General features: G+C 42.8%; 1 protein-coding gene across 3 annotated transcripts; it reads right to left on the bottom strand.

The window, feature by feature from the left end:
* Positions 1-42,823: 42,823 nt before the first annotated feature.
* On the bottom strand, positions 42,824-100,666 carry LOC129811344 (brain-enriched guanylate kinase-associated protein-like). Of its 3 annotated transcripts, none has more exons than XM_055862568.1 (7): positions 100,414-100,666; positions 77,932-78,144; positions 74,517-74,678; positions 71,558-71,624; positions 50,314-50,421; positions 49,541-49,624; positions 42,824-46,164 (listed from the first exon to the last, which is right to left on the bottom strand). In XM_055862568.1, exons 2-7 carry the CDS (start codon positions 78,000-78,002, stop codon positions 44,584-44,586), a joined length of 2,073 nt encoding a protein of 690 aa, XP_055718543.1. In that variant the 5' UTR covers positions 78,003-78,144; positions 100,414-100,666; the 3' UTR covers positions 42,824-44,583. The 3 variants fall into 3 exon arrangements, with proteins under 3 accessions (XP_055718543.1, XP_055718542.1, XP_055718544.1); XM_055862567.1 differs by lacking the exon at positions 100,414-100,666 and adding an exon at positions 100,102-100,275; XM_055862569.1 differs by lacking the exons at positions 77,932-78,144; positions 100,414-100,666 and adding an exon at positions 100,102-100,275.
* Between the last annotated feature and the right edge of the window lie 43,513 nt (positions 100,667-144,179).

Genomic DNA, 144,179 nt, shown 5'->3' with positions numbered 1-144,179 from the left:
TACTGTAGATCTTCACAGCCCCTCTGTGGGTGTGGATATGCTAGGGCATAGAAACGTCTCATTTTTCCTTTCGGCCTTCACACACAGGAGACCAGCCACTCAACTTTAGAACGTTGCCCAGGGAGATTAGATCAAAGGAACTGGCAGATGCCACTGATACTTATACGGTGCATTCAGAAAGTATTCAGACCCATTCCCTTTTTCCACATTTTGTTACGTTACAACCTTATTCTAAAATTGATTAAATAAACACATTTCCTCATCAATCTACACACAATACCCCATAATGACGAAGCGAAAACAGTTTTTAGCAATTTTTGAAAATGTACACAAAGTTTAAAAAAACCAGATACCTTATTTACATAAGGATTCAGACCCTTGTATGCAGGACAAGTCTCTGAATATCCTTGAGTGGCCCAGCCAGAGCCCAGGCTTAAACCCGATCAAACATCTCTGGAGAGACCTGAAAATAGCTTTGCAGCGACAATCCCCATCCAACCTGACAGAGCTTGAGAGGATCTACAGAGAAGAATGGGAGAAACTCCACAAATACACGTGTGACAAGCTTTTAGCGTCACACCCAAGAAGACTCAAGGCTGTAATCGCTGCCAAAGGTGCTTCAGCAAAGTACTGAGTAAAGGATCTGAATACTTATTTAAATGTGGTTTTTCAGGAGTGGAACCCGATTGTGGTTGTCTGCTGCAATAGCCCATCCATGATGAGGACCAACGAGTTGTGCGTTCCGAGATGCCGCTCTACACACCGTACTGCGCCGTTAGTTGCCTGATTCTTGTCCTTCTCCTTCATCCTCTCTTCAACGAGCTGTTTTCACCCACAGGACTGCCGCTGACTGGATGTCTTTTGTTTGTCCAATCCCGGTAAATCCTAGACACTGTTGTGTGTGAAAAGCCCAGGAGGCCGTCCGTTTCTGAGATTCTGGAACCGGTGTGCCTGACAGCGACGATCATACCACACTCAATGTCGCTTAGGTCACTCGTTTTGCCCATTCTAACGTTCAATCGAACAGTAACTGAATGCCTCAATGCCTGTCTGCCTGCTTTCTATAGCAAGCCACGGCCACGTAACTCACTGTAAGTAGGAGTAAACAATTTTTGCAAACGTGGTGGTGTACCTAATAAACTGGCCTCTGAGTGTATATCAAGAGCAGTTTGATCCAGATGCAGAAAACATGAAAGGCTTTTACTAATATTATCAATTTTAGCAACAGAAAAAGTACATTGTAATAAAAAATGCAAATCCCAAAGAACATAAACTACTATAGAGATAAATATGTGGGCTACATAATCCAATATACTGTATTTCAAGAGACGATAATTAAAATTCAATAATCATGTTATACATGATATACCCAAACTGTCCCTTTTAATGCAGGCCTATCAGTTTGTGTTGCACATGCGTTTGTTTGTTTCCCAGCCGAAGTGAGAGGTGAACACAGAGGCTCAGATTGTCCTCTATCCACCTCTAAAGTAATTCACTGCCATCCTAAAGGACTGTGCGGCTCCCCGAGGCTCCCGATGTGGGAGGCAGTAAAGAGGATGTGAGATTGTCTGTGCGTACACCAGCCCATGGGTTGTACTCCGGTTTCTAGGTCGCTGCCAGCTAGCCAGATCATTATCTCAGCGTGATCCTACTAGGTGTGGATTTCCGCCATTACCTCGATTGCCTTCCTGTTGACATTCATTCACTCCATCTGAAAAGAGCATGTCATTTTTTGGATCTCTTGTGCAACTTGTAATAGATGTCACTCAACTGTGGATGTCAAACAAACACCTTGTTAGTAGATGTTACCTTTCAGATGCCTCAGGCTTAGTATCTTTGCTTTTCCTCTTGGTTAAAAAAAGAACTGGGTGGAAAGGCACTAAGGGCTGTGGCTAGCTTCAGTTCTCTGTAGCTATCGGCTCTTTGTGTGTTCTGACTCCTGATTGCACTAGATGAGACGGTAGAGCACCTCAAGATAAAAAGAGACTGACAGGACTTATTAAACTAGTGGTCCTGTCATATCATCACAGGCTCTGCCTCTGGCTCACCTGCTCATGACAGCGAAGATCCATCACAAATAGCTCTGGCTGTCCACCAAAGCCGTTGATCTAGGAGGCAGACATGTTTTGTAGCTAGCTGTCCACCAAACGCTAAAGCCGTTGATCGAGGCAGACATGTTTTGTAGTTAGTTTGAGGGTTTGCTTGTGGACTTAATTTAGCATAAAACCCTTGAGCCAATGTGCTCTTGGAGGCAAATGCCTTTTGAAGATGCTTGATCTACAGAGGAGAGTTATTTTAATATCCCTCCTGCATAAACATTATATGTAGACTTAGCAATTTGACAGTGGGGCAGGCAACTTCCTCTTTAAGAAATAAACAACAACAAAATTGATGCCTTCAGAAAGGGCACATGTTAGAATATGCCAGTAGTGTCCATCTTGGCATATTTGAATCCTGTTGTTATTATTTATGTTGATGATGATGTCTCTAAGCAGGAAGTTGCCCTGCTCTGTGTGATGTCATAGCCAAAAACGGGTGGTGCAGCTGTAAGGTGTTTACCCTCATCATTCGAACAACAGAGTTTGTTACCATTGTGAGTAGGCCTCTATGTGTTTCAGTGCTAAAATGGTTGTTACACCAGAGGTGGGAAAGAATATGTCCCAAGTTGTTGAATAAAAGAACCGAGGCGACCCTTTTTAATGTAGGCCGATTTGATTTGAAGTGAAGAACTGCAAAAGAAACTAATGAGTATCAATGTATTATATAGCATTTTTCTTTTCCCCATATCATATATCATTTATAGAGAAATTGTCCAGCCTCTGGTAACAAAGACTGAAAGCTCCCATATTGCTGATTATTTAGCCGTATGGTGAAAGTGTGAATGTAACACCTTCTTAAAGAACATAAATTTTCTGATACAGAATAATGTGATGAAAAGCCTCTTTGTGCTCTCTCTGTGCGGCGTATTCGAATTCCCATTACAACTGATAAAGTGCCTGACTAATGTCCAATTAACCACTGCACTGTGTTCAAGGGTGTATTCACTAGGAACCAAACAGAACCAAACACTAAGAACCAAACGATGAGAGCCCAACCTGAATTTGTCCAATAAGAAACTCTTGTTTTCATAGGAAAATATTTTGCTACGGTGTTCACTAATGAATACACCCCATGTGCTGCAGATTTGGGAATGTGCAGAGAGTGGGTGGTGCCTAATGGTATACTCCTCCCACTCACGGGCGGTGTGAGATGCCTGTTGGTTCCCCTGTGGGCGACGCCTCCTCACTGGCTTCTTTGACAACACAGCCATGGTAACTGCAGTGGAGACAGGTGAGCAACGCTTTCTATGGAACAATGGAAGTCACTGGTATTTTATATTAGTTGCAAAACATTCCTTATTCTAAAATTGATTTAGTCTTTTTTTTCTCATCAATCTACACATTATGCCCCATAATGAAAAAGTGAAAATAGGTTTTTAGAATTTTTTGCAAATGTATTAAAAAATAAACAACAGAAATATCTTATTTAAATAAGTATTCATAACCTTTGCTATGAGACTCAAAATTAAGCTCAGGTGCATCCTGTTTCCATTGATCGTCCTTGAGATGTTTCACCAACTTGATTGGAGTCCACCTGTGGTAAATTCATTTGGAAAGGCACACACCTGTCTAGATAAGGTCCCACAGTTGACAGTGCATGTAAGAGCAAAAACCAAGTCATGAGGTCAAAGAAATTGTCCGTAGAGCTCCGAGACAGGATTGTGTCGAGGCACAGATCTGGGGAAGGTTACCAAAACATTGAAGGTCCCCAAGAACACAGTGGCCTCCATCATTCTTAAATGGAAGAAGTTTGGAACCATCAAGACTCTTCCTTAGAGCTGGCCGCCTGGCCAAACTGAGCAATCGGGAAAGTAGGGCCTTGGTCAGGGAGGTGACCAAGAACCCAGTGGTCACTCTGACAGAGCTCCAGAGTCCCTCTGTGGAGATGGGAGAACCTTCCAGAAGGACAACCATCTCTGCAGCATTCCACCAATCAGGCCTTTATGGTAGATTGGCCGGACGGAAGCCACTCCTCATTAAAACACCCCACTTGGAGTTTGCCAAAAGGCACCTAAAGACTCTCAGACCATGAGAAACAAGATTCTCTGGTCTGATGAAACCAAGATTGAACTCTTTGGTCTGTATGCCAAGCGTCACGTCTGGAGGAAACCTGGCACCATCCCTACCGTGAAGCATGATGGTGGCAGCATCATGCTATCGGGATGCTTTTCAGCAGCAGGGACTGGGAGACTGGTAAGGATAGAGGAAACAATGAATGGAGACAAATGCAGCCAAATCCTTGATGAGAACCTGCTTCAGAGTGCAAAACGACCTTAGACTGAGGAAGATTTACGTTCCATCAGGACAATGACCCCAAGCATTAAGCAAAGCAACGGTGGAATGGCTTCAGAACAAGAATGTGAAAGTTCTTGAGTGACTCGAACGTCTTTGGAAAGACTTGAGGACTGCAGTTCAGCTCCACTCCCCATCTAACTTAACAGAGATGGAAGAAATTTGCAAGGAAAAATGGCTGAAAATCCCATAATAAAGATGTGCGAAGCTGATACAGACATACCCAAGGCTACTCAAAGCTGATACAGACATACCCAAGGCTACTCAAAGCTGACACAGACATACCCAAAGCTACTCAAAGCTTTAATCGCCACCAAAGGTGCTTCAACAAAGTAGTGACTCAGGGGTGTTAATACTTAGGTAAATTAGATATTTCTGTATTTCATTTGCAATACATTTTTGCAATACAATACAAAATGTCTAAAAACATGTTTTCACTTTGTCATTATAGGGGCATTGTGTGTAGATGGGTGAGGGGAAAAATTAATTTAATACATTTTTCATTCAGGCTGGAACAAGTCAAGGGGTATGCATACTTTCTGAAGGCACTGTACCACAGATTATCCAAGGTCCAACATCTGATTTTGTATATTAGACCATTGAAAATGCCATATGTGGGGGAAAAAGCTAACCCTAACCCAATTATGGAAAATCGTTAAGACAATTGGCATTTGATAAGTGTGTAGGTGATCAGATTGTGCACTTAAAAACTGTCTAATAGCCAAGGTTAATGGGAAATCTTGTCAAATCCTCTTTGTAGTGATCCATCCCCTTAATGCATGTTATCCTATTTTCTTAAAAGCTCAGTGCATTTGAAATTGTGATTTCTTCTGTTTTTATATATATCTTCACATTATGATGTTGGAATAGTACTGTAAAATTGTGAAAATTATGATAATGCCGTTTTAGTGTAAGAGCTGTTTGAAAAGACTGCCTGAAATTTCAGCCTGTTTTGGTGGGATGGAGTTTTGGCCTGGTGACATCGGCAGGAAGTAAATGAGTTAATATACCAATGAGAAAGAGTTCAACACCTCTGCCAATATCAGCTACTAGTCAGTTTTCACCTGCCCTCAGACCACTCCCCAGACAGTCCTAGCAAAATCCTTCCTTGAGAAATTGCTCTTTGCAAAGAAGTTGTTTCTTTTTGACCCTTTTAATTGAAGATAATCACATTTAATTGTTACCCAGAAATTATTTTATATTGATATATAAATGGCTGCGTTGGACCTTTTTAAGTGTGTTTTATCAACTGTAAACACACTTAATTGTTTTCTAAACAAACAAGACACCATTCAGTAGGACAATGGTTTAAAGCCCCCAATGGTGCTCCATCTCTTAGGTCACCACATTCATCCCCATGATGAGTCATCTCTTAGGTCACCACATTCATTCCCATGATGAGTCATCTCTTAGGTCACCACATTCATCCCCATGATGAGTCATCTCTTAGGTCACCACATTCATCCCCATGATGAGTCATCTCTTAGGTCACCACATTCATTCCCATGATGAGTCAACTCTTAGGTCACCACATTCATCCCCATGATGAGTCATTTCTTAGGTCACCACATTCATTCCCATGATGAGTCATCTCTTAGGTTACCACATCCCCATGATTAGTCATCTCTTAGGTCATAACATCCCCATGATGAGTCATCGCTGAGGTCACCACATCCCAATGATGAGTCATCTCTTAGGTCACCACATTCATCCCCATGATGAGTCATCTCTTAGGTCAACACATTCATCCCCATGTTGAGTCATCTCTTAGGTCACCACATCCCCATGCTGTGTCATCTCTTAGGTCACCACATTCATCCCCATGATGAGTCATCTCTTAGGTCACCACATTCATTCCCATGATGAGTCAACTCTTAGGTCACCACATTCATCCCCATGATGAGTCATCTCTTAGGTCACCACATTCATCCCCATGATGAGTCATCTCTTAGGTCACCACATTCATCCCCATGATGAGTCATCTCTTAGGTCACCACATTCATTCCCATGATGAGTCAACTCTTAGGTCACCACATTCATCCCCATGATGAGTCATTTCTTAGGTCACCACATTCATTCCCATGATGAGTCATCTCTTAGGTTACCACATCCCCATGATTAGTCATCTCTTAGGTCATAACATCCCCATGATGAGTCATCGCTGAGGTCACCACATCCCAATGATGAGTCATCTCTTAGGTCACCACATTCATCCCCATGATGAGTCATCTCTTAGGTCAACACATTCATCCCCATGTTGAGTCATCTCTTAGGTCACCACATCCCCATGCTGTGTCATCTCTTAGGTCACCACATTCATCCCCATGATGAGTCATCTCTTAGGTCACCACATTCATTCCCATGATGAGTCAACTCTTAGGTCACCACATTCATCCCCATGATGAGTCATCTCTTAGGTTACCACATCCCCATGATTAGTCATCTCTTAGGTCATAACATCCCCATGATGAGTCATCGCTGAGGTCACCACATCCCAATGATGAGTCATCTCTTAGGTCACCACATTCATCCCCATGATGAGTCATCTCTTAGGTCACCACATTCATCCCCATGACGAGTCATCTCTTAGGTCACCACATTCATCCCCATGATGAGTTATCTTAGGTCAACACATTCATCCCCATGTTGAGTCATCTCTTAGGTCACCACATCCCCATGCTGTGTCATCTCTTAGGTCACCACATCCCCATGTTGACTCATCTCTTAGGTCACCACATCCCCATGTTGAGTCATCTCTTAGGTCACCACATCCCCATTATGAGTAAACTCTTAGGTCACCACATTCATCCCCATAATGAGTCGCTGCAGTGTGCACCTCCTCTCCCCGTGCGGCTGTCCAATCTGCCAATAAAGCCCCTAGATAATTGCTTCGCCCTCCCATTAAATACCCTGGTAGCTCGGAGTGGTGATCGATAGCAGATCCACAGGCAGAAGCCAGCATGCCCACACACCCCAACCAACCACCAACCCACAAACACCAGCCTGCTGTGACATCATCTCCTGTTTACCCTTCCTTTTATTGGTAACAGAGTGTATTCATTCAATAAGGGACCAGTGACCCAATGACTGTCCCAGCAAACAGGGGATGTCCTAAGGACATAAGAGGACATTCTCGTTGGGCTTTTAGGGAACGGTATCCCACAGATACTCTGAGAACGTTCTTGAAAATAGTATGATGTTTACCTCAGTTTAGTTGTGACTTGCAACAGAAAATTACAATAAGGACTCTTGATGACCATTTGGCATGACCGTTGGGCACTGTCTGTCAACCTTTCGTTTGGCAGGCCAGCAGTCTTGAATACCGGTATGCTGTGCACCTTTAACTGGCAGGCAGGGAGACTAGGCTCTCTTGCAACGCCTGAGAATCCTCAGCCGCAATGACCCGTAGTACTAGATTTATGTTCGTCGTGATGACGCATTCTGGTGAATGGCCACACCCGAGGTATTGAGATAATTAGAATATCAATGCAGCGGTGTTTGTTATGTCTGTGCTGACAGTCACAAATTCATATATATGTTAATAGCAGAGCTGGGGCAGTGGAGTTGGAGTGGCGTGCTTGTGTTTGGAACATCAGCTCGTAATCAACAGATGTGATTCATAGGCTCTTGATGCTCTTCAATAATGTAGAGGCTCTCAACCGCAACGAGGAAGGCTGGGTTGTTTAGAGGATGGGCCCTCGATCAAAACAGCACAGCTCTTGGCTGTCTGACTGGCTGTTAGAGAACCTGCACTTACATTATCTGAACCCCTGATCTCAATGGTCTAGAGTGAGGTACCTCAACAAATGCTCTGCCATTTATATTCATGCAATGGTACCATGTTTCCACCTTTCAAAGAAATCTTAAGTGTTTCATCCATCTCAAGAAGCTCTGTCCCATTCATTCAATTTGTTGAGTCCTAAGGCAGTCGTATTTGGCCCACAGAGTGACTGTCACAGTTCAGTAGCGAGAGAGAGAGAGAGAGAGAGAGAGAGAGAGAGAGAGAGAGAGAGAGGGATGGATGGATGGATGGATGGATGGAGGGATGGATGGATGGATGGAGAGTTGAATAAATTAATTTCATTTGAAGGGCATCAGTGAGAAGTGGCAGCTGCTGCTTTGGCTTTTCCAAGCTGTTCTTGGGCTAGTGGGAATGAAAGCGACTGGCAGAAGACATGCCTGCAGGTAGAAGTTTACAACAGGAACTGTTTAGACTTTGCAGGGCACTTTTTGAGCCCTCCCCCCATCCAGACCTGGATCCCACTGCTGCCACCAAATGTAAGATAGCGGATCCCTACGTCGTAAGCATCCACTATCTTACGTTTATGCTTTTGTTTTTGGCTTCATTATGCTTTTGCCTTCAGCCAGCCATTGTGTTTTTGGAAGATTATGCCTTGTAGGAATGTATTTGATTGGGTCATAATACGGTATGTAGATCAACTACTAGTGCCCTGCTTTTTGTAAAGCTTGTTATGATGTTTGTTTTAACCCCCAACTATCTTCAATGTTCTCTCTCTCTTATCATGTAGGCAGTGGCGATGCATCATTCAGAGCCCCACCTGTTTTGAGCCTCATCTGTTTAGCCCCCCCCCCCCCCCCCCCCCCCCCAACATGAAATATATATATATATACAGTACCAGTCAAACGTTTGGACACCCCTACTCATTCAAGGGTTTTTCTTTATTTTTACTATTCAGGCCTCTTTCTATACCACACAAGAAGGACCACTGCGACACCTTCCTGTTTAAGTGAGCACAGCAAAAGGTGAGTCCAAAAATGTATTGTATCCTCGGCAATCTACACATAATACCCCATAATGACAAAGTGAAAACAGGTTTTTAGAAATTGTTGCAAATGTATTAAAAATTAAGAAGTATTCAGACCCTTTGCTATGAGACTCAAAATTGAGCTCAGGTGCATCCTGTTTCCATTGATAATCCTTGAGATGTTTCTACAACTTGATTGGAGTCCACCTGTGGTAAATTTAATTGATTGGACATGATTTGGAAAGGCACACACCTGTCTATGTAAGAGCAAAAACCAAGCCATGAGGTCGAAGTAATTGTCCGTAGAGCTCCGAGACAGAATTGTGTCGAGGTACAGATCTAAGGAAAGGTACCAAAACATTTCTGCAGCATTGAAGGTCCCTAAGAACACAGTGGCCTCCATAATTTTTTTTAATGGAAGAAGTTTGGAACCACCAAGACTCTTCCAAGAGCTAGCCTCCCAGCCAAACTGAGCAAACGGGGGAGAAGGGCCTTGGTTAGGGAGGTAATCAAGAACCCAATGGTCACTCTGACAGAGCTCTAGAGTTCCTCTGTGGAGATGTGAGAACCTTCTAGAAGGACAACCATCTCTGTAGCATTCTACCAATCAGGCCTTTATAGTAGAGTGGCCAGACAGAATCCACTCCTCAGTAAAAGGCACATGACAGCCCACTTGGAGTTTGCCAAAAAGTCACCAAAAGACTCTCATGAATTCCAAGCGTCACGTCTGGAGGAAACCTACCACTATCTCTACGGTGAAGCATGGTGGTGGCAGCATCATGCTGTGGGGATGTTTTTCAGCAGCAGGGACTGGGAAACTAGTCATAATCGAGGCAAAGATGAACGGAGCAAAGAACAGAGATCATTAATGAAAACCTGCTCCAGAGCGCTCAGGACCTCAGACAGGGGCGAAGGTTCACCTTCCAACAGGACAACGACTCCAAGCACACACCCAAGACAACGCAGGAGTGGCTTCAGGACAAGTCTCTGAATTTTCTTGAGTCACCCAGCCAGAGCCCGGACTTGAACCCAATCAAACATCTCTGGAGAGACCTGAAAAAAGCTGTGCAGCAACGCACCCCATCCAACCTGACAGAGCTTGAGAGGATATGCAGAGTAGAATGGGAAAATCTCCTCAGACAGGTGTGCCAAGCTTGTAGCGTCATACTCAGGAAGACACGGGTCTGTAATCTCTGTCAAAGATGCTTCAACAAAGTACTGACTAAAGGTTCTGATTACTTATGTAAATGTAATATTTCTGTTTTATTTTTAATAAATCTGCAAACATTTCTAAAAACCTGTTTTTGCTTCTTCATGATGTGGTATTGTGTGTAGATTGATGAGGGAAAAAAACTATTTACCAATTTTAGATGAAGGCAGTAACCTAACAAAATGTGGAAAAAGTCAAGGGGTCTGAATGCTTTCCGAAGGCACTTTATGTATACTGTTTCTAAGAAAGGAATGCTAAGTGTATGTTGTGTATTAAGCTGTTAATAGCCCATGTGCCTCACCCTAATAATTTGGTCCCTTTCCCCCTCATAATGTAGCCTACTGTTCTGAATTGGTGGTGCACATGTAGCCGATAGTCTGCTTGAGAGAAATTTCATCATCGAATATTGTAAGAGCTTTAATTGTCTGCTTATATGCCCCCTTTATTTATCCTATGGTTCTGACCTGGTGTACAGGGAGAATACTGAAGAACGGCCCATGTTCTGAATTCTGTCACTGTACATTTCAAAAGTGCTAAACAAATAGTTATATTGACTATGTCCCCCCTAGCTCACTCATTAATGTCTTAATCCAAATTACAGATTGCTCTTATCCGGTCGTCATCCCCTTATGTCATAGTTTGTACATCTCAATTGTCAGTAGAAACCACATTTGTTTAATCAAGTCAGCCATATCAGCTATGTTTTTTAAAAAGTCAGTAAATGAGGCTGAATGAACTGTTTTGCTGCCAGACAAGGCTCCGCTGATAACCAGGTGTAGCGGTGATAAGGATTAACAACATGGTGCTGAAAAGAAAGCTCTGCTGTTGGGACAGCTGTACGTAGGCCCTAACAGTTTGTGGGAACCATTTATCACCGTTATAGTGCAATTCATGTATTGTTTAGTGTTGTGTAGTGGCTTGGCTGGCATGCATCTAAAATATATATTTTAGTTTGCTCCACTAAGATTTACATGACAAAATCGACACTGCATGTAGGCCAGCGTTGAGGATCAGACAGCTTTTAATGTTCACTGGCTTTATTTTAGGAGTTCAGAGAACAGCTCTAGCACAGGAAACAGTCTCCTCCCCTTATCTTCCAACTTCGCTAAGCTAATTAACGTTTCTTAATTAAAACGTGAAAGGCCTTATTTATTATGCAAAGGGTTCTGACTTCTCATCATCGCCCCAAACATTAACTTTGAATCTCAATGACAGATCTAAGATCTCTCCTACATCACCATAGGGGGCCAGCCATTAAAGGCGAAGACGGGAAATGCACCCTTCCTGGCCACACGCCAGAAGAAATATTCCACAAACTTTGCTGATCGTTTCCTTACCGGTGAAACGTAATGTTAGAACAGAAGTGAACATTTTGCCTGTTCTGGGAACATTTATTTTTAGGTTGCAGGGAGGTTCTGACAACGTTTACTCTGGTTGCTTGAAAGTTTATTTCCTGGGAGGTTTTATTAAGGTTGTTGACAAATTTTCTTAAAACTTTCACTGAATGCTTCAATAAGACTTTTAGTAACACTCCAAGCACAGATAGGAATACATGGAAATTAATTTCCTTTGTCATTAATCATGCAAACACACGTGTTTTTATTGTGACACAGCATCAGTGAGATTCTGTTCTCTATCTATGGAATTAGTCCACTACGCCATTTTTTACGCATACAAAGCTGTCCTATTTAGTCTATTCAAATTGACCCCATTTCAAAGGTCAAGTGTGACCAATTAGTGGGCGCGGCCAACACACCTGAACACACTAACAAGATTAGAGGATAAAGAGAGTTTTGTTTCCATGAGGAACCCTGTAGGAAACGTTATGCTGAAATATTGACATTCCCATAGAAGAACGTTGTTTCTTAAAGTTCTCTGAACTATTTGAGAACTTTCCCAATGTCAAACCAGTTGGAGAACGTTCCTAGAACATGACCAAAATCTTAATGAAATGTAACCATGTTCAAACTTTTTGGAAATGTTCTATTAAAGTAATGAAATACCAAGACTATAATGTTTTTTTTTTTGTCAAGTTCTTTTAATTTGCTGTGAATGTTCCAAAGCCAAGAAACTATCCTGCACAGAAAGTTGTGGGAAGGTTGTATACAAAATAACCATAGGACAACCACACTCTCACCAAGCTCTAAGAAACATATGGTTCTCAGAACGTTATGTGCTAGCTGGGAAGAGAGTCCCTTGTCTCTAGTTATTTTTTATATTCATGAGCTCGCCTTGACTGACAGCTGTTTGAAGTGCCTATGTCAAGCAACTTTGATGCAGTGAGCAGTATTGCAGTAAAATCACCTCTTAAACTAATTTGTTGATACACAAAGCAACTCAAACAACATTGAATCAATGATTATCAATTATTTAAAAATTGTATACATCTCCCGTTTGGCATGTTTGAGGTGATGCAGTTCACAGCAGCACTGACGGATGTCTTGACTTGACAACTGAATCTGAGTTTTGAACGACCCTTCCCCCCTTTTGTTCCATGCCAGCTGAAGACCTAACTAGCCAGTAACTAGCTACCACCAGATATAGATGAAAGGGGAAACACTCAGTGCCTTCAGAAAGTATTCATACCCCTTGACTTATTCTACGTTTTGTTGTGTTACAGCCTGAATTCAAAATGGATTAAATATTTTTTTCGCCCATCTACACACATACCCCATAAAACAAAGTGAAAACATGTTTTTAGACATTTTTGCTAATTTTATTGAAAATTAAATATATAATTGTATCATTTACGTAATTATTCACACCCCTGAGTCAATACTTTGTAGAAGCACCTTTGGCATCAATAACTGTGAGTCTTTCTGGGTACAGTAAGTCTCTGAGAGCTTTCCACAACTGGATTGTGCAACATTTGCCCATTGTTCTTTTCAAAATTCTTCAAGCTCTGTCAAATTGGTTGTTGATCATTGCTAGACAACCATTTTCAGGTCTTGCCATAGATTCTCAAGTAGATTTAAGACAAAACTGTAACTTGGCCACTCATTCACTGTGTTCTTGGTAAGCAACTCCATTTGGCCTTGTGTTTTAGGTTATTGTCCTGCTGAAAGGTGAATTAATCTCCCAGTGTCTGGTGGAAAGCAGATTGAAGCAGGTTTTCCTTTAGGATTTTGCCTGTGCTTAGCTCCATTCTGTTTCTTTTTATTCTGATAAACTCCCTAGTTTGTAACGATTACAAGCATACCCATAACATGATGCAGCCACCACTATGCTTGAAAGTATGGAGAGTGGTACTCAGTAATGTGTTGTATTGGATTTGCCCCAAAGATTTGTATTCAGGACAAAATGTTAATTGCTTTGCCACATTCTTTGAATGTTTTTGAATATTTTTTGTTCCTTCTTTTCACTCTGGCAATTAGGTTAGTATTGTGAAGTAACTACAGTGTTGTTGATCCATCCTCAGTTTTCTCCTAACACAGCCATTAACCTCTGTAACTGTTTTAAAGTCACCATTGGCCTTATGGTGAAATCCCTGAGTGGTTTCCTTCCTCTCCGGCAACTGAGTTAGGAAGGACGCCTGTATCTTTGTAGTGACTGGGTGTATTGATACACAATCCAAAGTGTAATTAATAACTGCACCATCTTCAAAGTGATATTACATTTCTGCTTTCTTTTTAACCATCCACTAGTAGGTGCCCTTCTTTGCGAGGCATTGGAAAACCACCCTGGTTTTTTTGGATGAATCTGTGTTTGAAATTCACTGATCGACAGAAGGACCTTAAGGATGATTGTATGTATGGGGTACAGAGATGAGGTAGTCATTCAAAAATCATGTTAAAGACTATTATTGCACACAAAGGGATTCCATGGAACTTATTATGTGACTTGTTAAGCAAATGTTTACTCCTGAACTTATTTAGGCTTGCCATAACAAAGGGGTTGAATAGTTATTGATTCAAGGCATTTCAGCTTTTCATTTTTTAAATAATTTGTGAAAATTTCAAAAAACACAATTCCACTTTGACATTATGGGGTATTTTGCGTAGGCCAGTACCCCATAAGGGGTAGGCGAGTTATTAAAAACATCTCAATTTAATCAATTTTTTAGTTCAGGCTGTAACACAACAAAATGTGAATACTTTCTTAAGTAATTTAATAAGTATCTTTGCCATAGATGAATAGCGTAAACCTTTAATTATATTTGTTGACTACCTACAGTCAAAATCTGGTACCATCAGAGTAGCTACCTAGCTGCATAAACCACGCCCCTCTACAAACACACCTTCTCAAATGTTGGCTACAAGGCGGTATTAAATTAGGTAAGAGAATATCATGTTGCCATTGGTGTATTAAAAAGAGAGTTAAGGTGATGTCACCTTGTCCCCTTAATAATGAATCCTAGTGTTTGACACGGGGGAGGGGACCAGTACATTTATGATCAAACTTTATCAATGTAGAAGCAACAGAAAATGTTCATACTTTGGTCATCATACTTTGATCTGGTTTCATCCAAATATCATCCTATTTCATGAAAACATGATTTTGACTGTACATGAGTATATCATGTACAATTCTAATTATTATGCTTTGTTGAACTGATTGAACAAACTCATTTTTTTGAACTTATTTGTGGTTTTTACAAGTTTTTTATTTGTACTGTTTTGTATGTCACTTATTTTCTTTGGTTTGAAAAAATAAAATAAAAAATAAATAAAACTTACACTGGTGAGGGGAGGTTATTATAGTTTTGTGAATTCATATTTGTTTTGTTTTCTATTTTTATTTTAAATTCAGTTTAGTTTCAGTTCGTTTTCAGACTTGATTTTCTAGTTTTTATTTTGTTCGATAAAAACACCAATCCAAGCTGTTTTAACTTTAGTAGTAGGTGTGAGAAGAATCAAGTACCTTTCCCTTTATCTGACAGAAAGAGAGAGCAAAAATCAAAAAATGGAGTCATGGCACATTTCACATGTCATGCTTATGTAATATTGAACATGTATCACTGACTAACCCCCTCAAATAGGGTTCATGAAAACAGCTGCAACCGCAAAAACATACAGTGCCTTCGGAAAGTATTCAGACCCCCTTGACTTTTTCCACATTTTGTTAGGTTACAGCCTTATTCTAAAATGTATTAAATATTTTTTCCCCTCATCAATCTACACACAATACCCCATAATGACAAAGCAAAAACTGTTTTTTAGAAAGTTTTGCTAATTTACTAAATATAAAAAAGGGAATTTTCACATTTACACAAGTACTCAGACCCTTTACTCAGTACTTTGTTGAAGCACCTTTGGCAGCGATTACAGCCTCAAGTGTTCTTAGGTATGACACTACAAGCTTGGCACACCTGTATTTGGGGAGTTTCTCCCATTCTCTGCAGATCCTCTCAAGCTTTGTCAGGTTGGATGAGGAGTGTTGCTGCACAGCTATTTTCAGGTCTCTCCAGAGATAATCGATTGGGTTCTAGTCTGGGCTCTGGCTGGGCCACTCAAGGACATTCAGAGACTTGTCCCGAAGCCACTCCTGCGTTGTCTTGGCTGTGTGCTTGTTGGATGGTGAACCTTCACCCCTGTCTGAGGCCCTGAGCGCTCTGGAGCAGGTTTTCATCAAGGATCTCTCTGTACTTTGCTCCGTTCATTTCTGCCTCGATCCTGACTAGTCTCCCAGTCCCTGCCGTAGAAAAACATGATGCCGCTACCACCATGCTTCACCGTAGGGATGGTGCCAGGTTTCCTCCAGATGTGATGCTTGGCATTGAGGCCAAAGAGTTCAATCTTGGTTTATCAGACCAGAGAATCTTGTTACTCATGATAGAGTCTTTAGATGCCTTTTGGCAAACTCCAACCGGGTCATGTGTCATGTGCTTTTTTATTGAAGAGTGGCCAATCTACCATAAAGGCCTCATTGGTGGAGTGCTACAGAGATGGTTGTCCTTCTGGAAGGTTCTCCCATCTCCACAGAGGAACTCTAGAGCCCTGTCAGAGTGACCATCAGGTTCTTGGTCATCTCCCTGACAAAATATGGAAAAAGTCAAGTGGGCAGAATACTTTCCGAAGGCACTGTAAGCAATAAAACACTTCTTCGCAAATCTATCAGTTCACAGCCAGCTTTTTTTTTGTGTGTGTGTGTGTGTGTGTGTGTGTGTGTGTGTGTGTGTGTGTGTGTGTGTGTGTGTGTGTGTGTGTGTGTGTGTGTGTGTGTGTGTGTGTGTGTGTGTGTGTGTGTGTGTGTGTGTGTGTGTGTGTGTGTGTGTGTGTGTGTTTTTGTTCAACCAAACAAGATTTTCTGTTTTATCTTCAAGAAGATTCTGCGTTCCAGAGAGGTGCTCGTTCGGAATCTCAAGCCGGATGACAGTTGTTCACAGACAGAGAATATTCTCTCCATGAACGCTTGGGATGCATGGGCAGAAACCAGATTCAGTGCCACGGGCCACAGCTTTGGATACACAGCCATCCTTGGAACTGGAGAGGTGATTCTGTAAACATTTTTTTTTTATTTTTATTTTTTTATTTCACCTTTATTTAACCAGGTAGGCTAGTTGAGAACAAGTTCTCATTTACAACTGCGACCTGGCCAAGATAAAGCAAAGCAGTGCGACAAAAACAACAACACAGAGTTACACATAAACAAACGTACAGTCAATAACATAAAATAAAAAAAATCTATGTACAGTCTGTGCAAATGTAGAAGACTAGGGAGGTAAGGCAATAAATAGGCCCCAGAGGCGAAATAAATTACAACTTAGCATTAATAATGAAGTGATAGATGTGCAGATGATGATGTTCAAGTAGGGATACTGGGGTGCAAAAGAGCAAGAGGGTAAGTAATAATATGGGGATGAGGTAGTTGGGTGTGCTATTTACAGATTGGCTGTGTACAGGTACAGTGATCGGTAAGCTGCTCAGACAGCTGATGCTTAAAGTTAGAGATGGAGATATAAGACTCCAGCTTCAGAGATTTTTGCAATTCGTTCCAGTCATTGGCAGCAGAGAACTGGAAGGAAAGGCGGCCAAAAGAAGTGTTGGCTTTGGGGATGACCAGTGCAATATGCCTGCTCGAGCGCGTGCTACGGGTGGGTTTGCTATGGTGACCAGTGAGCTGAGATAAGGCGGAGCTTTACCTAGCAAAGACTTATAGATGACCTGGAGCCAGTGGGGTTTGGCGATGGATATGTAGTGAGGGCCAGCCAACGAGAGCATACAGGTCGCAGTGGTGGTTAGTATATGGGGCTTTGGTGTTATAACGGATGGCACTGTGATAGACTACATCCAGTTTGCTGAGTAGAGTGTTGGAGGCTATTTTGTAAATGACATCGCCAAAGTCAAGGATAGTCAGTTTTACGAGGGTATGTTTGGTGGCATGAGTGAAGGAGGCTTTATTGCGAAATAGGAAGCCGATTCTAGATTTAATTTTGGATTGGAGATGCTTAATGTGAGTCTGGAAGGAGAGTTTACAGTCTAACCAGACACCTAGGTATTTGTAGTTGTCCACATATTCTAGGTGAGAACCGTCCAGAGTAGTGATGCTAGTCGGGCGGGAGGGTGCAGGCATCAATCGGTTGAAGAGCATGCACTTAGTTTTACTAGCATTTAAAAGCAGTTGGAGGCCACGGAAGGAGTGTTGTATGGTGTTGAAGCTCGTTTGGAGGTTTGTTAGCACAGTGTCCAAAGAAGGGCCAGATGTATACAGAATGGTGTCGTCTGCGTAGAGATGGATCAGAGAATCACCAGCAGCAAGAGCGACATCATTGAAGTATACTGAGAAAAGAGTTGGCCTGAGAATTGAACCCTGTGGCACCCCCATAGAGACTGCCAGAAGTCCGGACAACAGGCCCCCCCGATTTGACACACTGAACTCTATCTGAGAAGTAGTTGGTGATCCAGGCGAGGCAGTCATTTGAGAAACCAAGGCTATTGAGTCTGCCGATAAGAATGCGGTGATTGTCGAAAGCCTTGGCCAGGTCGATGAAGACGGCTGCACAATACTGTCTTTTATCGATGGCGGTTATGATATCATTTAGGACCTTGAGCGTGGCTGAGGTGCACCCATGACTGCGGCAGCTTTCCAATCTTAGGGAATCTCAGACGATACGAAAGATGAAAGAGAGGTTGAAAAGGCTAGTAATAGGGGTTGCAACAATTTTGGCGGATAATTTTAGAAAGAGAGGGTCCAGATTGTCTAGCCCAGCTGATATGTAGGCATCCAGATTTTGCAATTTTTTCAGAACACCAGCTGGGGGGGGGGGGGGGGGGGGGGGTTGGGAAAGTTGCTGCAGGGGGTGCTGAGATGTTGGCCAGGGTAGGGGTAGCCAGGTGAAAAGCATGGCCAGCCGTGGAAAAATGCTTATTGAAATGATCGATTATCGTAGATTTTTCGGTGGTGACAGTGTTTTCTATCTTCAGTACAATGGCCAGCTGGGAGGAGGTGCTCTTATTCTCCATGGACTACACATTGTCCCAAACCTTTTTGGAATTAATGCTACAGGAAGCAAATTTCTGTTAGAAACATCTAGCCTTAGCTTTCCTAACTGACTGAGTATATTGGTTCCTGACTTCCCTGAAAAGTTTCATATCGCAGGGGCTAATGCAGAACGCCACAGGATGTTTTTGTGCTGGTCAAGGGCAGTCAAGTCTGGCGTGAACCAAGGGCTATATCTGTTCTTAGTTCCACATTTTTTGAAAGGGGCATGCTTATTTAAGATGGAGAGGAAAGCACTTTAGAAGAGCAACCAGGCATCCTCTACTGACGGGATGAGGTCAATATCTTTCTAGGATACCCGGGCCAGGTCGATTAGAAAGGCCTGCTCGCTGAAATGTTTTGGGGAGCGTTTGATAGTGATGAGGGGTGGTCGTTTGACCGCGGACCAAGTACGCACGCAGGCAATGAGGCAGTGATGACCCCCTTTACCTCTTCCAGGTATTTCCACAGCTCACACAGAGTACTTAATGCCCTGCCAGGTTGACCCTCCGGCTAGACGGTGACCTTAGACACAATCTTCGATGCGAGGAAGCTAAATTCCTAAAGCACTGTGGTCGAGAAGCTTGCTGGATTAATCGGGCTGGCATCTTCCTGGGGTCCTGCTGCTCCACAGCTGTACTGTCCAATTTGCTGAAGTGCAAAAGACTCTGCTTGCCTCATCAGTGTCTCCATCTTTGTTGACCGAAGTGGCAGAGACACACTTGGGTCCATCAGACAAGGTGCTGCAGGGTTTGGGTTGAAGTTGGCTGCCAGGGGAATCAGTATGCAACCGAAGCGCTCACACAGTGACTTTAGGACGACCTGTGCCAACTGTTTTGCAAAAGTAGTTGACTGCAAGTGTGTCTCAAGGTTGAGAAAGCACGGCTCCACATCAGACCGTGACTTGCTGTCAGTTTGAAGTTGGTCGGTGTGGATTGCAAACGGCTCCAACAACATCACATGCTGTTCTAGCTTGTCCCAGTCATGCTCCGTGCTCGCCCTCAGATTTATGCCCTGTTAGTTAGTGATAGTGATGCAAAAGCTAGGCCTATTTGAAACATCTGCATCTATTGGCAGCATTTACCCACCAGATTCAAAAGCTTGAAAACCCCATTAGCAAAAAAAGCTTGAAAAACCCCATTTGATTTTATTATTTAACACTGGGGAGGGGGTATTTAGCACTGGGGAGGGGGTATTTAACACTGGGGAGGGGGTATTTAACACTGGGGAGGGGGTATTTAACACCGGGGAGGGGGTATTTAACACCGGGGAGGGGGTATTGAACACTGGGGAGGGGGTATTTAACACTGGGGAGGGGGTATTTAACACTGGGGAGGGGGTATTTAACACCGGGGAGGGGGTATTGAACACTGGGGAGGGGGTATGGGGAGGGGGTATTTAACACCGGTGATGGAGTCTTTAACACTGGGGAGGGGGTATTTAACACCAGTGAGGGGGTATATTAACACAGGTGATGGGGTATTTAACACCGGGGAGGGGGTATTTAACACCAGTGATGGAGTCTAACACCGGTGATGGAGTCTTTAACACCGGTGATGGAGTCTTTAACACCGGGGATGGAGTCTTTAACACCGGTGATGGAGTCTTTAACACCGGGGAGGGGGTATTTAACACTGGGGAGGGGGTATTTAACGCCGGGGAGGGGCTATTTAACACCGGAGAGGGGGTATTTATCACCGGGGAGGGGGTATTTAACACTGGGGAGGGGTTCTTTAACACCGGTGATGGAGTCTTTAACGCCGGGGAGGGGGTATTTAACACTGGGGAGGGGGTATTTAACACTGGGGAGGGGGTATTTAACACCAGGGAGGGGGTATTTAACACCGGTGATGGAGTCTTTAACACTGGGGAGGGGGTATTTAACACTAGGGAGGGGGTATTTAACACCGTGATGGAGTCTTTAACACCGGGGAGGGGGTATTTAACACCGGGGTGGGGGTATTTAACACCGTGATGGAGTCTTTAACACAGGGGAGGGGGTATTTAACACCGGTGAGGGGGTATTTAACACCGGTGAGGGGGTTATTTAACACTGGGGAGGGGGTATTTAACACTGGGGAGGGGGTATTTAACACTGGGGAGGGGGTATTTAACACCGGTGATGGAGTCTTTAACACTGGGGAGGGGGTATTTAACACCGGTGAGGGGGTATTTATCACCGGGGAGGGGGTATTTATCACCGGGGAGGGGGTATTTATCACCGGGGAGGGGGTATTTAACACCGGTGATGGAGTCTTTAACACCGGGGAGGGGGTATTAAACACCGGTGATGGAGTCTTTAACATTGGGGAGGGGGTCTTTAACACCGGGGAGGGGGTATTTAACACCGGTGATGGAGTCTTTAACACTGGGGAGGGGGTATTTAACACTAGGGAGGGGGTATTTAACACCGTGATGGAGTCTTTAACACCGGGGAGGGGGTATTAAACACCGGTGATGGAGTCTTTAACACTGGGGAGGGGGTATTTAACACCGGTGAGGGGGTATTTATCACCGGGGAGGGGGTATTTATCACCGGGGAGGGGGTATTTATCACCGGGGAGGGGGTATTTAACACCGGTGTTGGAGTCTTTAACACCGGGGAGGGGGTATTAAACACCGGTGATGGAGTCTTTAACATTGGGGAGGGGGTCTTTAACACCGGGGAGGGGGTATTTAACACCGGTGATGGAGTCTTTAACACTGGGGAGGGGGTATTTAACACCGCGGAGGGGGTATTTAACACCGGTGATGGAGTCTTTAACACTGGGGAGGGGGTATTTAACACCAGTGAGGGGGTATATTAACACAGGTGATGGGGTATTTAACACCGGGGAGGGGGTATTTAACACCAGTGATGGAGTCTAACACCGGTGATGGAGTCTTTAACACCGGTGATGGAGTCTTTAACACCGGGGATGGAGTCTTTAACACCGGTGATGGAGTCTTTAACACCGGGGAGGGGGTATTTAACACTGGGGAGGGGGTATTTAACGCCGGGGAGGGGCTATTTAACACCGGAGAGGGGGTATTTATCACCGGGGAGGGGGTATTTAACACTGGGGAGGGGTTCTTTAACACCGGTGATGGAGTCTTTAACGCCGGGGAGGGGGTATTTAACACTGGGGAGGGGGTATTTAACACTGGGGAGGGGGTATTTAACACCAGGGAGGGGGTATTTAACACTGGTGACGGAGTCTTGTTTGTGCGTTAGATTAATTCATGAGGAGAAGCTTGGCCCTGGGGTACATTTTACATAGCCTTTGACAGGGCTGATGCCTGGGCATAGTCTGGAATGGTCCCCCTGCAGGTTTTTACTGTGGATGTCGCACCCTTTCAGGATTAATTATATTTAAGTCCCTCAATGTTTTGGTTTTGTTTCTGAAGCTCAACATCACTATAATTATATAAGAAAATGCTTGCAGACACCCGCTGGCCAAAACAGTGGATTCTTTTTCTTTTTTTTTTTTACACATCTTTATATCGCTACTTTATATCACTTCTTTGTCAGTTTAAATTAGCTCTTTTTTTTTTACTTGTGTGAGATAAAAGCTGCTTTTGGTTTTCAAAGACTAATTTGTTCGACATGGTTAAAGGCATAGATCCAAAAATATCACAGGACTACTCCGGCATGCTTCTGTGATTCTTGGATCGAGTTTGTCTTTTGTTAAATACATCATACTTTATTTAAGTATCAATGACACGTTGTACCATTCACATTATTGAAACCCAACCACTAAAGCAGGGGTACTTGCCCTATTTTATTTAACTAGGCAAGTTAAGAACAAATTCTTATTTTGTTCAGGGGCAGAACGGCAGATTTTTACCTTGTCAGCTCAGGGATTCGATCTAGCAACCTTTCAGTTACTGGCCCAGTGACTAGGCTACCTGCCGCCCCAGTCCACAGAGGGTACTTGAGAAGATTAATGAGACCATAGGCCTACTTGTAAAATGCACATGAGGGGTACTCCGGGCTGAGCAAAATGTACTTGGTGGTACAGTAACCGAAAAAGGTTGGGAACCACTGTTCTAGAGTATTATCCTCCTCCATTGTAATAACACTGAGATGACTTCATAGCTCCAGTTCTTCATTGTAAATATCTTGGAACGTTACCAATCATATGTGTGCCTCGTGAATTTGAAAGCTCTGCTGAGTTGACGATTACACCCACGGCTGTAAAGTAACAACACAATTTATCTTGTTTTAATCAGCTTGTTTTCAAAGGAATCCATTCAGTAGAGAGATGCATGGCATATTGCTCAATGTAATTTGCACTATATTTATAGCCTCAAATCAAATCTTGCCATAACTCCCCACAAGAGATGCAAGTCCACGTAAAAGCATTCCTATATTGAACAGGATAAATGCTTTCAGCAAAATGTGCAACCGGAGAGAGAAAATGCAATTTATATATTTGATTGATCTCAATAGCTCAAGACGTGACAAGACGACCACACATGAAAATATTAAACAAAAGCAAATACAACATGCACGCTTGGTTCTGGATACGGTACCAACAACCACAAATGTTGTCTTGGCAATTTCATTTTCAGAACCCATTCATTCCTTATTTTGCTATATTGTCTAGACCAAATCTCTACAAGGTGTTGAAAGCATGTTGACTCGAATGCTTCCCAGAGTTCTGTCAAGTTGGCTGGATGTCCTTTGGGTGTTGGACCATTCTTGATACACACGGGAAACTGTCGACAGCTTGAAAGACCCAGCAGCGTTGCAGTTCTTGACACAAACCGGAGCGCCTGGCACCTGCTACCATACCTACTACCGAAGGCACTTAAATTGTTGTCTTGCCAACTCACCCTCTGAATGGAGCACGCAAAATCCATGTCTCAATTGTCTCAAGGCTTAAAAATCCTTCTTTAACCTGTCTCCTCCCCTTCATCTACACTGATTGAAGTGGATTTAACAAGTAACATCAATAAGGGATCATAGCTTTCACCTGGATTCATCTGGTCAGTCAATGTCATGGAAAAATCAGGTGTCCTTAATGTTTTGTACACTCAGTGTACATGTGCAATACACAGGCCTATCTCTAACAAGACTTGGCAGTCGCCCTCAAATAACCCCCCCCCCCCCCCCCCCCCAATAATAATAAGTCTGCGTATGATCAGGTAGACTTATGGCTGTTTTATAATCTGTTTCATCATCCATCAACTGTGATGCCTGGGCTTGTAGACTACACAGAAGCGGCATGCTGTTAGCATAGCAGCCAGCGACGGTGGCTAACACTGATTCTAAATGGTGATACGGCTAGTGGCTGCCGGTGGTGTGTCAGCGCTGGTCCCTGGTCTCGGATGGGACACTGACAGCGTAATTGCTTTGCTGGATTTTGGATCAGCAAGGGCAGAGCAGGAGGGATTGAAGTGGCCAGGGGAATCAGTTCACAGCTGAGAGAGACAGACGCAGTGCTCTTCTCATCTACACACACACACGTGCGCACGCACGCACACACACACACACACACACACACACACACACACACACACACACACACACACACACACACACACACACACACACACACACACACACACACACACACACACACAGTGAGCTCCAAAAGTATTGGCACAGTGACAGATGTTTTGTTCTTTTGGCTCTGTACTACAGCACTTTGGATTTGAAATGATACAATGACTATGAAGTTGCATTGCAGACTGTCAGCTTTAATTTGAGGGTATTTTCTTCCATATCGGCAGAACCGTTTAGAAATAACATCACTTTTTGTACATAGCTCCATTTTAGGGGACCTAAAGTATTGGGAAAAATTCCCTTACATGTGTATTAAAGTAGTAAAAAGTTAAGTATGTCATTTCTAAAGGGTTCACCCGATATGGATGAAAATACCCTCATATTAAAGCTGACAGTGTGTCCTTTAACCTCATAGTCATTGTCACCCAAAGTGATGTGTCACTGTACAGTGCATTCAGGAAGTATTCAGACCCCTTGACTTTTTCCCAAAAAAATTTACGTTACAGCCTTATTCTAAATTGATTTTGATTTTTTTAAATCCTCATCAATCTAAACACAATACCCCATAATGACAAAGAAAAAACAGGTTTTTAGAAATGCTTGCAAATGTATTACAAATAAAAAGCGGGAAATATCACATTCACATAAGTATTCAGACCCGTTACTCAGTACTTTGTCTTTGCACCTTTTGCAGGGATTACAGCCTCGACTCTTCTTAGGTATGATGGTACAAGCTTGACAAACCTGTATTTGGGGAGTTTCTTCCATTCTTCTCTGCAGATCCTCTCTAGCTCTGTCAGGTTGGTTGGGGAGCATCGCTGCACAGCTATTTTCAGGTCTCACCAAAGATGTTGGATCGGGTTCAAGTCCGGGCTCTGGCTGGGCCACTCAAGGACATTCAGAGAAGCCACCCCTGCATTCACCGACGCTACCCCTGCTTTGTCTTGACTGTGTGCTTAGCGTCGTTGTCCTGTTGGAAGGTGAACCTTCACCCCAGTCTGAGGTCCTGAGCGCTCTGGAGCAGGTTTTCATCAAGGATCTGCTCTGTTCATCTTTCCCTTGATCCTGACTAGTCTCCCAGTCCCTGCTGCTGAAAAACAACCCCACAGCATGATGCTGCCACTACCATGCTTCACCGTAGCGATGGTGCCAGGTTTCCTCCAGATGTGATGCTTGACATTCAGGCCAAAGAGTTCAATCTTGATTTCATCAGACCACTCTACCGGATCTTGTTTCTCATGGTCTGAGAGTCCTTTAGTTGCTTTTTGGCAAACTCCAAGCGGGCTGTCATGTGCCCTTTACTCAGGAGTGGTTTCCGTCCGGCCACTCTACCATAAAGGACTGATTGGGGGAGTGCTACAGAGATGGTTGTCCTTCTGGAAGGTTCTCCCATCCCCACAGAGGAACTCTGGAGCTCTGTCAGAGTGACCATCGGGTTCTTGGCCACCTCCTTGACCAAGGCCCTTCTCTCCCAATTGGTCAGTTTTGCCGGGCGGCTAGCTCTAGGAAGAGTCTTGGTGGTTCCACACTTTAGACAGGTGTGTGCCTTTTCAATTAAATTTTCCACAGGTGGACTCCAATCAAGTTGTAGAAACATCTCACGGATGATCAATGGAAACAGGATGCAGCTGAGCTCAATTTTGAGTCTCATAGCAAAGGGTCTGAATACTTATGTCAATAAGGTATTTCTGTTTTTTATTGGTAATACATTTGCAAAAAAATCTAAAAACCTGTTTTCGTTTTGTCTTTATGGGGTATTGTCTGTAGATTGATGAGGATTTTTAAAAATGTATTCCATTTTAGAATAAGGCTGTAATGTAACAAAATGTGGAAAAAGTCAAGGGGTCTGAATACTTTTCGAAGGCACTGTATATTTGTTGTACTATCCTTGTGCTGATCCAAAAACAAATTCCCATTCAAATCCTATTTTCCCTAACCATTAACCCCTAACCCTAAAACTAAACCGAACCCTAACTCCTAACCCTAATTCTAACCAACCCCTAATTTAACCCCTAAGCCTAATATAGCATTTTTCCTTGTGAGGACAGGTGAAATGTCTTGTCCTTGTGAGGACTTCTGGTACCCACAAGGATTGTAAAACCAAGCCCCACACACACACGCACGCACGCACGCACGCACGCACGCACGCACACACACACACACACACACACACACACACACCAACGTCTTCTTTGAACCTGAAGAGTGAAGCCCTCACTAGACAGGTTTCCATTGACCCTTTTCAACAAAAGCAATGTAAAAAAAAAAAAAAAAAAAGATTTTAAAAATATATTTACATTTTATCTTTATTTAACTAGGCAAGTCAGTTCAGAACACATTCTAGTTTACAATGACGGCCTACCCCAGTCAAACCCGGACAATGCTGGGCCAATTGTGCGCTATGGGACTCCCAATCACTGCCGGATGTGATTCAGCCTGGATTCGAACCAGCTACTGCAGTGACACCTTTTGTACTGAGGTGCAGTGTCTTAGACCAGATATGAGGCATTTTCTTAAGATGGACAACATTTTTATCCGTTCGACAGGGGTAGATTTTTATTTAGTCTAACTTTCTTTATTGTGACAAATTATGATGGAAACTGTGATGATGGAAACTGTGTCTTTCAAATAAATGATGATTGCCAAATCCTTTTGAAGGTACTTAGGGCACGTGATGTCACAGCATAACTATAAGGCTCCACTCCACATTTAATTCTAAATGCTGACTGCTTTCTAAATTTGCTATTTTCTCAACTATAAAAATGTTTCTTCGCAGGACAAGGATTGTCCTGACTTTCCATGGCACGGATAGTGGCAATATATTGGCACATGAGAATTACTACAATATTTCAAATATTAGTAAATTATTGCATTCTATACATGCTGCCTGTTGCGGGGTACCTGAGATATGAAAGATAGGTAGAAGGGCATGCAGACTGTCGCCAATTTATTAATGCGTAATTTACCTGAATGGGTAATGGAAACACTTCAACCAATACATTTTTATTAAACACTGTAAGGTTTTTGAAAATAAGTATTTTTCTTAGGTCATTAGGTCCAGCAGTTTTTATAGAACACAAGGTAGTTGAATGGGAATGCACCCTAGCAAGCAATCTATTTTCTATCCGAACTATCTAAAATGTCGGAAAAAATCACTGGACAAGTTAATGGAAACATACAGTAGCTACTGTCATTGTCCCTGTAAAGAGGCTTTCTTCTAGTTACATGTTGATCATGATTAATGGGAGCAGCTTTATGGTAATCCTCGCGAAGGCCACTGTATCATTAGTCAAATCCTGGAAAATTACAAAAACATAGATATTGTACACTGACATACATAAAGGTGATTGCCCGTGACGTTCAATCTGACAGCGTAATAACGTCGACCGAGGTAGAATTTGGCGGTATAGGACGGGCGAGTGACAACGATAAACTCCTCCACTTCAAAGACGACCACTCAAGTTTCATACTTATACATTTGAGAGGACGCAAATTGATTAAAGACTTTCAAATGACGCTGTGTCCATTTGCTCTGTCATATATGCTTAATCAAAGCTGTAACGTTTCCGTCTGGGGGCCCTGAAGTGTTCCTGTGTGGGGGTTACAGTGCAGAAGTCAATGCTTGGGACGCCCATACCTGCAAGGTTAGCTGCATCATTAACCCTCTCTTCTCTCCAGACCTATTTCTGGTAGATCTGGATTCAAATAGTATTTTTGTTTTCTTTAGAATAATTTCACAATGGAACCAATGGAATAGCCGTAAAAGTGCAAACCTTGCCTATCTGGCACTAGAAGCAGGCTCTATCAGACACTCAATCTGAAAGATATTTGTGCCCAGGTCTGATCTCTCTGTGGCTCTTCAGTCACCAAGACAGCGAGTCATTCATAGGGCTAACAACATTGTAAAGGCATGCTGATCTACACTATGGTGCACTGTGTACCCCTTTTTGGTATGAGTTCAAACTGACACGTTCCCAAGTGGCTAGCCGCTAGTACATTTTAAGCAATTGTCATATCTGCTAGAGGAGCCAAGCTTCACCAGCATGTTTTATTTATTCTATTTATGCCCCATATTCTCTACTCAGAGGTTGTACAGAGCAGGAATCCTGCAGACCTTGGCCATCCTATTCCTGACCGTGTCCCCAGGCACTCTCATTTGTTGACTTCTGTAACCGAAAAAGCCTTGGTTTCATGCATGTTAACATCAGAAGCCTCCTCCCTAAGTTTGTTTTACTCACTGCTTTAGCATACTCCGCCAACCCTGATGTCCTTGCCATGTCTGAATCCTGGCTTAGGAAGGCCACCAAAAATTCTGCGATTTCCATACCCAACTACAACATTTTCCGTCAAGATAGAACTGCCAAAGGGGGAGGAGTTGCAATCTACTCCAGAGATAGCCTGCAAAGTTCTGTCATACTTTCCAGGTCTATACCCAAACAGTTCGAGCTTCTAATTTTAAAAATGAATCTCTCCAGAAATAGGTCTCTCACTGTTGCCGCCTGTTATAGACCCTCCTCAGCTCCCAGCTGTGCCCTGGACACCATATGTGAATTGATTGCCCCCCCATCTATCTTCAGAGTTTGTTCTGTTAGGTGACCTAAACTGGGATATGCTTAACACCCCAGCAGTCCTACAATCTAAGCTAGATGCAATCTCACACAAATTATCAAGGAACCCACCAGGTACAACCCTAAATCCGTAAACATGGGCAACCTCATAGATATTATCCTTACCAACTTGCCCTCCAAATACTCCTCTGCTGTTTTCAATCAGGATCTCAGCGATCACTGCCTCATTGCCTGCATCCGCTATGGGTCCGCTGTCAAACGACCACCCCTCAACACTGTCAAACGCTCCCTAAAACACTTCTGCGAGCAGGCCTTTCTAATCGACCTGGCCCGGTATCCTGGAAGGATATTGACTTCATCCCATCAGTTGAGGATGCCTGGTCGTTCTTTAAAAGTAATTTCCTCACCATCTTAAATAAGCATGCCCCTTTCAAAAAATTTAGAACTAAGAACAGATATAGCCCTTGGTTCACTCCAGACATGACTGCACTCGACCAGCACAAAAACATCCTGTTGCGGACTGCACTAGCATCGAATAGTCCCCGCGATATGCAACTTTTCAGGGAAGTCAGTAACCAATACACGCAGTCAGTCAGGAATGCAAAGGCTAGCTTTTTCTAACAGAAATTTGCATCCCGTAGCTCTAACTCCAAAAAGTTTTGGGACACTGTATAGTCCATGGAGAATAAGAGCACCTCCTCCCAGCTGCCCACTACACTGAGGCTAGGAAACACTGTCAACACCGATAAATCCAATAAATCTGATAAATCCAATTTCAATAAGCATTTCTCTATGGCTGGCCACGCTGTCCTTCTGGCTACCCCATCCCCGGCCAACAGCTCTGCACCCCCCGCAGCTACTTGCCCAAGCCTCCCCAACTTCTCCTTCACCCAAATCCAAATAGCAGATGTTCTGAAAGAGCTGCAAAACCTGGACCCGTACAAATCAGCTGGGCTAGACAATCTGGACCCTCTCTTTCTAAAATCATCCGCCGCCATTGTTGCAACCCCTATTACCAGTCTGTTCAACCTCTCTTTCGTATCGTTCGAGATCCCTAAAGATTGGAAAGCTGCCGCGGTCATCCCCCTCTTCAAAGGGGGTGACATTCTAGACCCAAACTGTTATAGACCTATATCCATCCTGCCCTGCCTTTCTAAAGTCTTCAAAAGCCAAGTTAATTTTAATTTTGTATTTAACCTTTATTTAACCAGGTAGGCAAGTTGAGAACAAGTTCTCATTTAATAAACAGATCACTGACCATTTTGAATCCCACCGTACCTTCTCCGCTGTGCAATCCGGTTTTTGAGCTGGTCATGGGTCCACCTCAGCCACGCTCAAGGTACTAAACGATATCATAACCGCCATCGATAAAAGAAAGTACTGTGCAGCCATCTTCATCGACCTGGCCAAGGCTTTGGACTCTGCCAATCTTTATCAATATTCTTATCGGCAGACTCAACAGCCTTGGTTTCTCAAATGAGTGCCTCGCCTGGTTCACCAACTACTTCTCAGACAGAGTTCAGTGTGTCAAATCGGAGGTCCTGTTGTCCGGACCTCTGGCAGTCTCTATGGGCGTACCACAGGGTTCAATTCTCGGGCCAACTCTTTTCTCTGTATATATCAACGATGTTGCGGTTGATGCTGGTGATTCCCTGATCCACCTCTACGCAGACAACACCATTCTGTATACATCTGGCCCTTCTTTGGACACTGTGTTAACTAACCTCCAAACGAGCTTCAATGCCACTCCTTCCGTGGCCTCCAACTGCTATCAAACACTAGTAAAACCAAATGCATGCTTTTCAACCGTTCGCTGCCCGCACCCGCCCGCCCGACTAGCATCACTACTCTGGACAGTTCTGACTTAGAATATGTGGACAACTACAAATACCTAGGTGTCTGACTAGACTGTAAACTCTCCTTCCAGACTCATATTAAACATCTCCAATCCAAAATTAAATCTAGAATCGGCTTCCTATTTCACAACAAAGCCTCACTCCCGCCGCCAAACGCACCCTTTTAAAACTGTCTATCCTACCGATCCCCGACTTTGGCGATGTCATTTACAAAATAGCTTCCAATACTCTACTCAACAAACTGGATGCAGTCTATCACAGTGCCATCCGTTTTGTCACCAAAGCCCCTTATACCACCCACCACTGCGACCTGTATGCTCTAGTCGGCTGGACCTCGCTACATATTCGTCGCCAGACCCACTGGCTCCAGGTCATCTATAAGTCTATGCTAGGTAAAGCTCCGCCTTATCTCAGCTCACTGGTCATGATAACAACACCCACCCGTAGCACGCGCTCCAACAGGTATATCTCACTGGTCATCCCCATAGCCAACACCTGCTTTGGCCGCATTTCCTTCCAGTTCTCTGCTGCCAATGACTGGAACGAATTGCAAAAATTGCTGAAGCTGGAGACTTATATTTCCCTCACATATTTTAAACATCAGCTATCTGAGCAGCTAACCGATCGCTGCAGCTGTACATAGCCCGTCTCTAAATAGCCCACCCAATCTACCTACCACATCCCAATATTGTTTTTATTTACTTTTCTGCTCTTTTGCACACCAGTATTTCTACTTGCACATCACCATCTGCTCATATATCACTCCAGTGTTAATTTGCTAAATTGTAATTACTTCGCAACTATGGCCTATTTATTGCCTTACCTCCTCACGCCATTTGCACACACTGTATATAGACATTCTTTTTTTCCTATTGTGTTACTGACTGTATGCTTGTTTATTCCATGTGTAACTCTGTGTTGTTGTTTGTGTCGCACTGCTTTGCTTTATTTTGGCCAAGTCCCAGTTGTAAATGAGAACTTGTTCTCAACTAGCTTACCTGGTGAAATAAAAAAAATAAAAAAATTAAGGAGCAAAGAAATAACTAGTAATAATAGAATGTATCTATCAATGTATGTATGTACAGTATCTATCTTAAAGCTCTCACTTGTTTTGTCGTCCATAATACACAATTATTCCTCTCCCTGTGATGTATGTAAGTGTTAGACCAAATTGACTATTTTAGTCAATCACACTTTTTTTGTGGCAGAAAATACAGTATTATTGAGTATGAATGCCAAGCCAGTTGAATGTTCTCTGACCTTCTACCATTCAGTTGAATGTTCTCTGACCTTCTACCATGCAGTTGAATGTTCTCTGACCTTCTACCATTCAGTTGAATGTTCTCTGACCTTCTACCATGCAGTTGAATGTTCTCTGACCTTCTACCATTCAGTTGAATGTTCTCTGACCTTCTACCATTCAGTTGAATGTTCTCTGACCTTCTACCATGCAGTTTAATGTTCTCTGACCTTCTACCATTCAGTTGAATGAATCCAGGAGCTGTACATGTTCCCCAGCCTAGCCCTTGACCTCAAGGAAGACTCCTTTGTAGCGCACACCAATGACAACTACATGGCCCTATTGTCTGCACAGCGGCCATACAGAATGACAAGTGGAGGGACACAAGGTCAGTGGTGATGAGGCGGTGAGAGATCCATACGCTCCACACACAGATCTATAGCTGATAGCAGTGCTCCTTCCGGTCTGTCATTTACAGTACTCTATAAACAAACATGGTTACCCAGAAACAATAACGCTAATGAGTCACAGAGAGAATGTGACATTCAGATATGTGTGATATGAATATTGAAAGAACCTGCTGAGTTTTCTTCTGTCAATATTTGTCCAACAAGTGAGTAGCCTATAGCTAGCTCTCATGCTGATATAAGAAAGCATGTTTAGCTGTCACTAAAGTGTAGATTCAATATTGATCCTTTGTGTAAAAAAAAGCTACAATAAACAAGCATAAGCATAATAAACATGTCATTTATTTGTTTATGCATGTTATTTCCCCAGTTTAAGGGTTATATGCAAAACAGCACTGAGATGTTTATTACTCACAATAGGATAGGAAGTCTATATCTTGAAACCTCTCATGTGATGACAGCGTTAATAAAGTCAACTTTGTGCTGTATATGAAATGCATGTAATGCTACAGTAATAAATATTGATTGGATTTATATAGGGCTTTTCCACAAGCTAGTCTAATGGCTTTACATAGTAGTGTAAGGGTGAATCTCAGGCAGGCAGCACAAGATTACAACCTCAATGCAATCTTGATATTCAGTATTGTAAACTTGTTTTGTACAAATAGTCAACATTTATAATTATTTTGTGTACTGCAAGTGTCCGACTAAAAGTGGAAAATGTGAGCCTGAGCCATTTGCAATGTACACTGAGTGTACAAAACATTAAAGAGACTTCCCTAATATTTTTTCTTTATTTATTTTATTTCACCTTTATTTAACCAGGTAGGCTAGTTGAGAACAAGTTCTCATTTACAACTGCAACCTGGCCAAGATAAAGCAAAGCAGTGCGACACAAACAACAACACAGAGTTACACATGGAATAAACAAACATACAGTCAATAATACAATAGAAAAAGTCTATATACAGTGTGAGCAAATGAGGTAGGATAAGGGAGGTAAGGCAATAAATAGGCCATAGTGGCGAAATAATTACAATTTAGCAATTAAACAATGGAGTGATAGATGTGCAGAAGATGAGTGTGCAAGTAGAGATACTGGGGTGCAAAGGAGCAAAATAAATAACAGTATGGGGATGAGGTAGTTGGATGGACTATTTACAGATGGGCTATGTACAGGTGCAGTGATCTGTGAGCTGCTCTGACAGCTGGTGCTTAAAGCTAGTAAGGGAGATGAGTCTCCAGCTTATTGAGTTGCACCACGATTTAAAAATCCTTCTTTAACCTGTCTCCTCCCCTTCATCTACACTGACTGAAGTGGATTTAACAAGTGACATCAATAAAGGATCCTAGCTTACACATGGATTCACCTGTTCAGTCTATGTCATGGAAAGAGCAGGTGTCCTTAGTGTTTTGTACACTCAATGTATAGTCTATTCATTGATTTTAGTGTGTTGCTAATGGTGTGGAGGTTTAGGTGGAAGCCTATGCTGTGCTGTGTGACTTCCTCTCCAGATGGGTCCATACTGGTCACGGGGCACTTCTACGACCAGCGGATTACATGGACACTCACACCAGCAGGCCTGCGAGTGTCTCTGCACCCTGTGCTGCCCGCTGTGGTGACGAGATCAGGATCTCGCAGAGATTGGCACAGAAGAGGGTAAGGGGAATGACTCCGAGAGCTCTCATAGAGGATTTTCTTCTTTGGGGATTTAATTATAAAACCCAGACACTACAAACATCCAGCCGTCCTTCCTTTCTGAGCTGCCGGAAAAGAAACTGCTAAAGGATGTTACCATGACAGTTAGTCACTTAGTCACACTGACATTCGCTTCCATTCAAAGACTTGCCTGTTTATCAAACTGCTGGCAGTTGTCCATTGGTTAGCTCATATCATAACTTCAATCAAATGGATAGGGAAACTGTCAAATGGACTGTATGTGTATTGTAACATAGCTTACTTAGGAATTAGTGTATAGGATGTTCACTCATATTGTAGGTGAACGGTGTGATCAACCTCTGGCACAGCTATAATAAAAGTATTTCATTCCATTTTCCAACCTATTCTAAATTCATTGTCATGTGTTGTACCGTGTGTGGTCGTTGTATATGAAAGTTGTATGCTTGCCTGCAACACTGAGCAAGGTGGCAACACAAAGGCTTTTTATGGAAATGTTGGGTTTTAAGTATGTCACTCCCAAAGGCATCGACTGCTGTTGTTTAGGCTGCCGTAATCTTGCAAGGTGGGTAAAATGCAGTCAGGCTACGTTACAGTGCAGAGGATCAAAGACACGTTTTGGAATTAACATTTCAAAGGATAAACTGTTAAAAGCATTGGCTTTGTGAGTTTATTATTATTATTATCAGACAGTAGCGTGTATGGATCCAGCTCTAGCCTATCTGCCATATTCAGACACTGACCCAATTACATAGCAAGTCAGAATTACTCTCTATATTCAGCAACTTGTATATTCTACCAATATGGTCTCTACTAATACAGTAATTTGTTCAGTAAATGTGCTTGCCAACTCATTCTGAAAATGATAGACTCATCTAAGAACTGAGAAAGTAGCTATTGGATCCTGAAAGACTTTGACAAGCAAACGTTCCTAACATTCTTGCTGGGTGAAATATAAACGTTATGATATCACGTGAGGATTTGTTGTTCTCCTATCTGTGGTCTCCAGCTTCTCCTGCTTGGTTCAGTCTGCTTTGTGTCATTGTTGAGAGCAGCCACTTCTTCAACCTCCGTGACAGTAAAATTAAATCAGGATGAAGGCAACAACATTTGTTTCAGCGCTTGGGCTACAGTCAGCTGTATGATGAGGAGTTTAACCTATACTTCTCATCTGTGTGCTGTAAATTGCTGTGCAACGTGCTTTACCAAACGACCTTGTAACTCAAATTCCAAATTCTTACCTGATAACCTGTTCGTCCTCTCCCTGTACCTTTTATTTTTTATTTTATTTAAACAGGCAAGTCAGTTAACCTTAAAGAACACATTCTTATTTACAATGACGGCCTACCTCGACATCGGCAGTGCTCAGGCTGCAAGATGTAACCTGAACGATTTAGCATATTGCTTAGTACAAATTAACAGACTAATTCTTTCAACATGAATAGCTTGGTGTATTTCGAGGTAAGATGTGCTTATTTTTCCCAATAGCCTGCTGGAATAGACTACTGAGGATGGGGTCGTCATATCAATCACTGAATCAAATAAATCGCACTGTCGGGATTTATTTAGAATTCAATGCACACTTAACCAGCATGACTACCACAGCATTCTGCAGCGATACGCCATCCCATCTGGTTTGCGCTTAGTGGGACTATCATTTGTTTTTCAACAGGACAATGACCCAACATACCTCCAGGCTGTGTAAGGGCTATTTGACCAAGAAGGAGAGTGATGGAGTGCTGCATCAGATGACCTGGCCTCCACAATCACCCAACCTCAACCCAATTGAAATGGTGCAGCAGTGTTTCCCAAACTTGGTCCTGGGCCCCCCTGGGTGCACATTTTGTTTTTGCACTAGCACTACACAGCTCATTCAAATAACCGAGTTTGGGAGACCCTGGCCTACAGAAGCCTACAATGGCATAGAAATGAATAGGTTACTTGATGGCCAGCAGAGGAAAATGCATAATTCTCTACATTTAATGTCAGTTTCATTGAGCACTTTTCCCCATAACAGAGGCACGCAAGTGAGTTCCACACCTTCCATTTCAAATGTCCACTCGCGCGTAATGAGAAGTGAATTATCCTACCTACAACTGGTAAAAAGTTCACGGTGTGTGCTGCTCTGTCTCCTCTCACTCATGTGAGTCAGCCAATAGTGGACTAACCTGCATGCTGCAGTGCTCTCTCAACACACACCTCTCTGGCCCTCCACACCGCTTACTCAGCAACAGCCGGCCTCACTGCCTGATAGTCAGCAGCAGCAGGTCACAGTGAAATATATATATAAAAGAGAAATGCCATGCCGGCCACAGTGGAACTTAGAAGTAGCCCAAAAATCCTCAAACCGTGACCAATACATTTTCACCCACAATATAATTTTCAAAGTAGCCCAATTTGGTGGGAAAACCACTGAAATGGCAATCCTGGCAGTGCTCTCTCTCCCCCTCTCTCTACTGACCGTCTCTGACCTTTGCCATGACAACCAAATGAAATCAGAATGTAGGCAACAACGTTTATAGCACTTGGGTTATAGTCAGCAAAAATGAGGAGTTGAACTGATAGTGCTGAAGCCTGATGACCTGTTCATCCTCTCCCTGTCTCAACATGGGCAGTACTCTCTCTCTCTCTGTCTCTCTCTCTCTGTCTCTCTCTCTCTCTCTCTCTCTGTCTCTGTCTCTGTCTCTGTCTCTCTGTCTCTGTCTCTCTCTCTTTCTCTCTGTCTCTCTGTCTCTCTCTTTCTGTGTCTCTCTCTCTCTGTGCTTTTATATGCGCTACAGTCAATTATGAGTGCACGTCTACTTACATGAAATGTATAATTATTAATATACGCTTACTGTATGATAGCTAGAAAATTTATGAATTAGCTAACTAACGTTAGCCTGCCTAGCTGGAAATTCTGAAGAAGGAAAATCTTTTATTTCAACAATTTCCAAAAGATAACCAAACAAAAACATATTTACTTTTTACGAGACGTTTGTGCCGTCATGTGCATTAGTAGCACAATTTCTAACTTATTTGAATTCGTTTTTACTTACACTTGTATGTTGACTTCTCCATTGATGTTGTTTTTAAGTTTTCGCTGACTTTTCTTAGCGGATGTACAATCGTCGCTAATTGAATTATGGGGAGTTTCAGGCCCTGGAGTGAACATAGCAAGCTAGCTAGCTATGTAGACATTTACTAATTTACTTAGTCCTCGGCACTCCCCCTAAAGAAATCTTATGTCCTGTACTTTTCTCCTCTTTGGCATTGAAACCTACAATAAGGGCACTAGCTACTTTTTCACTAAGGGTGACCACTGACTCACTGAGTGCTGCTCATCTGAAAGTGCAGTAGAAAAGGAGAAGATCCAGATACTGTGCTAGGTTTGGTGCTAGCCTAGCTAGCTAGCTAATGTTAGCCTCGCTAAAATAGCCAACCTAGCATTGCATCACTCTGTATAAAACTATTTTTTACACAATATCACCTATAGTTCGCTAGTTACACAACAACATAGGAATACATTTATGAAATGGTTACATGTTATAAACTTTAAAAACATTTATACATTGGAGAGCTCGTGAATATAGCTAGCTACTTCTCCTCAGCAGACACCACAAAAAGAAAGAAAGAGAGCATGTAATGTGAGCTGCTAAACTAACTGCAGACCAAAGCAAAACATTGCAGTCCGATGAAAGAGAGGAGAAATTGCTTGTTTCTTTGTTCTCCTTACAAGCCGTGCTCAGCTCTTTTTCCCTTTATCACAAACTAGCTCTGGGTGACTGGGCACAACTGAAAATTTGGTGCTGAGTCAATGTGGTGCAAAGCCAGTAGCTGCCTAGCACACAGTGGGGATTTTACGTCGGGGGGAGGGAGTCAAATTGGCCAGTTTCTAATATTGGGGGGTCATGTCCCCCCTGCAAGTAAAGAGCCTGCCTCCAACACAACAAAAAAAGCTTTGTATGAGAAAGAAAGGGGGGATACCTAGTCAGTTGTACAACTGAATGTATTCAACTGAATACATTCAACTGAAATGTGTCTTCCACATTTAACCCAGCCTCTGAATCAGAGAGGTGCGGGGGGCTGCCTTAATCGACATCCACATCTTCGGCGCCTGGGGAACAGTGGGTTAACTGCCTTGTTCAGGGGCAGAATGACAGATTTTTACCTTGTCAGCTCTGGGATTCAATCCAGCAACCTTTCGTTTACTGGGCCAACGCTCCTACCCGCCCGGCTACAGGTAGCATATTAAAGAGACACGTATCAAAGGAATGTCAATGCCTGTCACAGTCCAATTTGTCAATCTGATTAAATATTCCCAAAGACCAGAGATTATGTACCAGGTGGCATTGATTACATCTGCAGGTGTATTATTGGTGATTGATGTCACTTGTTAAATCCACTTCAATCAGTGTAGATGAAGGGGAGGAGACAGGTTAAAGAAGGATTTTTAAGCCTTGAGACAATTGAGATATGGATTGCATATATGTGCCATTCAGAGGGTGAGTGGGCAAGACAAAAAATATATGTGCGTTTGAAGGGGGTATGTCAGTAGGCAGTGGTGGAAAAAGTACCCAATTATCATATTTGAGTAAAAGTAAAAATACCATAATAGAAAACGATTCAAGTAAAAGCAAAAGTCACCCTGTAAAATTCTACTTGAGTAAAAGTCTAAAAGTATTTGGTTTAAAATATACTTAAGTATCAAAAGTAAATATAATGACTAAAATATACTTAAGTATCAAAAGTAAAAGTATAAATAATTTGTTATTCCTTATGTTAAGCAAACCAGACATTTTCTTGTTTTTTAAATTTACGGATAGCTAGGGGCACACTCCAACACTCCAACATAATTTACAAACAAAGCATGTGTGTTTAGTGAGTTCTCCAGATCAGAGGCAGTAGGGATGACATGGGATGTTCTGTTGATAAGTGTGTGAATTGGACCACTTTCCTGTCCTGCTTAGCATTCAAGATGTAACAAGTACTTTTGGGTGTCAAGGAAAATGTATGGAGTAAAAAGTACATTATTTTCTTTAGGAATGTAGGAAAGTAAAAGTTGTCAAAAATATAAATAGTAAAGTACAGATACCCCAAAAAACTACTTAAGTAGTACTTTCAAGTATTTTTACTTAAGTACTTCAGACCACTGGTAGTAGGTGCCAGGGGTATCGGTTTGTGTCAAGAACTGCAACGCTGCTGGGTTTTTCACGCTCAACAGTTTCCTGTGTGTTTCAAGAATGGTCCACCACCCAAAGGACATCAAGCCAACTTGACACATCTTCGGGAAGCACTGGATTCAACACATCCCTGTGGAAAGCTTTCGACACCTTGTAGATGTTTTTTGAGGGCAAAAGGGGAGGAGTGCAACTCAATAGTAGGAAGGTGTTCTTAATGTTGTGTACACTCAGTGTATAATTATGATATGTGATCACAAAGTGTCAGTCCAATACTCCTCTTTATTAAGTAAATAAACATACAGCAAAAATATAGAAACATGCATCAAACAACCAGCTGCCCTGTTGTTCCTTGAAAAGTAATTTGTCGTACGGAGTCTGAGGTAGAACAGGACAGGTGGATATTTATTCAGGGGTCAAGGTAAAGAACATCAACTTAACCAGGATAAAAATATCAATAGTAATGATTACATATATTTATATTTTCTTATGTTACATCCACAACAAAAATACTGTCTATGGGGGTCAGAATCTCAGTCCCTTATGTACAGCAGTTGAGATTGAAGTACTGTTGCTCTTTAGGGAAACCATCAGGTCTGTTCACAATGTCACCTCTGCAAAAACGGACACAAAGAACCAAAATGGACGCCTGGTGGAAGAGCTACAGTGACGCTAGTGCACAGAGGGGAGGCACCGCCTCTTTGCCCTCTCTGTCCCTGGCTTTAGCATTGTTTTGGAGGTGTTCACGTCCCCCAGATGGTATCCTGAGACCAGGGCATGAACAATGTATCTCAGTCATAAAGTTTTGGGGGAAGATTATTCCCAAAATAAATCGCCACAGTGAGAGGACTTGTCAGAGCAAGAAGTGCTTTTGTTTTGGTTAGAGATCAATGCTGCCGACAATGTTCAAGATTGTAGAGTAGAAAATCTGGCTGGTATATTAATGGTCTGTATGAAATATTATTAATAACATACAGGGCCTAAAGAAAGTCTACACCCCCCGTGAACTTTTTCACATTTTGTTGCGTCACAAAGTGGGATTGAAATAGATTTAATTGTAATGTTTTGTAATTGAGCTACACAAAATACTCCAAAATGTCAAAGTTAACATTTTAATCAAATTTTTTTTAACCAATAATAATATGTAATAACTAAACTAAAATATAGTAATTGCATAAGTATTCAACCCCTTTGTTTAGGCAAACCTTAATTAGTTCAGAAATAAAATGTGGCTTAACAGATGATAAGTTGGACTCACTCTGTGTGAGATGATAGGGGTTGACATGATTTTTAAATGACTAACCCTTCCTCTGTTCCCCAAATAACCTCTGTAAGGTCCCTCAGTCAAGTATGGAATTTCAAGCACAGATTCAACTACTAAGACCAGGGAGCTTTTTGAAAGACTTTTTGAAAGACACAGTGATTGGTAGATCGGTAGCAATAACAAATCAGACATTGAATATATCTTTAAGCATGGTCAAGTTAATAACTATTTAGTGGATGATGTATTAAACCACCCAGACACATCAACGATGCATTCGTCCTTTTGAACTGAGCTGCAGGACAGGAAGGAAACTGCTCAGGGATGTTACCATGAGGCCATTGGTGATTTTATAACAGCTACAGAGTTCAATGGTTGTGATGGAAGAAAACTGACGATGGCGCAACAACAATGGAGTGACTCCACAATAATGAGCTACAGTTGAAGTCAGAAGTTAACATACACCTTAGCCAAATACATTTAAACTCAGTTTTTCACAATTCCTGACATTTAATAATCGTAAAAATTCCCTGTCTTAGGTCAGTTAGGATAACCACTTCATTTTAAGAATGTGAAATGTCAGAATAATAGGAGAGGGAATTATTTATTTCGGCCTTTATTTCTTTCATCACATACCCAATGGGTCAGAAGTTTACATACACTCGAATAGTACTTGGTAGCATTGCCTTTAAATTGTTTAACTTGGGTCAAACGTTTTGTGTAGCCTTCCACAAGCTTCCCACAATAAGTTGGGTGAATTTTGGCCCATTCCTCCTGACAGAGCTGGTGTGACTGAGTCAGGTTTGTAGGCCTCCTTGCTCGCACGCGCTTTTTCCGTTCTGCCCACAGATTTTCTATAGAATTGAGGTCAGAGCTTTGTGATGGCCACTCCAATACCTTGACTTTGTTGTCCTTAAGCCATTTTGCCACAACTTTGGAAGTATGCTTGGGGTCATTGTCCATTTGGAAGACCCATTTGTGACCAAGCTTTAACTTCCTGACTGATGTCTTGAGATGTTGCTTCAATAAATCCACAGAATTTTCCTCATCATGAAGCCATCTATTTTGTGAAGTTCACCAGTCCCTCCTGCAGCAAAGAGCAAAGCACACATGATGCTGCCACCCCTGTGCTTCACGGTTGGGATGGTGTTCTTCGGCTTGCTAGCCTCCCCCTTTTTCCTCCAAACATATCAATGGTCATTATGGCCAAACAGTTCTATTTTTGTTTCATCAGCCCAGAGGACATTTCTCCAAAGAGTACGATCTATGTCCCCATGTGCAGTTGAAAACCATAGTCTGGCTTTTTTTATGGCAGTTTTGGAGCAGTGTCTTCTTCCTTGCTGAGTGACCTTTCAGGTTATGTCGATATAAGACTCGTTTTACTGTGGATATAGATACTTTTGCACCTATTTCCTCCTGCGTCTTCACAAGGTCCTTTGCTGTTGTTCTGGGATTGATTTGCACTTTTTGCACCAAAGTACGTTCATCTCTAGGAGACAGAATGCGTCTCCTTCCTGAGCGGTATGACAGCTGTGTGGTCCCATGGGGTTTATACTTGCGTATTATTGTTTGTACAGATGAACGTAGTACCTTCAGGTGTTTGGAAATTGCTCCCAAGGATGAAACAGACTTGTGGAGGTCTTGGCTGATTTCTTTTGATTTTTCCATGATGTCAAGCAAAGAGGCACTGCGTTTGAAGGTAGGCCTTGAAATACATCCACAGGTTCACCTCCAATTGACTCAAATGATGTCAATTAGCCTATCAGAAGCTTCTAAAGCCATGACATAATTTTCTGGAATTTTCCAAGCTGTTTATAGGCAAAGTCAACTTAGTGCATGTAAACTTCTGACCCACTGGAATTGTGATACAGAGAATTATAAGTGAAATAATCTGTCTGTAAACAATTTTTGGAAAAATCACTTGTGTCATGCACAAAGTAGATGTCCTAACCGACTTGACAAAACTAGTTTTTGAACAAGAAATTTGTGGAGTGGTTGAAAAATGAGTTTTAATGACTCCAACCTAAGTGTATGTAAACTTCTGATTTCAACTCTAAATGAAGGGGGAAAAATAAGAATACAAATATATAGAAAAAAAAATATTCCAATACATGCATATATATGCAACAAGGCACTAATATTGCAACAACAACAAAAACACAGCGAAGGAATACAGTTTTGGGAAATCTATGGCAAGACTTGAAAATGGTTGTCTAGCAATGATACCTAACACCATGACAGAGCTTGAAGGATTTAGAAAATAATAATGTGCAAATATTGCACAATCCAGGTATGCAATGCTCTTATGAGACCCAAGAAGACTCACAACTGTAATCACTGCCAAAGGTATTTCTATCACGTATTGACTCAGAGGAGGGGGGGGGGGGGGGGGTGAATACTTATCAATCAAGGTATATTAGTGTTTTTTTCATTAATCAACAACAACAATAAACACTTTTGAGATGAGAGTATTTTGTGTGGATTGTTGACCAAAAAAATACAATGAAATCATTTTTAATGCTACTTTGTAAGACAATAAAATGTGATGAAATCCAAGGTGGGTTGTAGACTTTCTATAGGCACTGTATACATATACATACATACACACACATATATATATATATATATACACACACATATATACTGTATATATATATATATATACACACACCACTGTCAGACTTGTAGTAAAGGAGTAGACTAGCTACTGAACAGAATTAAGGCTAAATGTACTTACTAGTTGTTGGGTATTCATGAATTCAAGCAACAACATTTGAATTCATGCTTTTTTCCAATTTGGGCATTAAAACGTTGGGTGCTTTGGGCCAAATTCCTATGTAATATTCATGCAGAGTAACACTAGCCTGGATACATGGAATATTGGACAACCTGCTGTGCAACTTTTTAAATCATTTATCTCTTGTCAATGTCTGCTCTGTGGGGGTACTTTCCTGCCAATCATATTGTAAATTAATTCCTTTATATTGTTAGTATTATCGGCAGGAAAATACCCCATACTGCGCCGCCTACTTTACAGTTGTTGTATTTACATGTATACTATGTCTTTGATATTGTGTTACCGACAGTATATGTATTTTAAATCTGCCTTTGATTTATCTAATTCCAATACATGCCAAATTCATTTTTCAGACGTGTTCCTCCTAAGTATCAATATGCTAAACGAGTGAGAGAAATAAACAGTTATTTCTGTAGTGCCTCTCTAATGTTCAGGAGCTATCCATGACTTGCTGCCTAGAAGAACCAGTCCATTCATACTGTATATGCATAATTAACATGCCGTTTGTCCATGAGAAAATGAGGCCTTGGAAGCAGGACATCATATACATAATGGATACCCTTTAGTTGGTGTTATGCCATGCTAATGAAGTTCTAATAGTCAGTCTGTTGTCCAAATGAATGGGACGTGTTATGCTTGGTACTAAAGGATACCAATGTGCTTGGTACTAAACGGCGTGTTTTACTGACATACTTCAAATGCTAATAGTGTATGTACAGTAGTTACTGCCTCAATACTGTCATTGTTAAGGTATAATTTGACTTATGAGCCTTCCACAAAATAGCTTTGAGCTTTCTGAATGGCTGTCTGAGAGACCAAGGGATGATATACTGTAAGAAACGGTACGGAAATCTAGTGGCTCTTATCTCGGATAACTACACCGTATCATGACATAAACAAACAGCCAAAACAACAACAACAGCTGTGTAGCTTCTCGTACAGCTTGAAACGTGCCTTCGCAGGATTACAAGAACATCTCACAGCCACACCAACTGTGTGTTCGCCACAGGAAACATGGAGACCTACACAATCATCATGCATAATAGGAGAAGCTGTTGGATACACTACTTCAAGCCGGCAGGTATAATGCTTTATTGCTTGTCGTAAGCACGTTTGAGCTTTCATGTCTTATTACAAGGTTTACAGTTTGTTAAGTCCTTTTATGAAACACATTTTCAAAATTGCTATCATTTAGTCATTGAGATAATATTAAGAATTTCTAATGGGGTCATACGTGCTTATGGCAAGTCTTACAATGCATTATAACCACATCATAATGCATTATAACTGCTTCATAATGCATTATACCTGTCAGGTCTAAGTAAAGTGTTACCGAGCGGTTCAGTTCAGGAGGGTGCCGTACAGCTGGGCCTTGGTCAGACTGTCCTTCCTGCTCAGTCCTGTTCCTGTGCTTCCACATTTTTGGTATTGTTGAGAACTCTTTTTGGGAAGTGCCGGGCTAGGGCTGGGCCTCATTCTCTCCCTCTGGTAGTGCTGCTGACTGGAGGCTTCCAGGGAGCTTTGGTGGTGTAAGGACTCAGCTGAGCTGTTGGGGCTCACGTCCACGTATTCCGTGTTCATGCTCCCCCCTGCCGCTCCAGCAGCCCCGCTCTCCTTATCCTTAAGGCTCCCTGAGAGGAACTGTAGGCTGCACTCTGAGTCCTGGCTGTCTACCTTGGCTCTGTACAGGGGCGGGGGATTGTCCGGCTTGCCCCGCAGGCCCAGGCTGGGGTGTTTGGGACTGGGACTGGGGCTGGGTGAGAGGCCACCACCGGCGGCAGCAGCCAAGCACTGGTCCAGCACATGGCTGTGGAGGAAGACGTTGTCGTCTCCCTCCTGGAAGCTGCTGTAGAGAGGCCCCAGTTTAATCTTGGCCGGGCCCATGGCAAAGTGCTGCTCGGAGAAGCTGTAGGGAGACACACGGCCCGGGTTGCGGTTGAAGGAGTACGAGTTGATGTCCTCTACGCTCAGCTGCCTCCAGCGTCCAGTCAGTTCCTCCTCGGTGGGGGCACCCATGCTGACCATGCTGGCCTGACTATCGGAGCGCTCCGCACCCCGGGGTCCGCCTCCTCCCTGGGCTGAGCCCACGCTGTGTAACGATGCGTTGAGCGGCGAGTGGTACGGCTCACTGTAGCCGCAGGATGCTGTGCATACGTATGCCGGTGAAGAGCCACCGCCGCCTTTCGCAGGGCTGGGGGAAGGCGGCATTGCCATGTGCTGGAAGCTGTGGGACTTGGGGAAGACGCTGTGGCCAGGAGGGCTGTCCTTCTCATAGGATGAGGTGCTCTTTCGCTCGCCGTAACCCCCATCCCGCCAGTCCATGTAGAGCCCATGGTGGGAGGAGGACATGGTGCTGCTGGGGCCACCGCCGCAGCCTTCCCCGCCCTTCTCGTCTTCCGATGCCTGGCTGAAGCTGGAGTAGGAGCTAGTGGCCCTCAAGGAGCCCACAGCAAACTCTCCATGGAAGGAGGGGGCCCCGTGATGGGAGAAGTTACCCGAATGGAAGGCTTCCTCCTCGGGGTTGGAATCTGTGGAGTTCTGGGCCTGGAGAAGGAGACCCATGGGGCGGGCATGGACGTCCACGCTCTGTCTGCGCTCCTGCCAGCGCTCGGGGCAGTAGAGGGCCGTGTCGCTGCAGTAGAGGTCCGATGTGCGGTAAGCTGTGCGGCGCCGGAGGCTTTCGGTGCCGCCGCCCATGCTAGAGGGCACAAAGTTATGGTCATGGCCCTCATCCTCCAATGGCTGGGGGCTGGGCGAACGGGTGTTGGGGCAGCTGCTGCCCGGCTCCGGCTTCTCTAGCACCTTGGCGATGACGGCGGTGGGCACAGCGTCGGAGTAGGGCGAGTGGCACAGCGCCATGGTGACGCCACGGCCTTGCTTCTCCAAGTGGGAGCTCACCCGCTCCTGGAAGTCAATGGGCAGCTGGAGAGAGAGAAGTAGAAAGGGGCGTTGAGGAGAACTATTAAAAGACAGAAAGGAGAAAGACATGGATAGACAAACATGAATAAATGGGAGTTCATTGAAGAGAAGTTGATTCAGAAATTACAGCAATAAATAACAGAAAGGAGGACTACTACTCTAACAAAGTAACGTCTCAGAGATTTTTCCAGCAAAACTTTATCGACAACGAAACATTCCTTAATTGACCATGCTGTCTGACAACCACTATCATATCTCCCCATACATATTCAGAAACTCGCCATTATGGATTGCTCGCCACATCCTCACAGCTGTTTTATCAACACTGTTCCCTAGGCTCCAATCTAGAGTTTGAGTTTAGAGAAGTAATTTATTCTCGTGTGTTTACTCAGTCCAGCTCGGCGACCCGGTGGGACTTTCACAAGCCCTCCGCTCCTGGGCTTTATTTAGGAGCTTTTCTTCTTATAGCTCAGTTGTTAACTTCGCTGAGGTTTAGGTTACATTCACCAGCATGGACACGGGTACATCAATACATACATACACACACACACACACACACCTACACACACACACACACACACACACACACACACACACACACACACACACACACACACACACACACACACACACACACACACACACACACACACACACACACACACACACACACAAACTCCCTCCTCTGCTAACATTACATACAACTGTCCCCTCTGCTAACAGTACATACAACTGTCCCCTCTGCTAACAGTACATACAACTGTCCCCTCTGCTAACAGTACATACAACTGTCCCCTCTGCTAACAGTACATACAACTGTCCCCTCTGCTAACAGTACATACAACTGTCCCCTCTGCTAACAGTACATACAACTGTCCCCTCTGCTAACAGTACATACAACTGTCCCCTCTGCTAACAGTACATACAACTGTCCTCTCTGCTAACAGTACATACAACTGTCCCCTCTGCTAACAGTACAAACAACTGTCCCCTCTGCTAACAGGACATACAACTGTCCCCTCTGCTAACATTACATACAACTGTCCCCTCTGCTAACAGTACATACAACTGTCCCCTCTGCTAACAGTACATACAACTGTCCTCTCTGCTAACAGTACATACAACTGTCCCCTCTGCTAACAGTACAAACAACTGTCCCCTCTGCTAACAGGACATACAACTGTCCCCTCTGCTAACATTACATACAACTGTCCCCTCTGCTAACATTACATACAACTGTCCCCCCTGCTAACATTACATACAACTGTCCCCTCTGCTAACAGTACATACAACTGTCCCCTCTGCTAACAGTACATACAACTGTCCCCTCTGCTAACAGTACGTACAACTGTCCCCTTTGCTAACAGTACGTACAACTGTCCCCTCTGCTAACAGTACATACAACTGTCCCCTCTGCTAACAGTACATACGACTGTCCCCTCTGCTAACAGTACATACGACTGTCCCCTCTGCTAACAGTACATACGACTGTCCCCTTTGCTAACAGGACATACACATACAACTGTCCCCTTTGCTAACAGGACATACAACTGTCCCATCTGCTAACAGTACGTACAACTGTCCCCTCTGCTAACAGTACATACAACTGTCCCCTCTGCTAACAGTACATACAACTGTCCCCTCTGCTAACAGTACATACAACTGTCCCCTCTGCTAACAGTACATACAACTGTCCTCTCTGCTAACATTACATACAACTGTCCCCTCTGCTAACAGTACATACAACTGTCCTCTCTGCTAACAGGACATACAACTGTCCCCTCTGCTAACAGTACATACAACTGTCCCCTCTGCTAACAGTACATACAACTGTCCCCTCTGCTAACATTACATACAACTGTCCCCTCTGCTAACAGGACATACAACTGTCCCCTCTGCTAACAGTACATACAACTGTCCCCTCTGCTAACAGTACATACAACTGTCCCCTCTGCTAACAGGACATACAACTGTCCCCTCTGCTAACAGGACATACAACTGTCCCCTCTGCTAACAGGACATACAACTGTCCCCTCTGCTAACATTACATACAACTGTCCCCTCTGTTAACAGGACATACAACTGTCCCCTCTGCTAACTGGACATACAACTGTCCTCTCTGCTAACATTACATACAACTGTCCCCTCTGCTAACAGGACATACAACTGTCCCCTCTGCTAACAGTACATACAACTGTCCCCTCTGCTAACAGTACATACAACTGTCCCCTCTGCTAACATTACATACAACTGTCCCCTACAATTTTTTCCTAAGGTCTTGGCTGATTTCTTTTGATTTTCCCATGATGGCAAGCAAAGAGGCACTGAGTTTGAAGGTAGGCCTTGAAATACATCCACAGGTGCACCTCCAATTGACAAAGGATGTCAATTAGCCTATCAGAAGCTTCTAAAGCCATGACATAATTTTCTGGAATTTTCCAAGCTGTTTAAAGACACAGTCAACTTAGTGTATGTAAACTTTCGACCCACTGGAATTGTGATACAGTGAATTAGAAGTGAAATAATCTGTCTGTAAAGAATTGTTGGAAAAATCACTTGTGTCATGCACAAAGTAGATGTCCTAACCGACTTGTTAACAAGAAATGTGTGGAGTGGTTGAAAAACGAGTTTTAATGACTCCAACCTAAGTGTATGTAAACTTCCGACTCCAGCTGTATTTTTAGCAGCCTGCCTACCCCATTGAGAACTGAGTGGGGAAGCAGGTGAGAATGCAGGGTTAACCCGCGCCTCCAACATGCCGTGTTCAGCAGCTTTCCTGCACACCGATCAACTCATCTGGCTGGTAATTAGCAGCATAAGTCCCAATGAGAATCATGCAGCATCCCTTTGATCGCGCTCAGCTATATTCACCGGTGCATTTTTTTTCACGGATTCGTCAATGCTCTGGAATTGGTCATTGACATTCATTACTAGTGCTGCGTCTCACTTTCAGTTGACTTGGAGGGATGTGCTTTCAAAAAACAATCACTGTTATTTCAGTATAAAAATATGAGTGTGATTATGGACAGCTGAATGAGTCAATCGATAACAACCGCTGTGGTCCCTGGTATCTTACTGTATTTCAATTACTCCTTCAATTTCATTCCGTAGCAGCATTGCTACTTGGCCCATATATGTGTGGCATTACGTTGAAAAAATCCATTTCTAAGAGAATTTATGAGGATTTTTTGCTCATGCTTCACTTCCTAATTCCCCTTTGTGTGGACTAGATGTTGTTGGAGACAGTTTGTCCTCTGTTGTGCTCAGTTGTATGGTCAAATCAACAGGGGGAGAATTAAGTGGCCATCAAGAGCCTGACAGAACAGCATTTGAGACAGGGCTGTTTGTTAGCGGTGAGTGGGTGTAGATGAGAACTCACCTCAGACAGCTTGTGGGCTCTGCGGTGTGACTTGGAGCACTGTAGGAGCTGTGTTGCCAGGTTACAGTCCTTTCTGTACAGGTCCTGGCATGGGAAAGATGGACACTTTTGTTGAGTCATAGGTTGGGGTGCCATGCAGACTTAAGAACAGTATTAATTTTAATGGGTAGTAACTGACCTAAATCTGTTATATTAAATATAGAAATAAATGTAAATTCCATGTAATTGCATGGTATTTGTACGTCAGAGTAGAATGGGACCAAACAGTAATTTCAGCATGTGGCGTTCGCGTACACACCAATGCTCGACAAACAAAAAATAATGTCCCCAAAAATGATATTACAAATTGACTACTAGTCTTCATCTGTTCTTCCCCCTCAAGTCTCTTGTGACAACCCCAAAAGTTGAATTCCATTTAAAGTTGAGGGTCTCACAAGGCAAGCCTCCACTTAGGGAGAACACAATCAAAGGAACAAACACACTATCAATTACCGAACAAATCCATCCGCCCAGAAATAAATGGTGCTAGTTTTTCTGATCAGGCACCTATTGATTTGAGGGTCACAGCTGTACATCTTACTCTATTAATTTAAAGAATGAAGAAGTTGTGATGATGAAACTGTACTATGAGATTTTTATGTTCATGTTAGAGTTGGCACGATTGGCAAGGCCATCACCAGGCTTTGGTCTAATTGGGTGTGTAGTTTTTTCAGTGAATCACTTCAAAAACTCATGAAGTAAGGATTTTGCACAATGGCTGGCTATATACTCACATTGTCCTCTCTGAGCTTTTCAATTGTGATCTTGGCCTCCATGAGGTGATTGTTGAGGACGATGATCTCTCGACTCAGTGCTCTTTTCTCATCCTCATGGTGCTGGGACTAAATCAGAGAGGAGAGGTGGAAAGAGGAGAGAGAGGAAATTAGGAATTGAGATACCAGGAAGAGGGAGAATGGGAAATGAAAGGAGAGGAAGAGAAAGTCAAAGGAGAAAGCAAATGAGAGAAGAGGTGGAGAGCAGCCAGTCAGCCAGCCAGCCAGCCAGTCAGCCAGTCAGCCAGTCAGTCAGCCAGCCAGCCAGCCAGCCAGCCAGCCAGCCAGTCAGCCAGTCAGCCAGTCAGCCAGTCAGCCAGTCAGCCAGCCAGCCAGTGTTCACACTCTTTCTCTGCCAGTAGCAGGTCATAATTAAAGGAAGATTACGTTGGCCAGTGCCCATATCAAATCAATTACGCTGCCAGGGTGAGAGAAAGTAGCAATCTTGGAATCCTGAGAAATTTAAGCTTCTTGTATTGCGGTTGCAACGACTGTCATTTTTTGACCCCGAAACCTGACACCTTAGTATTTCCTGTGAATTAGCCTCAAACACTAAACGGTTACTAGATGCTTTCTCCCCTCACCCAATCATTTTCAACATCCTGTTGTGTGGCAGGATTTGACAAAAGATGCACAATAGTCATAATTGTTTTGAAATACAGGGGTGGGAGATAAATTAAATACAAGTCAATTAATGTCAGTTTGAGCAATAGGTTGGTATTGATATCCAAATCCATTCTCTAAGCCTCTTATTAATCAGCTCTGGGATGTTGCTTTGGCAGTCTCATTCATTCCTATGACGTTCCACATTGTAATCATATTTCACTCTGGTTGGTCTTTGGCAGTCTCTTTCATTCCCATGACGTTCCACATTGTAATCATATTTCACTCTGGTTGGTCTTTGGCAGTCTCTTTCATTCCTATGACGTTCCACATTGTAATCATATTTCACCGACAGTAGGGCTTGCTCCGCTCCTTCTCCCGACAGTAGGGCTTGCTCCGCTCCTTCTCCCGACAGTAGGGCTTGCTCCGCTCCTTCTTCCGTCAGTTGAAAGTGCAGTGTACAGCTAATAATTTCCACGATAATTCCCTCGAAAGTGAACATAAACTATATTGAAACTAATTTCACACATACAGTGCCTTCGGAGGGTATTCAGACCCCTTGACTTTTTCCATATTTTGTTACATTACAGCTTTATTCAGAAATTGATTCAATAGTTTTTCCCCCTCATCAATCTACACACATTATGACAAAGCAAAAACAGGTTTTTATAATTTTTGGCTAATTTATAAAAAAGAACAAAACTGAAATATCACATTTACATTTACAAGTATTCAGATCCTTTACTCAGTACTTTGTTGAAGCACCTTTGGCAGTGATTACAGCATTGAGTCTTCTTGGGAATGAGGCTACAAGCTTGGCACACCTGTATTTGGAGAGTTTGTCTCATTCTTCTCTGCAGATCCTCTCAAGCTCTGTCAGGTTGGATGGGGAACGTTGCTGCACAGCTATTTTCAGGACTCTCCAGATATGTTAGATTGGGGTTAAGTCCGGGCTCTGGCTGCGCCACTCAAGGACATTCAGAGACTTGTCCCGAAGCCACTCCTGCGTTGTCTTGGTTGTGTGCTTTGGGTCGTTGTCCTTTGGGAAGGTGAACCTTCACCCCGGTCTAAGGTCCGGAGCACTCTGGAACAGGTTTTCATCAGTGATCTCTCTATACTTTGCTCTGTTCATCTTTCCCTCGATCCTGATTCTTCTTCCAGTTCGTGTTGCTGAAAAACATCCCCACAGCATGATGCTTCCACCACCATGCTTCACTGTAGGGATGGTGACAGGTTTCTTCCAGACGTGTCTCGGAGCTCCATCGGATTCTTGGTCACCTCCCTATTGCTGAGTTTGGCCGGTGCGGCCAGCTCTGGGAAGATTCTTGATGGTTCCAAACTTCTTCCAATTAAGAATTTGGTACCCTTCCCCCGATCTGTGCCTCAACACAATCCCGTCTCGGAGCTCTACTGACAATTCCTTCTACCTCATGGCTTGGTTTTTACTCTGACATGCACTGTCAACTGTGGGACCTTATAAAGACAGGTGTGTGCATTTCCAAATTATGTCCAATCAATTGAATTTACCACAGGTATACTCCAATCAAGTTGTAGAAACATCTCAAGGATGATCAATGGCAACAGGATGCACATGAGCTCAATTTCGAGTCTCAATGCAAAGGGTCAAAATACTTATGTAAATAAGGTATTTCTGTTTTTTTAAACTTTTAATACATTTGCAAACATTTCTACAAAACTGTTTATCACTTTGTCATTATGGGTAGATTGGGTAGATTGGATAGATTGTGTAGATTGCTTAGGATATTTTTTTTAATCCATTAGAATAAGCCTGTAACGTATCAAAACGTGGAAAAAGTCAAGGGGTCTGAATACTTTCCTAAGGCACTGTATGACAATAGATTAAATAAATGAATGGGAGAATGGGTGAGTTGACGAGCGACGGGAGCTTTATTATGTAATCATTAATTGTGAATGAAGAACAGGGCTGTGTGTTAATAATGCCGGAAAAAGGATCATTTTATGTTTTTTCATTTCAGGCTGTTAGGCAACAAATGGTGAACATTTTGAAAGAGGGTGGTGAATTTCTATACCCACTGTATATTCATCATAATGCCATTATTGCTTTCGTGCTGAGTTTCACTATTTATCAAGACCACTTGGCGCGTATAATGTTGTTTAGGCTACTGATGTTTTCATAATTTGAACACGTGTCTTGACTGTGAGTCTTGGTGGTTGGGGTATTTGTTTTCCATTTTTGTTGTTTTAAAAAGGAGCTGTTACTGTGCTCCTAACATATGCATTCGGTTTCATAATTCTAACAAAGACACTCCACAAATAAAATTGATTGAACCGTTGAATTGTTTTGTTTTTACATGTAGCCTACAGTAACATTAACTAATGAAAATGCTATTGTGTTATTTAAAATAAAATACAAATCGTATTCTGTTACCCAAGGCCTTCATAAACATAACCAAATTATTTATTTTTTAGCGTATCTGAAATTTAGTAATAATACTGTTAGAATGTTGCAGTCAGAATGACTGCTTATTAGCTTGTAGGGGTCCCCCGAAGCCCATCACAAACTACTGTATTTTTGAGAAAATCATGATGAAATTGGCAATTGTAGGCCCTTTTTAGACCTATACATGCCTCCTGTAAGACTCTATGATCTGTGAACCGTACATGATACAGACAACATCTTGGTGTCATTATCCTCCTTATAGTGGGCTCTAACATATGGAATATGTCTAGATTCTGAAATACACATTTTCACAATAACCTCTAAGAGGTTAACATTTTCAAATGTGAAAGGAATGTAGGAGAATATAACACAATAGATCTGGTAAAAGATAATACAAAGAAAAAACCAATGCATTTCTGTTCAAAATGTTGTATCAGGACTGCCCGAATGTGCCTAATTTGTTTATTAATAACTTTTCATGATCAAAATTGTGCACTCTCTGTATCTAAAAAGGGCCTAAAATGTCCACTTTCATCATGATTTTCTCAAAATTGATTTGTCATACAAATCTAAAAAGGTTTACAAACATCCTTCCTCTCAATTCAGTTTTTATGTGAAAATTGCCATAACAACCTGATACCCAAAATATTTTCCGCTCCTGCTGCCTTGGAATCCCTCCTATATGACAAATCCAGAATACTACTGGGTTTATAGATGAATATTGAAAGATTGTATTCTGACATGCAGATGTAATCTATCTCCCTCGTGATATTCTTGTCAATTTGGAGCTAAACTGTGTTTTTCAGTGGGTTTATTTATATATTACACTCCCAAGGGAACAATGAAAACTTTTATCTCTTGACATCAGATTGACAAATGGCTCATGCACCGTCATTTTAATCAAATCTGAGTCAGCCATTCCTTGCGTAAACCGTGAGATGAGGAAACACGATGAGAATAGATAACACCCAACCTCACTCGTAAATTGCTATTGTATCTACATCCAGATTGGCTCTGAATAGACTAAGGTAACAACCAAACAATTTGTAATGACCAAGGTTACATTTTGTCCTCTCTGCTGAATAGAACGCTCCGTGGGTGACAATGAAGCGAGAATGACTCCTAGATTGACTCGTGTCCTGCTCCATTTCCTACTGTACAATATACCGATGCCGAAGGTCCCATTGACACGAATTGTGACCGACTGTTACTAGGGTCAGAGCACAGGGCAATTAGACGTTTCCCCTCACCTTCCCATCCAACCACTGCCGCAGGATTGGGCGAAGTGGTTTCCATGACAACCTTTCAAATCAAAATGGTACCCTGTTTCGCACAAACCCAACGGATATTGATTCCTCTCGCTGTATGATGTAACATTCTAATGGAATAGTAAGATAAACAAGGTCGGTTCTTTGTCTGACTTCCGGGTTCTGTTTTCCTGTAATGATTTTGAGAGGAGAGGGTTTAATAAGTACAAATGTGTGTTGGGTGAGAAATAAACTGGTTTTTAGAATGACTGCAGTATCGTGATTTCCCTATGCCGTTTAGGCAGTCTGTCTCCGCTGAGCTGCTATCTTCTCCAGGCCAACAAAAACTGAAGTTGGGGAAGGGGACATTTTTAGTTTATTTAACTAGGCAAGTTAGTTAAGAACAGTGGGTTAACTGCCTTGTTCAGGGGCAGAACAACATATTTTTACCTTGTCAGTTGCAGATTTGATCTAGCAATCTTTTGGTTACTAGTCCAATGCTCTAACCACTAGGCTACCTGCCACCCCAAGTTGGGGAAGGGGAGAGAAAAACACAAGATTATATAGGCTTCTGTGAAAAACGACAATTTCTAACCTTAAGAAAAAGGATTTCCAACCATCTCATAAATAACCACCTGCCCTAAAGTTTTAAACCATCAATCGGTAAAGTATTTTGTCTACAAGTCCCTAAAGGAGAGGGCTGGCCATATGTGACATAAAAGCCATTTAAATAAAGGTTTGATGTGCTTCAAGTGAACAGTAGGTTTTCTTTAGATTTCCTTTTCCCCTTTTGGCACAATTTAAATTCTTAGGGTGAGAGACAGTATTTTTTGAAGAAGTTCATATCTTTATCTAGGTCCAGTTTGATAGCTGTTTGAGATATTTCCATCAATAGACAACAAGCCCAGTTAATGGATGAGGGGTAAGGCATGCTGGTAGGTCAAATGGGAAGACGGGAAGACGAGCAAGACGCTCAGGGGGGAAAAAACAAAGGGATGATTTAAGAAGATCGAGTCAAACATTTCATCAAATCCTCTCTGATATCTTTGGCACCTCGAGTAGCAACATCAATACAATGGAAACTCAACTAGCATGTGACTTATTTGCTGAACAAAGCAGAATGATGCTTTGTTTTCATTGAAAAGCTTTGACTAATGAGAACACAGTGAATGGCACCTTGAGAAATCTGTGACTCAGAAAACATGCTCTTCTGGCATACTAGTGAGCATGGCAGAAATGCAACACACACTGATGAGAACTGTTATTATGGATGAAGTGTCTCTGAACCACCCACTGCAGTGTGAGTAGGGCCGGGAGCTGCCTGCTTAGTCGAGGTCTAGGAAAGCACACACACATCCTTAATCAGAACAGCCTCAATTCCATCGGGCCATGGACTTTACAAGGTGTCGAAAGCATTCCACAGGGATGCTGGCCTATATTGACTCCATTGAAGTCACTTGTAAAATCCACTTCAATCAGTGTAGATGAAGGAGAAGAGACAGGTTAAAGAATGCTTTTTAGTGAGCACCAGCCAACCAGCCAACTTGAGACAACTGTTGGAACACTGCTGTGTCAAGTTGGCTGGATATCTTTTCGGGAAACTGCTGAGCATGAAAACCCCAACAGCGTTGCAGTCCTTGACACAAACCGTTGCGCCTGGCACCTACTACCATACCCTGTTCAAAGGCACTTAAATATTTTTTCTTGCCCATTCAGCCTCAAGCCTGACTAGTCTCCCAGTCCCTGCAGCTGAAAAACATCCCCACAGCATGATACTGCCACCACCATGCTTCACCTTAGGGATGGTGACAGGTTTCTACCAGACGTGACGCTTGGCATTCAGGCCAAAGAGTTCAATCTTGGTTTCATCAGACCAGAGAATCTTGTTTCTCATGGTCTTTTTTTGCCAAAAGTAATAATAAACGAAAACAGAAATGCGAATTCAGACCTTTAGGTGCCTTTTTGGCAAACTCCAAGCGGGCTGTCATGTGACTTTTACTGAGGAGTGGCTTCCGTCTGGGCACTCTACCATAAAGGCCTGATTGGTGCAGTGCTTCAGAGATGGTTGTCCTTCTGGAAGGTTCTCCCATCTCCACAGAGGAACTCTGGAGCTCTGTCAGAGTGACCATCAGGTTCTTGGTCACCTCCCTGACCAAGGCCCTTCTCCCCTGATTGCTCAGTTTGGCTGGCGGCCAGCTCTAGGAAGAGTCTTGTTGGTTACAAACTTCATCCATTTAAGAATGATGGAGGCCACTGTGTTCTTGGGGACCTTTAATGTTGCAAAAAAAAATTGGTAACCTTCCTCAGATCTGTGCCTCGACACAATCCTGTCTCGGAGCTCTACGTACAATTCCTTCGACCTTATGACTTTGGTTTTTGCTCTGATATGCACTGTCAACTGTGTGACCTTATATAGACAGGTGTGTGCCATTCCTAATCATGTCCGATCAATTGAGTTTACCACAGGTGGACTCCAATCAAGTTGTAGAAACATCTCCAGAATGTTCAATGGAAACAGGATGAAACCTTGGCTCATTTTCAAGTCTCATAGCAAAGGGTCTGAATTCGCATTTCTGTTTTCGTTTATTATTACTTTTGGCAAACATTTTTAAAAACCTGTTTTTGCTGTGTCATTATGGGGTATTGTGTTTAGATTATTGAGGGAAAAAATAATTGTATACATTTTAGAATAAGGCTTTAATGTAACAAAATTTGAAAAAAGTTGATGGGGTCTGAATACTTTCCGAATGCTCTGTATGCCTGCCCATACCAGAATCCCATTGCCACAATGGGGCACTCTGTTCACAACATTGACACCAGTAAACAATGCCATACACATGGTCTGCGGATGTGAGGCCGTTTGGATGTACTGCCAAATTCTCTAAAACGATGTTGGAGGCGGTTTATGGTAGAGAAAATAACATAAAATTCTCTGCCAACAGCTTTGGTGAACATTCATGCAGTCAGCATGCCAATTGCACACTACCTCAAAACTTGAGACATCTGTTGCATTGTGTTGTGTAACAAAAATGCACATTTTCAAGTGGCGTTTTATTGTCTCCAGCACAAGGTGCACCTGTCTAATGATCGTGCTGTTTAATCAGCCTCTGGATATGCCACACCTGTCAGGTGGATGGATTATATTGGCAAGGGATAAGTGCTTACTAACAGGGATGTCAACAAATCTGTGCATACAATTTGCGAGAAATAAGCTTTTTGCGCACGTGGACAATTTCAGCTCGTGAAACATGGAACCAACACTTTACATGTTGTTCATATTTCTGTTCAGTATAATATAGTTTAATCATATTGCCACGAACCAATTGTGCTCTTCTAGTCTGCTATTATGAGAGACTGTATTTAGTTCCATGTAGAGCTTGAAAAGTGTTATGGTCGATGTATAGTACAGATAGCTAATCTGGTTCAGCGTGCTGCTGGCTGGCTTCAGCGTGGTGCTGGCTGGGTTCAGCGTGGTGCTGGCTGGCTTCAGCGTGGTGCTGGCTGGCTTCAGCGTGGTGCTGGCTGGGTTCAGCGTGGTGCTGGCTGGCTTCAGCGTGGTGCTGGCTGGCTTCAGCGTGCTGCTGGCTGGGTTCAGCGTGCTGCTGGCTGGGTTCAGCATGCTGCTGGCTGGGTTCAGCGTGCTGCTGGCTGGCTTCAGCGTGCTGCTGGCTGGGTTCAGCGTGCTGCTGGCTGGCTTCAGCGTGGTGCTGGCTGGGTTCAGCGTGCTGCTGGCTGGATTCAGCGTGGTGCTGGCTGGGTTCAGCGTGGTGCTGGCTGGCTTCAGCGTGCTGCTGGCTGGCTTCAGCGTGCTGCTGGCTGGGTTCAGCGTGCTGCTGGCTGGCTTCAGCGTGGTGCTGGCTGGGTTCAGCGTGCTGCTGGCTGGCTTCAGCGTGGTGCTGGCTGGCTTCAGCGTGCTGCTGGCTGGCTTCAGCGTGCTGCTGGCTGGGTTCAGCGTGGTGCTGGCTGGCTTCAGCGTGCTGCTGGCTGGGTTCAGCGTGGTGCTGGCTGGGTTCAGCGTGGTGCTGGCTGGGTTCAGCGTGGTGCTGGCTGGCTTCAGCGTGCTGCTGGCTGGCTTCAGCGTGCTGCTGGCTGGGTTCAGCGTGCTGCTGGCTGGCTTCAGCGTGGTGCTGGCTGGATTCAAAATCGAATTAAATCACGTTGTATTAGTTGCGTACACATATTTAGAAGATGTTATCGCGGTTGTAGCGAATTGCTTATGTTCCTAGCTCCAACAGTGCAGTAATACCTAACAATACACGCAAACCCTAAAGAAGTTAAGAAATATTAGAATGAGCAATGTCAGAGTCTGGAGGATACACTCACCGAACAGTTTATTAGGTACACATCCCCTTTCACAAAAATGAATCGCTCCTACAGACAGTGAGTCACATGGCCTTGGCTTGCTATATAAAGCAGGCAGACAGGCATCAAGGCATTCAGTTATTGTTCATGTCTAGAGTTTACTGAGAATGGTGCGACAAACAAAAAACGTCCAGTCTGTGGCTGTCCTGTCGGTGAAAACAGCCCATTGATGAGAGAGGTCGAAGGAGAATGGGAAGAATCGTGCAAGCTAACAGACGGACAGATAACGGCACAATACAACAGAACGGAACTGCATCTCATTTGATTTTATTTATTAGGATCCCCAATTGCGACAGCTAGTATTACTGGGGTCCGACACATAACGGAAAAAAACATTACAGACAAAATACTACAATTTACATAAATGTAAAAACATGAACATGTAGTGTGTGTGTACCCATACGTCAGTACATACACACAACAAGTAGGTCACATGGGGGTTTGGCGTTGTGCCGTGAGGTGTTGCTTTATTTGTTTTTTGAAACCAGGTTTGCAGTTCACTTGTGCGATATGAGATGGAAGGGAGTTCCATAAACTCATGGCTCTGTATAATACTGTACGTTTCCTTGAATTTGTTATGGACCCGGGGACTGTGAAAAGACCCCAGGTGGCATGTCTGGTTGAGTAAGTGTGTGTGTCAGTGCTGTGTGTAAGTTGACTATGCAGACAATTTGGAATTTCCAACACATGAATGCTTCTTATAAAAACAAGAAGTGATGCAGTCAGTCTTTCCTCAACTCTTAGCTAAGAGAGAATAGTATGCATAGTATTAATATTAGCCTTCTGATTACAATGAAGAGCAAGACGTGACGCTCTGTTCTGGGCCAGCTGCAGCATAACTAGATCTTTCTTTGCAGCACTAGACCTATGATGCAGCACTAGACCAAATTAACTTTTAAGAAGGCACACATGTTAATTGAAATGCATTCCAGGTGACTACCTCATTAAGCTGGTTGAGAGAATGCCAAGCGTGTGCAAAGCTGTCATCAAGAAAAAAGGTGGCTATTTGAAGAATCTAAAATATAACGTATATTTTGATTTGTTTAACACTTTTTTGGTTACTACATGATTACATATGTGTTATTGCATAGTTTTGATGTCTTCACTATTATTCTACAATCTAGAAAATAGTACAAGTAAAGAAAAACCCTTGAATGAGTAGGTGTTATAAAACTTTTGACCGGTAGTGTAATGTTTTTCTAAAACAAGTTATGGTCAATAATATCAAAGGCTGTACTGAAATCTAGCAGTGCAGCTCACACAATCCTCTTATTATCAATTTCTTTCAACCAATCATCAGTCATTTGTTTCAGTGCAGTACATGTTGAATGCCCTTCTCTATAAGCATGCTGAAAGTCTGTTGTTAATTTGTTTATAGAGAAATAGCTGAAATATCTGTTTTGCTGTGAGTTTCACTTAGTAATAAAAAGATGTGGAACCCAGATCACGCTGCGCTTTGGTCCACTTATTATAACGATCATGACACACGTATACGATCATGCATTTCACACACATTATTTAAATACTGACTGTTAGCATTTGGTGGCCTACGGCAGCAGCCCAAAATAATAGGCTTTAGATGAGGCAGGTGAACCTGCAACCACAACAATGTAATAATGCTTGACATGAGATCTTCTCTAAGCATTACAGGGATATGGATCTGAATATATACAGAAACACCTCCCCCATAAGCATTACTGTCTCTTCTATAGATATAGTTATATCCTTGTATTGCTTCTGCTGTATCATCAAATGGATTATGTAAATTATTCTCAGAAATGGTTAATGTACTAGTGTTATCTGATGTTAGCAAGTAATCGATTTCATGAACCTTATTTCTAAGGCTACATATATTACTATGGGCTATTTTTAGCCCTTTCCTTTGTAGCTTCTCAGAGATTGACGTAATATGGTAAAGAGCAAACAACGCAAGATAGAAAACAAACATTTAGCAGTCCATTAATCAGTTGTAAGTGTGCGTAAGTGTGTGTGCTTTGGGGTTGAAGCTACGAAGCCATAGGCTTGGCTCTCTCATCCCTTCCAGGCTTTTGGGAGGGAGGGTGGACAATGAGGCTGTCATAGCAGATGTAAGCAATGTCCCCAAGCGCTCTGGAAGCTTTCATGGGTGAGTTCTTTCCTCTTTTGGAGCACAGTCTTAGGTCAGTTAGGATCACCACTTTATTTTAAGAATGTGAAATGTCAGAATAATAGTAGAGAGAATGATTTATTTCAGCTTTTATTTCTTTCATCACATTCCCAGTGGGTCAGAAGTTTACATACACTCAATTAGTATTTGGTAGCATTGGCTTTAAATTGTTTCTTTAACTTGGGTCAAACGTTTTGGGTAGCCTTTCACAAGCTTCCCACAGTAAGTTGGGTGAATTTTGGCCCATTCCTCCTGACAGAGCTGGTGTAACTGAGTCAGGTTTGTAGGCCTCCTTGGCCACACATGCTTTTTCAGTTCTGCCCATACATGTTCTATAGGATTGAGGTCAGGGCCTTGTGATGGAAACTCCAAAACCTTGGTTTTGTTGTCCTTAAGCCATTTTGCCACAACTTTGGATGTATGCTTGGGGTCATTGTCCATTTGGAAGACCCATTTGCGACCAAGCTTTAACTTCCTGACTGATGTCTTGAGATGTTGCTTCAATATATCCACATAATCTTCCATTCCCATGATTCCATCTATTTTGTGAAGTGCACCAGTTCCTCCTGGAGCAAAGCACCCCCACACCATGATGCTTCACGGTTGGGATGGTGTTCTTCGGCTTGCAAGCATCCCCTTTTTCCTCCAAACATAACGATGGTCATTATGGCCCCAATTTTTTTTGTTTGTTTCATCAGACCAGAGGACATTTCTCCAAAGGGTACAATCTTTGTGCCCATGTGCAGTTGCAAACCGTAGTCTGGCTTTTTATGGCGAGGCATTGGCTGACTTCTATGATTTTTCCATGATGTCAAGCAAAGTGCCACTGAGTTTGAAGGTAGGCCTTGAAATACATCCACAGGTACACCTCCAATTGACTCAAATGATGTCAATTAGCCTATCAGAAGCTTCTAAAGCCATACACAGGCACAGTCAACTTAGTGTATGTAAACTTCTGACCCACTGGAATTGTGATACAGTGAATGATAATCTGTCTGTGAACAATTGTTGGGGAAATTATTTGTGTCATGCACCAAGTAAATGTCCTAACCGACTTGCCAAAACTATAGTTTGTTTACAATACATTTTACATAGTGGTTGAAAAATTCCTATTTAACAGTCTGATGGCTTGGAGATAGAATCTGTTTTTCCGTCTCTCGATCCCAGCTTTGATACACCTGTGCTGTCTCCACCTTCTAGATGGATGTGGGGTGAACAGGCCGTTGCTTGGGTGGCTGAAATCCTTGACGATCTTTTTGGCCTTCCTGTGACACCGGGTGCTGTAGATGGGGAGGGCAGGCAGTGTGCCCCTGGCTAACCACACCACCCTCTGGAGAGCCCTGCGGTTATTGACGGTGCAGTTGCCGTACTGGGCGGTGATAAAGCCCAACAGGATGCTCTCAATGGTGCATGTGTAGACGTTTATGAGGGTCTTAGGGGCCAAGAAAAATTCCTTCAGCGTCATGAGGTTGAAGAGGCGCTGTTGCTGTTGCGCCTTCTTCACCACACTGTCTGTGTGGATTGACCATTTCAGGCTGTCGGTAATGTGAACACAGAGGAATTTCCAGCTTTTCACCCTCTCCAATACGGCCCATTGATGTGGATGGGGCGTGTTCCTTTTGCTGTCTCCTGAAGATTAAGATCAGCTCCTTCATTTTGCTGTTGTTGAGGGAGAGGTTATTTTCCTGGCACTCCGGCAGGGCCCTCACCTCCTCCCTGTATGCTAACTCATCTTTGTTGGTAATCAGGCCTACCACTGTTGTGTCATCTGCAAATTGATGATGGAGAAAGAGACCATGCAGTCATGAGTGAACTGGGAGTACAGGAGGGGGCTGAGCACGCATCCTTGTGGGACCCCCCTTGTTGAGGATCAGCATAGCGGAGCAGTTGTAGCCTACCTTCACCACCTGGGGTCGTCCCGTCATGAAGTCCAGGACCCAGTAGAACAGGGCAGAGTTCAGACCCAGGGCCCGGAGCTTAGTGATGAGCTTGGATTGTACTATGGTATTGAAGGCTGAGCTGTTGTCTGAACAGCATTCTTACATAGGTATTCTTCTTGTCAAGATGGGATAGGGCTGTGTACAGTGTGATGGCAATTGCATCAGCATGGATCTGTTGGGGCGGTATGCAAATTGTAGTGGGTCTTGGCTGTCAGGTAAGGTGGAGGTGATATGATCCTTAACTAGCCTCTCAAATCGCTTCATGATGACAGAAGTGAGCGTTACGGGGCGATAGTAATTTAATTCAGTTACCTTCGCTTTCTTGGGTACAGGAACTGGGATGGGGAGATTGAATATGTCTGTAAACACTCCAGCCAGCTGGTCTGCACATGCTCTGAGGACGTGGCTATAGATGCTGTCTGTGCCGGCAACCTTGCGAGGGTTAACACTCTTAAATGTGTTACTCACGTCAGCCACGGAGAACAAGAGCTCACCGTCCTCGTGAGTGGCGGTGGCCCGCATCGGTCCCTGCCACATACGTCTCATGTCTGAGCTGTTGAATTGTGACTCCACTGTTTTGCCTGTCTGTTTGCCTTATGGAGGTCATAGCGGGACTGTTTGTACTCGTCCATGTTCCCAGTCACTTTGCCGTGGTTAAATGTGGTGTTCGTGCTTTCAGTTTTGTGAGAATGCTGCCATCTATCCACGTTTTTTGGATTGAATAAGTTATAATTGTCACAGTGGTAACAACGTCTTCTATGCACTTCCTGATGAACTTAGTCACCGAGCAAGTGTATACGTCAATATTATTCTCAGAGGCAACCCGGAACATATCACAATCTTGAAGCATAGATTCCGATTGGTCAGACCAATGTTGAACAGTCATTGTTACTGGTACTTCCTGTTTAAGTGTCTGCCTATAGAAGGGGGGGGAAGAATGGAGGCGTGATCTGATTTTCCAAAGGACCGTCCCAGAAGGGGGAGTAGCAATGGTGAAGAATCCTCTTGTCAACACTACAGTCACCACAGCCAGGGAGGGCTGCATTCCACGCAAATAGGGCCAGGAGTTGTTCCCCGACCATGTGACTTGACCAGGAAAATCTCTGGGCCCTAGTCAGGTAACACGTTTAGAAAAAACTCCTGTCGCTACATAAAATAATGTAAACACTTTCGGACAACCCGCTCACACTATATTCTCTATTCTACATTCTCTTCTTAGTGTGTTGGTTCAATTGTTTGGTTTGTATTTTTTTGAATGACCTTTCTTGGTTTCTGCTCAGAACCTTTTAATTGCATGTTTGATCTGATTGACCCTATTTTCTCGCAGTGTCTATCTAAGACCGTTTCCTGCTCTATAAATATTTCCCCCTTGAAAATAGCATTTGCGAGACATAAAAAAGGAATGACAATCAGAATGAGGCTTCTGAGGAAATACTTTACTATTTCCTGTCATGAACAGTGATTAGTTACACCAAGGTCGCTAGACAGACTATTCTTTTGAAAAGCCAACCACCAATAATTTCACGACTGGAATACAAAAGAAGTGTGCGTGACAGAATATGATTTGTGATTCATTTTTCGGCTCTTGTCTTTTCTCCGTATGACAATGCAATGAGGATTAGTCAGACCGTACAAAAAGCCAGGCTAAGCGATGGGTGAAGAAACAACGAATAATACACAAACACTATAGAATTGGTGTAAATTATAGAGTTTTCTTAGATCAATGTTCAAAATCGATCATGCAGTCTTATACCTCAGCACCAATGGATAGAATACAAAACATGTAGCCCACAAATAGGGATGGCTGAAATCAACGTTGAGGCAACGTTGTGTGTTGGTTGTGCTTTGATGGCCGTACTTTTAGAACTTGTCAAATCACTATCTTCTGTATGAACAGTTGCCTGAGGAAATCACTTTGTCTTTAATCATCTAAGAAGAGGTGATTGTGAAAATAAATTAATTTCACACACGGTCGTCTTCTATTAAAACGTCCTCACAGATAGGGAGCCACGGTGACTCAAATTTCTGATCTGATGAGATAAAAAAAAAAAATTTTTTTAATCATGATACGTCTTAAATATGGACCTGTAGCGTGGCTGCGGACTCATCTTGAACAGTAATGACATTGTCTTCGGTGTCTGAAGGGGGAACGAATGGGGAAGGGGAGCTCTCGACTGGGGAGATAGGAGTAGTAATAGTTTTCTAACAAGGTTCCATGGCAGGGCAATCACTTTGGACATTGATTGCCCTGCGTCTCTGATCATGTAACTACTTTGAGAGTGGCAAGAGAGGGGCCTCTCACCATGAGACTGTGTGTGTTTCAATCGATTTATACCGGAGTTCTCATCTAAGATCTCACACCACAGACCACATGCAGTAGCCGATCACTGAGAGAGACCGCCCCACCTCAATTCAGCAGGAGTATGGAATAATCAATAAACCCTTATTAGGTGTTCTTACTCTTATCATTTTCATCATAGTTTTTTGGATAGTTTTTTTTTTACCTGATAGTTGTTGTTGGTTATTATGCCTATGTTATAATGGGTCCTACTTTAAACAAAGTACAACTTATAACTGTTTTATATAGCATACATAAAGGCTTCACAAATCATCTAATGAGCGTAAGTCACACTCTATAAATGGGGTATAGACATACATAGTGCGTTATGTCACATTTGACAATTCACCCTACAGTGGGAATTGTTATGTCACTCGTTAGACACCATTTAGAGTGTGACATATGCTTATAGATGATTTATGTAGAAGCACACAAACACACACTAGAGCCAATCTGTTCCAGCTCCAGGGATTACCGTGTGTGTGTGTGTGTGTGTGTGTGTGTGTGTGTGTGTGTGTGTGTGTGTGTGTGTGTGTGTGTGTGTGTGTGTGTGTGTGTGTGTGTGTGTGTGTGTGTGTGTGTGTGTGTGTGTGTGTGTGTGTGTGTGTGTGTGTGTGTGTGTGTGTGTGTGTGACGGGTGGTTGAGTGCGTGTAATCTCGGAAACCCCCGAAAAATCTTGCGTAATTGCATCAGATGCTCGATTAGGTTCTGGGGAAGATGCATGAGAAAATACACTAATGAGACTAGCTAAGTCTCCGCTAGCCTAAAACAGAAACTCAGCCAAAGCCCCACCCCCTTTCCAAAAACGTTCTGCTTGAAACTCCGCACCCACTTTAAGCACCACCTCCACCAAACCTTATACATCCAAATAACCAGTGACGGAAGATCAAAGCACTAGAACTACTGTCGCTCGTTAGTTGTCACATCCAGCAATCTTTTGACTGACGTTAACGATACCATTTATATTATGTAGTCTGTCCACGAGAGATTAGGGTGTGTGTGGTGCTCTCTATGCTCTGTGTGTTGCTCAGTGAGACAGAGATGGAGCTCTCCCTTTTTAATACACTCATGCTTGACCCTGAGCAACAGGTCAGCCTTATCATCAACATTAATATTTGATAGCCTTTTTGTCGTAAACGCTATAAAATATTCAAAGAACTCCATTGTAAATGTCACATAAGGAGTGCCGCGGAGACCTGTGAACCAATAACTATCAAGCCATCGACTTGTTTATTTACCAAGCGGAATCTAAAGCTAATTGGAATGGTGGGAGGGGAGGTGAACATGATTTCTCAACTCACTAGAGTGTGACGCATATAGAGAGCTGCCTGCCAGGCTGACTTATAGTGAGCTGCCTGACCAGCTGTCTTGTAGAAAGCTGTCTTATAGAGAGCTGTCTTATGGAGAGCTGCCTTAAAGAGAGCTGTCATATAGAGAGATGCCTGCCGACTGTCTTATATAGAGCTGTCTTATAGAGAGCTGCCGTATGGAGAGCTGTATTTTAGAGAGCTGCCGTATAGAGAGCATCCTGACTGACTGCCTCTCAGAGAGCTGTCTTACAGAGAACTGTCTTATAGAGAGCTGCCCCAGAGGGAAGTGTATTTTAGAGAGCTGTCTTATAGAGAGCTGCCGTATGGAGAGCTGTATTTTAGAGAGCTGTCTTACAGAGATCTGCCTGACCGACTGCTTCTTAGAGAGCTGCCTTATAGAGAGCTGTATTTTAGAGAGCTGACTTATAGAGAGCTGTCTTATAGAAGGCTGTCTTAAAGAGAACTGTCTTATAGAGAGCCTTCTAATAGAGAGCTCTTTTATAGAGCTGTGTTATAGAGAGCTGACTGACCGACTGCCTCTTAGAGAGCTGCTTTATAGAGAACTGTCTTATTGAGAGCTGTCTTGCAGAGAGCTGCCTTATAGAGAGCTGCCTGACCGAATGCCTGTTAGAGAGCTGTTTTATAGAGAATTGTCTTACAGAGAACTGTCTTATAGAGTACTGTCTTATAGCGAGCTGTCTTATGGATAGATGTCTTATAGAGAGCTGCCTGATCAACTGTCTTATGGAGAGCTGTTTTATAAAGAACTGTCTCATAGAGAACTGTCTTCTAGAGAGCTGTATTTTAGAGAGCTGCATTATAGAGAGCTGCCTGACCAACTGTCTTATGGAGAGCTGTCTTACAGAGAGCAGTCTTATAGAAAGCTGTCTTATAGAGAGCTTTCTTATAGAGGACTGTCCTATAGAGATCTGCCTTACCGACTGTCTTATAGAAAGCTGTCTTATTGCGAGCTGCCTGACCGACTGTCTTATACATAGATGTCTTATAGAGAGCTGCCTGAACGACTGCCTCTTGGAGAGCTGTCTTATAGAGAACTGTGTTATAGAGAGCTGTGTTATAGAGAGCAGACTGACCGACTGCCTAGTAGAGAGCTGTTCTATAGAGCTATCTTATTGAGAGCTATCTTATAGAGAGCTGTTTTAAGAGAACTGTCTTATAGAGAGCTATCTTATAGAGAGCTGTTTTATAGAGAGCTGTTTTATATAGAACTGTCTTTTAGAGAGTTGCCATATGGAGAGCTGTATTTTAGAGAGCTGTCTTATAGAGGGCTTTATTTTAGAGAGCTGTATTTTAGAGTGCAGTCTCATAGAGAGCTGTATTTTAGAGAGCTGTCTCATAGAGAGCTTTATTTTAGAGCTGTATTTTTAGAGAGCTGTATTTTAGAGAGCTGTCTCATAGAGAGCTTTATTTTAGAGAGCTGTCTCATAGAGGGCTGTATTTTAGAGAGCTGTCTCATAGAGAGCTGTATTTTAGAGAGCTGTCTTATAGAGGGCTTTATTTTAGAGAGCTGTATTTTAGAGCGCAGTCTCATAGAGAGCTGTATTTTAGAGAGCTGTCTCATAGAGAGCTTTATTTTAGAGCTGTATTTTTAGAGAGCTGTATTTTAGAGAGCTGTCTCATAGAGAGCTTTATTTTAGAGAGCTGTCTCATAGAGGGCTGTATTTTAGAGAGCTGTCTCATAGAGAGCTGTATTTTAGAGAGCTGTCTCATAGAGGGCTTTATTTTAGAGAGCTGTATTTTTAGAGAGATGTATTTTAGAGAGCTTTCTCATAGAGAGCTATATTTTAGAGAGCTGTCTCATAGAGAGCTGTATTTTAGAGAGCTGTCTCATAGAGGGCTTTATTTTAGAGAACTGTATTTTTAGAGAGCTGTATTTTAGAGAGCTGTATTTTAGAGAGCTGTATTTTAGAGATATGTATTTTAGAGGGCTGTATTTTAGAGAGCTGTATTTTAGAGAGCTGTCTCATAGAGAACTGTCTTATAGAGAGCTGTATTTTAGAGAGCTGTATTTTAGAGAGCTGTCTCATAGAGAGCTGTCTTATAGAGGACTGTCTTACCGACTAGCTTAAAGCTGTCTTATAGATAACTGTCTTATAGAGAGCTTTCTTATTGCGAGCTGCCTGACCGACTGTCTTATGGAGTTCTGTCTTATGGGGAGCTGTCTTACAGAGAGCTGTCTGACCGTCTGTGTTATAGAGAAGCAGAGCTGTTTTACAGAGAGCTGTCTTATAGACAGTTGCCTTATAGAGAGCTACTTGGCTGACTGTCTTATGGAAGCTGTCTTATAGAGAGCTGCCTGTCCAGCTGCCTTATAAAGATCTTCCTGGCCAGCTGCTTTATAGATTGCTTATTCCTTAGATGCTTTATTGACGTGGTGAGCTGCAAGACCCCAGGGAACGACTGGAATGGCTGACGGGGAGAGCAGAGCAAGCCTCTGTACACCTCCTACATTATTTATGAGAACAAAGTGAGTGAGAGCTGAGGTACTTACAGGGATCATTAGGACACAACAAATCTATCCCAGTAATGTCAATACCAGCATCTCATTAATGCCCCTCCATCCCAGCTGTGAAGAGATGGGGTAAAGAAGTGGATGCTAAAGCGACAGGACTTTATGGGCACATAAGGTGATGTAACACACAGTAACTTTAAGATCGGAATGCCAATTAAGGTCGGAATGTTGCCAATTCAAATTGTCTTTCTGGTATAAACAAGGCTAGTCCTTCACAAGTCTGGCTAAATGGACTGCACTTTAGTTCAATCCCCTATAAGTTAGGAAAGGGCTGTAGGAGAGCCATTGACAACCCACACTGTCGGATGTAGGCTGGTCTTGGATGTCTGTTTCCAGGAGAACTGAGATTAGATGGTGTATCTGAGCTGCTTCGTTGACACCAGTATAGACTGTCAGAGGCAGACACCATGCTACTGGCATCTTGCAACAAACTGCCAGCAACAATAGAGTTGATGTTAAGTCATTACACAATGCATATCAGCTCAATGATGTCAAATGGGAAGGTTGATGTTACTTTAGTTCTGCCTGATTGAGTTTGACTGGCGGAACCAATCGAAAAGCCCCAAAGGTGCCAACACGGTGTGCAGAGGAAGCTGGTGGGAGGAGCTATAGGAAGACGGGCTCATTGTAATGGCTGGAATGGAATTAATGGAATGGTATCAAACAGATGAAACATATGAAAACCCCATGTTGGACTCCGTTCCATTTATTTAATTCCCGCCATTACAATGAGCCTGTCCTCCTATAGCTCCTCCCACTAGCTTCCACCGACTGTGTGGTATTGGAGTGGGCTTCAACGCAATGTATGGCTGAAGCACTTTGGTGTATGGCTGAAGCAGTGTGGTGCATTGCTGAAGCAGTGTGATGTATGGCTGAAGCAGTGTGGTGCATGGCTGTAGCAGTGTGGTGTATGGCTGAAGCAGTGTGGTGTATGGCTGTAGCAGTGTGGTGTATGGCTGAAGCACTGTGGTGCATGGCTGAAGCAGTGTGGTGTATGGCTGAAGCAGTGTGGTGTATGGCTGAAGCAGTGTGGTGTATGGCTGAAGCAGTGTGGTGTATGGCTGAAGCAGTGTGGTGTATGGCTGAAGCAGTGTGGTGTATGGCTGAAGCAGTGTGGTGTATGGCTGAAGCAGTGTGGTGTATGGCTGAAGCAGTGTTTTTTATTTATTTTTATTTAACCTTTATTTAACCAGGTAGGCAAATTGAGAACACGTTCTCATTTACAATTGCGACCTGGCCAAGATAAAGCAAAGCAGTTCGACACATACAACAACACATAGTTACACATGGAGTAAAAACAAACATATAGTCAATAATACAGTGAAAAAAAAAAAAAAAAAAAAGTCTATATACAATGTGAGCAAGTGAGGTGAGATAAGGGAGGTGAAGGCAAACAGATATATGTATAAATAAATAAAAATATAAAAAGGCCATGGAGGCGAAGTGAGTACAACACAGCAAGTAAAATAAAAACTAAAAAAAACACTGGAATGGTTGGTTTGCATTGGAAGAAAGTGCAAAGTAGAGACAGAAATAATGGGGTGCAAAGGAGCAAAATAAATTAATAAATAAATACAGTAGGTAAAGAGGTAGTTGTTTGGGCTAAATTGTAGATGGGTTATGTACAGGTGCAGTAATCTATGAGCTGCTCTGACAGCTGGTGCTTAAAGCTAGTGAGGGAGATAGGTGTTTCCAGTTTCAGAGATTTTTGTAGTTCGTTCCAGTCATTGGCAGCAGAGAACTGGAAGGAGAGGCGTCCAAAGGAAGAATTGGTTTTGGGGGTGACTAGAGAGATATACCTGCTGGAGCGCGTGCTACAGGTAGGTGCTGCTATGGTGACCAGCGAGCTGAGATAAGGGGGGACTTTACCTAGCAGGGTCTTGTAGATGACCTGGAACCAGTGGGTTTGGCGACGAGTATGAAGCGAGGGCCAGCCAACGAGAGTGTACAGGTCGCAGTGGTGGGTAGTATATGGGGCTTTGGTGACAAAACGGATGGCACTGTGATAGACTGCATCCAATTTATTGAGTAGGGTTTTGGAGGCTATTTTGTAAATGACATCACCGAAGTCGAGGATTGGTAGGATGGTCAGTTTTACAAGGGTATGTTTGGCAGCATGAGTAAAGGATGCTTTGTTGCGGAATAGGAAGCCAATTCTAGATTTGACTTTGGATTGGAGATGTTTGATGTGGGTCTGGAAGGAGAGTTTACAGTCTAACCAGACACCTAGGTGTGGTGTATGGCTGTAGCAGTGTGGTGTATGGCTGAAGCAGTGTGGTGTATGGCTGAAGCAGGTGTCTTACCGTCCTGTGCACCTTGTCCTCCAGGTCTTGATTGATCCTCTGTTGAGCTGCGTAACTGCTCTGGATCCTGCATGACAGGAAAGAGTACATATTGGTGAAACATTGGCTATGTAAGTCAGAGAATGAACATGCTTTTAAAACCAAGTATTCATTGACTTTTTTTCAAGATGATGAATATGAAAATCCAAAGCAGTGGTTTGGATTAGGGGGGGGGGGGGGGGGAGAAAAGGCAGTGAAAAATGCATAATCAAACCCATAGGACTGAGGCATGACTCATGAATGAGCGGAGGGATTTTGGCAACGTTTCAGCTCCCGTCGAGGTGCGTTTCCTAGCACAAAACACTGTGTCTGGTCGGCTTCCAAAACATTAGTGGGCTTTAATGGAGTAAGCTGCTCTTCCACCTCCACTTTCCATTAGTTCAATCATTACCAGCATTAGGCTACTATCTCTTTTTTTTTTTTACCACATAGTGCTGCATGTCATTATCCCTGGTCCTGGTCTCAGGGGGGTTTGGATACATTGTAGCATTTATGACCCCATTTACGAAGCAGCTGTGGAGATCCATTGTTAAAAAAACGTCTGTTGTAGAAGAAAAGACGTGGCTCTAGAACTGGAGGTTACGTTGCAGGAAGGTCAACAAGGAATTCTCTCAGAACATGTTCTGTATGCTTACTTTGTTCACTGTCACAAGTTCAATTGATATTGCTATTGCAGGGGGGATACATTGGACAATTGTAACACAGGTTAGTTGTAACAGGTTAAATACCTCAAATTTGAAACAAAGGTTTTATTCAATGTGCCAATGCTTGATTAGTGTCTCCACATATCTATGAAGATTTTTGTAAATGAATCAATTGTTTTGGATTTTATATATATTTTTAAATAAGGTTATTTCTCTTTTGAGATTTTTGATCTGTGGAACATTCTCCATGTATCTAAACATATATAATATTAATCAATAAGATATGATATTTTGATTAGTATAGACTTTAATGAATAACTAAAGGCTCCTATGCTTGGGGTTGGTTTTAACGCAGTGTTACAACTTACTCTTATCTAGAATTATATTAAATAGAGACACATTCATATATTTATAGCACATTTCACTGCTTTATGTCAACTTTGGCAGTGCAACTAAGAAAATTCCTTGGAAAAAAGTTCATATGTAACATTTTGACAACTAATACAGAATATATTATTTCACTAATGACATCCCTAAGATAAAAGTTTAATATTTTTTGTAAATTTAGTGTTTTTTCCAAATATCAGTGGCATTGTTATACTACCCCTCATTTTGACAATTAAAGACATTGGTACAACTGTCCCATATACTGTTACAGCTAACCTTGCTATTGGGGTTAATTGTAACATCAGGACATTTTCTGACTTTGGGTCTTCAAGATATATTTGTGAAGAATCCACATTTTACACAGGTCTCTAAAAATTTGCTGAGAAATGTAAATTGTTTGTGTGAAATTTTGAAATCTCTACATTGTTAAGAGTAAATACATATTTGATTTTAAACAACTTCAAAATGTGTTAGAATTGTCCCCGTCTCCCCTAAGTAATTTGCTATGTTAATTACTTTAAGTCAATATGGTAACTTCCAAATCAAAACTTATTTTTATTCTGTATCTGGCCCAAATGAGGGGTAATTTAGGGGAATGAAAAGCCACTGGCTACATAAGCAATTTGGTTGTAAATTGCTTTACCTTTCACAGTTACTGGCTTTTGATCCAGCTCTGCAGTAACACAGATGATTTAGCTAATTATGGTCCGGACTGAAGAGATTGATTAGTTGAATCAAGGTTTGTTACTGCAGGGAGGGATCATAGACAATAAGTTGGAGAACCTTGCATTAGATTATTCCCAATGCAGATTCAGTTGAATTAGTATATTTGTAAATACATTGACTCTGAGTTAAGGTGAACGATGACACAGTCACGATTTGTTAGACACAACAGCTATGGTAAGAGACTTAAGATGGTGTAAAGGGACTGACATCGCATAACGAGACTGACATAGTGTAATAGTACTGACATGGTATAACAGGTCTGAAATGGTATAACATGACTGACATGGTGTAACATGGTCTGAAATGGTATAACAGGACTCGCAGGGTGTAACAGGACTGACATGGTGTAACAGGACTGACATGGTGTAACAGGTCTGACATGGTGTAACAGGTCTGACATGGTGTAACGGGACTGACATGGTGTAACGGGACTGACATGGTGTAACGGGTCTGACATGGTGTAACAGGTCTGACATGGTGTAACGGGACTGACATGGTGTAACGGGACTGACATGGTGTAACGGGACTGACATGGTGTAACGGGTCTGACATGGTGTAACGGGACTGACATGGTGTAACGAGACTTACAGGGTGTAACAGGTCTGACATGGTGTAACAGGTCTGACATGGTGTAACAGGTCTGACATGGTGTAACGGGTCTGACATGGTGTAACAGGTCTGACATGGTGTAACAGGTCTGACATGGTGTAACAGGTCTGACATGGTGTAACGGGTCTGACATGGTGTAACAGGTCTGACATGGTGTAACGGGTCTGACATGGTGTAACGGGACTGACATGGTGTAACGAGACTTACATGGTGTAACGAGACTGACATGGTGTAACGGGACTGACATGGTGTAACAGGACTGGCAGGGTGTAACGAGACTGACATTGTGTAACGAGACTGACATTGTGTAACGAGAATGACATTGTGTAACAGGACTGACATTGTGTAACATGGTCTGAAATGGTATAACAGGACTGGCAGGGTGTAACAGGACTGACATGGTGTAACAGGTCTGACATGGTGTAACGGGACTGACATGGTGTAACGGGAATGATATGGTGTAACGTGAATGACATTGTATAACAGGTCTGACATGTTGTAACGGGACTGACATGGTGTAACAGGAATGACATGGTGTAATGTGACTGACATACCTGCGTAGTTTGTCAGTGAATTTCTCCAACTCTTCCTGGGCTCGACGGAGTTCCGTCTCCAGATACTGACGGGTGGAGTCAAACTCAGACTCCACCATCTCTAGTTTGTGGGTGGTGTAAGACAGACGCTTGCGAAGATCATCCTTGTGATCATGTAGAGAACTAGGGAGGAAGTAGAGTGACAGGCAGACAGACAAGAGGTCAAAACAGCTCATGGTATCATTAGGTCTTAATTCAGGCTGTGAGCAGGGTTGGGGAGTTTATATTCTAAATGTAATCCGTTAGTTACTAGTTACCTGTCCAAAATTGTAATCAGTAACATAACTTTTGGATTACCCAAAATCAGTAATGTCATCTGATTACTTTCATTTGCTTTTGGATTACTTTCCCCTTAAGAGGCATTAGAAGGAAACAAAAAAAGATCCATCAAATGCATTTGGTGTGTCATCATAGGGGTCTCTGACATCATACTAGTCTCTGACATCATAGTGGTCTCTGACATCATAGTGGTCTCGGACTTGTGGTCAGGCTCGCTAAGGTGGAACAAACTTAAACTAGCGCATTTTTTCAATGTTGAATTAAATGTAATTGATATAACAGAAAGGTGTCATAATGTATTTTTTCATGCATGTAACCGTAATCAATTACTCCACAACCATGGATGTGAGCAATGCTGAATATTCTTTATGTACTAATTCAAGTTCATGACCAGACATAACATATAATATCTGCACATGTATTGATAATTATACAATATGTCATCTACATATTGACTGTCTTCGGAAGTGTGATTAAAAATATACATTTGACATTCTCAAAAGGTATTAATTGTTTACAGTATGGTTGGATGACATGAATTTGTTCATAACTGATTTAGTTAAATAAAGGTTCAAAATAAAAACATAATCGGACTTAGATAAGAGCGAAAGAGAGAGGTATGAAATGGAGGTGAAATCTAATTTAGCTGGTGTGAAAAGTCCCAGCCAAGGAAGGCCTGTGGGTATCTATTGATGGATGGAAGCTAGAGCGCTAATGATTTTCCATTGAACAGGAACCAGCTCACAATTCTGTAATGGGTCACTCCCGTTACACACCTCTCCAGCATGAAATCACTGGCAAACCAGGAAGAGATTCTGATTCTATCGAGATGCTGCACCATGAGGGATTTGTGTGTGTGTAGGAGGAAGGATGTGAATGGTGTTGTGGGGCTTGGTTGGTGAATACGTTTGGTTTTATATAGATTGTGTACAGTATGTATCTATAGGAGAATAGTGAGAATTTTTATCTGGAGAGTGCATGAGTCAATTAGTTTCTCTGACGTAATGAGTTTCTCTGACCTTCTATGGTAAATTAGAGAGAGGATGTGTGTGTGTGTGTGTGTGTGTGTGTGTGTGTGTGTGTGTGTGTGTGTGTGTGTGTGTGTGTGTGTGTGTGTGTGTGTGTGTGTGTGTGTGTGTGTGTGTGTGTGTGTGTGTGTGTGTGTGTGTGTGTGTGTGTGTGTGTGAGAGAGACAAAGACATACACAGACAAAGAAAAAGAGAGAGGCTGGGAATGAAGTAGGTAGGAAAGGGAATGAAGAGCAGGGGGGCAGTTGTCTCTGGGGATTTAGAGGAGACTGATAGATTCTGGCTCAGAGACAATACTCCTGGAGATGTTCACTATCACACTGCCACTGCCACACTGGTCTCCTGTCACAGCAGTCCAGCGCCAAACTCAGAGGACGGCCCCTTTTTAAGGGATCATGTGACTCTCTCACAGCCTGGTTGGCTATTGCAGAAATAGATTGACAAGGCTAACCAACTTGAAAGATTAAAGACATTACAGTGCATTAGAATGAGGTAGGACAAAGGCTTGACTCTGTCTGCTTACAAATGATTGATGCATGGTATTCAAAACTGCAGTGAGGTCGTAGGAAATACGTCAGTTAAAGATACACAATGCAGGAATCGCTCCGCCATTTCCTGGTTGATTTTTTTTTAATAGTTTGCCTAATTTGAGTTTATATGACAGAACAAGCAAGTATCTAAACTGCTGTGAAATATATGTTCCAGAACCCAAAATATTGTACTTTCAGCTGTTTGAAGCTGGTGTACAAAACGGAAAGTAAAAGACGCAAAAACTAAACTTGAGAACGGGAAGAGAATAGAAATAGCAACATATCTACCACTTCTTAGACTTGCTTTCAATGAGAATGACAGATCTATAACCCACATTTCTATGTGAATTTAGTTGGGTCGCCCCAGAAAGTTACATATTGCAGCTTTAAGTCTACTGTAAACACATTATGCCTGCCAGTCTGGACTTTATGATAGGTGTCTTAGGGACTTAAATTGTGGGTTAAACCCAGACTCTGGCATGCTAGGCTAGCCCTTGCATTTCCTACAAAGTCTTTACAAGACTCTCACTGAAAGCAGTAAGTGATTGGCAGGCATAGTGCCATGGACTGAAGTACATGTGATTAATTATAGCTCTTGGTCTTATCGTCAAGTGACCAAAGTTTCTCTGGAGTATGCACATTGCACTGATTTCTGAGGCATAAAACACTAATTAGTATACTGAAATTGGGAAATATCATAGACTGTATTTGGTAACACATAGCACAACATCAGCTTTTCAAGGTTGCTTGTCTTTCGTTATCTGAATAGTTGACACAGAAATAAGGTGTTAATAAATGAATAAGAGACCGATGTAATGAAATTGGTACCATGACAATGGCTTTTAGTTGAGATGAAATTTGAACAGTGGTCTAAAGTACTTAGGTAAACAGACTTAAGTATTTTTTTGGGGGGGGGTATCTTTACTTTACTTTATTATTTATATTTTTGACCACCTTTACTTTTACTCCACTATGTCCCAAAATAAAATAATGTACTTTCTATTCCATGCATTTTCCCTGACATCCAAAAGTACTCGTTACATTTTGAATGCTTAGCAGGACAGGGAAATGGTCCAACTCACGCACTTATCATGAGAACATCCCTGGTCATCTCTACTGCCTCTGATCTGGCAGACTCACTAAACACAAATGCTTCATTTGTAAATTATTTCTGAGTGTTGGAGTGTGCCCCTGACTATCCGTGACTTAAATAAAACAAGAAAATCGTCAATATATAAGGATTTTGAAATTATTTTTACTTTTAGTTTTGATAGTTAAGTATATTTAAAATCTAATTATTTTAGACTTTTACTCAAGTAGTAATTTACTGGGTGACTTTCACTTTTACTTGAGTCATTTTCTGTTAAGGTATCTTTACTTTTACTCAAGTATGACAATTGGGTACTTTTTCCACCACTGCATTTTAAATAGTTTATGGTGTTAAGAAATAAAATGACTGAAGTGGATTCTTGGCTTGAAGTGGATATGATCGAATGAAATGATAAGGGTGGCTTTTAAAAGTGGAAACTTCCATCTTACCTTCTTTTCTGATGCTTGCAACCATTTCTCTGGGCTTTGAGGGCTGTTTTCCCAATATATATCTTTTTCATATTCTTCGCTCTGCATTCACTTTCATGTGTTTTCTAGTCGATTCCCAATAATGCTGATGCAGAGTGTGACCTCTAACCTCAACCACTCAGGCCATAAGTCTCGCCTGTGGAGTCAGATAGCAGTGGTCTATCTGTGTTGACCCTGCCAACAGATCACAGAAACAGCGTTGCAGTCACAGATTCAATTTGTATATGTTACACATTACTACTACTAGCTTTTATGTGCTGTGAATTCATGCATTCATTTGCTCTTATTGAACAAACTCATATTCTTCACAGATGATATCGATGAAGGTCAAAGGTAAGATTAGTACTTCCTCCAAAGGACCCAATGTGCAACTTGATGACGTCCCCTTTCATATCTCTCCCTTTGTCCAATTCATAATCATCAACAGACGCATCCACAAACAGCTAAATCCTATGCAGCATCGATGAAATGACCTGGCAGGTTATTCCCTCCAGCACTACAGAGCTGACAGAACCTACTGTATTGTGTGTCTATTCATCACGCTACACCGGGGCTGACTGTTATATCAGTGAAGGAGCTAGCTAGCGTTGCTAACCTTGTCACAGTCACCCTGGAAATACAGAGTAGTAGGGAAAGGTCTGGTTGACTAATTGTGAGATGGAGGTAAATGGTAGCAGATGGACTGCTGCTTTGCTGCTAGGCTAATGTTGGCAGTATTGACTGCATGGTTTACGAGATGATACTAACACAGGACAAAGAGGAGCTTGAAGGGTGGGAGGTGATCAGACATCTTATTTCCACTGATTCCTCAATCACTAATTTCTCTAACACTGATTCCTGTATCACTCATTTCCAATGGTATAAAGTACTTAAGTAAAAAATACTTTGAAGTACTACTTATGTAGTCTTTTTTTCCCTAAAGAAAATAATGTATTTTTTATTTCAGGAATTTTCCCTGACACCCTAAAGTACTCGTTACATTTTGAATGCTTAGCAGGACATGAAAATGGTCCAATTCACGCACTTATCAAGAGAACATCCCTGGTCATCCCTACTGCCTCTGGTCTGGCGGCCTCACTAAACAGAGAACATCCCTGGTCATCCCTACTGTCTCTGATCTGGAGGACTCATTAAACAGAGAACATCCCTGGTCATCCCTACTGTCTCTGATCTGGAGGACTCATTAAACAGAGAACATCCCTGGTCGTCCCTACTGCCTCTGATCTGGAGGACTCACTAAACAGAGAACATCTCTGGTCATCCCTACTGCCTCTGATCTGGCGGCCTCACTAAACAGAGAACATCCCTGGTCATCCCTACTGCCTCTGGTCTGGAGGACTCACTAAACAGAGAACATCCCTGGTCATCCCTACTGCCTCTGGTCTGGCGGCCTCACTAAACAGACATGCTTTGTTTGTAAATTATGTGTTGGAGTGTGTCCCTGGCTATCTGTACATTTTTTTATAAAACAGTGCCGTCTGGTTTGCTTAATATAAGAAATTCGAAATGATTTCTACTTTTACTTTTGATACTTAAGTATATTTGAGCAATTACATTTACTTTTGATACTTAAGTATATTTAAAACCAAATAGTTTTAGAATTTTACTCAATTAATATTTTCACTTGAACTTGAGTCATTTTCTATTAAGGTGACACAGATTTCTTTAAAACAGATTTCATCACAAATAAAAAAATAAAATATTAACACCGATTTTTTTCAACACAGATTTATTCAACACTGGTTTCTGTCCTTCAAACATTTCAAAGGAGCATGTGATGGATCGGTACAAACTCTAATTCAGTTTAGCAGTTTACCCATCTTTAGAAATTGGCTCCCAAAAATCTAAAATGAAAGAGAAACTTCAGGCTGACAGCAGTCTTAATGCGTAGGCTCGTCCTTACTCCAGGATCTAGGGTACGGTGAGTGATTAGTCAAAAGGAACCTTCCGCCATTGTATGCTTTTGACAGTTAGTTAAGAAAATCTCTCAAACTAATGATCTCTTTTCAAGATTTCAAGAGGTTGAAGGCCTAAACGAAGTTGAAATACATGAGGGAATTTCTAAACAAACGTCAGGTGTAAATTTGTGACTCCACTGAGTACTCCCCATCACTCAGATAGTATCTTATTCAAATAGCAGCACAAACAAATAGGCCTAGATACTGTAAATGTCTAGCAATTCACCCCGATAAACGATACTCCTGCCAACGACAGACACCTATTAATCTGATAATATCATGACAAAGATTTTCTACATATCCCCGGGAAAGTGTTATCACTTTGCTTAAAGAGCCAAAGCCTCCGTGTAAATACCAACAGGGCTGCAGTAAAACTTTATCGGGACCCGGCAGAACAGCGAGGCAAAATTAATGTTTGTCGCCTGCCTCATTCGCTCCAAAGACGCCACTACTTATTGTATTTTAATCTCGCTTTGACACTGCCGGGTGGGAAGACAAAGAGGAGCCCGGGATAGGCGCTGAATACGGTCGCTAGCTGTGGCCTTATCTGTCAGCTGCAGAGCGAGAGGTCGGAACTAAGTAGTTGCTGGAGTAAGGAGTTGTGCTTGTAGCTACCCGCCCCCCTCTTTCCCCTTTACTCCCCAGTGCTATTGTGACTCCTCCCCTGTGTATCTGCTACTGTGACTCCTCCCCTGTGTATCTGCTATTGTGACTCCTTCCCTGTGTATCTGCTATTGTGACTCCTCCCCTGTGTATCTGCTATTGTGACTCCTTCCCTGTGTATCTGCTATTGTGACTCCTTCCCTGTGTATCTGCTATTGTGACTCCCTCCCTGTGTATCTGCTATTGTGACTCCCTCCCTGTGTATCTGCTATTGTGACTCCCTCCCTGTGTATCTGCTATTGTGACTCCCTCCCTGTGTATCTGCTATTGTGATTCCCTCCCTGTGTATCTGCTATTGTGACTCCTCCCCTGTGTATCTGCTATTGTGACTCCTCCCCTGTGTATCTGCTATTGTGACTCCTTCCCTGTGTATCTGCTATTGTGACTCCCTCCCTGTGTATCTGCTATTGTGACTCCCTGCCTGTGTGTCTGCAATTGTGACTGTACTAGAATACCTCACAGCAGAGTCAATAAAGGACGGGGCCTACGACGTAAGACACTTCTGATGCTGGAGGATGTAAACAAGCCACAAGATGAGCTGTGTGTCTTCACTGTCCTTAAAAGGACCCATGTGAGCAGCCAAGTCGTCCTCCTGAAGAACTATACAACTCATCAAACAAACCCTGAACAAAACATTTGTAAAAAATCATAACGTTCTCATTCTATTGTCAGAGAGAGCAGCTCTCGTGGTTCTTTGTGTTAATGAAATATAGACGCCCTTTAATTCATAGGAACAGGTCTGTAATGCGCCATCCATCTTAAGTGTGGTGCCTGGTGCCGGCGTCAGGAGGTTATTTGGTGTCTATGAGTCATGGGAGGTGAGATGGAGCTACCTCGCAGATATATTTATAAATGAGCTAACGGACGTCTGAAATGTTAATGCCCACAATGTAATGTAATCACTCTTTAGAGCCTAGAGACTGTGTGGGCCTTTCATGGAAAACAGACTGGTCTGTTAAAATCTTATTCAAGGAACCAGATTGACTTCATAACCACCACAAAGCGTACTGGCGGAGTAGCCGTCCCACTTTACATGATGTAGTATAACAGTTGTAGGTGCTAGGTCAGAGGTCAACTCGGATCAGCCGCGGGCCAATTTCTGTCGGAGCGAATAACAATAATTTCATAGAGACATGATCACATATCTATCTGTTTTGTTAGTTTGTGGGACTACTTAGGAACAGATTTCCTAAAATGAAGCAGATTTTTTGCACTTGTGGGCTGAACTTGGCCCGCAGGTTGCCTGTTGCCAACCCATGTACTAGGTAATAATGTCTACAGTACTTACATTGTAATGACACTGGTGTAAGTATGAGAACAAACCAAAAATAAGTACACGCAACTGGTGTAAATCAATGCAAAAACTGTGCTTTGTATAGAAACGTGGAAACAACATTGTGAAATGTTGCCTGTACGAATGGCAAGAATTTAAAAAGGTTTCGTCCAACTTTTTCAATATTTTCTGTGGGCAAAGCACAGAAATTGATTGTGATGCAACACTCCAGAAATGTACGCTTCTCTTATGTATTCCCCGGTGTACTTCACCAAAGGCAATAACCAACACTGTGGATCTTGTCAGCAGAGTAATTACTAATCAACAATATGAGACTAGGGAACTGTGCAATGACTGGGGAAAAATACAACCCAATGTTTACATCCCAAAGGGGATTATCTGATGTTCCGTTGAGGACCACAATGGAAATACGTTTCTAGACTTGTTTTCTGTTGTCCTCGATTATTTTTAAATGCACACGTGTGGTTGTATTTTTACAATTTTAATTGTCAAATAAGTCATGCAATATCATACATACATACAGTATCTCCATTTTTCGTATGTTCTCTATTTTTCGAATGTTCTCTGAGGAAACCACATCCTCTCAGCAAGCTCTATCCATGAGAAGAAGAACATTAATGATGTTGTGAGTAGACAAGACAAGCAGCCAACATCATCTGTTTAATCTGATCATAGTCCTTAATTTGCCAGTTGTATACCTGGGTTCAAATAGTATTTAAAATCGTTCAAATTATTTAGCTGTGCTCAATTGAGCGTTGTCAAATGCAATGGAACCCAAAGGCATAGTTCCAAAAGTGTACAACCATCCCATCTGTCACTCCAGGCAGGTTTAACCAAACGTTCATCAAGGTATTAGAAATATTTCAAATACTACTTGAACCCAGGTCTGGTATATTGTTTAAGAAACACAAGTGTATCAGCCATGATTGAATATAGTTACTTGTGGATCAGGTGGAGGATGATGATGCTTGATGAGCATCTGCATTATAGAGATATACCATAGAGGTATACCATAACGAGGAGGGAATCCCTCACGTTGTGTTATTGTAACACTTGAAGCTCATTGGGAGGAATTTGTTCATAATAAATAGTTCTCCCCTGCTGTGGTGACTCATCACTAAACCGAATACTCCGTCATGCCTCATCCCTGCCTTTGAAACGACATGCCTGTCACAACGAGGCCACGGGTAAGTGTGTGTCTTTGTTGTGTGTGTGTTTGTCGGGGGGGGGGGGGGGGGGGGGGGTTAAGTGCTACTATGGCTGAACCTGGGCGCTACTATTGTTGACCCTGAGTAGTACTATGGCTGAACCTGCGTACTACTATGGCTGATCATGAGTACTACTATTGTTGACCCTGAGTAGTACTATGGCTGAACCTGCGTACTACTATGGCTGATCATGAGTACTACTATTGTTGACCCTGAGTAGTACTATGGCTGAACCTGCGTACTACTATGGCTGACCCCGAGTAATCCCAGAACACATGGCTGTGTTCCGAGATTCATCCAATGGCATTGAGGAGTATACCACCTCAGTCACCGGCTTCAACAATAAGACCATTGACGACGTTGTCCCCACAGTGACCGTACGTACTTATCCCAACCAGAAGCCATGGATTATAGGCAACATCCTCACCGAGCTAAAGGCTAGCTTCTTCTCAATAGGGGGTGCTGTTTGCACTTTGTAATAATTTCGTTCTCAAATTAAACTGCCTCGTACTCAATTCTTGCTCATACAATATGCATATTATTATTACTATTGGATAGAAAACACTCTCTAGTTTCTAAAACCGTTTGAATTATATCTGTGAGTAAAACAGAACTGGAGCTAGAGCAATTTTCCTATGTGTATGTGAGAATGCTGAATTCTGCAAGCTGTTCTGAGATCCGTTTATAAATCTGCCTGTCTTCTATTGGTTGAGATGCACTGCATACGTCTTCCCCTGGATGTCAGCGAATAGTGAGAGTTGAAATGGGGTTGCTAGGCAGAACTGAGAGGTTATAAATGGCCTGGGAACGAAGGGTCCGGTCTTTGTTCACTTCGCTCTGACGCAGGAAGGACCTCTGGCTGTGGCTCTAGAACGCTCGGGTTATAGGCCTTAGATATATCCGGCCCTGTTTTTATTCGTTATAGATGTTAAAGACATCATAATGTTGTTATATTAAACCGAGTTATATCAGTTTATATCGGTATATTGCGATTTTCGGATATTTAATCGTCCTGCGTTTTAGTGAGTCGGACACGTCTTTGCCACATGGCTAATGTTTACTGCTAAATCGAACGTTGAAGAGGACAATCTACAACCAAGCAACGATTATTTTGGACTAAGGACACCTTGCCCAAGATTCTGATGGAAGCTCATCAAATAGTAAGAAGTATTTATGATGTTAATTCGTTGTTCTGTTGAAAAATGTAGAACAGATATTCTGCCAATAATCTAGGCCCGGTCTCGCTTTAACGCACGCTGTATGTTGTAGTAACGTTAATTTTAAAAATCTAACACAGCGATTGCGTCTCTTGGACAGTGGGACGCTTGCGTCCCACTTGGGGAGCACCCCCGACCCACCCCCCATCTGATTAGCATCGCTAGCATAGCGTCACAATTAAATAGTAGCATCTAAATATCATTAAATCACAAGTCCAAGACACCAAATGAAAGATACAGATCTTGTGAATAAATTTCAGATTTTTTAAATGTTTTACAGGGAAGACAAAATATGTAAATCTATTAGCTAACCACTTTAGCAAAAGACACCATTTTTCTAACTCCATCAGTTTCTTACTCCATCAGGTGCTATCACCAATTCGACCAAATAAAGATATAAAAAGCCACTAACCAAGAAAAAACTTCATCAGATGATAGTCTGATAACATATTTATTGTATAGCATATGTTTTGTTAGAAAAATGTGCATATTTCAGGTATAAATCATAGTTTGCCATTGCAGCCACCATCACAAATCTCACCAAAGCGACTAGAATTACTACAGAGAGCAACGTGTATTACCAATTTACTCATCATAAAACATTTCTTAAAAATACACAGCTCACAGCAATGGAAAGACACAGATCTTGTGAATTCAGACAATATTTCAGATTTTCTAAGTGTTTCACAGCGAAAACACAATAAATCGTTATATTAGCATACCACATATGCAAACGTTACCCGAGCATTGATTCAAGCCAAAGAGAGCGATATCGTTATCATCGCCAAAATATATACATTTTTTCACTAACCTTCTCAGAATTCTTCCGATGACACTCCTGTAACATCATATTACAACATACATATAGAGTTTGTTCGAAAATGTGCATATTTAGCCACAAAAATCGTGGTCATACAATGAGAATAGTAGCAAAACTGGTCTGAAAATGTCGGGCGCCATCTTTGAGAATGATCTAGCCTAATCGATAACTAATCATAAACTTGACTAAAAAATACAGGGTTGACAGGAATCGAAAGACAAATTAGTTCTTAATGCAATCGCTGAATTACATTTCTAAAATTATCCTTACTGTGCAATACCGGGTCCGCCAAAGCGAAGCTACACAAAACAAAATGGCGATATATGCGTTTAACATTTTTCAACAGAACAGCGATTTATCATCATAAATAGTTCTTACTATGAGCTGTTCTTCCATCAGAATCTTGGGCAATGTATCCTTTCTTGGGTCTAATCGTCTTTTGGTCGAAAGATGTCCTCTTGTCCCGTCGAAATGGACACTAACGTTCGACCGGTACTGGAAACGTGCCCAGCGCTTCAAAGTGCATCACAAAGACATGCCTCAAAATCGCACTAAACGGATATAAATTGCTATAAAACGGTTTAAATTAACTACCTTATGATGTTTTTAACACCTATAACGAGTAAAAACATGACCGGCGATATAGAAGTGCCTAAACTATAGCTTGGAAGGAGGCCAGTCCCGACGTCCATCGTGCGTCAGGCGCATGAAGAAAAGAAAGCTACTTCAGCCTTGTGGTCTTTTATACAGGCCCTGATTGCGCAATCGACTCCATTCAAATTGTCACCTCTTACTGACATCTAGAGGAAGGCGTGGGCAGTGTTTGTATCCTCATAGCATTTACAGGGACTTTAAAACTGACCTGGGACCAGAGGCCAAGATTTCTGAAATCTCACTCCCTGTCAGGAAAAGTGCTGTAGAATGAGTTCTGTTCCACTCAGAGACATAATTCAAACGGCTGTAGAAACTAGAGAGTGTTTTCTATCCAATAATAACAATAATATGCATATTGTACGAGCAAGAATTGAGTACTAGGCAGTTTAATTGGAGACCAATTTTCGCTAAGTCGAAACAGCACCCCTTATATCCCCAAGAAGTTAAGAACTAATGTATCTTTCATTTGCTGTCCAACCTGTATTTTTTTGTCAAGTTTATGATTAGTTATCGATTAGATTAGGTGCCTCTCCCAAGATTTCTTCCGACATATTGTTGGCAGTCTGGCTACTTTTCTCATTGTATAACCACGATTTGGGCCGCTAAATGTGCACATTTTCGAACAAACTCTATATGTATTGTGTAATATGATGTTATAGGACTGTTATCTGATGAAGTTTTGAGAAGGTTAGTCTAAAATGTAATATCTTTTGCTGGTTTATTCGCTACCGCTAACGTGCATGAATCAATGCTGCTGTGTGTTTGCCTATTGTATTAAGCTAATATAATGCTATATTGTGTTTTCGCTGTAAAACACTTAGAAAATCTGAAATATTGGCTGTATTCACAAGATCTTTGTCTTTCATTTGCTGTACGCTGTGTATTTTTCAGAAATGTTTTATGATGAGTATTTAGGTAATTCACGTTGCTCTCTGTAGTTATTCTAGTCACTTTGGTGAGAGTTGTGATGGTGGCTGCAATGGTAAACTATGATTTATACCTGAAATATGCAAATTTTTCTAACAAAACATATGCTATACAATAAATATGTTATCAGACTGTCATCTGATTAAGTTCTTTCTTGGTTAGTGGCTATTTATATCTTTATTTGGTCGAATTTGTGATAGCTACCTATGCAGGAAAAAAATGGTGGAGTAAAAAAAGTTGTGTCTTTTGCTAACGTGGTTAGCTAATAGATTTACATATTGTGTCTTCCCTGTAAAACATTTTAAAAATCCGAAATGATGGCTGGATTCACAAGATGTGTATCTTTCATCTGGTGTCTTGGACTTGTGATTTAATGATATTTAGATGCTAGTATTTACTTGTGACGCTATGCTAGGCTATGCTAGTCAGCTTTTTTACTGATGGGGTGCTCCCGGATCCGGGATTGTGTGGAAGTAGAGGCTAAAACTTCAGCTTTCAAGGAGTGGGACACTAATCCGGACACTTAGGCCCTCAGACAAACCATCAAACAACACCACTCTACAAAGTAATCTAGGACCGGGACATGATGTTCCTCGTCATCATGCAACAGGCTGATCAAGGCAGTACTCCAAGAATCCCTGGACCAACTGGCAAGTTTCTTCACTGACATTTTCAACCTCTCCCGGACCGAGTCTGTAATAGGTACATGTTTACCACCATAGTCCCTGTGCCCAAGAAATCAAAGGTAACCTGCCTAAATTACTACCGCCCTGTGTAGTAAGAGGTGTCATTGTGTAGAGGTGTCAGTGTGTAGAGGTGTCGGTGTCAGTGTGTAGAGGTGTCAGTGTGTAGAGGTGTCATTGTGTAGAGGTGTCAGTGTGTAGAGGTGTCATTGTGTAGAGGTGTCAGTGTGAAGAGGTGTCCGTGTGTAGAGGTGTCATTGTGTGGAGGTGTCAGTGTGTAGAGGTGTCAGTGTGTAAAGGTGTCAGTGTGTGGAGGTGTCAGTGTGTGGAGGTGTCAGTGTGTAGAGGTGTCAGTGTGTAGAGGTGTCAGTGTCAGTGTGTAGAGGTGTCAGTGTGTAGAGGTGTCGGTGTCAGTGTGTAGAGGTGTCAGTGTGTAGAGGTGTCCGTGTGTAGAGGTGTCATTGTGTAGAGGTGTCAGTGTGTAGAGGTGTCATTGTGTGGAGGTGTCAGTGTGTAGAGGTGTCAGTGTGTAGAGGTGTCAGTGTGTAGAGGTGTCATTGTGTAGAGGTGTCAGTGTGTAGAGGTGTCAGTGTGTAGAGGTGTCAGTGTGTAGAGGTGTCATTGTGTATAGGTGTCAGTGTGTATAGGTGTCAGTGTGTAGAGGTGTCAGTGTGTAGAGGTGTCATTGTGTGGAGGTGTCAGTGTGTAGAGGTCTCAGTGTGTAAAGGTGTCAGTGTGTAGAGGTGTCAGTGTGTGGAGGTGTCAGTGTGTAGAGGTGTCAGTGTGTAGAGGTGTCAGTGTCAGTGTGTAGAGGTGTCAGTGTGTAGAGGTGTCGGTGTCAGTGTGTAGAGGTGTCAGTGTGTAGAGGTGTCAGTGTGTAGAGGTGTCAGTGTGTATAGGTGTCAGTGTGTAGAGGTGTCAGTGTGTAGAGGTGTCAGTGTGTAGAGGTGTCCGTGTGTAGAGGTGTCAGTGTGTAGAGGTGTCAGTGTCAGTGTGTAGAGGTGTCAGTGTGTAGAGGTGTCAGTGTGTAGAGGTGTCAGTGTGTAGAGGTGTCAGTGTGTAGAGGTGTCAGTGTGTAGAGGTGTCAGTGTGTAGAGGTGTCAGTGTGTAGAGGTGTCAGTGTGTGGAGGTGTCAGTGTGTAGAGGTGTCAGTGTGTAGAGGTGTCAGTGTGTAGAGGTGTCAGTGTGTAGAGGTGTCATTGTGTGGAGGTGTCAGTGTGTAGAGGTGTCAGTGTGTAGAGGTGTCAGTGTGTAGAGGTGTCAGTGTGTAGAGGTGTCCGTGTGTAGAGGTGTCAGTGTCAGTGTGTAGAGGTGTCAGTGTGTAGAGGTGTCAGTGTGTAGAGGTGATGGTGTCATTGTGTAGAGGTGTCAGTGTGTAGAGGTGTCAGTGTGTAGAGGTGTCGGTGTCAGTGTGTAGAGGTGTCAGTGTGTAGAGGTGTCCGTGTGTAGAGGTGTCATTGTGTAGAGGTGTCAGTGTGTAGAGGTGTCATTGTGTGGAGGTGTCAGTGTGTAGAGGTGTCAGTGTGTAGAGGTGTCAGTGTGTAGAGGTGTCATTGTGTAGAGGTGTCAGTGTGTAGAGGTGTCAGTGTGTAGAGGTGTCAGTGTGTAGAGGTGTCATTGTGTATAGGTGTCAGTGTGTATAGGTGTCAGTGTGTAGAGGTGTCAGTGTGTAGAGGTGTCATTGTGTGGAGGTGTCAGTGTGTAGAGGTCTCAGTGTGTAAAGGTGTCAGTGTGTAGAGGTGTCAGTGTGTGGAGGTGTCAGTGTGTAGAGGTGTCAGTGTGTAGAGGTGTCAGTGTCAGTGTGTAGAGGTGTCAGTGTGTAGAGGTGTCGGTGTCAGTGTGTAGAGGTGTCAGTGTGTAGAGGTGTCAGTGTGTAGAGGTGTCAGTGTGTAGAGGTGTCAGTGTGTATAGGTGTCAGTGTGTAGAGGTGTCAGTGTGTAGAGGTGTCAGTGTGTAGAGGTGTCCGTGTGTAGAGGTGTCAGTGTGTAGAGGTGTCAGTGTCAGTGTGTAGAGGTGTCAGTGTGTAGAGGTGTCAGTGTGTAGAGGTGTCAGTGTGTAGAGGTGTCAGTGTGTAGAGGTGTCAGTGTGTAGAGGTGTCAGTGTGTAGAGGTGTCAGTGTGTAGAGGTGTCAGTGTGTGGAGGTGTCAGTGTGTAGAGGTGTCAGTGTGTAGAGGTGTCAGTGTGTAGAGGTGTCAGTGTGTAGAGGTGTCATTGTGTGGAGGTGTCAGTGTGTAGAGGTGTCAGTGTGTAGAGGTGTCAGTGTGTAGAGGTGTCAGTGTGTAGAGGTGTCCGTGTGTAGAGGTGTCAGTGTGTAGAGGTGTCAGTGTCAGTGTGTAGAGGTGTCAGTGTGTAGAGGTGTCAGTGTGTAGAGGTGTCAGTGTGTAGAGGTGTCAGTGTCAGTGTGTAGAGGTGTCAGTGTGTAGAGGTGTCAGTGTGTAGAGGTGTCAGTGTGTAGAGGTGTCAGTGTCAGTGTGTAGAGGTGTCAGTGTCAGTGTGTAGAGGTGTCAGTGTGTAGAGGTGTCAGTGTGTAGAGGTGTCAGTGTGTAGAGGTGTCAGTGTGTAGAGGTGTCAGTGTGTAGAGGTGTCAGTGTGTAGAGGTGTCAGTGTGTAGAGGTGTCAGTGTGTAGAGGTGTCAGTGTCAGTGTGTAGAGGTGTCAGTGTGTAGAGGTGTCAGTGTGTAGAGGTGTCAGTGTGTAGAGGTGTCAGTGTGTAGAGGTGTCATTGTGTAGAGGTGTCAGTGTGTAGAGGTGTCAGTGTGTAGAGGTGTCAGTGTGTAGAGGTGTCAGTGTGTAGAGGTGTCGGTGTCAGTGTGTAGATGTGTCAGTGTGTAGAGGTGTCGGTGTCAGTGTGTAGATGTGTCAGTGTGTAGAGGTGTCAGTGTGTAGAGGTGTCAGTGTGTAGATGTGTCAGTGTGTAGAGGTGTCAGTGTGTAGAGGTGTCAGTGTGTAGAGGTGTCGGTGTCATTGTGTAGAGGTGTCAGTGTGTAGAGGTGTCAGTGTGTAGAGGTGTCAGTGTGTAGAGGTGTCATTGTGTAGAGGTGTCAGTGTGTAGAGGTGTCATTGTCTAGAGGTGTCAGTGTGTAGAGGTGTCAGTGTGTAGAGGTGTCGGTGTCAGTGTGTAGAGGTGTCAGTGTGTAGAGGTGATGGTGTCATTGTGTAGAGGTGTCAGTGTGTAGAGGTGTCAGTGTGTAGAGGTGTCAGTGTCAGTGTGTAGAGGTGTCAGTGTCTAGAGGTGTCAGTGTGTAGAGGTGTCAGTGTGTAGAGGTGTCATTGTGTAGAGGTGTCAGTGTGTAGAGGTGTCAGTGTGTGGAGGTGTCAGTGTGTAAAGGTGTCAGTGTGTAGAGGTGTCAGTGTGTAGAGGTGTCATTGTGTAGAGGTGTCAGTGTGTAGAGGTGTCAGTGTGTAGAGGTGTCAGTGTGTAGAGGTGTCAGTGTCAGTGTGTGGAGGTGTCAGTGTGTAGAGGTGTCAGTGTGTAGAGGTGTCAGTGTCAGTGTGTGGAGGTGTCAGTGTGTAGAGGTGTCAGTGTGTAGAGGTGTCAGTGTGTAGAGGTGTCAGTGTGTAGAGGTGTCAGTGTGTAGAGGTGTCAGTGTGTAGAGGTGTCAGTGTGTAGAGGTGTCAGTGTGTAGAGGTGTCAGTGTGTAGAGGTGTCAGTGTGTGGAGGTGTCAGTGTGTAGAGGTGTCAGTGTGTAGAGGTGTCAGTGTGTAGATGTGTCAGTGTGTAGAGGTGTCAGTGTGTAGAGGTGTCAGTGTGTAGAGGTGTCAGTGTCAGTGTGTGGAGGTGTCAGTGTGTAGAGGTGTCAGTGTGTAGAGGTGTCAGTGTGTAGAGGTGTCAGTGTGTAGAGGTGTCAGTGTGTAGAGGTGTCAGTGTGTAGAGGTGTCAGTGTCAGTGTGTAGAGGTGTCATTGTGTAGAGGTGTCAGTGTGTAGAGGTGTGACAAGCACATCGAGGACTGGAACAGTCTCTGACACCTCTCCAGAGGAAGAATGTGGCTCTATGATAATGGTTATCCTTTAAGGTTTTCCAATCTAACCAATCTAATCAATCTCACTGAGCCACATGCTCCCTCTGGAGAGGTCTCCAATGAAGAGTCGACGTTCTAACAGCGTCAAGACCAGTTTGCCCTGCGGCCCTGCCATTCATGCCATGGCAGACTTGAACGTCTTGCCTAGAGGAACCATCTCCATATGGCTAGGCACAGATTGAGTGTTGAACCTTGGAGGTAGGAGCTTTAAATGGTTGGAAATTACAGGAAGTAATTGGCTCCGGTCTAAGAGCTGTGTGGTTTTCTACTTGCAGCTCTATACTGTTGGTTCACACAGTGCAATTTAAAATCACTTTGTCATGCTGTGTATTCAGTGATGTCCTCTACGCTGCTTTCTGCATAGCATCTGTCCCTTTACAATATCTGGCACAGGATCTTAGACATATTGAAGCACAATTTGAAAAGATGCCCAAATACCTTCACTAATTAGTTAGAACAAAGTTTTTACAAAATCGCCAAATTTCATCACAATGAAAAAGTTGTTAAAGACATTATAACGATGTTTGAAATACCACGTAAAAAGATAAGATTAGAATTTGCGGCAATAAAAAATATCACAGGAGTCATTAACCAGACAAATTAAGCTTGTGAATTGTGGCGAAACTTACGAGGACGGCCAGTCTTTCCAGTCAATGACCATCTGGAAAGTTGAACACCAACTGTTCATATCCTCCATCCTTATTCTCCTGTTGCCCAGCAACAACAGCCATTAACACAGTCTGATTCCAGATCTCTTTGTGCAGTATAGTCAACCCCAATGGTTATTGTTATTGCTCTGTGACCATAAGAATTGTCTGTACAACACAGACAGAGCTGGGACCAGCTAAGTTCTACATGACTTCCAGAGAATCCGAATGAGAGGGCAGCAGGTGGCCTGGTGGTTAGGAGTGTTGGGCCAGTTACCGAAAGGTTGCTGGATAGAATCCCTGAGCCACAAGGAAAAAATCTGCAGTTCTGCCATTGAGCAAGGCAATTAACCCTAATCAATAATGGCTGATCCCCTGGCTGTGACCCCAGGGAAAGTGGGATATGCAGAAACATGCATCTCCATTTCACACCTCATACCCGTCCGTACAGGTTAGCCACTTCATAGAGTGAAACAGGATTATATAAGCACCCTGTATTATTATTATGCTAGAGTAAGAAGACAGTCCTTGAAATTGATTTCAATTAACAGTGTTTCTGATACAGGAAGAAAAAACTTTGAAACTCTCAACAGCATCCAGAACCAAGTAGGTTTAGCTAGGACAGTAACTTCAGCCATGGCTCACATTTCTCCTGAACAATATGAAATGGAGCGCTTTACAGACCTAATCTGCCTTCTCCCTCTCTCCTGCTCCATTTGTTCTCTGCTGATGAAGTATAACCAGCTTCCTTCAAGGTCTGTAGAAACACAGATATTCAGCAGGGAGGAAGTCTAGGCCAGGGAGAGTAAGAAGGGAGGAAGTTGAACCTTCTAATGTAGGGCTGAAGGAGAGAAGAGATGTTCTGCTGGGAAAGGATCCAAAGCAGCATGAGTGTTCTCTCTCTCTCCTGAGTCCTGACATTCCTGACTGCTCTTATCTGTCAGGAGGGCTGAGCGTTCTCTCTCTCCTGAGTCCTGACGTTCCTGACTGCTCTTATCTGTCAGGAGGGCTGAGCGTTCTCTCTCTCCTGAGTCCTGACGTTCCTGACTGCTCTTATCTGTCAGGAGGGCTGAGCGTTCTCTCTCTCCTGAGTCCTGACGTTCCTGACTGCTCTTATCTGTCAGGAGGGCTGAGCGTTCTCTCTCTCCTGAGTCCTGACGTTCCTGACTGCTCTTATCTGTCAGGAGGGCTGAGCGTTCTCTCTCTCCTGAGTCCTGACGTTCCTGACTGCTCTTATCTGTCAGGAGGGCTGAGCGTTCTCTCTCTCCTGAGTCTTGACGTTCCTGACTGCTCTTATCTGTCAGGAGGGCTGAGCGTTCTCTCTCTCCTGAGTCCTGACGTTCCTGACTGCTCTTATCTGTCAGGAGGGCTGAGCGTTCTCTCTCTCCTGAGTCCTGACGTTCCTGACTGCTCTTAGAATCAGTCCTTTTTTGGGGGTGTCTTGCTAATTGCCTATAATTTCCACCTTTTGTCTATTCCATTTGCACAACAGCATGTGAAATTTATTGTCAATCAGTGTTGCTTCCTAAGTGGACAGTTTGATTTCACAGAAGTGTGATTGACTTGGAGTTACATTGTGTTGTTTAAGTGTTCCCTTTATTTTTTTGAGCTGTGTATATATATATATATATACAGTACAAGTCAAAAGTTTGGACAAACCTACTTTTTCTTTATTTTTACTATTTTCTACATTGTGGAATAATAGTGAAGACATCAAAACTATGAAATAACACATATGGAATCATGTAAAATACCAAGTCCATATTATGGCAAGAACAGCTAAAATAAGCAACGAGAAATGACAGTCCATCATTACTTTAAGACATAAAGTTCAGTCAATCCAGAATATTTCAAGAACTTTGAAAGTTTCTTCAAGTGCAGTCGCAAAACCATCAAGCGCTATGATGAAATTGGCTCTCATGAGGACCGCCACAGGAAAGGAAGACCCAGAGTTAGCTCTGCTGCAGAGGACAAGTTCATTAGAGTTACCAAACTCAGAAATGGCAGCCCAAATAAATGCTTCACAGAGTTCAAGTAACAGACACATCTCAACATCAACTGTTCAGAGGAGACTGTGTGAATCAGGCCTTCATGGTCGAATTGCTGCAAATAAACCACTACTGAAGGACACCAATAATAAGAAGAGACTTGTTTGTGCCAAGAAACACGAGCAATGGACATTAGACCGGTGGAAATCTGTCCTTTGTTCTGATGAGTCCAAATTTTGAGATTTCGGTTCCAACCGTTGTGTCTTTGTGAGACGCAGAGTGGATGAACGGATGATCTCCGCATGTGTGGTTCCCACCGTGAAGCATGGAGGAGGAGGTGTGATGGTGTGGGGGTGTTTTGCTGGTGACACTGTCTGTGATTTATTTAGAATTCAAGGCACACTTAACCAGCATGACTACCACAGCATTCTGCTGCGATACGCCATCCCATATGGTTTGCGCTTAGTGGGACTATCATTTGTTTTTCAACAGGACAATGACCCAACACACCTCCAGGCTGTGTAAGGGCTATTTAACCAAGGAGAGTGATGGAGTGCTGCATCAGATGAGCTGGTCTCCACAATTAGGAAAAGCAGCCAACAAGTGCTCAGCATATGTGGGAACTTCTTCAAGACTGTTGGAAAAACATTACAGGTGAAGCTGGATGAGAGAATGCCAAAAGTGTGCAAAGCTGTCATTAAGGCAAAGGGTGGCTACTTTGAAGAATCTCAAATATAAAATAGATTTAGATTTGTTTAATAACTTTTGGGTTACTACATGATTCCATATGTGTTATTTCATAGTTTTGATATCTTCACTATTATTCTACAATGTAGAAAATAGTAAAAATAAAGAAAAACCCTTAAATTAGTAGGTGTGTCCAAACTTTTGACCGGTACTGTGTATACAGAGTATATATATATATATATATATATATATATATATATATATATATATATTATTTCCAATATGTCAAGTAATTAAATATTTGTTTTCTCATGATTTGGTTGGGTCTAATTCTCTCTCTCTCTCTCTCTCTCTCTCTCTCTCTCTCTCTCTCTCTCTCTCTCTCTCTCTCTCTCTCTCTCTCTCTCTCTCTCTCTCTCTCTCTCTCTCTCTCTCTCTCTCTCTCTCTCTCTCTCTCTCTCTCTCTCAGCAGGCTTCAAAAGACAACATCTAAGTTAACCAAGATCAAACCCAGGTATCCATCACCATATTGTCTGTATAATATTGTGATTCATTGCATACCCTGGTTTGGAGAAAGGTGAAAATAATTGAACTCGTCTCTGCATGCTGCCTAACCTGAGAGAAGTCTGATTTGATACTGTGTAAAATCCTTACTGATCCTGAGGTTGCCAAGACAACACCAGTCACTAGGGAAAGTCTACACACCCCTTGCACTCTTAATGTATCTAAAAATATAATACATTAGATGTTTACCCTACCTATTTACACAACCTACTCTACATTTTGAAAGTGAAAGAAAAATATAGAAAATCTTCCAAATTAATAAAAATAAAAAATAAATCTTGATTGCATGTGTCTTCACATCCCAGAGTTAATGCTTGATGGAAGCACCTTTGACAGCCATTACAGCTGTAAATCATTGTGAATTACATTCTACCAACTTTGCACATGGCAACATTGATCCATTTTTATTCGTCAAAATTACACAAGTAATAACTTTGGGATGTGAGGACATAAAAAGGTAGGAACAGGTATGGAAAACATCAAGTTTTAGATGTAATTTAAAGGCAGCAAAAAGTTGAAGACTGTGCAAAAGGGTGGGTAGACTTTCACAAGGAGCTTTGAACAGACCACCCAAATTCATCATGCATTGTTGCTAGCAATTAAATATACTGAGCACCAATAAGACAAGGAAGTCAATGAAAACCTAAAGAATGATGGATATGCATGTTTTAGTTTACAACCAGCAGTGGGGGCATCCTGTATCTCCTCTGCACAGTACAGCACAGCGGAGGAGCGTGACATTCACATTTGGCTCCTCAGCAAAGGCTTTTACATTCAAAACCCTTTTCACTTCATCAGCCCAATCCAGAGGTCGTGAATCCACAGCTGTATATATTTTCCCTACAAAAGCCCTGTGCTGGGCTGGGAAAGAGGGTGGAGGGAAGCCTCTGTACCTCTGTCTTTGGAGGAGTCAGCATTCCCTTGAGAGAGAGAGAGAGAAGAGAGAGAGAGAGAGAACCAGCTATGCAGAAATGTCAGGCTTTGCTAGGGTGTTCTGCTTCCCCTGCTTCCTATCTGCTGTCTGACACGCTGGTCAAATGGCTCTGTGACAGTTGGACACATTTCCAATTGGCTAGATTTGTCCTAGGACTGACATGTAAGGAGTTAACAGGAGCACAGGTAGTATGGGATGGAGATGAGATGGAGGAGGAGGGACTGGGCATTTACAGTTGAAGTCGTAAGTTTACATACACTTAGGTTGGAGTCATTGGAGTGGCCATCACAAAGCCCTGACCTCAATCCTATAGAAAATGTGTGGACAGAACTGAAAAAGCGTGTGCGAGCAAGGAGGCCTACAAACCTGACTCAGTTACACCAGCTCTGTCAGGAGGAATGGGCCAAAATTCACCCAACTTATTGTGGGAAGCTTGTGGAAGGCTACCAAAAATGTTTAACCAAGTTAAACAATTTAAAGACAATGCTACCAAATACTAATTGTGTGTATGTAAACTTCTGACCCACTGGGAATGTGATGAAAGAAATAAAACCTGAAATAAATAATTCTCTCTACTATTATTCTGACATTTCACATTCTTAAAATAAAGTGGTGATCCTAACTGACCGACTTCAACTGTATTTGTAATTTCCAAAGACTACTGACTGGCTCATTCCTAATGAGGGCTCAGAATTTATTCAAATCTGGCAACCCATTCATTCACATATGTCAATACGTGTTAAGGTTAATGAACTAAAACTTACTTCATGGGATTCCTGTCAATGGCAATTACTGTGAGCCCTTAGTTAAAATTACATTTTGGAATTGGGTGTCTTGTTGCCTGGCTGACGTGACTCACGTGACTCACAGTGTAGAGAGCTGTGACACACTGGTCTGGACAGGAGGCCTTTGTAAATGCAATATTCACTCAGAAAATTGGTTCACTCAAATGCATTTTTTTTCTGGGGGGTAGAGACCTCTCTTTGTTTGGATCAAACAGTTGTAATGGAAGGGGGCGGAACTCGGGGGCTGTGTGTGGCTGTGCGTGTGGGTGTTTGAGTGAGAAAGCCAGACTAGATGTGTTTTACCTGTCAGACAAATTCTCAATAAACAGAAATTGATTTGTTTAGTAACTCTCACCAGATTCGATGGGATGTGTAACCAAACCATAAACCTGGAGTGCGTTCCGAGTCCAATTATTTCTCATCAACCTCCTCCAGATGCCAGACCACACAAATTGCTTTTATAAACATCATATCTCATCCTTGGAAGTAATAAGAGTGAGAGAGTGAGAGAGAGAGAGAGAGAGAGAGAGAGAGAGAGAGAGAGAGAGAGAGAGGGGGAGAGTTAGACAGAGAGAGAGAGAGAGTGTGTGTGTTAGAGAGGCAGAGTTAGACAGAGAGAGAGAGAGCAACTTTAACGATTTGTACATCGTTACAACACTGTATTTATACATAATATGACATTTGTAATGTCTTTATTCTTTTGGAACTTCTGTGAGTGTAATGTTTACTATTAATTTTTATTGTTTATTTCATGTTTGTATATTATCTACTTCACTTGCTTTGGCAATAATAACATACATTTCCCATGCCAATAAAGCCCCTTGAATTGAATTGAGAGTGTCAGAGAGAGACATATTGTTAGACAGATGAGAGAGAGAGAGAGAGAGAGAGAGAGAGAGAGAGAGAGAGAGAGAGAGAGAGAGAGAGAGAGAGAGAGAGAGAGAGAGAGAGAGAGAGAGAGAGAGAGAGAGTGAGAGAGAGAGAGAGGTTGAACCATTCAGTACACTGCTTCAGGCTAGGCTCATGGGTAAACACCAACCCCCTAGCTTAAGCTATGGATGCTACTCCTCACACTGTTCAAGTGGAAAGACTAACGGTGTACTGTACCCACAAGAATACACATATATTTTTACTATATATAAGCATATATCTCAAAGTCTAAATAAAAGAAGCCTGGCTTAACTTGGCCTCGGAGCAAATGTCGGTGTGAGGCCTTAGTCTCAGGGGAATAGAAGTACAGTTTACCGTCCTGTGGCTGATGTAAACATCTAATGAAGAGAATGTGGTAAGACACACGACCTCACCCACTCAGACAACGCCAGTGCTGTTATTGTTGTTGTTAGAAAATGTGTACAGTGTGTATCGACGACGGACGCATCATACTCAGGATACATCATATGATAGGGAGAGCTAATAGCTGTGGTCTACTGTTAATCTCCTCCTTCACTATGCAGGTAGTGAAGCACTGCAGTAATACAGTGGTGCTGTGGTGCGTTCAGTATAGCGTTTGCGTTTGCTATGTTACGTGCAGTTTGTACTGAATAACACATTTCCCCAAAATGGTGTGCACCGTTCTTAAACCAGCCTTTGAGGTACGTTTGTTCCCGCTTGGTGGGCGTGGCGACTGGCGAGGTGTTGCTTGATCAATGTGGGTGTGACCATTTGAAATCGTCAAATCTCGTGCTGTACACAATCGCTCTCTGGACCACCACAATCACACCATTACTCAACTGGTCGTTCGGTACAGTACCGTTTCCATTGAATTAAACTTTTAACACAGTTCGGGTCGGACTGAACACACCGCTTAAGTTTTGAGCCTTCACCTTGGTGTCAACTACCTTTGTCATGGCACTAAGAACATCACAGGGAGGTCAACACTGTTTCCCTGTTTGAGTGGATAAATTAGATGCATCACCTAAGGCTGTTGGTGAAACACTTCAGAGATTCCAAATACCCCTCTGGACTCAGTCAAGGCAAAGGTGCTATTTGTTTTAAAGGGGCAATCTGCGTTAGAAACAACAACAAAAGCGCACACCCCGCCACTGTTTTGGTAAACAGATGATGCTGGAGAAATGGAACCGCTGTAACTACCCTTCAATTCATAGACAGAGCTATAGATGCATCCTTGATATCAAAATGATAGTTTTAACCATGTCTGGAGGCTAGACGGTGTTTGTTTACATTTACGTTGTTTACAAATATTTGGAGTAAATCAAGTTTATATTTTGGTTTCTGATGTGGTACGACATTTTGAATTAAGCTCATGAAGCATTTATAAATTATATTCTTCAAGAATCAATGGGTATATATCATTTGTTAATAAGTCCAAAAATGTATGTAGTAACTGAAGATTGCCCATTTAATTTACTAATGGCAGCATCTCAAACAATCAATTTCCCACCTCAATGTTAATTCTTTTTTTTCTTTTTTTTTGCATTTTGCTAAATAAAATATTAACCAATCTCCCATGTTCCCGCAAAAAAATATATTGTCGTCGTGAGTTTGGACATAAAAAGAGGAAGAATTCAGGTGAAGATAATAACAACTTGGTTTCATGTCACACATTCCTCCATCATGGTCTCTCTCACTTGGCACCATTTCTGTAAAGCTACAGAGGTGTCACTGAATGACAGATAAAATGCTTAGCCTATTACATAATTCCCAGCGTAATCTCATTCACGATACAAATGAACTCAATGGGCAAAGAGAAAAAGAAAGGAGTTGATTTGTTAACACACCCATGTCACACACATATCCATTATCCAACTAACTGGGAGATCTCTCAGTAACACACAGCACAGATAAATACACATGCCAGTCCACTTCCTGAACTGCAGACATTCTACAAACATATCATTTGGAGTTCATTGAATGCCTGGCAATTTCCCCTCATCATCTCATCACTCAGCCAGTGGTTCTTTCACAGAGTGTCAGATTAGCAACAAGGCAAAGCACCACAAGACACGCAAGAAGACTCACAGCAAAGAATTCCCAATCATTACGTGTAAATGGTATGGCAGCTTTTTCTCTCACACGCACACCCACTCATGAACGTATGCTTCCCTCAATCTCCTCTGCTTACCGTTTATATGCTTTACGTCTCATTTTCAACGGGTAAGATCACAGTATTCATGTGTCTGTGCATCCGGAGCTCTGAGCAGTAGCAGCAGTAGCGGTATGCACTATGAAATAAGCCCTCCACCAATACTGACTGGACACAGACATCAGAGCTGAATGAAGCAGGAGGGAAGAGAGATGAGTGGGAGAGAGAGAGAGAGAGAGAGAGAGAGAGAGAGAGAGAGAGAGCGAGAGAGAGAGAGAGAGAGAGAGAGAGAGAGGAGGGGGTTGTGGTGTTTCAGCATGGGAGAAAAGTGGAAAAGTGAAAGTGGCCTACCTCATGTCATACATCTTCCCATCAGACACCTAGTGGGGGAAGATATGCAGGAAAGGGGGAAGAAATTAACAGATTAGATGGATAAAGCAATTTTTCATCCAGGGTGTTACTGAGCTGAGACACTCAGTCTAGTATCTTTAACGAGGCAGGCTTTCGTGGTATTAGTGTCTTTCAAAGACTCTCGTAAACAAATACATACTCACTTACACACTCCACATCAGCAGAGAGAGAGGAGAGGAAAACATCAGATTTACTGTGAGAGAAAAAATGCAGCGTGCTGGGACCAGGTGCCTCAGGGCCATGGGTAGGGAAAGAGAGAGAGAGAGAGGTAGAGCGAGAGAGAGAGAGAGAGAGAGAGAGAGAGAGAGAGAGAGAGAGAGAGAGAGAGAGAGAGAGGTAGAGCGAGTGAGAGAGAGAGGTAGAGAGAGAGAGGTAGAGCGAGAGAGAGGAAGAGCGAGAGAGAGAGAGAGAGAGCGAGAGAGAGAGAGAGAGGGAGAGAGAGAGAGAGAGAGAGAGAGGTAGAGAGAGAAGGAGGAGTAACACGAGTAACAGATAATGGAATCTGTTGAATTTTACACGTGAACATAATTCTCACCAATATCTTTGTGTTTTTTCACTCTGCTGATCCCTGGAGATGAATGTGGAGATGAATGTGGAGATGAATGTGGAGATGAATGTGGAGGTGAATGTGGAGATGAATGTGGAGATGAATGTGGAGAAGGACTTTCCTTGTATGCTTGCGTCTCCCCCACATGGGTTATACACAAAAGGGTTTTGTGGTGCAGAACCAATTAAGCAATGGATCCTCTAGATCGTGTTCTAATACGCAGTATACTACACAATATCATAACAAAACAGATGGTTCTTACTGTTATTATGATAATACTATTATCATTATATTTATGACTACGACGATAATTCAAATTAACACTTCGGATTATATAAAAAATAATATACTCCTTCACAGACATCGCAATTGTGTTATTAAGCATCATAACAGCTTATAAACCCTTCAGCATATGATATCTGACACTTCTCTATGAGTGGCAAAAACTGTGTGTGTCATAGCAACAGTATGTGTGTGTGTGTGTGTGTGTGTGTGTGTGTGTGTGTGTGTGTGTGTGTGTGTGTGTGTGTGTGTGTGTGTGTGTGTGTGTGTGTGTGTGTGTGTGTGTGTGTGTGTGTGTGACGGGTGGTTGAGTCATAGCAACAGTGTGTGTGTGTGAGTGTGTGTGTGTGTGTGTGTGTGTGTGTATGTGTGTGTGTGTGTGTGTGTGTGTGTGTGTGTGTGTGTGTGTGTGTGTGTGTGTGTGTGTGTGTGTTTGTCATAGCAACAGTTTGTGTGTGTGTGTGTGTGTTTGTGTGTGTGTGTGTGTGTGTGTGTGTTTGTCATAGCATCAGTGTGTTTGTGATCTAGCAGGATGACTCACGACTCACTAGTGAATGAGAGAAGGCCCTTGCACAGGCTTTGTAAAGGCTATTTGACGAAGAAGGAGAGTGATGGAGTGCTGCATCAGATGACCTGGCCATTTGAGATGGTTTGGGATGACCTCAGCATATGTGGTAATTCCCTCAAGACTGTTGGAAAAGCATTCCAGGTGAAACTGGTTGAGAGAATGCCAAGAGTGTGCAAAGCTGTCATCAAGGCAAAGGGTGGCTACTTTGAAGAATCTAAAATATATTTTGATTTGTTTAATACTTTTTTGGCTACTGCTTGATTCCACACACACACACACACACACACACACACACACACACACACACACACACACACACACACACACACACACACACACACACACACACACACACACACACACACACACACACACACAGTGCTACTCCCATCTCTCCTGCTTCCCATCTTCACCATTCATTGGCAGAGACCATCTCTCCTGGCAGAGACCCCCCTCCCCACAACACACCCACACACTGACAGACAGTTGCTCCGAGTTGCTAGGGAGCTGGCACACGTTGAATTCACATTGAATTCTAATGAGGAAAACGACCCTTCTCGGATTGTAGGCTTTGTGTCTAGTCCAGTCCACACCAGCAACAACATACAGTGGCCTATAATACCGTAGGGCCCTTAGGAGTGTTAAAGAGACATTGCAGAAGCTGTCATGGTAGAGCCCAGCTCAGACGAAACAAGGAGCATTGTGAATGATTTATGCTGGCTACCTTCACAGGCAGGCGCAATGGTGGAAAGCCAGGTTTCTTCTCCGTCTGGACAGTGAGCGAAAGGGTTGTGAATTAAGCCTATGTATATTTTACAACATATGCCAAAGGGAAGGATTACCACCATTATGTCTATGGCTGCTTACGATTTAGAACAATTAAAATGGGTAACAGATGTCTAGAATAGACATACTATAACTGCAGTTTATTCCATTGCCATTCCACAAATCCATGAAGGTTTGTAAAAAAATGCTTGAGTTAAAGTGTAAAATTATGTTTGAAACGGGAGAGGAATCCCATTCATAGGTGTGTTAAATGTGTGTGCCTTTGAATTTTATGGCTTTAACTGCAGTGTGAAACGTACTGTCTCTGATGTAAAAACTTTAACTCAAGCATATCACGCCAATACAATGGTCTCTGTCCTGCATGTGTAGTTTTGTGCACCATAACTAGACAATCTGTCAGACACCTTTAATAGCAATGGATCAAAGAAAAAGGCTTGAAAAAGGCATATACACCCGAGTGAGTCAAGTATAATTACAGTATATTTTTTTAAACAAGGCTGCTTATGATCAAATTATATTTCAATGCCTTGAACATGACGAAGTCAAGTCATTATGGATCTCTGTGATTTTCTCCTTTCTGCTCCCCAGTTTTATTTATTTGGATAATGAATCTCTGTTTTGCTCACAAGGCAGCTCATTGATAAGGACTTTGCATCTGGTGTATAAAGCAGTACCGTTTAAATGAAATGCTTAATTCATTGTCATAATGAAAAACATTGTAATCTGGAGGACGTGTATTATGTATGTGTGTATGTGTGGTATTTTATAAGGAACTAGTTCTCACCGTTTTACTGACAGGTCTAGGCAGCGAAGTGGACCTGTTGGGGTATTTGGAAAATCCTTGGGGCCAGGACAAGACAGGACATGGACTTGGGCTTCTTGGTCCCTCGAAGCTCACTTGAGGAGTTTCAGGACTGCCATGCATAGTTCTTCTCTCCCTTTCCCTCCCTCGTTCTCTGTCCCGAGGGCTCTCCCTCCCTCTCTCCAGGGTGCCATTAAACTCGAGTTCATCCTGTCTCCTAACAATGTCGATGTCGGTCTCCAGATAAGTTCTCCCTACGGACGCCGGCTCCAAGTGGAAACAGCTTTCCACCTGGCCCACTTTCCTCAGGCCTTCTCCAGGGTCCAGCACCTTACAGCTGGGCATGCTGTACTTGCTCCACTGGTGCTCCAATTGGAAACAGTCCACCCTCGGTTCTTGTAGTTCCTGAATGGGCTGTAGAGAGGAAGACATTGGGCTGTACCAGGAGGCTGCAGCTGCAGCTAGTGTTCTCTGTCGGACTGGGTTGAAGGACTCCCACGGACTCCCTGGAACCAGCACCCTGTTTGTGACCTCATCTAGGAACTGGGAGAACTTGAGCCGCTCCTCCAGTTTCTGCTCCTGCTGTGCTGAGAAGGTCACAACCTTGCTTTGGCCCTGGTTGCTGGATGACGATAGGCTTTGGGTTGAATCCCACTTTACTTTCAACACTCGCTCTGCCTCCTCCTGGCTTTCGGCTCTATCCATTCCGCTATCGCCCTCGCAGTTCCCTAAGGTCTGGTAGACATTCTCTGTAGACGTGTCACTGGTGGCGGCCTCATTGGCCCTGCCACCAGGACCAGGGGAACTGGCACGGGCCCGGAACACCTCGTCACTATGCTGCTTTATGGAGGTGCGCAGCAGGCAAGTGGCCCCGGAACTCCAGCTGTTGGTATCCCAGCTGTCATCCTCGCTGGAACTGCCGCTGCACACGCTGGAGCTAGATGTGCTCTGAAGACTGGGGCTAGAGCTGCGCAAGCTGGGACTGGAGCTGCGCAAGCTGGGACTGGAGCTGCGCAAGCTGGGACTGGAGCTGCGCAAGCTGGGGCTAGGGCTGGGGCTGGAGCTACGCGGGCCCAGGTTGGAGCGATCCAGACTTGCCAAAGAGCGCCTCAACCCAGAGATGGATCCCTTCAGGCTGGGTAAAGAGCCTTGGAGGCTGGGTAGAGAGCTCCTGGGGCTGGGGCCATATGAGTAAAGACTGGGTAGAGAGCCCTTGGGACTTTGGCTGGAATTGGAGCCGAATTTGTGGAGGCTGGGGGAGGAGAGGCTGGAGCGGCAGCGTGGAGGTGGGTCCTCCTCTTGGTCAGTATGCCTTCCGGAGAAGATGGGACAGGAGGCGATGGAAGAGCAGGAATTGCACTCTTGCCGGGTGAGGGAGGTTGTCCTGGCCGTCTGGGGCAGGGGATGGTTCTGCCGCTGCGGGACACCGGTGGTCCAGTTGGCCATTGTCCCGCGACCCGTCTTCGCCGATCCATTCGTTGATCCGTTCTGCATTTGGTGCTTGGAGCTCGAAGCTGCACCGTCAGAAATCGCTCGCACAGGCAACTGAACCATGGCGAGCTGAGTGGGACAGATTTCAAATGGGTTTTCCGTCCCACAGCGTCTATATCACTGATCGTCCTAGATGTGTTGGCTTCCCATCATGCTCTCTGCCTATAACTGACAACTGAGTTTCAACCCCCCTGCTGGTTAGCACCCATAGTCATATGGATGTGGGGACCTACTTTCATTATAGACATTCTAAACATAATCTATTCCCCTTTACAAAAGGCATTAGAGCGCTCAACAAGTGCATACACTCTGTGAACGGTATTTGTAATTAACATGTACAGCTACGTATATTGGTTTAACAGCAGAGCCCAGCATGCTTTCCAGGTCACTTGCTTGTTGGGGCATGAGACATTGATCACAGATACCACGTGACATCTAGGATGTGTTCATGAAAACAGAGTTACAGTGCCATAATCAATGACTATGTGGGGGGACTGTTTTTGTGTGGCACATTACAGTGGGGTCTGTAATTATTAGCACCCTTGATAAATTTGATGAATTTTTGCTCATCTTTATCAAGGGTGCCAATAATTATGGACCCCACTGTAGTAAGTGCTATTTGATGTTGGACTATTCAATGGACACAGCTTAGCCGACTTTAGTTTGTCAAATAACCTAAGTGCTTGAAATTCAACTGGCACAGTTACCACACAGTGTTTTGTGTTATATTCCATGTGTTGTTGTAACTAACCACCCGAGGGTACTCATGCAACTTTTACAACGGAGATGCAATGAGTTTGAGACTTTCAAAATAGCATTTTAAGAAAAACAGCGCATTGTACGGCACGTCACTATAATTGAAAAATGCTCCCAGTAGTAATTCATTATTTTAATTTCATACTACCTATATCCCATTGATGGATCACCACGTCAAAACAAGGATATAAACGAGGAAGAATACGGTCTGTTTTCCACTCTTTTTTTCTCTTTTTTAAAATGTTCTTTCTATTTATCCTTAGTTTTCCTCACTTGTTTTTCACTTTAATAAGTGCCATGCAAAGTAATACAGAGGTATGGCTCTAGAGAGACATGGGTTTATTGTCAAAGACATGGGATGGGGAGTAATTGATACTGCACCAGACATTTTATATTTCAACCAGCTGAACTGATAAGTGAGAAATACATATTTAATGGCCAGGTGTCTAGACAAGGTCACATCTGCTGGGGTGGGTCGTTTCATCCTAGCTGTAAGCAACAGCTGCTATCTTGGAAGACACCTTCAGAAAGACGAGCTATATTTAAATAACGGGTCGTTGAATGCACGTCATGGAGGATTTTGGAGAATTCATACATGCACAACTTTTTATTTTATCTTCTAATTTGAAAATTCTCTTTTAGGGGGTGGATCAGCTTTAATATTGCAGATAGATTGTGGCTTCTATCAATGTCATTTTCTGCATAATTTCCAATCCCCCCCCATATATTTTGGTGTAAATCAACTGTATTTAGAGTTGAAGTTAGAAGTTTACATACACCTTAGCCAAATATATTTAAACTCAGTTTTTCACAATTCCTGACATTTAATCCAAGTAATATTTCCCTGTCTTAGGTCAGTTAGGATCACCACTTTATTTTAAGAATGTGAAATGTCACATTCCCAGTGGGTCAGAAGTTTACATACACTCAATTAGTATTTGGTAGCATTGTCTTTAAATTGTTTAACTTTGGTCAAACGTTTCGGGTAGCCTTCCACAAGCTTCCCAAAATAAGTTGGGTGTATTTTGGCCCATTCCTCCTGACAGAGCTGGTGTAACTGAATCAGGTTTGTAGGCCTCCTTGCTCACACACGCTTTTTCAGTTCTGCCCACACATCTTCTATAAGATTGAGGTCAGGGCTTTGTGATTGCCACTCCAATACCTTGACTTTGTTGTCCTTAAGCCATTTTGCCACAACTTTGGAAGTATGCTTGGAGTCATTATCCATTTGGAAGACCCATTTGCAACCAAGCTGTAACTTCCTGACTGATGTCTTGAGATGTTGCTTCAATATATCCACATCATTTTCCAGCCTCATGATGCCATCTATTTTGTGAAGTGCACCAGTCCCTCCTGCAGCAAAGCACCCCCACAACATGATGCTGCCACCCCTGTGCTTCACGGTTGGGATGGTGTTTTTTGGCTTGCAAGCCTCCCTCTTTTTCCTACAAACATAACGATGGTCATTATGACCAAACAGTTCTATTTTTGTTTCATCAGACCAGAGGACATTTCTCCAAAAAGTACAGTCTTTGTCCTCATGTGCAGTTGCAAACCGTAGCTTGGCTTTTATATGGAGGTTTTGGAGCAGTGGTTTCTTCCTCGCTGAGCGGCCTTTCAGGTTATGTCGATATAGAACTCGTTTTACTGTGGATATAGATACTTTTGTACCCGTTTCCTCCAACATCTTTACAAGATCCTTTGCTGTTGTTCTGGGATTGATTTGCACTTTTCGCACCAAAGTACGTTCATCTCTAAGAGACAGAACGCGTCTCCTTCCTGAGCGGTATGACGGCTGCGTGGTCCCATGGTGTTTATACTTGCGTACTATTGCTTGTACAGATGAACGTGGTACCTTCAGGCATTTGGAAATTCCTCCCAAGGATGAACCAGACTTGTGGAGGTCTACAATTCTTTTTCTGAGGTCTTGGCTGATTTCTTTAGATTTTTCCATGATATCAAGTAAAGAGGCACTGAGTTTGAAGGTAGGCCTTGAAATACATCCACAGGTACACCTCCAAATTGACTCAAATGCTGTTTATTAGCCGATCAGAAGGTTCTAAAGCCATGACATAATTTTCTGGAATTTTCCAAGCTGTTTAAAGGCACCATCAACTTATTGTATGTAAACTTCTGACTCACTGGAATTGTGATACAGTGAGTTATAAGTGAAATAATCTGTCTGTAAACAATTGGAAAAATTACTTGTGTCATGCACAAAGTAGATGTCCTAACCGACTTGCCAAAGCTATAGTTTGTTAACAAGACATTTGTGGAGTTAAAAATTAGTTTTAATGACTCCAACCTAAGTGTATGTAGACTTCCGACTTCAACTGTATATACACTACCGTTCAAAAGCTTGGGTTCACTTCGAAATGTCCTTGTTTTTAAAGAAAAGCACATTTTTTGTCCATTAAAATAACATCAAATCGATCAGAAATACAGTGCAGACATTGTTAATGTTGTAAATGACTATTGTAGCTGAAAACGGCAGATTTTTAATGGAATATCTACATAGGCGTACAGAGGCCCATTATCAGCAACCATCCCTCCTGTGTTCCAATGGCACGTTGTGTTAGCTAATCCAAGCTTATCATTTTAAAAGGCTAATTGATCATTAGAAAACCCTTTTGCAACAATGTTAGCACAGCTGAAAACTGTTGTGCTAATTAAAGAAGCTATACAACTTTAGGCTACTTGAGTATCTGGAGCATCAGCATTTGTGGGTTCGATTACAGTCTGAATAGTGTATATACAGGCTCAAAAGTGTATATATTTTGTAAATATTTTTCCTAACCCTGTTATTTTTTGTCCCACCCTTCAGCTTCCCTCAACCAATCCCATCTATCTCTGAATATCCCGTTTTGATTTCTATTGCCATATCTTTTTCATCTGTACTCACAGCATTGATCATAATTAGCAACTCCAACTCAGGTCCTCCCGTCACTAAAACCTCTACACAGCAACAGTCTAGTATCATTAGAACTTTCTATTTCACAACATGGTAACGGAGCACATGGACAAAATCAGTCTCTCAATTTAGGCAGGCTTCGTAGACTGTGTTTGGTATGCTTGGTATGGGCAGTGTTTGGTATGGAAAGTGTGTGGTATGCTTGGTATGGGCAGTGTGTGGTATGCTTGGTATGGACAGTTTGCAGTATGCTTGGTATGCTTGGTATGGACAGTGTGCAGTATGCTTGGTATGGACAGTGTGCAGTATGCTTGGTATGGACAGTGTGCAGTATGCTTGGTATTGACAGTGTGTGGTATGCTTGGTATGGGCAGTGTGTGGTATGCTTGGTATGGACAGTGTGCAGTATGCTTGGTATGGACAGTGTGTGGTATGCTTGGTATGGACAGTGTGTGGTATGCTTGGTATGGACAGTGTGCAGTATGCTTGGTATGGACAGTGTGCAGTATGCTTGGTATTGACAGTGTGTGGTATGCTTGGTATGGGCAGTGTGTGGTATGCTTGGTATGGACAGTGTGCAGTATGCTTGGTATGGACAGTGTGTGGTATGCTTGGTATGGACAGTGTGTGGTATGCTTGGTATGGACAGTGTGTGGTATGCTTGGTATGGACAGTGTGTGGTATGCTTGGTATGGACAGTGTGTGGTATGCTTCATGGACAGTGTGTGGTATGCTTGATATGGACAGTGTGGTATGATTGGTATGGACAGTGTGTGGTATGCTTGATATGGACAGTGTGTGGTATGCTTGGTATTGACAGTGTGTGGTATGCTTGATATGGACAGTGTGTGGTATGCTTGGTATGGACAGTGTGTGGTATGCTTGATATGGACAGTGTGTGGTATGCTTGGTATTGACAGTGTGTGGTATGCTTGGTATGGACAGTGTGTGGTATGCTTGGTATGGACAGTGTGTGGTATGCTTCATGGACAGTGTGGTATGATTGGTATGGACAGTGTGTGGTATGCTTCATGGACAGTGTGTGGTATGCTTCATGGACAGTGTGTGGTATGCTTGATATGGACAGTGTGTGGTATGCTTGATATGGACAGTGTGGTATGATTGGTATGGACAGTGTGTGGTATGATTGGTATGGACAGTGTGTGGTATGCTTGATATGGACAGTGTGGTATGATTGGTATGGACAGTGTGGTATGATTGGTATGGACAGTGTGGTATGATTGGTATGGACAGTGTGTGGTATGATTGGTATGGACAGTGTGTGGTATGCTTCATGGACAGTGTGGTATGCTTGGTATGGACAGTGTATGGTATGCTTGATATGGACAGTGTGTGGTATGCTTGGTATTGACAGTGTGTGGTATGCTTCATGGACAGTGTGGTATGATTGGTATGGACAGTGTGTGGTATGCTTGATATGGACAGTGTGTGGTATGCTTCATGGACAGTGTGTGGTATGCTTCATGGACAGTGTGTGGTATTCTTGATATGGACAGTGTGTGGTATGCTTGGTTCGGACAGTGTGGTATGATTGGTATGGACAGTGTGTGGTATGCTTCATGGACAGTGTGTGGTATGCTTCATGGACAGTGTGTGGTATGCTTGATATGGACAGTGTGTGGTATGCTTGGTATGGACAGTGTGCAGTATGCTTGGTATGGACAGTGTGTGGTATGCTTCATGGACAGTGTGGTATGATTGGTATGGACAGTGTGCAGTATGCTTGATATGGACAGTGTGTGGTATGCTTGGTATGGACAGTGTGTGGTATGCTTGGTATGGACAGTGTGTGGTATGCTTGGTATGGACAGTGTGTGGTATGCTTGGTATGGACAGTGTGCAGTATTCTTGGTATGGACAGTGTGTGGTATGCTTCATGGACAGTGTGGTATGATTGGTATGGACAGTGTGTGGTATGCTTGATATGGACAGTGTGTGGTATGCTTGGTATGGACAGTGTGTGGTATGCTTGGTATGGACAGTGTGTGGTATGCTTGGTATGGACAGTGTGCAGTATGCTTGGTATGGACAGTGTGTGGTATGCTTGGTATGGACAGTGTGTGGTATGCTTCATGGACAGTGTGTGGTATGCATCGTGGACAGTGTGTGGTATTCTTGGTATGGACAGTGTGTGGTATGCTTTGTATGGACAGTGTGTGGTATGCTTGATATGGACAGTGTGTGGTATGCTTGATATGGACAGTGTGGGGTATGCTTGATATGGACAGTGTGTGGTATGCTTGATATGGACAGTGTGTGGTGTGCTTCGTGGACAGTGTGTGGTGTGCTTCGTGGACAGTGTGTGGTATGCTTGGTATCGACAGTGTGTGGTATGCTTGGTATGGACAGTGTGTGGTATGCTTGATATGGACAGTGTGTGGTGTGCTTCGTGGACAGTGTGTGGTGTGCTTCGTGGACAGTGTGTGGTGTGCTTCGTGGACAGTGTGTGGTATGCTTCGTGGACAGTGTGTGGTATGCTTCGTGGACAGTGTGTGGTGTGCTTCATGGACAGTGTGTGGTGTGCTTCGTGGACAGTGTGTGGTATGCTTGATATGGACAGTGTGTGGTATGCTTGGTATGGACAGTGTGTGGTGTGCTTCGTGGACAGTGTGTGGTATGCTTGATATGGACAGTGTGTGGTATGCTTGATATGGACAGTGTGTGGTATGCTTGATATGGACAGTGTGTGGTGTGCTTCGTGGACAGTGTGTGGTATGCTTCATGGACAGTGTGTGGTATGCTTGATAACTGTGGTGTTTTCAACGTGCACACCTTAGTATTTTTCCTGTTACTCCATTTGGAAACCTCACCAATGATCAAATACTAAATCACAGAAGGATGTGAATTACTATTGACAGAGTAATGCAGTGGGACTATGATGTAATGCAGTGGGACTACGATGTAATACAGTGGGACTACGATGTAATCCAGTGGGACTATGATGTAATGCAGTGGGACTATGATGTAATGCAGTGGGACTATGGTGTAATGCAGTGGGACTATGATGTAATGCAGTGGGACTATGATATAATGCAGTGGGACTATGATGTAATGCAGTGGGACTATGATGTAATACAGTGGGACTATGATGTAATGCAGTGGGACTATGATGTAATACAATGGGACTATGATGTAATACAGTGGGACTATGTGTAAGGACCGACGCCGGACAGGAGAAGCAGGTACGGGGAGTCAGACATTTATTAGGGAACAGACAAGGAAGCAAGACAGGAACAGCGTCGGAACACGAGTAACACGGACATATGACAATAAATGCAGCAGCGGGGAACAGAGCTGGGGAACTGACAAATAAACAGGTGATTGACTTTTTTAAAAAAACAATATTTCACCTTTATTTAACCAGGTAGGCTAGTTGACAACAAGTTCTCATTTGCAACTGCGACCTAACCTGACTGAGTCCAGGTGAGTCCAATATCGCTGATGCGTGTGAATATGGAAGGCAGGTGTGCGTAATGCAGGGCAGCCTGGCAGGGGTGAAGAGCGGGAGCAGGCGTGACACCATGATGTAATGCAGTGCTTCTACATCTGCATCGCTTACTGTTTGGGGTTTTAAGCTGGGTTTCTGTATAAGCACTTTGTGACATCGGCTGATGTAAAAAGGTTCTTTATAAATACATTTGATTGATTGATTGACTATGATGTAACGTAGTGGGACTATGATGAAATTCAGTGGGACTATGATTAATCTACAGCTGTTCTTTATTTTTGTTTTGAAAAACATTGAAAAGTAATTACCGTAGTGTTCAAAGGTGATGTATTTTTTTTAATAGCTTTTGGGAGATTTTTTGGGGGTATATTGTACCATCTTTGCTGTGTTGTTCCTATATTAATAACAGGCTTGCTTTCTCTTCTTACTAATTACAAAGAACCATTGCAAGGAATGCGTCGGTAGCCGATGTGAACAAAACCTTTAAACAGGTCAACATTCACAAATCCGCTGGGCCAGACAGATTACCAGGACGTGTACTCAAAGCATGCGCGGACCAACTGTCAAGTGTCTTCACTGACATTTTCAACCTCTCCCTGACCGAGTCTGTAATACCTACATGTTTCAAGCAGACCACCATAGTCCCTGTGCTCAAGGAAGCGAAGGTAACCTGCCTAAATGATTACCGCCCGTGGCATTCACGTCGGTAGACATGAAGTTCTTTGAAATGGCTCACATCAACAGCATCCAAACTGGACACCCTAGACCCAATCCAATTTGCATACCGCCCCAACAGATCCACAGATGACGCAATCTCTATTGCACTCCTCACTGCCCTTTCTCACCTGGACAAAAGGAACACCTATGTGAGAATGCTGTTCATTGACTACAGCTCAGCGTTCAACACCATAGTGCCCACGAAGCTCATCACTAAGCCCATCACTAAGGACTCTGGAACACCTCCCTCTGCAACTGGATCCTGGACTTCCTGATGGGCCGCTCCCAGGTGGTAAGAGTAGGCAACAACACGTCTGCCATGCTGATCCTTAACATTGGAGCCCCTCAGGGGTGTGTATTTAGTCCCCTCCTGTATTCCCTGTTCACCCACGACTGCGTGGCCAAATACGACTCCAACACAATCATTTAGTTTGCTGACGACACAACAGTGGTAGGCCTGATCACCGACAATGATGAGACGGCCTATAGGAGGAGGCAATGTGGTGCCAGGACAACAACCTGGCAAGAGTGAGCAAGAGAAAGGATCTCATTTTGGACTACAGGAAAAGGCGGGCCGAACAGGCCCTCATTAACATTGATGGGGCTGTAGTGGAACAGGTTGAGAGTTTCAAGTTTCTTGGTGTCAACATCACCAACGAACTATCATGGTCCAAACATATCAAGACAGTCATGAAGAGGGTACGACAAATCCTTTTCCCCCTCAGGAGACTGAAAATGTTTGGTATGGGTCCCCAGATCCTCAAAAGGTTCTACAGCTGCACCATCGAGAGCATCCTGACCGGTTGCATCACCGCTTGGTATGGCAACTGCTAGGCATCTGACCCTAAGGCCCTACAGAGGGTAGTGCGAACGACCCAGTACTTTACTGGGGCCAAGCTTCCTACCATCCAGGAGCTATATAATAGGCAGTGTCATTGGAAGGCCCTAAAAATTGTCAGAGACTCCAGTCACCCAAGTTATAAACTGTTTTCTCTGCTACCGCATGGCAAGCGGTACCGGAGCGCCAAGTCTAGGACCAAAAGGCTTCTCAACAGCTTCTACCCCCTAGCCATAAGACTGCTGAACAATTAATTAACTCGCCACTGGACAATTTACATTGACCCCCCCCCCCTCCCTTTTGTACACTGCTGCTACTCGCTGTTTATTATCTATGCATAGTCACTTCACCCCCACCAACATGTACAAATTACCTCAACTAACCTGTATCCCCGCACACTGACTCGGTACCGGTGCCCCCTGTATATAGCCTTGTTATTGTTATTCTTATTGTGTTACTTTTTATTTGAGTCTACTTGGTAAATATTTTCTGAACTCTTCTTGAAGTGCAGTGATGGTTAAGGGCTTGTAAGTAAGCATTTCACGGTAAAGTCTGCACTTGTTGTATTCGGCACATGTGACAAATAAAGTTTTGTCTGATTTGATCTCAAATGTTAGCACATTCATCCTTCTCAAATGATTGTGCAGTAGGCCAATGTAGATGAAGAGCATACTGTATAATACCGTTGATACTTTGAGACTGCATTTGATCTTGAATGTTGCGTAACCCCTAGTCTCAGTGCTGCCAATGGCACATGATTGTTGGAAAGGGAAACAAACTTGTCAGTTTACACACCTTTTCTTTTTACAGACCATTGAAGTTTCTATTTGTTGAATCTGTATGAACCTGATCCACATCTACAGCGATGACCTGGTAAAATGGTGTTGAATAAAGCCTTTTAAACACCATGAACTACCTGACCTCAAAATGTTTTGTTCTATTCCTCCGAGGTAGCTTTTTAAGGATTTCTATTCATATGGGAGTCTGTTGTGAGGAAACAAATGGCAGCTATAAACTACCACAGAGCAAATGCATTAATATTCCCAAGCATCACTGCTTCACTCAATAATACACAGGCAGATAAACAATACATTGGCCACCAACTGCTACACGGGCAAAGAACAAATCCATTACAACAGCCAAGATGCATATCCCTCGATATATAATTTGAGCCGTCGCCATTAAACAACGCGTGGCTTTCTTTTTGTTTTTCCCCATGCCATCAATGAGTGTTCAAACAAATGGGGTGTTCTCAATTCCCTCCTGTCGACAACATTGACGTCGCCATGGCAACAAGATCGGCGAGCTGAAGATGAGTCTATACCCCGGGAATGCATAGCTAGACTACTAAAGCCTCACTTTCTTATAGAAAATGTAACCCTCATTTCACCAGGATATAGAATTTGTACTAGGGTGAAAGGCCGGACCATACGTTTTTCTTCCTTACTTACTGATCATTTCCATTGGAAATAAAAGGAGCAGAACATCAGAGAAAATTGAATTAAAAAGATCGCCATAACAAGCAGCGGAGATCTTAGTAGTGGCGTAAGAGAGGATGACAGACTATGGTTTCATTGGTGAGGGAGGTGTAGGCCGGTATAGGCTGTCACTTTTGAATTCGAGTTGTTGTGTAATGTGTAATTGTAAATGTGTAGTGTTTTTATTGAGACGGATCATGTTGATTTACTGTTACCATGGCACCCTTGTAAATGAGAGCCTGGTCTTAATTGGTTTGCTCTGGTTAAATAAAGGTTACAATATAAAAATATAATAAGAATAATAACAATAATAATAAGCCGGAGCAGGGTCATTAAAACCATTAAACCCTTCCATTGAACTTCTCTGTTGAAAGCATCTCTAGACCCCTTGCTCTTGATGCTCAGACTGCGGCTTGTCAGTTTCTGATTCATTTTCTGTCAGTCTTTCTGGTTTATCTGCCTATTACAGAGAATATTTCTCATTTAAAGTTAAAGACGCTATACATAACCTTTGCCTCTGGTTGTGCTTTTGAGCCAAGGGACAGATATATTGCCCGGAAATGACCTCATGGGTGGTACTAAACTAAGGATTTGTGTGGTTTCATGAGATAAGCCATTTAGTAATATTATATCATGATAAGCCATACAGCCAACATTCAAGACAACATTTGATGTAAACAATAAGCAACTGAACTTCCATATTGCATCTTTAATTTTTGGGGATCAATGGAAGAAAAACTGAGCTATGTTCATACTGAGAAACATTGCTGGTGTACAGACAGATAGCAGTCAAAGTATGTTTCATATTCGAGAAAATAACTACAACGATGTAGTCAAATTAGAGTTGTTTATATATGCAACAGTGTCCTCTAGTGGTTAAATACAGTCATGTGTTCAACATCATCAGTGTCCGTCTCCCACTTTCACGCTGGCTCACCCTTATTTTCACCAATTCACTGCTTGTACTGTGGATGTCTGGGTAACAACAGTGTTGTGTTAAGACCCTGGAAAAATGTTGGCAGATTTTCTATGAAAGATTAGGGGTAACAGCTTCACTGTCAGCCCCAGCACCTTATTGTTATTGTTCTGCGGACGGAACGGAGGCGAGGTGCGGCGAGCAGTGTGGGAAAAAAAGGTGCTGTACTGTAGGTTAGAAATGTACATAATGATCTATGTGGCTTGTGGCGTCTTGACAACACAATTTTGTGCAAGATTGCACGTTCATATATCCAGTGCTGTGAAAAAGTATTTGTCCAATTTCTGATTTTCTAAATTTTTTGGGATATTTCTGATACTGAATGTTATCAGATCTTCAATCAAAACCAAACATTCGTTAAAGGGAACCTGAGTTTACAAATAACCACAAAAAATATATACTTATTTTATTTATTTAATTAACAAAGTTATGCAACACCCAATTTCCCTGTGTGAAAAAGTAATTACCCCCTTACAATCAATAAATCAAATCAAATGTATTTATAAAGCCCTTCTTACATCAGCTGATATCTCAAAGTGCTGTACAGAAACCCAGCCTAAAACCCCAAACAGCAAGCAATGCAGGTGTAGAAGCACGGTGGCTAGGAAAAACTCCCTAGAAAGGCCAAAACCTAGGAAGAAACTTAGAGAGGAACCAGGCTATGAGGGGTGGCCAGTCCTCTTATGGTTGTGCCGGGTGGAGATTATAACAGAACATGACCAAGATGTTCAAATGTAAATGACCAGCATGGTCAAATAATAATAATCACAGTAGTTGTCGAGGGTGCAGCAAGTCAGCACCTCAGGAGAAAATGTCAGTTGGCTTTTCATAGCCGCTCATTAAGAGTATCTCTACCGCTCCTGCGGTCTGTAGAGTTGAAAACAGCAGGTCTGGGACAGGTAACACGTCCTGTGAACAGGTCAGGGTTCCATAGCCGCAGGCAGAGCAGTTGAAACTGGAGCAGCAGCACGGCCAGGTAGACTGGGGACAGCAAGGAGTCATCATGCCAGGTAGTCCTGAGGCATGGTCCTAGTGGCCCCATCCGTAGTGGCCCCCTGAGGCGTGACACTGTGGCCCCATCCGATGATACCCCCGGACAGGGCCAAACAGGAAGGATTTAACCCCACCCACTTTGCCAAAGCACAGCCCCGTCACCACTAGAGGGATATCTTCAACCACCAACTTACCATCCTGAGACAAGGCCGAGTATAGCCCACAAAGATCTCCGCCACGGCACAACCCAAGACAGGAAGATTACGTCAGTGACTCAACCCACTCAAGTGACGCACCCCTCTTAGGGACGGCATGAAAGAGCACCAGTAAGCCAGTGACTCAGCCCCTGTAATAGGGTTAGAGGCAGAGAATCCCAGTGGAGAGAGGGGAACCGGCCAGGCAGAGACAGCAAGGGCGGTTCGTTGCTCCAGAGCCTTTCCGTTCACCTTCATACTCCTGGGCAGACTACACTCAATCATATGACCCACTGAAGAGATGAGTCTTCAGTAAAGACTTAAAAGTTGAGACCGAGTCTGCGTCTCTCACATGGGTAGGCAGACCATTCCATAAAAATGGAGATCTATAGGGACAATTAGGAGGCCTGCGTCTTGTGACCGTAGCGTATGTGTAGGTATGTACGGCAGGACCAAATCGGAAAGATAGGTAGGAGCAAGCCCATGTAATGCTTTGTAGGTTAACAGTAAAACCTTGAAATCATCCCTTGCCTTAACAGGAAGCCAGTGTAGAGAGGCTAGCACTGGAGTAATTTGATCAAAGTTTTGGTTCTAGTCAGGATTCTAGCAGCCGTATTTAGCACTAACTGAAGTTTATTTAGTGCTTTATCTGGGTAGCCGGAAAGTAGAGCATTGCAGTAGTCTAACCTAGAAGTAACAAAAGCATGGATTAATTTTTCTGCATCATTTTTGGACAGAAAGTTTCTGATTTTTGCAATGTTACGTAGATGGAAAAAAGCTGTCCTTGAAACAGTCTTGATATGTTCGTCAAAAGAGAAATCAGGGTCCAGAGTAACGCCGAGGTCCTTCACAGTTTTATTTGAGACGACTTTACAACCATCAAGATTAATTGTCAGATTCAACAGAAGATCACTTTGTTTCTTGGGACCTAGAACAAGCATCTCTGTTTTGTCCGAGTTTAAAAGTAGAACGTTTTCAGCCATCCACTTCCTTATGTCTGAAACACAGGTTTCTAGCGTGGGCAATTTTGGGGCTTCACCATGTTTCATTGAAATGTACAGCTGTGTGTCGTCGACATAGCCGTGAAAGTTAACATTATGTTTTCGAATGAAATCCCCAAGAGGTAAAATATATAGTGAAAACAATAGTGGTCCTAAAACGGAACCTTGAGGAACACCAAAATGTACAGTTGATTTGTCAGAGGACAAACCATTCACAGAGACAAACTGATATCTTTCCGACAGACAAGATCTAAAGCAGGCAAGAACTTGTCCGTGTAGACCAATTTGGGTTTCCAATCTCTCCAAAAGAATGTGGTGATCGATGGTATCAAAGGCAGCACTAAGGTCTAGGAGCACGAGGACAGATGCAGAGCCTCGGTCTGACGCCATTAAAAGGTCATTTACCACCTTCACAAGTGCAGTCTCAGTGCTATGATTGTGTCTAAAACCAGACTGAAGCATTTCGTATACATTGTTTGTCTTCAGGAAGGCAGTGAGTTGCTGCGTAACAGCTTTTTCAATTTTTTTTGAGAGGAATGGAAGATTCGATATAGGCTGATAGTTTTCTATATTTTCTGGGTCAAGGTTTGGTTGTGCAATACCTGGTTGTGCCACCTTTAGCTGCAATGACTGCAACCAAATGCTTCCTGTAGTTGTTGATCAGTTTCTCACATCACTGCAGAGGAATTTTGGCCCACTCTTGCATGCAGAACTGCTTTAACTCAGCGACATTTTATTGGGTTTTCAAGCATGAACTGCTCATTTCAAGTCCTGACACATCATCTCAATTGGGTCTGAACTTTGATTACGCCATTCCACATCTTCAAATGTGTTGCTTTTTAACCATTTTAATATACTGTAGACTTGTTTGTGTGTTTTGGATCATTGTCTTGCTGCATGACCAAGTTGCACATCAGCTTCAGCTCACAGATGGAAGGCCTGACATTCTCGTGTAGAATTCTCTGATACAGAGCAGAATTCATGGTTCCTTCTAAAGTCGTCCAGGTCCTGAGGCAGCAACGCATCCACAAACCATGACACCACCACCACCATGCTTGACCATTGGTATGAGGTTCTTACTGTAGAATGCAGTGTTTGGTTTTCGCCAAACATAATGGGACCCAGGTCGTCCAGAATCTGACACAAGTTTGCCAAAAAAGTACCTGGAAGCACCTGGATGATCATCAAGACTCTTGGAAGAATGTTCTAAAGACAGATGAGTCCAAAGTATAACTTTTTGGACGATATGGGTCCCATTATGCCTGGCGAAAACCAAACACTGCAATCCACAGTAAGAACCTCACACCAACGGTTAAGCATGGTGATGGTAGTGTGATGGAGCGAGCAGTTCATGCTTGAAAACCCCAAATAAGTAAATAAGTATGTAATTGTTGTTATTTGTTCACTCAGGTTCCCTTTATCTAATATTAGGCTTTGGTTGAAGAGCTGATAACATTCAGTATCAAAAATATGCAAAAGTAGACAAAATTAGAAAGGTCACAAATACTTTTTCACAGCACTGTGACTGTTCATAATGGTAGTACGATTTCAATGGTCGCCCAGGTGCAAGCGAGTGAAACGACAGCGGTGTGAAAGGAGCTCTGCATATACAGTTGAAGTCGGAAGTTTACATAAACCTTAGCCAAATAGATTCAAATGCAGTTTTTCACAATTACTGACATTTAATCCAAGTACAAATTCCCTGTTTTAGATCAGGACCGATCCCCACTTTATTTTAAGAATGTAAAATGCCAGAATAATAGTAGAGAGAATGATTTATTTCAGCTTTTATTTCTTTCATCACATTCCCAGTGGGTCAGAAGTTTACATACATTCAATTAGTATTTGGTAGCATTGCCTTTAAATTGTTTAACTTGGGTCAAACGTTTCGGGTAGCCTTTCACAAGCTTCCCACAATAAGTTGGGTGAATTTTGGCACAATCCTCCTGACAGAGCTGGTGTAACTGATTCAGGTTTGTAGGCCTCCTTGCTCACACACGCTTTTTCAGTTCTGCCCACACATTTTCTATAGGATTGAGGTCAGGTCTTTGTGATGGGCACTCCAATACCTTGACTTTGTTGTCCTTAAGCCATTTTGCCACAACTTTAGAAGTATGCTTGGTGTCATTGTCCATTTGGAAGACCCATTTGCAACCAAGCTTTAACTTCCTGACTGATGTCTTGAGATGTTGCTTCAATATATCGACATCATTTTCCTGCCTCATGATGCCATCTATTTTGTGAAGTGCACCAGTCCCTCCTGCAGCAAAGCACCCCCACAACATGATGCTGCCACACCTCTTTTTCACGGTTGGGATGGTGTTCTACGGCTTGCAAGCCTCCCCTTTTTCCTCCAAACATAGCGATGGTCATTATGGCCAAACAGTTCTATTTTTTGTTTCATCAGACTAGGGGACATTTCTCCAAAAAGTACGATCTTTATCCCCATGTGCAGTTGCAAACCGTAGTCTGGCTTTTTTATGGCGGTTTTGGAGCAGTAGCTTCTTCCTTGCTGAGCGGCCTTTCAGGTTATGTCGATATAGGACTCGTTTTACTGTGGATTTAGATACTTTTGTACGTGTTTCCTCCAGCATCTTCACAAGGTCCTTTGCTGTTGTTCTGGGATTGATTTGCACTTTTCGCACCAAAGTACGTTCATCTCTAGGAGACAGAACACATCTCCTTCCTGAGTGGTATGATGGCTGCGTGGTCCCATGGTGTTTATACTTGCGTACTATTGTTTGTACAGATGAACATGGTACCTTCAGGCGTTTGGAAATTGCTGCCAAGGATGAACCAGACTTGTGGAGGTCTCCAATTCTTTTTCTGAGGTCTTGGCGGATTTCTTTTGATTTTCCCATGATGTCAAGCAAAGAGGCACTGAGTTTGAAGGTAGGCCTTGAAATACCTCCACAGGTACACCTCCATAGGTACACCTTCACCCAAATTTTGTCAATTAGCCTATAAGAAGCTTCTAAAGCCATGACATAATTTTCTGTAATTTTCCAAGCTGTTTAAAGGCACAGTCAACTTAGTATATGTAAACTTCTGACCCACTGGAATTGTGATACAGTGAATTAGAAGTGAAATAATCTGTCTGTAAACAGTTGGGGAAATGACTTGTGTCATGCACAAATTAGATGTCCTAACTGACTTGCCAAAACTATAGTTTGTTGACAAGACATTTGTGAAGTGGTTGAAAAACAAGTTTTAATGACTCCAACCTAAGTGTATGTAAACTTCCGACTTCAACTGTAACATTAGCTACCAAATAAGCTTTTGCTTACCACAGTGTACAATGCCAAAGATACAGGGACACAGTCATTCAGGGATGCACCTGCTGACACTTGGCAGGTCACATTGACTTGTTCCAGGATGTCGCCGCCTCCCTCTGTCCTCCGTAATGGGTCCTCCGCATGCAGAGGGATTCTAGAGGTTGTGACAGAAGTGACACGCGGGCTGACATCATGCATGCTATGAATAAACGGATGGAATGCATAATGTGACTGCTGCTTGTGACTGGTAGTAGTAATATCTGAGGGATTTTCAGAGGAATGTGTGCTATTCATGAGATGGAGATATATTGTTTATAGAGGACATGTGTGGTAATTATGAGATGTGGGTGATCTGAATCGAGTGTGAAGGGTGACTGATTGACTGTCACCTTGGACATATTTAAGGTGGCTATGAAGACAGAGAACCCGCTGGACTGGGCACAGACGTCAGTTCAACATCTAGTTTTGGTTTACATTTGGTTGAGTTGTCAACTAACGTGAATTCAATGTGAAATCAACCAAACATGGCACCCTGTCATTGGATTTAGGTTAAAAGTTGGGTGAAAAAAATACAATATTCCCTTACGTTGATAGCGTTTTGCAAATCCAATCAGTTTCCACATTGATTCAAAGTCCTCACATTTAGTTTGGGGGTTGAGATGACATGGAATCAACGTTGATTCAACCAGTTTTACCCAGTGGGAACTATCTATTTACAATCAAAGTGTATTTGTCATATGTACAGGATACAGCGGGTGTAAATGGTACAATGAAATGCTTCCTCGCGATAACAATACCAACAAAGTGTTCCATGAGGCAATAAGCAAGTAAAAAAACAACACAATACAATACTATGTCAGGATTGCAAAGATTATACTACAGTGCATTTGGAAAGTATTCAGACCCCTTTATTTTTTCCACATTTTGTTACCTTGCAGCCTTATTTTAAAATGTATTAAATAAATAAAAATCCTCATCAATCTACACACAATACCCCATAATGACAAAGCGAAAACAGTGTTTTTTTTGTTAGGATTGTAAAGACTATGCAGAATTGAATATATACTGTATACAAAAACAAATGTCCGTGCTTCTTTCAGGAAGTATACTATTACGAAGTTATACCATTTCAAGAATACATAGAGTAATCGCGTCACCCAGAACCAATCAGTTAATTGATTTCAATTTGATTACAATATTTTTTATTCCCTTCCATGAAAAGTGTAGGTTAGTGCCATCTGAAATAAAAACACCTTGTAAATTCGCAATTGTACATATCAATACATTCACTGTCCACCCTTTCTCAACCAGAAAGGATAAAAGTATCACAATTATCAAATATTTCACGCAACAATCGTTTTAATTTATATAAAAACAAGTAGGTCACTTATCATTGCTTCCTTCAATAGACAGGCCAATAACAGTTTGTCGTTACAATAATTGATTTAATTATTTGTCATGCATATCAACCAGGGTCAATAACATTTAAATTCCATTCAATTCATGAAGTACATTGAAATCCCAACTCCAATTATCTTCAATGCTTTTCAATTAGGACCATTTTTAATTGAAATTGGAATTTGGTTTACTTTCTGAATTGACTGGAATTGAAATTAAATTGACCCCAACCCTGATACCAACTGGAATCAATGACGAGTTCCTTGTATTTTCTCTTCAATTATTCCCACAATAACTATGATCAAGAATGTACTAGAATATGCCCAAAAAGCTGTTAATATGACAGCGAATACTATGGTTAAAATGGTCAAGAATACCTCCTCCTTCATTAAGCCAGTGCCTCTTGAGAGGTCTCTCTCTATTCTCTTCCAGTTGATGTGGCCAGACAGGTCCTTATGTTCTCTGACAACCAGTGTTAGGTTGCACAGTGAACTTCGGCCATTTGTACGGTGATGATGACTTGAATATAGTTAAATAAGAAACTCCTTTGTTCGGTAAACCACTGAAGCACGGCTCTGGGTTGGTCAGCAAAGATAGCATCTATATCTTTTTGGTGTAGGCTTCAGACAGGCAGTTCAATTATTCTCCATGTTGAGACAGCAATTTTTCTTCCACGTCTTGGACTGTCTGCCTCTCTCTCTCTCAGCCTTAGCAGTCTGATCAGGTCTTCAACCTGATAGTGGATCTGGGCTTTGATATTGGTGGCAACTGTGATTTCATTCTGTTGGCTGTGGAGAAGCTGATTAACTTCAGCAATCTTTTTGTCCAGGATATCCAAGTTTGAGACCTGCTCCTTCTTGAAATCCTCCTCTAACTCATTCAGTGGTTTGAAGGAGTGGGCTCTGTGATCTCTCCCCTTGGTGCAGACCAGACAGACCAGATCGCTACATGACACACAGATGAGTTTAAGAAGCTCGTCATGTTCAGGGCACATGTGCCCTGCTATGATCTCTGACCTCCCTTTGTCTCAGCTCCTGTGTCAAGTCTCTCAGGATTCTGATGACCTGAAGGTTCTTTGTGATCTGTCTCCTGCACACTGGACAGAACTGGTGGCCAGCATTTAGGCTCTCTGCCAGGCAGTATCTACAGAAGCTGGGCTGGCAGCTCAGAGATACAGGCCCAGTGATGGAACAGAAGAGACCGTCTGATAAAGGGGATGCTGTAGTCATGTTTTAAGTCTGATCTGACAATAAAAAGTATCTCCTCTTTAGACAAATACATCTACGTGACACTGGAAACGTCCTGTGATGAACAAAGGTCAGAGACGTGTGTTCACAGTGCTTGAAAGTATTAGACTTTTAGCAGTATTCCATTGCTTTTATTGTACCAGGTAAACTAAATAAGTTAATATTTAATGTACTGTATGTATTCGACACAGGTCAAAATGGTACGTCACAAAGCTAGTTAGATAGCTAACTTTCGTAGATGTTCAGAAATAAATAAATATATTCTTTTAAGAAAAAATGCTTCAAATGGACATGGATTTAGTTGTTCAACAAACAAACTATATTCAAGTGTAGGTTTCATTCATTTTGCAGCCCTACATGAGAGGCTAATTCCAGGATAATATTTCCACAGCGCATGTTGAGCAGTCTGTTATCCTTGAGACAGTGAGACATGTTTTGGTGGCTATACGTCAACATCAAATTTGATTCATTAGTACAGCACAAACCCAATGTTGTGAAAATATCCCATTGGGTATTTGGAGTCTTGCCAATATAGGACATCCTACAAGGGACAGTGTTCCATATTAAGAGTTTCCCACATCCCAGAGTATCCGAGAGTTTGGTGATACGGTGTGTTTGCTGAAATCAACCTGGGTAATGCAGTCACTGTTGCCATGGTGACGGCCGCCTGCATATGTATGAGAATTGGCACGTAACCACGAAGGCCCCAATTATTTTCCACTGTGCAAGGACACTCTGACACCTCATATACAAATGATTTGAATGAAAGTAATGATTTCAGAGCTAATTGTGAATAAAGTATTAGCAGTTATGACTGACAAAGTTAATCACTTTTGAGCGAGACGTACAAAACATTCGTGCATGAAAAATGTGTCTCGCAATGGCAAATGCAACTATTTTAACTCTTTTACGAATAAGATGGGATCATCCCAGAGCTGATTTTTTAAATAACTTTTAAACATGAATGCATCTTGTAAGCGACACATGAAAATGTGCTGATTCATTATTTGTTAGGAAATGTCTGTTGTATTTCATATGAACACTATATTTTGTGGGTGTAGCAAGTTTATGTGGCTCTATCCTTGGAATGTTATTGCTAGATGTTAAGTCACCCACATAGAGTTTAGGCATTGGTGCCAAACAATTTGTCTGGAGTTATATCAGCTCAATCAAGTGAATGTAACTACATCTAACTACCTCTATAAGAGAGGGAAAATGAACGCAACTGAAAAGGAACTTCAAAAGCCAGCATGACAAACACACACCACAGTCTAATGAATCAGGTGTATTTTGACTATGAATGACTGGCGCTTTGTGAAAGATCAAACACAAATGATAATATATTCCTTATGAAATGGGTAACTAGACTCTGTGATGCTGTAATAGATGGCCGTGCTCAGCTCAGTTCACCAACCGTGGCAGTGATCAGTTCAATTCACCAACCAGTTTGCCTCAACATAGGCTGGATTACAGAATGGTTAGTGCTATCCGGTGTCCTTGGGACGTCCCTACCCTAACACTTACCTTAACCCATATCCTTACCCTAACCCTAACCTTTACCTTATCCATTCAAAATTTCAACTTCAATGGGGCAGGGACGTCAACATGAAATCTTATAAAAATCTGTTCACCCCCCTGAAGAATATGACACCTTTAAAAATAATAATAAAAATAATCTCAGAAATGAGCACTTAAATTGGTAATTTTCATGTTTTCATAATTTCATAAAATGTTTGGGAAAATGTAAGGCATTTGTCAGATTTCTATAGCAATATAGAGTGGGAAAGCAGTCGTGCGTTAGGACAATTAATAGACACTGCAGTAAATAAAACTAATATAAAACCGGAGTCTACGCAGACCGGTGAGCCATAGCCAATCACAGCTAAAGTAGGCCTATATGCAAATAGCCATTTTTTCACAGGGGTCTGCCATCATTCACTTTTATCTGGACTGTGTGTTTACAGGCAGTTGGGCCTGTCATTATTCACTTTTAACTGGACTGTGTGTTTACAGGAAGTTGGGCCTGTCATTATTCACTTTTAACTGGACTGTGTGTTTACAGGAAGTTGGGCCTGTCATTATTCACTTTTAACTGGACTGTGTGTTTACAGGAAGTTGGGCCTGTCATTATTCACTTTTAACTGGACTGTGTGTTTACAGGAAGTTGGGCCTGTCATTATTCACTTTTAACTGGACTGTGTGTTTACAGGAAGTTGGGCCTGTCATTATTCACTTTTAACTGGACTGTGTGTTTACAGGAAGTTGGGCCTGTCATTATTCACTTTTAACTGGACTGTGTGTTTACAGGAAGTTGGGCCTGTCATTATTCACTTTGAACTGGACTGTGTGTTTACAGGAAGTTGGGCCTGTCATTATTCACTTTGAACTGGACTGTGTGTTTACAGGAAGTTGGGCCTGTCATTATTCACTTTTAACTGGACTGTGTGTTTACAGGAAGTTGGGCCTGTCATTATTCACTTTTAACTGGACTGTGTGTTTACAGGAAGTTGGGCCTGTCATTATTCACTTTTAACTGGACTGTGTGTTTACAGGAAGTTGGGCCTGTCATTATTCACTTTTAACTGGACTGTGTGTTTACAGGAAGTTGGGCCTGTCATTATTCACTTTTAACTGGACTGTGTGTTTACAGGAAGTTGGGCCTGTCATTATTCACTTTTAACTGGACTGTGTGTTTACAGGAAGTTGGGCCTGTCATTATTCACTTTGAACTGGACTGTGTGTTTACAGGAAGTTGGGCCTGTCATTATTCACTTTTAACTGGACTGTGTGTTTACAGGAAGTTGGGCCTGTCATTATTCACTTTTAACTGGACTGTGTGTTTACAGGAAGTTGGGCCTGTCATTATTCACTTTTAACTGGACTGTGTGTTTACAGGAAGTTGGGCCTGTCATTATTCACTTTTAACTGGACTGTGTGTTTACAGGAAGTTGGGCCTGTCATTATTCACTTTTAACTGGACTGTGTGTTTACAGGAAGTTGGGCCTGTCATTATTCACTTTTAACTGGACTGTGTGTTTACAGGAAGTTGGGCCTGTCATTATTCACTTTTAACTGGACTGTGTGTTTACAGGAAGTTGGGCCTGTCATTATTCACTTTTAACTGGACTGTGTGTTTACAGGAAGTTGGGCCTGTCATTATTCACTTTTAACTGGACTGTGTGTTTACAGGAAGTTGGGCCTGTCATTATTCACTTTTAACTGGACTGTGTGTTTACAGGAAGTTGGGCCTGTCATTATTCACTTTGAACTGGACTGTGTGTTTACAGGAAGTTGGGCCTGTCATTATTCACTTTTAACTGGACTGTGTGTTTACAGGAAGTTGGGCCTGTCATTATTCACTTTTAACTGGACTGTGTGTTTACAGGAAGTTGGGCCTGTCATTATTCACTTTTAACTGGACTGTGTGTTTACAGGAAGTTGGGCCTGTCATTATTCACTTTTAACTGGACTGTGTGTTTACAGGAAGTTGGGCCTGTCATTATTCACTTTTAACTGGACTGTGTGTTTACAGGAAGTTGGGCCTGTCATTATTCACTTTTAACTGGACTGTGTGTTTACAGGAAGTTGGGCCTGTCATTATTCACTTTTAACTGGACTGTGTGTTTACAGGAAGTTGGGCCTGTCATTATTCACTTTTAACTGGACTGTGTGTTTACAGGAAGTTGGGCCTGTCATTATTCACTTTGAACTGGACTGTGTGTTTACAGGAAGTTGGGCCTGTCATTATTCACTTTGAACTGGACTGTGTGTTTACAGGAAGTTGGGCCTGTCATTATTCACTTTTAACTGGACTGTGTGTTTACAGGAAGTTGGGCCTGTCATTATTCACTTTTAACTGGACTGTGTGTTTACAGGAAGTTGGGCCTGTCATTATTCACTTTTAACTGGACTGTGTGTTTACAGGAAGTTGGGCCTGTCATTATTCACTTTTAACTGGACTGTGTGTTTACAGGAAGTTGGGCCTGTCATTATTCACTTTTAACTAGACTGTGTGTTTACAGGAAGTTGGGCCTGTCATTATTCACTTTTAACTGGACTGTGTGTTTACAGGAAGTTGGGCCTGTCATTATTCACTTTTAACTGGACTGTGTGTTTACAGGAAGTTGGGCCTGTCATTATTCACTTTTAACTGGACTGTGTGTTTACAGGAAGTTGGGCCTGTCATTATTCACTTTTAACTGGACTGTGTGTTTACAGGAAGTTGGGCCTGTCATTATTCACTTTTAACTGGACTGTGTGTTTACAGGAAGTTGGGCCTGTCATTATTCACTTTGAACTGGACTGTGTGTTTACAGGAAGTTGGGCCTGTCATTATTCACTTTTAACTGGACTGTGTGTTTACAGGAAGTTGGGCCTGTCATTATTCACTTTTAACTGGACTGTGTGTTTACAGGAAGTTGGGCCTGTCATTATTCACTTTTAACTGGACTGTGTGTTTACAGGAAGTTGGGCCTGTCATTATTCACTTTTAACTGGACTGTGTGTTTACAGGAAGTAGCAAAAGTGCAGCTTTAGATCATTAGAACACATTCACCAAAAACCACAAAATACACTTGAATGGATTTCTGCAAATATGTAAATACAACGAGAGTCCTCTTACATTTTGGAACTTTACAGTCCTATTGATCAAATAACCATGAAAAGGTATGTTCTCTCTCCATCCGTTATGCACATCAACAACAACAAGATCAACAGCTAATGCTAGCCAGAGCGAGATGAGCTAAAATCTAACGAGGGAACATTAGTTAAACCCTATAAAACATTTTCAGCCAGTTGGCCGTCAAATGGTACTGATAAATGATGGGAATTGTAGCCTGCTCTTCCTTCTGCAGCTTGCCTGCCAATGAATGCTTGTCTCAACCCACTTTTTGACACTGAATGGGAACTTGCCTGTCGCCCGCCCATTTGATCAATGCTAATTACATTTGATTGACAACTAAGAGATATGCTAAGTGTGGATAACAGTTGTTCAAGTTCAGCATAGCTAGCTAGCTGGCTAGCTGGCAAAGTGATTCCCATTTCTTGCTAGCTAATCAAATGACACCTGCATCTCTAGCTGTAGCCACCGAAAAGCAATATGAAGGGAGAAAGTGGGTCACTCACCCACTCCTCCAATGACATGACATCCTCCCAGAAGCTAGCTAGCTACCATAACTAATGTTAGGCTCCATGTTTTTAGCTTGCTAAATAATTAGCTAGCTACATAAATAGATACGCTAGCCCAGGGGTGTCAAACTCAATCAGCGCATGGGCCATATTGAACAAAACAACGAATTCGCGGGCCAGACATAGCCTATTTTTATTTTTACAAAAAAATATGCAACTGCTACCCAAACTGGCCTATTTTATTTGAACAAATATGGCCCTTCATAATGTCCCGAATGGGTTAGGGTTAGGAATGTCTGTTTGTCTGAAACTGAAACGCTGCATCCCGAATGGGTTAGGGTTAGGAATGTCTGTTTGTGTGAAACTGAAACGGTGCATCCCGAATGAGTTAGGGTTAGGAATGTCTGTTTGTGTGAAACTGAAACGGTGCATCCCGAATGAGTTAGGGTTAGGAATGTCTGTTTGTCATATCTGCAAAGTAGTTAAAGCGCTGTCAGTTCCACTTTAAAATATATCAAATATATTTGGAATCTTTTGAGCTGAAACCTGGGATATGTAATCAAGTTTCACTGTGAGGAGAGCAATGATGACAGACATGAGGACAGATTCTATTGGGTTGTGTGTGTGTGTGTGTGTGTGTGTGTGTGTGTGTGTGTGTGTGTGTGTGTGTGTGTGTGTGTGTGTGTGTGTGTGTGTGTGTGTGTGTGTGTGTGCGTGCGTGCGTGCGTGTGTGTGTGTGTGTGTGCGTGCGTGTTCGCCCGTGTGTGTGTGTGTTCGCCCGTGTGTGTGTGTGTGTGTGTGTGTGTGTGTGTGTGTGTGTGTGTGTGTGTGTGTGTGTGTGTGTGTGTGTGTGTGTGTGTGTGTGTGTGTGTGTGTGTGTGTGTGCGTGCGTGCGTGCGTGTTCGCCCGTGTGTGTGTGTGTGTGTGTGTGTGTGTGTGTGTGTGTGTGTGTGTGTGTGTGTGTGTGTGTGTGTGTGTGCTTGTGTGACAGGCAACTCCTCTTGTGACGTTCAGCTCTACTGATGTTGATCAGATGAACGCCACTGACAAGTGAAAGTCATTTCGACAAGATAGGGTTTATCCCATAGAGATGCAATATCCATCAGTGTCTGGGTCAATTCCATTTCAATTCCAGTCAATTTAGGAAATACACAGAAATTCCAATTTTGATTCCATTCAATGCTTTTCTGTGAGGAACATTTGTAAATGTATTTGGAATTTGGTTTACTTTCTGAACTGACTGGAATTTAAATGAAATTGACCCCAAACCTGATATCCATATTTAAAATGTTCTGTTTCAATCTGAGTTTATGACGAGAGGGGGGTTGTGTGTTATTTTGTTATTAGTTTTGGTGTTGATTTCATATGAAACTGCTACTCATCAATAGATAGATTTTTTAGAAAATCAAAACATATTTTTCAAGCTTGATATATCAAACAACCACACTGTGTTTGATTAAACCTGTCAAACACAGATTGGAAATGTGACGATTAATCAGTGCCAATTTTAGCATGTGAATCATGATCGGGTGGGGGGGGGGGGGGGGGTGCATGCCATCAAAGCCACTACACAACACTAAACAATATATTAATTGCACTATAACGGTGACAAACGGTGGCCATCTGGATATCAGCTGAGCCTTGTCTGGCAGAGAAATAGTTCATTCAGCCTCATTTATTGCTTTAAAAAAAAACATAGCTGATAGCTGACTTGCTTAAACAAATGTGGTTTCTACTGACAATTGAGATGTACAAACTATGGCATAAGGGGCAATCCATAATTTTGATTAAAACATTAATGAGCGAGCTAGAACGGACGTAGTCAATATAACTACTTGTTCAGCACTTTTGAAATGTACAGCAACAGAATTCAGAACATGGGCTGTTCTTCCAGTGTTCTCCCTGTACACCGAGTCCGAACAGTAGGATAAATTAAGAGGGCATATAAGCAGACAATGTGCCACCAAGTCAGAACAGTAGGCGAAATTTAGAGGGGAAAATAGACCAAATGATTACACAACATACACTTAGTATTACTTTCTTAGCTACATTATACATATCTCCCTGGCATATTACATCATTTATGCAGCAGCATACAATACATTTTTGTACTCACCATGTTGTGGTCACTTGAACAGGAACGTTGTGCGGTAGTCCTTGTGGGTAAATTTTGTCATAAAACTTGATCATCAAAGCCTGGCATTCTCTGTAAAAAATCAGGAAAGTCTGTAAAAAAAAAAAAAAGGTGGTAGCTCTAGAAAGAGTCCCGAGTTCCCAACTTACAATTCCGAGTTGGATGACTGTTCAAAATGTATTTTCGCAGTCGGAGCTCGTTTTTTCCCGAGTTCTCAGTTGTCTTGAACTCACTGAAGTCAGATTTCCCATTTCTGAGTTAAGTTGTTTTGAGCGCGGCAGAAATCATGCTGGATTGACAGTATGGTCAATACTGAATGTTTATAATTTTAAGCTTGGAAAAAGACCATTAAACCCAGACTTGGGACCACACAGACATTCCACTGAATAGCAGGCTAGTGATTTCTTTGCAACGCTTACAGTTAGCTACTGATTCCTTCCAAACCACTCAGTGTTGAATTTGCGATTTTCCAGCTTGTTGTGTAATGTTTATGTCCAATGGTCGATGAGCACCGATACGTTTTATCCATAATTTCTCTTAATTATTTCTCTTCATATGACAAGGATAAAAAAAAATGTGCCAGTAGATTGTCGACTTGATTCATGATGATGACTGCTAGCTAAGATTTTGAAAATATGATGTTGACATGATCAGTCCAATCAAAGCTACTGTAGATGATTTGATGTCATTGTATCTGTGGCCAATGACCTTGAGCCTTCTTGGATGGGCACTTCTAATGTAACTCTATGGCAGCACCCAAGGGGTTTGAATTGAGCTCTACCCTTAGATTTGGCGGTGATGTAATGTTCCCATGAGTGACAGAACACTGAGCCAATCACGGCACAACTAGAGAACATTACAAACTCCAATGCTCCGTATTTTCCACTGGCTGTCCCACCACCACAGAAAGCACTGAGCTAGTCTGCATTTTGGAGCGGCCTTACTCAAGAAAGCAAAAAACAGAGAAAAAAATCACAAACTGGTATGGGACACGCATGCCAAAATAACATGTAGAACAGGCAACAAAAAAATACAAAAAGTGTATTTATTTTTGAATGTTTTCTTTTTAGCTAAACATGTGGGGCTCAAAACAGGTTCTGTCCCACCTGCCCTGAATGATGGGTCACCACTGCGATTCATTTCATGGAAATGTGCAATGTTTTCATCCCCAGTGGTTGGGTTATTATGTCTTTGAATTCTGGCCATTTAGTGTGGAAATTCTTTTTGCTGTATTTAAAACATATAATCAGAATTATATATATATATATATTGCTTAGAATGTGTTGTACTCTCTAAGGAGTTCTCTGTGATATTACTGATGTTTTGGGAGGGATTACTTTTTGATAATCCAATAATTTCAAATCAAACCCTTTGCTGAATCTTGTAAATTGCATGCTCTGGACAAAATTGAGGCGTGATGCAGTCCACTGCTATGAATAATTAATTAGGAAATTATGCTGTGGTAAAGAGGAAACACTAACGAAGCATTTCATTCTCCTTTGGCTCATTGTGTAATAATATTTTTTTTTTCTTCTTACAGCTGACTCGTATATACATTCATTTGTATACCTTCATCAATTGCCTCAGACAATGCATGATGAACAATGTATAGATGTAATGGTGTGTGACATTTTATTTTGGCTTTGTGTTTGTGCTCTGACACTGTATAATAATACAGCACTCCTGTAGTCGTGGATACCTTTCATGTTACAGACCTGTGCTGTCCTGGGTTGTTGAATGTTGCTGAATGTCTTGCCACGGAGGAGTGAGAATATGACAAAAGCACAGTAGTCTGTCATGAAGTCAACCTCCAAACCTCTCAAGTCAGCAGGTGAGTAGTAGAGCCTAGAGAAAATGGGTTTGCACAAAAGAAGAAAAACTTTCAGGTTTCAAACTCCTTCTACTACTTCTGTGTAACAAAAACAAAAAAACACCCCTATTACTTCTTCTGAGTAACAAAGTTCAGGAAATTAGGAAAGTTCCAACAATACCAATGATTTCATTTTGAAAACATATTTGTCAATCTCAATATACTGTCATTTGAACTAGTGCCCTTTGGAGGATAAAGGCTGCTTGCACGGTAACCATTATCTTGACAAGCCTTCATTGTTCTCATATCGGGGAGTTTGATAGACAGTTCGTGCAATTAGGATGGCCAACAGAGACGGTACTAGACTGACAATTCCCCAGCACGCAGTAAACAGCTTGCTTACTGAAATCATAGTTGTATTACTTGTCAATCACGTTTTCTAATAGTGAAAATGAAGAAAACACATCTCTGATAGAGATCATTTCACTATGTTTCTGTAATACAGTATTTTCCTTAGCTTATAGCCATTCTACAGCCTTTTAAATCCTGTATCTATCTCCAGTGTTATCTTGTCAGAAGTTGTAGTGGCACATGCACAAGATTAATTGGTGTTTTTGATTCAATTCTTAAAACATCGATTTGTCCTTTGAAATGGCCCTGTATTCTGTATTCCTGACTGTATCTCCCGTTACGAGCCCTTGACTAGACATATCCCCAATATACAGCCCCCTCTGTTAGCATAATGGGATTACTGGAAGTACACGGAGCGCAATGCATTGCATTCAATCCAATGTTCTAAATGTGTCTTTCTCCGTGGTTAGTAACAAACTGTAGTGAACTCTCTTTGCCCCAGTCTTGTTATAGATACATAGAGAAAATGCATTCTGGGATGTGATCAGTCAGAGAGAACATCCAGGCTATGTTAAAAAAAAATACTAGCTACAAAATCCTTGATCCCTTCGTCCTTTTCCCTTTAATTCCTCTCAAAACTCATTGGAGGAGAAGGTTCGAGGGAGAGACCTTGGATTCTCTCCTCCAATTGCGGAAAAGAGGACTGAGAGACTGAAGGATTTGACAGATTGTAACGTTTTTAGACACAGGCCCATACTGTACATTCAGATCCCCAACAGGAAGCTGGGCTTTAGAAAGCATGTGTAGCAGCCTGGAACTGGAGTCTGATCAGCCTGAGGAACATTGGGAACCTGGGGAACATGACAAAGCTTTCCTAATCCTCCCTTCCAGTCCCCCCCCCCCCCCCCCCCCCCCCCCCCGACACATCTTAGAATGTACTGTGAGAATGTACTATAATTAACACATGGGCATCAGTAGAGAGAAAGAAAGAGGTCAGGGTCACACAGTACCTGTACAGACAGTGCTTACTTGCTTCTCTCCTCCAAAAGAAGAGATCATTTTTCTTTCACTTGATGGGAGGATGATTGCCAGCATAGATTGGTTGCTTCTCTCCTCCTGCTCAGGGGATTAGATCTGACAGTGTGAACGAGCGTCATCATGTCTGTTACAGCAGGAGGCTCAACGACACTCATTCTTTTCATTACTCAAGACCTTAGGAGGAAGAAATGGGTGGAAATTAGACAGAATACTGAAGCTGATTAATATTGAGAGATCAACGGCATAGCTGTGAGTTTCAAGCATCATGGGGATTTTATTTTATTTCAAATAGTTAATAGATAGCTTTCAATGGGGCGCACACACAACCCCAGCAGTATCACTGTATTCAACAGATGTGAGAATGAAACCAATCCATTGATATGGCTATATTGTACAGTAGGTTTGGTATGATCGTTGAGGTAGGGTCTGACTCACTCATGGGGTATCTCTCAGCATTGACAACACCTGCTAATTAATAAATAGAGAGTACCGTTGGTGTGTCAACCAGATCTAGATCGAAATACTATTTGAAATAATTTCAAATACTTTAGCTGGGCTTGAATGACCTAATTGTAACCAATAGAATATTCACAAAACTACACACTCTGCCCGTCTGGCACTTCAGGCAGGCTGAAGCAAACGCTAACCGTTTGAATGAGTATTTGAACCGATGTCTGGCATCGACGCCGCACAGTTGTAGATGAGTGGTAACATGTTTCACTTTGACATGCCAGATTTTTTTTATATATATTTTTTTATTTTACCGTTATTTTACCAGGTAAGTTGACTGAGAACACGTTCTCATTTGCAGCAACGACCTGGGGAATAGTTACAGGGGAGAGGAGGGGGATGAATGAGCCAATTGTAAACTAGGATTATTAGGTGACCATGATGGTTTGAGGGCCAGATTGGGAATTTAGCCAGGACACCGGGGTTAACACCCCTACTCTTACGATAAGTGCCATGGGATCTTTAATGACCTCAGAGAGTCAGGACATAAGGTACAGTATAATTAGCACGGGGAATAAAATGAAAATGTAATGAGTTTCAGTGTCTCAATTCATACTGTATCTGAGATCATTTCCCTTCGACCATCCTAAGATGCATGTGCTATATTGTAGATGTTTTAATTTTGTAAAATAATAATTATAATAAAGACCATTATTAACATGCAGCCGATTTGGTTCAGCTTGGTTGTTGAGGATGCATGCACAACAAAATACATCATAACAAATTGAAAAAAATACATGCAGGAACACATATTTCCTTTCGTACTAACATACACTGAGAGAAAAACTGCAGACGATACACCTGAAAGAGGTGAAGAAATAACTCAAACGCTATAGTGAGTAATGCAGATTGCTGTGATTTTACCTCTCTCTCTTTCTCGCTCTCTCACTCTCTCTCTCTCTCTCTCTCTCTCTCTCTCTCTCTCTCTCTCTCTCTTTCTCGCTCTCTCGCTCTCTCTCTCTCTCTCTCTCTCTCTCTCTCCCTCTCTCTCTCGCTCTCTCGCTCTCTCTCTCTGTCTCTCTCTTTCTCTCTCTCTCGCTCTCTCTCTCTCTTGCTCTTTCTCTCGTGCTCTCCCTCGCTCTCTCTCTCTCTCTCTCTCGTGCTCTCTCTCGCTCTCTCTCTCTCTCTCTCTCGCTCTCTCTCTCTCTGTCTCTCTTGCTCTCCCTCTCTCTCTCTCTCGCTCTCTCTCGCTCTCTCTCTCTCTTGCTCTTTCTCTCATGCTCTCTCTCGCTCTCTCTCTCTCTCTCTCTCTCGCTCTCTCTCGCTCTCTCTCGCTCTCTCTCTCTCTCTCTCTCTCTCTCTCTCTCTCTCTCTCTCTCTCTCTCTCTCTCTCTCTCTCTCTCTCTCTCTCTCTCTCGCTCTCTCTCGCTCTCTCTCTCTCTTGCTCTTTCTCTCGTGCTCTCTCTCGCTCTCTCTCTCTCTCTCTCTCTCTCCCTCTCTCTCGCTCTCTCTCGCTCTCTCTAGCTTTCTCTCGCTCTCTCTCGCTCTCTCTCTCTCTTGCTCTTTCTCTCGTGCTCTCTCTCGCTCTCTCTCTCTCTCTCTCTCAAGACTGAGTTCGTTTACAGGCGCTGCGTTGCAGTCTGCTTAGAGGTGGGGCTGAACGCAGTGAGTAGTCAAAGCTACACCAAGAGAAGATTCATCTCCATTATATCACATTCACCCGAAACCAGGCATATGGTAAAAACACTGATAGGGCAGTCAACCGTAGCCAGGTTTGGAAAATGGAACTTACACGGCAATACCTCACGCACGCACGCACTCACGCACTCACTCACTCACTCACGCACGCACGCACTCACGCACGCACGCACGGTAATCCCACCAACCACAATGTATAGACTTCAATCTCACCACCACCGTGAACCTCAACCACACCAATGAATCTTCTACTACCAGGGTTTACTATCCTCTCTCCAGGTTAACAAAGGGCTACCTACGGATACACGCATGTGCGCACTCACACACACTCGCTTACCTTTTGACTTGAGTTATTTACCTATTCTGTGTGTCGTTTACCTTGTTTACCTATATTTGTTTACCTTGACAACTATCAGCTCATGCCAGCTCACATGCAATTTTCCTAGGCTGCCTCTGCTGGAACCTCTGAATGCCCTCAGAGCCTGATAGAACAAACAGCAGATGCAAACAGTCTCCGGGGGGCGGAATAATCCTGTTAGGAACTCATTTCAACAACCTCCAACCTAAGAACCAAAACTCAACCTCTTTTCAAAAACCAGGAAAGCACTAAATATTGAACTACTTTCACCAACCTCCAACCTAAGACTTCTCAACTCAACTTATTAAAAAAAACAGGAAACACAACAATGTGGAAGAATATATCTCTTATGTTCTGCATACATTAGTGTCACAGGTAACGACTGCTTTAGTCGACAGGGTAAATACACCTACCCCATGGTAGAAGTCCCTGCTAACGATTTAGACTTAGACCCACTTGAAGATGACGAGCACTAAAACAGGAAAGAAGAGGGTGAGAGAAACCTTGTCAAACAGTATAGTATGGTTACATTTTCAATGCTAGCTCAAAATCATACCCCATCATTTTACCCTAAACCTTACCTTAACCAATTGGGATTACTTGCTTAAACTCAAACAGTTACATTTATTGCCTAAACTTAAGCAATCACATTAATTTCTGTGCATGAGGCAAAGCAGGCCTCAGAACAAAATTGAATAAGGAAAACTCCAATCTTCTCAAAGCATATTCTGCTTTGTCACCAGTGTGGCTTTTGTTAATGGCTTGAATTCGAACAACTATCTGAGTTGGAAAAAAGACTCCCAATTGAAATGGATTGTGGGCCACGCGAGGAAATGAATCCCACCAACCACAATGTATAGACTTCAAACTCACCACCAACGTGAACCTCAACCCCACCAATGAATCTTCTACTACTACCAGGGCTTGCTATCCTCTCTCCAGGTAAACAAAGGGATACCTAAGGACACAACACACGCCTCATCGATAGCATCACCTGTGTTGGTTCCTATGGTAACGTGACAGCGATTGGTATTAGCTGATAGATTGCTCTCTTTATCTCTTGCGCACCCTAAGCCTTCATTAGGGATCTGTGTGCAGCACGGGTCCCAGGTTGCCATGATGATGAACGAGCGTGAGCACATCGCTTAATGAAATGAATCGAAGATCTCTACACCCTCCACATATCGGAGCAGCTGGCGAGATGTACGAGATGAAAAGAAACCAGGCTCTGATTGGTTGCTTACACACACCCCGGCCCTCGTTTTACGAGCCTCCGAGTTAGATTTCTGAAGGGCTATCACTAGTACCTAATTTTAAGCCTCTCGTCAATACACGTCCAGACTAACAATACATTTGGCTTTTCAATCCCGTTGAAACATTTGCCTCGCACAGTCAATTAACGAGTGGAAAAAAGTGATAAGTCTAGGTCTGAAATCAAATCAAATCAAAAGTTATTTGTCGCACACATATGCTAGCAGATGTTATTGCGGGTGTAGCGAAATGCTTGTGTTTCCAGCTCCAACGGTACAGTAATATCTAACAAGTAATATCTAACAATACACCCAATCTAAAGTAAAGGAATGGAATTAAGAATATAAAAATATTTGGATGAGCAATTTCAGAGCGGCACAGACTAATATACAGTAGAATAGTATAGAATAGAGTATATACATATGAGATGGGTAATGCAAAATACGTAAACATTAATAAAGTGACTAGTGTTCCAATTAGTAAAGCGGCCAGTGATTTCAAGTCTATGTATAGGGGCAGCAGCCTCTAATGTGCTAGTGATGGCTGTCAAACAGTCTGATGGCCTTGAGATAGAAGCTGTTTTTTAGTCTCTCGGTCCCAGCTTTGATGCACCTGTACTGACTTCACCTTCTGGATCATAGAGTGGTGAACAGGCAGTGGCTCTGGTGGTTGTTGTCCTTGATGATCTTTATGGCCTTCCTGTGACATCGGGTGCTGTAGGTTTCCTGGAGGGCAGGTAGTTTGTCCCCGGTAATGCGTTAGGCAGACCGCAGCACCCTCTGGAGAGCCCTACGGTTGCGGGCAGCGCCAGGCGGTGATACAGCCCAACAGGATGCTCTCAATTGTGTACCTGTAAAAGTGTGTGAGGGTTTTAGGTGCCAAGACAAATTTCTTCAGCCTCCTGAGGTTGAAGAGGCACTGTTGTGCCTTCTTCACCACACTGTCTGTGTGGGTGGACCATTTCAGTTTGTCAGTAATGTGTACGTTGAGGAACTTGAAGCTTTCCACCTTCTCCACTGCGGTGGAGGCCACACTCAACGGGACAGGTTATTACCGCCGCTGGGATTAAAACACGAGTTGCTCCCACTAGAGCCGAGCAACGGCTTGAGCATGCGACCCCTCTGACAGATACGCCACGGACACCGCCATGTCAACGAGATGGCTTAACCTTGACATAACGCAGGGCATCAACGAGCATCAGCTGACAGACAGCCAATCGATGTAGGCCGCAGTCTTTTGCTCACTTATCCTTTTTGGAGGACACTTGAAAGCCCTCCATTACTATGAGGAAGTATGAGGTTGCATTCAAATGAACAACTCCTTGTGATTTTGGATTTTAAAAAAGGAAGAAATTCAAGGGTTTTGTAGATATAAGACAATAAAATGTCTGGGTGTCAGCTTCTGAGGTGTAATTGTGAATGTGGTAATTGATAAGTTCTTTGTGGAATTACTGTATATACTTTCAAACTCTGCTTATAGGCCCACGTTCTGTAGCAGATCATGTTTGTATATTGTGAACCCTTTGTAGTTGATGTAACAGCAGTGAAATGTTGAAAAGTCATCGAACTGGCCAATGCTGAAAGCAGTAAATATGGCCGACGTTGAAAGAAGCAAACTTGGCAAAGATCGCAAGGAAAAAAACAGCGAGCGTTTTGATCACTGAACAAAGAAATTAGTCGTTGCCACGCACCATAATATAAATCAATAATTCTATGGCCTCCTAGTTATCTGTGCTAATTTTTATATTTAGGACAGGCAAATTAACCAGGCCAATTTAGAAGATGTTGCTTTCAAGCCATCCTTCCAAAAGGCTTTTGGGGAACATGTGGGAGCTGGGGATTTCAAAGGAATGGAGACAGAAATCATAATGCTTGAAGTCTTACCAGCAGCAGAACCATGTCCCTGGAGCTATGTGGCAGTCTGGCCCTCAGCAAAAAGCAAACAAAATTCACAATCCACCTCCAGGCAAAAGCAAAGCAGCAGACATCAGCGTTAGGTTGGTTTTATACTCTGGTGTGTGTGTGTGTGTGAGAGAGCGAGAGAGAGAGAGAGAGAGAGAGAGAGAGAAGGAGAGAGAGAGAGAGAGAGAGAGAGAGAGAGAGAGAGAGAGAGAGAGAGAGAGAGAGAGAGAGAGAGAGAGAGAGAGAGCGCGAGGGGGAGGGTGGTGTACTCACACTTGGTGTAAGAGAAAGAAACAAATACAGAAAGAAAGATGAAACGAGATAGAGAGAGACTTAAAGAGACAGAGAGAGTCTTTGTGCTACTAAGAAAATACAAATCTTCTCTGCATGCAGAGGATGATGGATCTTCCTGAGCGTCTGTCTGGGTATTTGTGGACGTGTCCCTCTCTGCTAGCAAGCTGTTTATCATTCTTCAGGGACCTGACGGTGTTAATACATTTTAGTAAAAGTGGTCCTGAGTTATAGTCATGGGCTAAGGCTTCAAGCTGAGGGGCACATTCATGTCAATCCTCTCTTTCTCTCCTCTCTCCTACTCTCCCTCTCTTTCGCTCCTCCCTCCTTCTCTTCCTCCTCTCTTTCTCTCCTCCCTCCTTCTCTTCCTCCTCTCTTTCTCTCCTCCCTCATTCTCTTCCTCCTCTCTTTCGCTCCTCCCTCCTTCTCTTCCCCCTCTCTTTCTCTCCTCCCTCATTTTCTCCCTCCTCTCTTTCTCTCCTCCCTCATTCTCTTCCTCCTCTCTTTCGCTCCTCCCTCCTTCTCTCCCTCCTCTCTTTCTCTCCTCCATCCTTCTCTCCCTCCTCTTTTTCTCTCCTCCCTCCTTCTCTTCCTCCTCTCTTTCTCTCCTCCCTCCTTCTCTTCCTCCTCTCTTTCTCTCCTCCCTCATTCTCTTCCTCCTCTCTTTCGCTCCTCCCTCCTTCTCTTCCCCCTCTCTTTCTCTCCTCCCTCCTACTCTCAGTCTCTTTTTCTCTCCCTCCTTCTCTCCCTCCTCTCTTTCTCTCCTCCCTCCTTCTCTCCCTCCTCTCTTTCTCTCCTCCCTCCTTCTCTCCCTCCTCTCTTTCGCTCCTCTCTCCTTCTCTTCCTCCTCTCTGTCTCTCCTCCCTCCTTCTCTTCCTCCTCTCTTTCTCTCCTCCCTCCTTCTCTTCCTCCTCTCTTCCTCTCCTCCCTTCTTCTCTTCCTCCTCTCTGTCTCTCCTCCCTCCTTCTCTTCCTCTCTTTCTCTCCTCCCTCCTTCTCTCCTCCCTCCTTCTCTTCCTCCTCTCTGTCTCTCCTCCCTCCTTCTCTTCCTCCTCTCTTTCTCTCCTCCCTCCTTCTCTTCCTCCTCTCTTTTGCTCCTCCCTCCTTCTCTTCCTCCTCTCTTTCTCTCCTCCCTTCTTCTCTTCCTCCTCTCTCTCCTCTCTCCTTCTCTTCCTCCTCTCTTTCTCTCCTCCCTCTGTCTCTTCCTCCTCTCTTTCTCTCCTCCCTCCTTCTCTTCCTCCTCTCTTTCTCTCCTCCCTCCTCTTCCTCCTCTCTTTCTCTCCTCCCTCATTCTCTTCCTCCTCTCTTTCTCTCCTCCATCCTTCTCTTCCTCCTCTCTTTCGCTCCTCCCTCCTTCTCTTCCTCCTCTCTTTCTCTCCTCCCTCCTTCTCTCCCTCCTCTCTTTCTCTCCTCCCTCATTCTCTTCCTCCCCTCTTTCGCTCCTCCCTCCTTTACTCCCTCCTCTCTTTCTCTCCTCCATCCTTCTCTCCCTCCTCTCTTTCTCTCCTCCCTCCTTCTCTTCCTCCTCTCTTTCTCTCCTCCCTCCTTCTCTTCCTCCTCTCTTTCTCTCCTCCCTCATTCTCTTCCTCCTCTCTTTCGCTCCTCCCTCCTTCTCTTCCCCCTCTCTTTCTCTCCTCCCTCCTACTCTCAGTCTCCTTTGCTCTCCCTCCTTCTCTCCCTCCTCTCTTTCTCTCCTCCCTCCTTCTCTCCCTCCTCTCTTTCTCTCCTCCCTCCTTCTCTCCCTCCTCTCTTTCGCTCCTCTCTCCTTCTCTTCCTCCTCTCTGTCTCTCCTCCCTCCTTCTCTTCCTCCTCTCTTTCTCTCCTCCTTCCTTCTCTTCCTCCTCTCTTCCTCTCCTCCCTTCTTCTCTTCCTCCTCTCTGTCTCTCCTCCCTCCTTCTCTTCCTCTCTTTCTCTCCTCCCTCCTTCTCTCCTCCCTCCTTCTCTTCCTCCTCTCTGTCTCTCCTCCCTCCTTCTCTTCCTCATCTCTTTCTCTCCTCCCTCCTTCTCTTCCTCCTCTCTTTCGCTCCTCCCTCCTTCTCTTCCTCCTCTCTTTCTCTCCTCCCTTCTTCTCTTCCTCCTCTCTCTCCTCTCTCCTTCTCTTCCTCCTCTCTTTCTCTCCTCCCTCCTTCTCTTCCTCCTCTCTTTCTCTCCTCCCTTCTTCTCTTCCTCCTCTCTTTCTCTCGTCCCTCCTTCTCTTCCTCCTCTCTTTCGCTCCTCCCTCCTTCTCTTCCTCCTCTCTTTCGCTCCTCCCTCCTTCTCTTCCTCCTATCTTTCTCTCCTCCATCCTTCTCTTCCTCCTCTCTTTCGCTCCTCCCTCCTTCTCTTCCTCCTCTCTTTCTCTCCTCCCTCCTTCTCTTCCTCCTCTCTTTCGCTCCTCCCTCCTTCTCTTCCTCCTCTCTGTCTCTCCTCCCTCCTTCTCTTCCTCCTCTCTTTCTCTCCTCCCTCCTTCTCTTCCTCCTCTCTTTCTCTCCTCCCTCCTTCTCTTCCTCCTCTCTGTCTCTCCTCCCTCTGTCTCTTCCTCCTCTCTTTCTCTCCTCCCTCCTTCTCTTCCTCCTCTCTTTCTCTCCTCCCTCCTCTTCATCCTCTCTTTCTCTCCTCCCTCATTCTCTTCCTCCGCTCTTTCTCTCCTCCCTCCTTCTCTCCCTCCTCTCTTTCTCTCCTCCCTCCATCTCTTCCTCCTCTCTTTCTCTCCTCCCTCCTTCTCTCCCTCCTCTCTGTCTCTCCTCCCTTCTTCTCTTCCTCCTCTCTGTCTCTCCTCCCTCCTTCTCTCCCTCCTCTCTTTCTTTCCTCCCTCCTTCTCTCCCTCCTCTCTGTCTCTCCTCCCTTCTTCTCTTCCTCCTCTCTGTCTCTCCTCCCTCCTTCTCTCCCTCTTCTCTTTCTCTCCTCCCTCCTCTCTTTCCCTCATCCCTCCTTCTCTCCCTCCTCTGTCTCTCCTCCCTTCTTCTCTTCCTCCTCTCTTTCTCTCCTCCCTCCTTCTCTCCCTCCTCTCTTTCTCTCCTCCCTCCTTCTCTCCCTCCTGTCTTTCTCTCCTCCCTCCTTCTCTCCCTCCTGTCTTTCTCTCCTCCTTCCTACTCTCCGTCCTCTCTCTCTCCTCCTTCCTACTCTCCGTCCTCTCTTTCTCTCCTTCTCTCCCTCCTGTATTTCTCTCCTCCGTCCTACTCTCTCTCCTCTTTCTCTGCTCCTCAGCTAAGGGGCGAGGATGACTATCTCTCAGACAAAGGAACTAAAGCCTGTGTAATGATGTGATCATTGCATATTATTAATAGTTTATGACTATGGAAATTGATGTCAAGAGACCAAACTGACTCAATAATTTGCCTCCGGCTGTCAATTAGATTGGAAACACTTTTGAACGCTCCCACTCAGATAAATGGCTCTGTAGTGACATAATGAAACAGACTCCATTTAAATCCTCTGAATCAGCACATAAGCATCATCATATGAAATGGCTACCTGGACTATTTTCATTGACACTCACTTTACCTCTATCTACATGTACATACAGTACCAGTCAAAAGTTTGGACCCTACTCATTCAAGGGTTTTTCTTTATTTTATACACTGTAGAAT

The sequence above is a fragment of the Salvelinus fontinalis genome, chromosome 15, assembly GCF_029448725.1.
Source record: "Salvelinus fontinalis isolate EN_2023a chromosome 15, ASM2944872v1, whole genome shotgun sequence".
Taxonomy (NCBI): Eukaryota; Metazoa; Chordata; class Actinopteri; order Salmoniformes; family Salmonidae; genus Salvelinus; species Salvelinus fontinalis.
Note: the sequence above shows the minus strand (reverse complement) of the source record. Positions and strands in the feature narration are given on the sequence as shown.

Excerpts from the sequence above, each read along its gene's own strand:
- LOC129811344 (XM_055862568.1), bottom strand. The coding sequence starts at position 78,002 with ATGAAAAAGATATATATTGGGAAAACAGCCCTCAAAGCCCAGAGAAAT. Across the intron at positions 71,625-74,516 it reads TTCACTGACAAACTACGCAG|GATCCAGAGCAGTTACGCAG; the intron begins GTATGTCAGTCA and ends CCTGTCATGCAG. Across the intron at positions 50,422-71,557 it reads AGGACAAGGTGCACAGGACG|TCCCAGCACCATGAGGATGA; the intron begins GTAAGACACCTG and ends TCTCTGATTTAG.